This window comes from Oncorhynchus mykiss, chromosome 21 (assembly GCF_013265735.2).
Source record: "Oncorhynchus mykiss isolate Arlee chromosome 21, USDA_OmykA_1.1, whole genome shotgun sequence".
NCBI lineage: Eukaryota > Metazoa > Chordata > Actinopteri > Salmoniformes > Salmonidae > Oncorhynchus > Oncorhynchus mykiss.
In genome coordinates, this window is record NC_048585.1 from 23671028 (window position 1) to 23815206 (window position 144179).

The 144179-nt window shown below is 43.0% G+C and overlaps 4 protein-coding genes and 1 long non-coding RNA gene across 12 annotated transcripts; 3 read left to right on the forward strand and 2 right to left on the reverse strand.

The window, feature by feature from the left end:
* Positions 1–17950: 17950 nt before the first annotated feature.
* LOC110500078 (ubl carboxyl-terminal hydrolase 18) lies at positions 17951–21867 on the reverse strand. Of its 2 annotated transcripts, none has more exons than XM_036957357.1 (11): positions 21849–21867; positions 21000–21139; positions 20430–20526; positions 20168–20298; positions 19973–20052; positions 19713–19847; positions 19451–19546; positions 19192–19356; positions 18888–19016; positions 18747–18790; positions 17951–18632 (listed from the first exon to the last, which is right to left on the reverse strand). In XM_036957357.1, the coding sequence occupies exons 2-11, from the start codon at positions 21064–21066 to the stop codon at positions 18560–18562; spliced, it is 1017 nt and encodes a 338-aa protein (XP_036813252.1). In that variant the 5' UTR covers positions 21067–21139; positions 21849–21867; the 3' UTR covers positions 17951–18559. The 2 variants fall into 2 exon arrangements, with proteins under 2 accessions (XP_036813252.1, XP_021432906.2); XM_021577231.2 differs by lacking the exon at positions 21849–21867 and adding an exon at positions 21305–21796.
* Positions 21868–26074: 4207 nt separating this feature from the next.
* Positions 26075–39363, reverse strand: LOC110500076 (protein mono-ADP-ribosyltransferase PARP12). The gene is given in 12 exon segments (XM_021577221.2): positions 26075–27225; positions 27367–27518; positions 28012–28142; positions 28307–28391; positions 29768–29864; positions 30080–30200; positions 30306–30471; positions 30666–30792; positions 30889–30939; positions 32416–32686; positions 32933–33068; positions 39020–39363. Coding segments are annotated over 12 exon segments (2004 nt in total). The 5' UTR covers positions 39295–39363; the 3' UTR covers positions 26075–26833.
* LOC118942913 lies at positions 37435–38134 on the forward strand. The gene is made up of 2 exons (XR_005038558.1): positions 37435–37542; positions 37885–38134. It is a non-coding gene; the product is annotated as an uncharacterized LOC118942913 (long non-coding RNA).
* On the forward strand, positions 39242–61025 carry LOC110500077 (transcription factor ETV6). Of its 7 annotated transcripts, none has more exons than XM_021577228.2 (8): positions 39242–39379; positions 42600–42732; positions 56003–56167; positions 57319–57453; positions 59288–59863; positions 60002–60144; positions 60254–60354; positions 60480–61024. In XM_021577228.2, exons 2-8 carry the CDS (start codon positions 42696–42698, stop codon positions 60580–60582), a joined length of 1260 nt encoding a protein of 419 aa, XP_021432903.1. In that variant the 5' UTR covers positions 39242–39379; positions 42600–42695; the 3' UTR covers positions 60583–61024. The 7 variants fall into 7 exon arrangements, with proteins under 7 accessions (XP_021432903.1, XP_036813254.1, XP_021432900.1 ...); XM_036957359.1 differs by having other exon boundaries at positions 39259–39379; positions 42603–42732; XM_021577225.2 differs by lacking the exon at positions 39242–39379 and adding an exon at positions 40556–41111 and having other exon boundaries at positions 60480–61025.
* Positions 61026–61982: 957 nt separating this feature from the next.
* LOC110500079 (chemokine-like protein TAFA-2) lies at positions 61983–120280 on the forward strand. The gene is made up of 6 exons (XM_021577232.2): positions 61983–62505; positions 106385–106488; positions 110726–110878; positions 115580–115704; positions 116407–116464; positions 118980–120280. The coding sequence occupies exons 2-5, from the start codon at positions 106386–106388 to the stop codon at positions 116434–116436; spliced, it is 411 nt and encodes a 136-aa protein (XP_021432907.1). The 5' UTR covers positions 61983–62505; position 106385; the 3' UTR covers positions 116437–116464; positions 118980–120280.
* Positions 120281–144179: the final 23899 nt, after the last annotated feature.

Below are 144179 nucleotides of genomic sequence, written 5' to 3' on the forward strand. Positions count from 1 at the left end.
CTGGGGATCAACCCGTCCAGCTTTGGCCCCCATCGCTCTGGATCCTCCGTGGTCTTCCGGACTGGGAAAACGGCCCACCAGGCCATCACACTGACCTACATAGTGCACTGTTGGATGGCCATTCTATCAAATCCATCAGACATACAGTGCACTCAGATTGTTGTAGCCTTTTCATTTCCAGGAATGATGAATGTGACATATCCAATGTTTAAAAAAACAAACTTTCTTCTGCTGGAAGCTGCATTTTTCCATTATTCTATGTCAGACTAAAGCCATGTAAACAAATCATAATCAAAAATCTTGCTTTATCTGCCTGCCGTCATCAATTTACACAGTGATGCACATTCTGTAATTATATAATCTGGGAATGTCTTGATAAGAAAAAAGCAAGGTTGGGTTACAGAACAATAACCCTATTGGAACTCTCATTGATGCCAAATACAGAGAAAGTGTCCTGGCTGTTTTTGGAATTGAACAACCTTGGATGTCTGTGTTTCCGAGCCTTATGTAAGCATCCATAACAGGAAGTAGTGAGGCATATGTAATGGTTGGAGCGATGGCTGTGCTGGGGCTCAGGCCCTTGGTCAGGATTCCCACTGTCACTGAGGAATTCAAGGCAAAGGGAGGCTCTCTTTATGGTTAGCCTGGTGGACATAAATACTCCAAGGGAGATGGAGGAGGACTTTCAATCGGGAAAAATACAAAACTGAGCAATGAAACCGACCACAATGCAACAGGACATTTTCATTGCAAACTAATCGAATTGTCTTGGTAAAGAGACCAAAGATCTTTCAGGAATCTCTGCAATGCACAGTGTGGGAGGAGTGATTATCCAAACCGAGATGTTTGTAGACATGACAGGGCATTGAAGGTGTGTCTCTTTTCTCCATGTCCTTTGCTGTTATGGTAGTCATTCCTTCTGAGATCACTACTCCTGGGTGTGTAAACTGAGTGTGTGTTTGCAGGCCCAGGGTATACCCACTGGGATAAAAACTGGTTGAATTAACGTTGTTTCCACATCGTAAAAAAACAACAACTGCAATGTGATGACATTGAATCATCATGGAAAACTGATTGGTTTTGAAAAAAGTTATCAACGAAAAGGAATTTAGGATTTTCTTCACCCAACTTTTAACCTAACATTTTAGTTGATTTCAAGTTAAATTCACATTAGTTGACAACTCAATCAAAACTAGATGTTGAAATTATGTCTGTGCCCAGTGAGTACACACTAGTGGGAATATGGGGTCCTGTGGAGATTCCCAGTTCCCCAAAACAAACAGGCTATTAGTCTACACTGTGACCTGCTTGCAAATCTGTTGAAAAGGGAAGAAGAACAACAGAGGTATGACTACCCAGTACATGCAAGGGGAACATCATACAGGCCCTTCCACTGTGTGCTGGGTAACCACAAGAACCAACATGACATTTGGCAAAGGCATTTCAATATACAGTATCAGTCAAAAGTTTGGACACATCTACTCATTCAAGGGGTTTTCTTATTTTTACTATTTTCTACATTGTAGAATAAGAGTGAAGACATCACAACTATGAAATGACACATATGGAATCATGCATTAACCTAAAAAAAAGTGTTCAACAAATCAAAATACACTGCTCAAAAGAATAAAAGGAACACTTAATAAACAACACAATGTAACTCCAAGTCAATCACACTTCTGTGAAATCAAACTGTCCACTTAGGAAGCAACACTGATTGACAATAATTTTCACATGCTGTTAGGTAAATGGAATAGACAACAGGTAAATTTTATAGACAATTAGCAAGACACCACCAATAAAGGAATGGTTCTGCATGTCACGTTCTGACCTCTATTTCCGTTGTTTTGTATTTATTTAGTATGGTCAGGGCGTGAGTTGGGTGGGCAGTCTATGTTTGTTTTTCTATGTTTTGGGGTATTTCTATGTTTCGGCCTAGTATGGTTCTCAATCAGAGGCAGGTGTCATTAGTTGTCTCTGATTGAGAATCATACTTAGGTAGCCTGGGTGTCACTGTGTGTTTGTGGGTGATTGTTCCTGTCACTGTGTTTGTTGGCACAGGATAGGCTGTATAGGTTTTCACGGTCCGTTTGTTGTTTTGTAGATTTGAGTTATTTCATGTATCGTTCAGTTTTCCATTAAAGAACATGAATAACCACCACGCTGCTTTTTGGTCCGCTTCTCCTCCTACAGACGAACGTCGTTACAGAATCACCCACCCAAACAGGACCAAGCGGCGTGGTAACGGGCAACAGCAACAGCAGCAGCAGGAGAAGGAACAGAGGCAGCAGCAGCAGGAACAGCAACAGCGAGATCAGGATTTTGGGACATGGGAGCAGAATCTGGACTACACAACTTGGGAGGAGATAGACAGGTGGGCGGTCGACCCAGGGAGAGTGCCGGAGCCCGCCTGGGATTCGATGGAACAGTGCGCGGAAGGTTACAGGAGAATGAGGTTGGCGAAGCAAGCAGGTTGGCGAAGCAAGCACGGCGGCGCGGACGGAAGCCCGAGAGTCACCCCCAAAAATGTATTGGGGGGGGGCACAGGGGGAGTGTGGCAGAGTCAGGAGTCAGACCTGAGCCAACTCCCCCCGTTTATCGTGAGGAGCCAAGGAGGAGCTCAGAACCAGAGCTGGTGTTGGAGGTGAGCGAAGCAGAGACTGTGAAGGAGTTAATGGGGAAATTGGAGGAGAGAGATATGAGGGATTTGCTGGTTTGGTGCATGAGGCACGACATTCGCCCGATGGAGCGTGTCAGGGATTTAATGGCACCGGGGTCAGCTATCCATACTCATCCTGAGGTGCGTGCGAGGGGTCTGGTGAAGACTGTGCCAGCCTCACGCACCAGGCCTCCTGTGCCTCTCCCTAGCCTTGCACGTCCTGTGCCATCTCAGCACTACAGTGCTCCTAGCAGTGCTAACTGTGGCGGGCGTGGTGCTGGTCAGGCACCGTGTTATGCAGTTGTGCGCACGGTGTCCCCAGTACGCGTGCTTAGCCCGGTGCGCTACATCCCAGCTCCCCACATCTGCCGGGCTAGGGTGAAGATCCAGCCAGGGCGGTTGGTGCCAGCCCTGCTCTCAAGATCTCCAGTACGCCTGCACGGCCCGGTCTATCCTTCACCACCTCCACGCACCAGCCCTCCGGTGGCAGCCCCCCGTACCAGGCTGTCTCTCCGGCCCATCCTTACAGGGGCTCCCTCCTCTCCAGCGCTGCCGGAGCCTCCTGCCTGTCCGGCGCCGCTGCCGGAGCCTCCCGCCTGTCCGGCGCCTCTGCCGGAGCCTCCCGCCTGTCCGGCGCCTCTGCCGGAGCCTCCCGCCTGTCCGGCGCCGCTGCCGGAGCCTCCCGCCTGTCCGGCGCCGCTGCCGGAGTCTCCCGCCTCTCCGGCGCTACCAGGGCCTTCCTCTTCTCCAGCGTTGCCGGAGCTTCCCGTCTGCCCAGCGCCAACTGAGCTTCCCGTCTGCCCAGCGCCAGCTGAGCTTCCCGTCTGCCCAGCGCCAGCTGAGCTTCCCGTCTGCCCAGCGCCAGCTGAGCCTCCCGTCTGCCCAACGCCGCCCGTCTGCCCAGCGGCGCCAGCGCCGTCCGTCTGCCCAGTGCCGCCAGCGCCGCCCGTCTGCCCAGCGCCGCCAGTGCCGCCCGTCTGCCCAGCGCCGCCAGTGCCGCCCGTCTGCCCAGCGCCGCCAGTGCCGCCCGTCTGCCCAGCGCCGCCAGTGCCGCCCGTCTGCCAGGAGCCGCCAGTGCCGCCCGTCTGCCAGGAGCCGCCAGTGCCGCCCGTCTGCCAGGAGCCGCCAGTGCCGCCCGTCAGCCAGGGGCCGCCAGTGCCGCCAGTCAGCCAGGGGCCGCCAGTGCCGCCAGTCAGCCAGGGGCCGCCAGTGCCGCCAGTCAGCCAGGGGCCGCCAGTGCCGCCAGTCAGCCAGGGGCCGCCAGTGCCGCCAGTCAGCCAGGGGCCGCCAGTGCCGCCAGTCAGCCAGGGGCCGCCAGTGCCGCCAGTCAGCCAGGGGCCGCCCGAGCAGCTGCCCCTCTGTCCAGAGCAGCTGTCGCCCCTCTGTCCCAAGCTGCTGCCGCCCCTCTGTCCCGAGCAGCTGTCCCTCTGTCCCGAGCAGCTGTCCCTCTGTCCCGAGCAGCTGCCCCTCTGTCCCGAGCAGCTATCGCCCCTCTGTCCCGAGCAGCTATCGCCCCTCTGTCCCGAGCAGCTATCGCCCCTCTGTCCCGAGCTGCTATCGCCCCTCTGTCCCGAGCAGCTGCCCCTCTGTCCCGAGCAGTTGTCCCTCTGTCCCGAGCAGCTGCTTCACCTCTGTCCCGAGCTGCCCCTCTGTCCCGAGCAGCCCCTCTGTCCAGTGGGGTCATTGAGAGGGGTGGCCATGGTGAGTAAGCCAGGGAGGCGGACAATAAGGCGGACTAAGACAATGGTGAAGTGGGGTCCTCGTCCCGCGCCAGAGCCGCCACCGCGGACAGACGCCCACCCAGACCCTCCCCTATAGGTCAAGGTTTTGCGGCCGGAGTCCGCACCTTTGGGGGGGGGGGGGGGGGGGTACTGTCACGTTCTGACCTCTATTTCCGTTGTTTTGTATTTATTTTGTATGGTCAGGGCGTGAGTTGGGTGGGCAGTCTATGTTTGTTTTTCTATGTTTTGAGGTATTTCTATGTTTTGGCCTAGTATGGTTCTCAATCAGAGGCAGGTGTCATTAGTTGTCTCTGATTGAGAATCATACTTAGGTAGCCTGGGTGTCACTGTGTGTTTGTGGGTGATTGTTCCTGTCACTGTGTTTGTTGGCACAGGATAGGCTGTATAGGTTTTCACGTTCCGTTTGTTGTTTTGTAGATTTGAGTTATTTCATGTATCGTTCAGTTTTCCATTAAAGAACATGAATAACCACCACGCTGCTTTTTGGTCCGCTTCTCCTCCTACAGACGAACGTCGTTACACTGCAGGTGGTGACCACAGACCACTTCTTAGTTCCTATGCTTCCTGGCTGATGTTTTGGTCACTTTTGAATGCTGGTGGTGCTTTCACTCTAGTGGTAGCATGAGACAGAGTCTACAACCCACACAAGTGGCTCAGGTAGTGCAGCTCATCCAGGATGGCACATCAATGCGAGCTGTGGCAAGAAGGTTTGCTGTGTCTGTCAGCGTAGTGTCCAGAGCATGGAGGCGCTACCAGGAGACAGGCCAGTACATCAGGAGACGTGGAGGAGGCCGTAAGAGGGCAACAACCCAGCAGCAGGACCGCTACCTCCGCCTTTGTGCAAGGAGGAGCAGGAGGAGCACTGCCAGAGCCCTGCAAAAGGACCTCCAGCAGGCCACAAATGTGCATGTGTCTGCTCAAACGGTCAGAAACAGACTCCATGAGGGTGGTATGAGGGCCCAACGTCCACAGGTGGGGGTTGTGCTTACAGCCCAACACCGTGCAGGACATTTGGCATTTGCCAGAGAACACCAAGATTGGCAAATTCACCACTGGCGCCCTGTGCTCTTCACAGATGAAAGCAGGTTCACACTGAGCACATGTGACAGACGTGACAGAGTCTGGAGACGCCGTGGAGAACGTTCTGCTGCCTGCAACATCCTCCAGCATGACCGGTTTGGTGGTGGGTCAGTCATGGTGTGGGGTGGCATTTCTTTGGGGGGCCTCCATGTGCTCGTCAGAGGTAGCCTGACTGCCATTAGGTACCGAGATGAGATCCTCAGACCCCTTGTGAAACCATATGCTGGTGCGGTTGGCACTGGGTTCCTCCTAATGCAAGACAATGCTAGACCTCATGTGGCTGGAGTGTGTCAGCAGTTCCTGCAAGAGGAAGGCATTGGTGCTATGGACTGGCCTGCCCGTTCCCCAGACCTGAATCCAATTGAGCACATCTGGGACATCATGTCTCGCTCCATACACCAACGCCACGTTGCACCACAGACTGTCCAGGAGTTGGTGAATGCTTTAGTCCAGGTCTGGGAGGAGATCCCTCAGGAGACCATCCGCCACCTCATCAGGAGCATGCCCAGGCGTTGTAGGGAGGTCATGCAGGCACGTGGAGGCCACACACACTACTGAGCCTCATTTTGACTTGTTTTAAGGACATTACATCAAAGTTGGATCAGCCTGTAGTGTGGTTTTCCACTTTAATTTTGAGTGGGACTCCAAATCCAGACCTCCATGGGTTGATAAATTTGATTTCCATTGATCATTTTTGTGTGGTTTTGTTGTCAGCACATTCAACTATGTAAATAAAAAAGTATTTAATAAGAATATTGCATTCATTCAGATCTAGGATGTGTTATTTTAGTGTTCCCTTTATTTTTTTGAGCAGTGTATATTCGAGATTCTTCAAAGTAGTCACCCTTTGCCTTGATGACAGCTTTGCACACTCTTGGCATTTTTTCAACAAGCTTCACCTGGAATGCTTTCCCAACAGTTTTGAAGGAGTTCCCACATATGCTGAGCATTTGTTGGTTGCTTTTCCTTCATCCCAAACCATCTCAAATGGGTTGAGGTCGGGTGATTGTGGAGTCCAGGTTATCTGATGCAGCATTCTATCACACCCCTTCTTGGTCAAATAGCCCTTACACAGCCTGGAGGTGTCATTGTCTTGTTGAAAAACAAATAATACTCCCACTAAGCGCAAACCAGATTGGATGGAGTATCTCTGCAGAATGCTGTGGTAGCCATGCCTTGAATTCTAAATAAATCACAGTGTCACCAGCAAAGCACCTCCACACCATCACACCTCCTCCACATTACCCACACATGCAGATAACATCCGTTCACCCACTCTGTGTCTCACAAAGACACGGTGGTTGGAACAAAAAATCTGACCAAAGTACTGATTTCCACTGGTCTAATGTCCATTTCTCATGTTTCTTGGCTGAAGCAAGTCTCTTCTTCTTATTGGTGTCCTTTAGTAGTGGTTTCATTGCAGCAATTCGACCATGAATGCCTGATTCACGCAGTCTCCTCTGAACACTTGATGTTGAGATGTGTCTGTCACTTGAAATCTGTCAAGCATTTATTTGGGCTGCAATTTTTGAGGCTGGTAACACTAATGAACTGATCCTCTGCAGCAGAGGTAACTCTGGGTCTTCCTTTCCTGTGGCGGTCCTCATGAGAGCCAGTTTCATCATAGCGCTTGATGGTTTTTGTGACTGCACTTGAAGAAACCTTCTTGAAATTTTCTGCATTGACTGACCTTCATGTCTTAAAGTAATGATGGATTGTCGTTTGTCTTTGCTTATTTGAGCTGTTCTTGCCATAATATGGACTTGGTCTTTTACCAAATAGTGCTATCTTCTGTATACCACTCCTATCCTATCTTATCACAACACAACTGATTGGCTCAAACAGATTCCACAAATTCACTTTTAACAAGGCACACCTGTTAATTGAAATGCATTCCAGGTGACTACCTCATGAAGCTGGTTGAGATCATGTCAAGAGTGTGTAAAGCTGTCAAGGCAAAGGATGGCTACTTTGAAGATTCTCAAATATAAAATATATTTAGATTTTTTAAGCACTTTTTTGGTTACTACATGATTCCATATGTGTTATTTCATAGTTTTGATGTCTTCACAAATAAAAGGGGAAGACGAACAACAGAGGTATGCCTACCCAGCTGTGTCTGCTTCCTCAAGAGAGTGGTACATGCAAGGGGAACATGATAAAGGCACTTTCCACTGCGTGCCGGCTAAACACAAGTACCAACATGACATTTGGCAAACACATTTCAATATACATGACCTTAGAATAGACATTGGCTGACATTACACGTCAGGAACAATTCACATCAAGAGGTCGGACAGAAAGAAAACATGTCATTCAGTCAGAGCCACCAAATGTGTTTCTTCACACCTTAACTGATAAGTGTGTGGGGTACGGTATGGAGCATGAGGGATCTACTGGGAGAAAGAGGAGAGATAACACATTCCCTTAAGCTACACTCATTTCCTCTCTCAGGCACTGTTGCTGCCTCAACAGCTAGCTCACCAGTTGGGAGAGGATGTGCTGGAAAATATGCCTCGGCAGTGAGTTACTGTAGAAGAAAAGGAAAGAAGCTTCCGCAGTATTGGAAACGTCTTTTCTCACAGTCAAGCCAATAGGTAGTGTCATGAGATAGGCTTTGGCTGGAGCTGGTTGGGTCACCCTTCACAAGCTGCACTTCCTGTCCCAAGATGACTTGTCACAGGAAGTCAGGAGGCTAGGTCATCACAGCAACGGCGTACACCAGCCAAACTAAAACTAGCATGCATTTCCCAACACAGCCCACAGATAATAAATTACAATCCGTAATAGTTTATATGAAAAAAATACATTTTTAAATTACATTAAGTGTGATTCAAATATTTCTTCACTTTAATGGAAATGAATTAAATAGGTGGTGACTGCAAAGACAAAGATACGTGTGATAAATTACATCACTATCTTGCCTAAGATACCCATTTATATGATGCATTAACAAATTCAAGGCCTGGCTATTGCAACAACCACTCTACAGTACACATCTCCTTTCGATAGTCAGTGAGACATCTTCCTCTGACAGTTCTGCATACTCTGCTCTTTACCCACAGACGCCGAGTTGCACTTTGTTCTTGACAGGAACTGTGATGATCTCTTCTCACCACCCACGAGCCACGCTGAGCCTCTCCCCTGCCCTCCATTCAACCCCCAGACTGCCTCGTATAAATATATGGGGCACCAGTGCTCACAAACAGGAGGGTGAGAAGGTGGGTGAGATGGGCACATGCCAACACGCTCAGTTCTGCCCTCACTTGTTTGTCATACTCTATGGGTTTTCCCAGACGTGCCAACTGCAGCGAACATGTTCTCACAACATCTACAGATAACAACAAAGATGAGGAGGAAGCTTATGCAACATTTCTACAAACAACAATATCACAGAATCAACATGCCTTGCCTCTGGTGTTGCCTTCAACAACCACATAGCAGGAAACATGGTGGCATGACTGCACAGCTCTCTGTACAAACAAATAGGAGTCTTTGCAAGACAGAGGTGGGTGGCTGGCCAAAGGGAGGGCAAAAGCATGCTTTTCTTCACATATTCACTGTAGCCAAATAGCCTCTCCTCACGTTGCCGCAACAAATTGCTGGTTACAAAACTAATGGGATTATCTTTTTCTTTTTTTTGCATGTTATTGTCCCACTGATGTAATTTGCGTCCCCAAGACACACATCTAAACCGTGAACAAATACATAATCTTATTTCCAGATGTGTAATCTTCCTTCACCATCACCAAACATGAGCTAAGGGTTTCAGAATAAGCGGTGAATGAATGCCTCGTGGACCTTTGCATTATAAAGACCAAAGACACAAAACCACGCCCCCTGCACGTCGTTAAGACGTTTGCAGCCGCTTTGAAACGGGGATACAGAGGGTTGATTTTAATATCACACACCATTATAGGCCTATTGACCAGAGAGATCTCCAGAGGTACAGAGCCTCAATGCTACTTCAATTGAAAACTGTGTGGGTAGATGATGTAGGCCTAGCTCTGATTCTGCATAAGCATCCAAGAACACATGAAAAAACTTACTGCCATGTCATAACATCCAGAAAAGACACAGCTCTATCCTGTTTGACGTCGATGACAGCGCCACATTGTGAATCAGATCAAACGTCTGGGCTAGCCTGGGGCGCATTATATCAGATTCAATTTTAGGTTGAGGCCCCTTCATTCATTTCTGACATTTACAGTTGGAGCAGCCCCCTCTCGGAGGCCTCTTGTATCTGGCTCTCTCTGTGGCCCCAGTCAAGTCAGCCACTCTGGAAAAACCCAGCAGTGCATCTGACTTGCATTGCCTGGCTCCGCCGTGTGTGTTCCGTTTGGCAGCATCGCTGGTGGAGCAGAGCGCGCCAATTACCAGCAACTGCTCTCTCCGAGACGAGCATGATGTCATCCCCCGGTCCGCCATAACAGACTGCAGATGAGTGGGGGTTTGGACTAGAGAGGGCTGGGTCTCAAGCCGAATGAATGTGCCTCACACAGGCACAGCAAAGGAACTGAAGACTTAAAACAAGGAGGATTTGACTGTACAAACGGCAGAAACACAGACTTCTAATACAGAATGAACATTTCCTCAATATTAATAGGTGCTTGCGTCACTTTGCGGTGCAAAATCAAAGGTTGTGTAAGAATTTAATTAGAAACACGCCGACAGTTGATGTTAGTGCACCAGCAGTCTCAGATAACAACCCAGGCTACAGATGGGTGTGGCCGACCACATGGGTATTAATGACTGATGTCATAGCTGTTAGCCAGCACAAAACGCCTCCAAGGCAGGACCTCTGTAGAGAGGAACCACACCCCTGAATGAACCACACCCCTGAAGACACAACACGGTGTAAAGGAGAGAAAACAACTGACTGAAGGGGTGTGCTCCCCTGGCCTAGGGCTCTGGAGGACAATATTTTTTCGTGCGGAAAGCCACAGATAGCCAACTGTGTCCTCAGATATCAAAGGAAGGATGAACAATACAGCACAATGAGGCACACACACACTCACACACACACATCACTCCATTGATGACTGGTTTTGGTATCATCCCAGAGGGCTTTGCGCTTTTTAGGAAATGTTATAAAGCCACATCAGAGGCTGTCTCCCCTCCCAGAATGGACCTGTGGGTTACAGCAGGCCTCCTTTTATTTCCCCATGTAATTCATCCAGAACTCTCCAACCACACACTCCCCACCAGGAGTACAGGCTCTTTCTATAACCCCACTCTAAGAAATAACTATTTGTTTTGCATCATTTAGGCGTGTAACGGAAATAGTTTGAAAAAACTGCTAGTGCAGTGACATTCAATGAATGTTATGACAGGGAAACTCCGTGGCATCATCAGGTGGTACACCTTTAAAGGAAGATTCCACCCCAAAACTATGTTTGGTTATTTGTTTCATCTGTCCATTGTTTTTGCTTGTCAGCAATCTCATTTTCAAGATATGTAACTTTCAAAATACAGAAATCATCCGCATATGATGCAAAACACAGCTTCATATGATGCAAAACACAGCTTCATATGATGCAAAACACAGCTTCATATGATGCAAAACACAGCTTCATATGATGCAAAACACAGCTTCATATGATGCAAAACACAGCTTCAGATGATGCAAAACACAGCTTCATATGATGCAAAAACACAGCTTCATATGATGCAAAACACAGCTTCATATGATGCAAAACACAGCTTCATATGATGCAAAACACAGCTTCATATGATGCAAAACACAGCTTCATATGATGCAAAACACAGCTTCATATGATGCAAAACACAGCTTCAAATGATGCAAAATACAGCTTCATATGATGCAAAACACAGCTTCATATGATGCAAAACACAGCTTCAAATGATGCAAAACACAGCTTCATATGATGCAAAACACAGCTTCATATGATGCAAAACACAGCTTCATATGATGCAAAACACAGCTTCATATGATGCAAAACACAGCTTCATATGATGCAAAACACAGCTTCATGTGATGCAAAACACAGCTTCATATGATGCAAAATGCATCACACGCCGACGGTTTCTGTATTTTGAAAGTTACATATCCTGAAAATGTGATTGCTGACAAACAGACTATGTCAAGAATGGACTAATGAAACAAATACCAAAATATCGTTTTCGGGTGGAGTTTTCCTTTAAATATAGCAGTGCCCTGAAGGTCTCAGAAACTGCAAGACAAGAATGCACTTAATTATATCTGTCTAAGAAGAACCAACACATACATAAAATAAGATGAACAGATGGCAGGTTAAGACAAGAGAAAGTGCTAAACAAAATTACATTTGAAAATGACTGGGGTGTTTATCAACAGATTACATTCAGGATGTTTATCAATCTTCCTGGATGACATCAGGAACATTCTAAGGCCAAATGACAACTCATTTCACTTCCCCTTAAGTTGAAAATAAGCCCAATGTTTATCATCCTCAGAAGTAAGGCTTCATAACTTTCACTGAGGGAACGTTTTTTTTTTAGGGGGGCGAAACATTCTAAGGCCAAATGACAACAACTCATTTCACTTCCCCTTAAGTTGAAAATGCTTTTTCAAGAGCATTTGAGCTCCTTTTCTGCTGAGAGCAGAGCACTTTTGATTTTTTAAATTTGACCAGGCAAGTCAGTTAAGAACAAATTCTTATTTTCCAATGACGGCCTAGGAACAGTGGGTTAACTGCCTGTTCAGGGGCAGAACCTTGTCAGCTCGGGGATTTGAACTTGCAACCGTTTGGTTACTAGTCCAACGCTCTAACCACTAGGCTACCCTGCCGCCCCAATGGAAAGCCCTTTTTTAATCTTCACAGACCACAGCTCAGATACAGCTCAGAGGAGGGTCAAAAAGTAAGGTGAGGTCAGAACCTTAACAAACCTTAATAAACTTTGAACTCTCCTGGTCTCACTCCTTTGAAAGTGTGATTGTGTGTGGTAGAACTAGCCTGGCTAGCATAGAACAATGTGGGGCTTCAGACAGTGTAACTTAGCTCAACAGAAGACTGATCATTCGTATGCTACGCTATGTTCAAAATCCTCCTCATCTTTAAGAGAACACCATTGAGAAGACCCATAGGACAGTCTGGGCTGGGGTTAAGAGGAAATGACCTCATAATCAGAAGTCCCCTCGCCAAATCTCAGTCAATCATGGCTCATGATAGACTGATGGTTTGTTGAATGTCTACACAACTACGAAAACGACAGTCTAGGCCTAAATGTTAAAATAATAACTCTGCTCTGTCCTCTTGACTAAGATCACACCCTATTATATAGCTGCCCTTCTCTCTCTCTATGGACCTCCACCCTTTCGGTCTGCAAGGCTGTGTGTGTCACTGTCATAGTAACTGGTGAGCTATGCCATGGTTCACATTCCACTGCCATCCACCTCCTGCCCTGCCCACATTTTCCCACAGAACTTTAAACCCTGTGAATGAGAGTCTGCCTTTGTTTTCATGCATTTTTCCTCCAGATCCCAGCAACTTCCCCATGGTAGGAATGCAGCCCGAATGCCAACACCAGCTACCTGCATTAGAGGGCCTTTGTCCGGAAATAGGAGCAGCTGAAGAAGAGAACAGGTCAAAGAGCTTTGACAGTTGATACCTCGGCTCGAAGGAGCCAAGTCCACAATCCTTAGCAAATGAACAGTACATACAGTCTGGATCAAAGTTTAAACATGGCAAAGGGGCACAAGCAGAGAGGCAAAAAAAGCATGTCTGCTCAGTTTGAGTCACAAGAGTTGGAGTCACGGGTCACAAGAGCCTCCCCCCACACGCCCCCCCCGCACAAATCATTAACTTTTCTGCTGATGAGAGAACTGATTGCACGCATAGCACACTCGACACGATCACTATCTAAGGTTGCGTCCCAAATGGCACCCTATTCTCAATATAGTGCACTACTTTTGACAAGAGCACTTCGGGAATAGAGAATAGGGTGCTTTGGGACATAGCCCAAATGTGTCAGGAGCTGATATAACACTGTGCTGTGGACTTATCATTTCAGCCCAGAGCTTGGAATGACGAGGCAGTCGTTTAGCCTGGAGTTCTAATTCCATATGTTCCTGCATGCTGACAGTACAGCACAGTGAGAGAGACCTGAGGATGCTAGATTAAATAAGCATAGTCTGGGCTTTCAGCACTGCTAAGAGAAGGGTTATAATCGGTGCATAAATTCATTAAAAGACGTTATGTCATAGCCTACATAAACTGGACTCTCGCTGAACAAATACAGTAATTTCTCAACAGAACAGCAATTTGTGATGAAATTCCTAAACCGATGCACCTATTTCCTGACATGATATGGCAGCATGCTGCTCTTCTGATAGCGTATGAATATTGTTAAATTTGATAGGCTACATGAGGCATGAGTAACTCCTTGAACAAGAAACCCACATTCTCAAAGTAAACTTGAGAGGAATCTAAACATTTGCAATCATTTCCAATACCAGGCAAAATAAAAAGCCACTGTATGTGTGGGAACCAATGAATGCCGCTGTACATGTTGGAGCAAGAGAATACAGAGGCTTTTGCGATGGCATGCACAGGCAGGGCCAGCTATAAGGGCCCTGTGTGAAGTCAACAGAGAGGACCGTTTCTCCCCTGTAACCTGAGAAGGCTTATCTCACGGAGTGAAACAGATCACTGATCTGGCCTGGAATCCCAGTCTGACAACTAACGAAGATAAGGTGCTAACAGAGGGATAGTAATAGAGGTGGAATGAATAGAGACTGGGACATCGTATCATGTTAGCTGTTAGCCAACGCGCTGAAGAAGATTAGACTGTCTGAGTTCATTTCCTGGGTGAGCAGCAGACACTGCCAACTGTCTACAAACACAAAGCGAACCAAATCCGAACCACACTTCTCACTCAGTCTAGAATCTTTAGTTCTGGTGGTCAGACATATGATACAACATCCTCTTAGAAAATGCAGACGTGCGGCTTTAGTTTTACGACCCTCACGCCAACTAGACTCATAGGGAGCAAAGCTGACTGAGGGGAGCGGTAAACTTCATGAGGTCCAGACTCCCTCTGGAGAGGATATATTATATGAACTCAGAAGGGGAAAGCTGAATCACGGCAGCCCATAGATGACCTATAGATGTTTCCAGACAGTTTAATTTATGAGTGAATCTTAGACAAGGGTTACTGGTAAGAACCTAGGACTATTAGGAATACCATTTAGCCAGAGTATCGTAGGAACACATGCCTGCATTCACAGTCAGTCAGTGCTGACATCAATATGAGTCAAGGGTCATGACCCTAGAAGCAAAGGTGAAGTGCCACAGGCCCCCAATCAAAGTACATCCACAGGGATACCTCCACAATGAACTGACAGATGGATGTCTCACTGCTCAGCAGATGGAAGACCATCCCAAAATAATTAGGCGTTGGCCTACATTTACCACTAGACGGTACAGCTATAATTTTTGATAAACCTATTGTGGCAGGTCAGAATCATGCACCTTTACTTTTCAAGAGACAACAAGTGGATAGTGTTTCAGTGCTACATTCCATTATATTATTCTACATTGATACGAATGGAAATATCAAAGTGATGCAAAAGACATTCCCATTCAGCTCTTGTTTGTTATTATTTACATCCTCCCTTCACCATGGACACCAGGGCCTGCACACTCAACACGGAGAGCGAAGCAGATTCATTTCCTCTTTGAAAACCCATTTCATGACAGCCGGTAGATGAGCTAGAGATTTCATGATGACAGGTTGACTTGGATTAAAGTAGAAGAGTAGGCCTAGTCATGACAGGGTGGATGTCAGAGATGAAAGTCGTGGTCAGTGGACATTTGGAGGAACATAGGCTTTTCTTCACGGTGAAGTAAGTGAAAATTCAGCACTAAATCAAACTATTCTAACTAACGCCATTGGCAATGTCCTGGTTCTAGATACGAGATGGTGACTGCAAAGGCAACACAAAGGGGTGGTTTGTCTCTCAATCCTACGAAAGTCATTGTCCTCTGAATAATTAGAAAATGTTGCATTAGACTACTAAGCCCTGAGAGTCAACGGGCATTTCTGTGAATGGAATCCTCTGCACAACAGCATATACTGTAAACACTGCTCAAGAGGAAGGAAGGAAGACTGGACGGATGACACCAGTGATGTAACATCCCTCTTTCACAGCTACTAAGTCGATCAAAGCAGTGAGAAATGCCCGAAGGAAGCCATGTTGAATTCTGAAACTGCCATCTTTGGCAAGATAGACGGAATACTGGGATGGGTAGGGATATGTCACAAAGATTCACTCACATTCTCAAGCAAACCACTGACCTGTGTTCCTGAATTCCACCATAAACCATCCACACTCTCTTAGTAACTGGTACACACACATAAACAAAGAACCCAAAGCATTAGGAAGCCTTGTCCAAAGACAACACTAGCACTTGAGCGCTGCCACACTGCAAAGCCTGTAGAATATCATCGCCTAGATCAGTTTTGGGGGGAATTCAGTTCAGCTTTCAACTTACTCCAGAAACTTGTAATGGTAGAACGAATGCACAAGGTGCAATTTCGAAATTGGGTAGTACATCATCAGTTTTCCTTTTGTCATGTCAGTCATTTCATACCTTAGAGAGCTATTTATAACTTGTCAGAAATGTCCAGATCAAGTAGCCCATGTCAGCTAAAGCTTTTTAGCTAGGTGTTTCAGCCCATAGATTTTGTAGTGATGTTCGAGTCACTCAAATATCACATCAATACATATTAGACATGGCAAAATATATAGATTTGCAAGAAAATCTGCTTTAAAACTGCAAAATGTTCTCTGCACCCCATGACAAAATGTGTAGAATTGAAGGAAATAGGTTTTAAACCTGCAAAATGTTCTCTCTGCCAACAAGAGGGCTGTGGACAGTGTGTGTCACGAACAGTTCTTGTGCCCATAGAAATAGATGCCACTGTGGTCAGGCAATGAGTTCAGCTGACCCACATGCTAGTTTAGTCTCTTCCCTCGCTCTTGGCATGTCAAGAACTGTCACTGTTATGGGCAGAGATAAGTCACCTTGCCAAGATCTAGAAGAGTAGATCCTGTAAACACAATACAGTAACCAATACCCTCCAGACCGACTGAAAACCTTCCAAATACAAGAACGGTTCATAAGGTGCCTCCCATGTGTCCACTGTCCAGGTGGGTAATGACAGTACAAAGGACAGACGACAGACTAGGAGGCTCAACAATGGTGGTTTAGACATGTAGCGTGTGCCACCCGTATGAATAGGAGCTAATGTGTCGCCTATGTTAAGGTAAGTTAAGCGTACACTGGAGCCACATGGTGTGGTATGGAGGGGTGCGTCACGGCAGGTGTTCTCCCCGAGTGAACATTTTGGCACACGCCAGCCATCTTGTGATTATATAATTCATGCAATAACACCTGGTTAGTGTTGGCTTCATTGTAACTGGGCATCAATAATTAATTTACAACTATAATAGAAGAGAAAGAGACATAAATAGAGAAAGAGGTCTGTCATCTTACTCCAAGCTCAGGATTATTTTGGACGCATTGTTCTATGTCATTGTTTTACTGCCGTAAGTACTGAAATTCAAAACTGTTATTTCAACTATCAAGGTCAAATCTCTCCAGATGCAAACACACCTGCGTCCTATTTTTCTGTTCATTCCTCGTGTTATTATTTTTCTATTGTTGGAAAGTAAGTAAGAATCTCACTGCTTGTCTACACCCGTTGTTCACGAAGCATGTGACAAATGACATTTTATTTTTAAAAAAACAGAGCAGCATTCATAGGGGGCAGCCCAAAAATATATATCTGCCAATCAAGAGTGAGGTTTAAGACGCAGATACAAAACTGTCACGGTTATGTAGGGTCGAGAGTAGACTCAAGCGTCAACTCTAGAAATGCAACATCTAAACGGAAGTGACATGCCACTAAAAGCACTGTACATCACCACTGTACATACTGAATGCATTACTCTGCTACTGTCCGTTGACTGTGGGTGGGAGATGCCCACGTAGGCTACTACCTGTGGCACTGTGCAGATGTCTTCCATTCTGTCAGCGCGAGGCAGGCTGCGAGCACACGGGCACCATTTCAACTGGTCCTCAGTGTCTTGGCTAAGGTAGTGGGAACAGTTTTTTATTAACTATGTGTGAGATTCCCCAGACAGACGGCCTTTACCAAGTTTTACATGTACTCTAAAGTATGTACTGTGAAGTATGTTGAGAAGGAATAGGTGGATTGGAGATATTCTATCTGCCTCTCATTCTCCTTCTCTGAGAGAAAGATGATCGGCAAAGGACCAATAGAAGAAAAATAATATAGAAGAACAGAAAATAACAGAATAGAGAAGACTACAGAAGAACATAACATTTCAATGCATGTCATTCCAAACCACATTTAAGTACGAGTATTGAGCGAGCCTGTGTGTGTTTTAGGTCTTGCAGAGCTCACTTCAGTAACTGTAAAAAGACGCAAAACATTTTCAGGTGTTGCCTGGGAAAATGACAGTTTATTTCTCTGTTGACGTTATTATATTGGTAGTGAAATTGAAACAGAACAGAGTACCGGTAACTACTGTCTAAACCAATTGTTCTGAAACAAGGTGAGTCACATATTTCCATGTCAGGCAAATGTTATCACCAATGAGTCAATGGCCTTTTTCAGGTTTTCCCCCCCCAGAATACCTCAACTCAGCACACTCTTCAAACCACCCGTCTTATCGTGGTTTCAGAACGTGTGGTCTCTGAAGCTTACAAGATGACTGTACTAATGACAGGGTGAAGGGTCTTTGCCGCCACCTATTGGCTAAACTCAGTAATGCCCTATGAATGTCCAACGTATCCAGCATAAACAAGACCTCTAAACATATACACACCACACCAAATATACTTAAACAAATCCATGTAATTGCACATAAACAATGACCCATTACCCATAATTTTAAAGTGAAAATCATCAAGATAAATGACATCCCCAATGCTACATGAAGACAACAACCCCTCCACTAGGTAGTTCACCCTGCAGTGAGTGCACCTTGTGCTTGGTCCTTGATTCCTACGGTCTCCAGTCTCCACTCTTTATCCATTTAGCTCCGTTAGCCTGAGGAACACTCCTGTTGCTTTCCCTCTGGGGTTCGTCTGTAGAGCAGCATATATGCTGTGTCTTCTCTGTTAACAAAGGATAAGACACCTGTCAACTGATGCCCCCCCCAGAATTGATCATGTATATTACTGAGAGATGTCGCCATTCTAAAGAGAAGTAATTGTGTGTTAAAACCTTACCTTTGACTTCCTCCATAGGTGTTCTGTACTTTCTTCCAGCTAACCTGTGTTTGTGCAAATGTTAGGTTACTTTTAATGATACATATGCATAATACAAACTTGCTGAGTGGTGTAAACATTCTTCCACTCATTTTCTCTTACCTGCCGTACAGAACTATCATTAGCGTAGTACCAGCTTTGGTTCTTGTGACGAACGTATGCTGTGTAGTGTCCAAACATGGCAACGCCGGAGTGCACTATGACTGCACACAAACTGTACTGGCTGTCATTCTGAAAGAACGAACAAATACAATTTGATGTCTGTCAGTAAAGCTGTACTATTTCCCTCCAATTATGTTGTGAAAAAATGTAATTGTGTTTGTAGGTCCATGTGTAATTTGTTTATGAGCATTATGTAGTATATTAGCACACCTCAAACAAATATGGTAAACATATGCCTATCTACCTGTACATAACGTTCTGACAGTGCCTCTGCTGTCAAGATCTCAGAAATGTTCAGGGTTTCTGGGAAGGTGACTTTGTAGTGTAGTTTCCTGGTGTAACCATGGGAATTACGGAATCTCTTCAGGTGAAGACACAAGACAGGGGGCAGGGAGATGAGTTTGAAGCCCTACATAAGAAAGAACAAAATGGAGTAATTCAGTGAACAGGCAAATCACAACAGTCTCTACAATGGAACATCCTTTCAGTTATAAAGAGCTGACCTGTTGGGATGGCTTCTTCTCTCCACACCTTTCACAGTAGCACTTATCTCCATCCCTTAGCTCCTGACGCTTGAAGAAGAACCGTATGCAGTCCTCCTGGAAAACCACAGAATAGGAAAGACACAGAAACTCCATTTTAATTTTAAACAAACCACATCCTCCCTTTGACAGCTATCAAAAAGGGCAATGTAACATAACTAAGTACAATGAATAGAATCCCAATATAAGACAAAACTCAAGCTAAGTTTTAGGGAACCCTCACCAGTGAGTCATGGCTCTCCCTTATGTGCATGGGGAGGCTGAGTAGAAAGCTGGCCCCAGTTTCGATGTATTTACATTCTAGACACTGAAGGTATGTCTCCATGGTAACCTTGTACAGAGACTGAATCGCCTGAGCCTGGGGATGGAGAACACAGACAGAGAAACTTCCTATCGTATCATCTCCAACATGCTTTTTGTTGGGTGTCCCTGTTGTTATTTTTTAGTTGGATCTAATATTATGTCAATTTAAGTAGTACATACTAAGGCCTTGTCACTCATCTGTTGTTGGATAAGGTTTAGAATGGAGAGGAATACCTCATCTGCATCCTGCTGAACATAGACTGAGAAACACATTCTTGTCAATGTTAAAGTTACAGACAGAAAAATTATATTCTTTATAATCCATAAATGTTGTTTCTTTTTCTCTCCATGTAATGTCACGTAGACTATTCATACAGTAGATGTCATTTCTGTCCAGGCAGTGCAGGAAGTCTCGATGAGGAGCAGGCTGGGATTGGTCACTCTGCATGGCTAGTAGCGCCTTCCTCAGATACAAAGGGACACTCTCCTTGTCAACTGGGTTCCACCTAAGAACATAGCATTCCCAGCACTCAATGCTTTCCCACAAGCAGCCTGATAACTACCAGTAAACTAACTAATGTCTTTGTTACATGTTGATTCTTAATAGCAAAGTATTGTAACCTGCCACCTGGCTTACCCTTCTAGCAGATCTACCAGTTCCCAGGTGGCAGAGAAGGACTGCAGCAGAGCGTTCACACAGCATGACAGGCCATAGTTCATCAGACCTCTTAGGCCTATGGGCATCAATATGATCAGTACAACATAGCTGCATGCCTCAATTCTATCCAGACAGTTAAGTAATAATAATAATGTCTCACAGGAGGTTGGTGGCACCTTAATTTGGGGTGGACCGGCTTATGGTAATGGCTGGAGCAGAATCAGTGGAATGGTATCAAATACAACAAACCTATGGTTTCCATGTGCTTGATGCCATTCCATTCACTCAGCAGCCTTCTGTGCTTGTGTCCATATTGATCAATGCAAAGTGTGTGGTGTAAATTGCAGTGATGCTACTGCTGATTATGGTCAGAATTTCTTGCTGACCATGTGATCTGAACAGGCAAAACTCAGGACCCTATAGCGCCTAAGTAGGGTTCAGTTATAGGGAAAAGTGTAAAACAGGTCCCGTGATCAGGGTAAAATAACCAGCCCATTGGCTTGTTTCAGAATCTACTTTCCGTCATATGCATTCAATCCAAGCCCGTACCTTGTGCCCTACTCCCGATAGGTAGACTCCAACTACGGCCGCACATTGAGAGCATTCTTCGTGACATCACGGCTATCGTTTTAGCTGATCTATTGCTGGACTACTGTTGTTGAGTTAAGAAGTCCAAGGGGTCCACCTCCCTGTGAGTGAAATACAAATTAATAACTGGATCGTCATCATACATTCTTACATAGCGGAGTTTACTCAACTTTGAGAAACTCGTCTAACATTAGAGGTGCATTTTTTGTGAATCCAAAACACTGCATATAGCATAATATGTATTTATTTTCAACTATTTCACTTACTTTATCGATCTCATTGACGACCCACAGCCTTGGGGAAAAAAACATATGGAAAAGACGCGATTTGACGCGACTACCGCATCATCACTTTCACTTTCTATTTCTGGCAAACTTTAGGTAAAAACGAAACTAACGAAACTGAGTCCATGATATCGCCATCTGTCGGCCTTTGGGCTAAGTGCTATTCATTTCTACCGATTTCTATCTTATCTTATTGTTGGGCTTTGTTGAGGTCGCCACATACAGTATTTTAAAACAGCATTGAGTGTCATTTGCCTGTAAAATTCCATGTCAGGACTATAAAGTAGTTGACAGCGACAGTTTACACAAAATGACCTTCTGTTATGTAAAAGGTTGTCCACATAGTTCTAGACAGCTGTGTACGCAACAATTTTAAATCAGCATGGAGGCAACCTTGCGCAGCAAGAGAAAATATGGGACTTATGGGATATGGGACAAGATACATAACTATTGATGGGGACCTCCTTCAGAGCGGTACAGTATGAAACCCACATAGTTGGTTGGATGGCATTCCCTAGTGACAAACCTGATCAAACTGTAATTTCGTCCATGGAGAATGAGGATGAAGCTCCCAGGGGTTGAGGTTTTCATGGCAGGGGCGTTATTTCCTAATCCTAGGGTTAGCCAGCTAACCATAGTCCTAAAGCTAGCTAACCGGGCAAACAACCTTCCCGCCCTGCTCCGAGCCCTCCGCATGTTCCTAAAACCAGCCCTATAATACCGCTAAACTGGATTTGCCTTTTAATTGGGATTGGAATGATTTTAGTTGCCAATTTTAAATTGTTGAGCTAGGTAGGATATGGTTTAAAATAAAAAAAAGTGACCAGACCCGAATGGATACAATGATTTTTGGACCCGGTCACTTGTTTTTTATTTTTTATTTTTACCAATGATGATAAACCCTAAATTGCTGATATTTGTATTGCCCAATGAGAGGTTTTGAAGCCACCGTCCGCCATATTAGTACTCCTCATCAAGAGCAGTCCTCATAGACGGGTTGGATGTTTAGCAACAAAATCGACTTGTGCGCAACTATGGGGCAAAACAGATGGGGTTATCTTAGATGGTCGACAACATGTTAACTCTATTATGTCTCCAAATGTTTAATGGAAACATAAATATATTTGCATAATGAGCACTTGTTGTCTCTCAAATACATCGTTACAGTTGTTGATTGGCTTGCTAGTGAATTTTTGCCATAATAGCACTGACATAAAATCAGTCAAAAAAAAAATCTAAACAAGACATGGTATCAAGCACAAGATAAAACTAGCTGAAACGAGCCCCCTACAATTCCCCACATGGCAACTTCTTGTCTTTGTTAACAGCTATCTCACAGTTCAGAATCATAAAAAAAGCACAGCTTCTGGCCACATCAATGCTCGTGCATTATTTATGTGACGTTGTCAGCCAACCCATCATTACAATTACAATCACTTGGTTTAATTTCATTCTTGGTGCATAACTTTACACTTACATTCTGGTGTGTTCATAAGAATGAATAAAGTGCTACTTTAATGAGCAAAAATATACTTTCAAAATGTTTACAAAATTGTGTTTAATGCAAAGAATACAGATGGATTATATTCAAAAAATGAAGGAAACCCCTAATTGTGCAAACATTCAACTAATGCACAGCAGCAGATACTGTAAATGTACTGTACTATAAATGTATAAAGCTTATAATGTACACAACTACTTCATGTTGTGAGGTTCGCAATTTGCCATTATTTAATAAAGTGTGCAAAGCTATCATCAAGGCAAATGCTGGCTACTTTGAAAATACTCAAATATACATTATATATATATTTTTTTAAACACTTTTTGGGTTACTACATGATCCCATGTGTTATTTCATAGTTTTGATGTCTTCACTATTATTCTACAATGTAGAAAATAGTAAACATAAATAAAATCCAATGGAATGAGTAGGTGTGTTCAAACTTTTGACTGGTACTGTATATTTTTATGTAGCTATCCCACTTCGCGGAGAGTAGTTACGGTATCAGTACCTAATAATTTGGTCACTGGATCTGATACCTTGTATTAGAAATAATACTGAAGCTTCTGACAATTGTGAGAGCAAAATTGCAAGATTATGTTATAATTCTGTAATTGCATCAACTGGTTGTTTTATGCAACATAATAGAGGGTTCTTATAACTCTACTGTGTCTGTGTGAACTGAAAGTGGGCCTCTGGGGGATTTAAAACTGACAGGAGATTTATGATGTCTTTGGATGACACCGCATTCCAGAGTTAATGTTTCTGTACTGGGGTACCAGGGGGAGATGGCTCCAGTATGGAGCTGGGGGGCCAGACCCTGATCTCTAAACAGTTTTTACAGCAGATACTGTCTGTGAATTACAAGTATCTTTCATACAAATCTTTACATTGTGACCCATTCCATACATCTGTTGTTTACCATGTATACTGAAGGAGGATGGACTTTGCTATAAAATGCTGTAACTGAAACAAGCTTGTTCAGTTCTTAGTGATCACCTCCAGGGGTGATTACCAACCAGCTCCATTACTGCACTAATTAAATAATAAAGTTTGATTGTTTTGAAGAAATCTAAGCCTCTCCTTTTGATTACAATAATTCTACCACACAATTTACTACTGGAGAATACGGGTGACCACATGTCTTATTCAAATATCATTGTTGTTGACAATTTATGTAACCAAAATTATTCACAGTTGCCTTCTCATTTCCATATAATCTGTCACGGTTCTGCGCCCCAATAGGGCATAAGCCAACATCTCTCCTTATCGCTACTGCTAATACACTCAAATCATGTTCAAACAACATTTGAATATCTTTTTCCTTTTCTAACCATGGATGAGGCTTTCCTCCAGAACTTATAGGCAACCTTTTACCACTATCTTCATACACTCTACTGCCTCAATGTCGCTGTGGCTGGGACTTTCGTCCCTCTTACAGATCTGAGGGGAATACCCCCACTAGGGACCTATCCTACATGGAACCTACCCTACACCATATAAACTCAGCAAACTCAAGTCCCTTTTTCAAGACCCTGTCTTTCAAAGTTAATTCGTAAAAATCCAAATAACTTCACAGATCTTCATTGTAAAGGGTTTAAACGCTGTTTCCCATGCTTGTTCAAAGAACCATAAACAATTAATGAACATGCACCTGTGGAACGGTCGTTAAGACACTAACAGCTTACAGACGATAGGCAATTAAGGTCACAATTATGAAAACTTAGGACACTAAAGAGGCCTTTCTACTGACTCTAAAAAACACCAAAAGAAAGATGCCCAGGTCCCTGCTCATCTGCGTGAACATGCCTTTGGCATGCTGCAAGGAGGCATGAGGACTGCAGATGTGGCCAGGGCAATAAATTGCAATGTCCGTACTGTGAGATGCCTAAGACAGCGCTACAGGGAGACGGATAGCTGATCGTCCTTGCAGTAACAACACCTGCACAAGATTGGTACATCCGAACATCACACCTGCGGGACAGGTACAGGAAAGCAACAACAACTGCCCGAGTTACACCAGGAACGCACAATACCTCCATTAGTGCTCAGACTGTCCGCAATAGGCTGAGAGAGGCTGGACTGAGGGCTTGTAGGCCTGTTGTAAAGGCAGGTCCTCACCAGACATCACCGGCAACTACGTCACCTATGGGCTCAAACCCACCGTTGCTGGACCAGACAGGACTGGCAAAAAGTGCTCTTCACTGACGAGTCGCGGTTTTGTCTCACCAGGGGTGATGGTCGGATTCACGTTTATCGTCGAAGGAATGAGCATTACATCGTGGCCTGTACTCTGGAGCGGGATAGATTTGGAGGTGGAGGGTCCGTCATGGTCTGGGGCGGTGTGTCACAGCATCATCGGACTGAGCTTGTCGTTATTACAGGCAATCTCAATGCTGTGCGTTACAGGGAAGACATCCTTCTCCCTCATGTGGTACCCTTCCTGCAGGCTCATCCTGACATGACCCTCCAGCATGACAATGCCACCAGCCATACTGCTCGTTCTGTGCGTGATTTCCTGCAAGACAGGAATGTCAGTGCTCTGCCATGGCCAGCGAAAAGCCCGGATCTCAATCCCATTGAGCACATCTGGGACCTGTTGATTCGGAGGGTGGGGGTGCCATTCCCCCCAGAAATGCCCGGGAACTTTCAGGTGCCTTGGTGGAAGAGTGGGGTAACATCTCACAGCAAGAACTGCCAAATCTGGTGGAGTCCATGAGGAGGAGATGCACTGCAGTACTTAATGCAGCTGGTGGCCACACCAGATACTGACTGTGACTTTTGATTTTGACCCCCCCCCCCCCCTCCCCTTTGTTCAGGGACACATTATTCCATGTCTGATAGTCACATGTCAGTGGAACTTGTTCAGTTTATATCTCAGTCGTTGAATCTTGTTATGTTCATACAAATATTTACACGTTAAGTTTGCTGAAAATAAACGCAGTTGACAGTTAGAGGACGTTTCTTTTCTTGCTGAGTTTACTTACAACCGGTCGTTACACAATGGGCCTACTGAATAAACTCAGGTTTTCTCGGTCCGTATCCAATAATTGTTCAGCCTACAATTCTCAACTGCCCAAGATTTCAGAATGAGTGGTAACAGGTGAATGAACTGTGCCTACCATGTTTCTGGTACCGGCTACTGTTTCACTGATTCGGACTCTAGTTCAACTGTAAATAGTGGTGAACCCTGCTCGCAGCGCCAACTGTTAGCTTCTAAATAAACAGAGTAAAAACTCATGGACGAGTAGTAAAGCTCAAACCAAGTTTATTCACCCAATGGTTCAAACAGCTGAAAGACAAAGACATATTTACACTGGTATTTAAACCCTCCTCCTATGCCGAGTCTCCTCCTTACACATCTGGACAGCCAATAGATCGCCGTTGCTAGACAGGACTTCAGTGATTCCTGTTCTTTCTCACTTCATCTGACTTGATTTCGTCCCAAATTCCTCACTTCTCCCCAACTCACGGGTGTCTTGTTGACTTGTACCAGGCCCTTCTCCTTTCCATAGGATACCTGATGTCTAACCATAACATGTTCTGACAGAATGTAAACGTTCTGCATTCCCTTCCCTCCCTCAGTGACATGAATAAGGATATTTCATATTTTCAAGTTTAGAAGTCACAACCCATCAATGCAAAGAAAACAGACTGATTATATTCATGAAATGAATGAAACCCGTAATCGTTGAACTGATGCACATCAGCAGATACTGTAAAAGTACTGTACTGTAAAGGTATAAAGCTTAAAATGTACACAACTACTTCATGTTGTGAGGTTCGCAATTTGCCATTATATAAAGTCAATAGCACTACAAAAATATGTGCATTGTCGAAAATGGATAATTGCACATCTAGTAATCATAGTAAGGTGCATCCCAAGATTAGCTGTAATTTGTCAAACACATTTAACAGAGTGCTAAATCCATTTCTCTAATTCAAGAAAGCATAGGTTTTTGCCTCAGTTTAATATCAAAGGGTTCACAGTTCACACCTCACAGTCAGCCTCAACTAATGACACATGAGTTGTCAGATTTAGGTGCAGGGGTTGGTGCTGGTCTGTATTTTGGTGCTGGTCTAGGTGTTGGAGCAGGTACAGGAGCTGGACGGTAGTATTGCTGGTAGTCTTGCGACCATGCGTCGTCATCACCATAATGGATGAGATACTCTGGGTACACCTGGTGCTTCTCAAACACCACAAAGATAGAGGGGTTGCTGACGTCATCCACACAGCTGTCGTAGAAGATGGTGTCCCCTCCGTCCTTCGAGGGGGGCCGGAGGTAGCGGGAGTGCCCTTCGGTGTAATCTCCCACCAACACACGACAGACAAACATGGACCTCATATTTGATTGGCCAGTGTAGCTGTTGGAGTATTTGGCATCCCTGGCAAAGTAACTCCCTGAAATTGGATGTTAGGACATGAAGGGGTAAGCAGTAATCATTAATCACAGGAAAATATATTATATCAATTATATATCATCTCGCTTTATGTTAATAATGAGAAAGAAATGTAATAGCACAAGCACATGACACAGCTCACCTTTCCCATAGGCTGTTCCGTTTAGTCCACAGATCCGCCAGTCAAAGTTGTTAAGGCAGATGGCATGGAGGTATTTGGAGTCTGTGCCATGGAAAAGCTGTTTCTCCGTCACATTCCTCCCTCTGTTGTTCTTCTTCATGAGATCCCTTTGCCTTGCAATCAGAATTACACAAATACATCTCTTTGCCTTGCAATCAGTGTATGTCCTCTAGAAGCACTGTAGACAGTGTGCAGAATGTATTGGAAATTTAAAAAATGTATTTCTTTTGAGATGATATTTGTGACAGAAAGTTAGTCGAGAGAGAGAGAATGCTTGTATAATGTGCAATTATTGTGGGTGCAGTCAGGAAGTGAGCATCAAGTTGTAGCACATCCGGCCGCGATTGGGAGTTCCGTAGGTCGGCGCACAATTGGCCCAGCGTCGTACGGGTTTGGCCACCATTGTAAATAAGAATTTGTTCTTAACTGACTTGCCTCATATATATATATATATATATATATATACACACACACACACATACACACACACACAAAAACATTTAAAAAAAATATCAGCAAAAAATATGAAAAAATAAATCTATTCTAGACCAATCAATAACTCAGGTGATTGTCAGTTGAAAGTGTATGTAGTCTTAGGGAGCGTACCACTGAAAGACTTCCCAAAGGGCTTTGTTCTGAATCCTCTCGATTTGGCGGATGCTGACGCCTCTCATGGTCTTCTGAAAAAACCCTTGAATCTCCTTAAACTCCACTGACAAGCACGGAAGGTCGACTCTCTAATAGGGACATGATGGGAGACAGAGAAACTGTCATAATACACCATTAGCCTACCACGTAGGGACAGATTGGAGCAGTTATTTGCCCAGGAACAAAACGAACAGCCATCTCCATTGGTCTAAATAGCAGGTTTCTTGCATCTGGTATGTACTGTATATAATACCTTGTATCCTGTTTCAGGAGTTTGTGCCTTGTCCCAGTGTCCTGGTAAAGCTCTGAAATTTGAGTGATTGATCGGAGCCCTTTTGCTGAAATGTAGAAGAACAATAAATATTTTCCTTGGTGCCCCGACTTCCTAGTTAATAACATTTACATGATTAGTTTAATCACGTAATAACAATTACAGAGAATTGATTTGATAAAATAACAGTCTTCACTTTAATGATACCAAAGACACGACATCTAACACCATTTTAATCAGGAGAATCTCCTCTTTGTAATGATGTAAGGTTGGGCAGCGAGCTCTGCTGTCATCAAACGCTAGTCTTTAAAATGTCAGAAATCACACATTACTGTTGGAACGAGGCTGCCCCATTGTTTCTCTATAAGGAAATTGTACAAGGACATGTCTGTCTACTTCGCCAAATATCTCACAATGTGTATATTTAGATTTTTTTCACATCGGACATCATTTTTTTATCAGGAGAATCTCCTCTTTTTAATGATGCACCAAGTCTGGGCAGCGAGCTCTGCGGTCACCGATCGCTAGACCAGAAATAGTCCGAAGTTAACATTTTTCCCTACTTCCTTGTTACGCAGATGTAAGCAAACTTGACATTGAGTTGTTATTTATCAGTTTTGTCCTAAGTACAGATTGTAGTTGTAAAATAAAAAGGGATACTTTCTTTGGTGCAATTTAGGGGAAATGGAATTCTAAGTATCACTTCAGTCAGAAGAGGCTTATCGAAGGTTCGTTTCAATTAATTTGCTATTTGCGCTGGTGTTCCAGCTCAGCCAATGTTCTTTGGCCATTTTTCAGCCTTGGGTGAATTTGTACTTATTTTATTGGCCAGCCTACCAGCGGAGCTAGCTGATAAATCGAGCTCTTGCCAAATCCAGTCAGGAGGACAGCGAAAACATATTCTCCCCCAAGAAAATCCTTCAATGCAGATATTTGCTGTTCTTTCAATTAAGCTATTCCCTCCAGTTCTTATATAACTGCTGCTATGGCAGCATCAACACCAACCTCCAGGAGCTTCTCGTTGTCATCATCAAATAAACCACCCCCACAGATTATCAAAGGACGCTGATTGGTCCGGCCATACGGTGGAGGGAGAGGGATGTGCTCAAATGGTCTTAATCTGGTTGTTGACAGACTGTATCCGTGTGGCGAAACAGAATGTAAGCTTGCGTGATCAGGATGGTTCGTACGAGGCTATAGTGCTACGGCAAAAATCAAAACGTGCACCCAGTGGGGGCCATGGACCGAGATTGGGAAACCCTGGTCCAGCAAAGTAAACAGACAAAAAACATGACTTACAGTCAGCTACTCCTCTTCTATAGACTACTTTCAAGGCAAGAGAACACACGAGGAGCCTAGTGGTGAAGTGAGTGAACAATCCTCAGGAGAGTCATTTCAAGAGCAAATTGATCCATACAAAAAACATTTACAGCTTTATCTTACCTGGTTTTGATAGTTTGTGCATCAGCTGAAGAGACAAACACAGGCCGTCTTCTCACAACCTTCTTGGTGCTGTACTGCTTGTTTGTTTGAATCATGTCTGAAAAGGAGCAGAGCTATTGTAACAGACAGTTCACTTCACATTCAGATGTCATTATCTTGCCATAGTGACTCCATCCAGAACTATCTCAATCTGTCCCATACAGTAGTAGCTGTAAGAATCACTGCATATCTGTTCGTAATATACTATGTATGGTGTATATGGTTTTAAGGCTGCAGTTGGTTTATCTTGGATATCAGGTCACTTGTGCTCACCTGGGAAACTGAGTTCATAGGTCTGTGACCCCGCGGTGAACTCCATCACAGCCTTGTTGTCTTCCTGGAACCTCTTCTCCAGGTCTTCACTGGTGATGGTGGCTGCCCTGTGTCCACTGATCTGTAGGGCAAGACAGAAAACATGGGGGTTATGCATTGTTAGCATAATTGTGATTTAAAGAGGGACTGAACTCTGTCCTATTCAACACTGCTCGTCGTCACTCACTGCTGATGCGTACTGGATCCAGTTTCCACACTCGTCCTCCCAGAACCAGGCCCACTCTGTGGTGAGGATGAATATAGGCTGTAGCACAGAGGAGATGGTGGAGAGACGCCGGGCTTTGTTCAGGCCGCAGGTCATCGTATCGAAACACACAGGCTGAACTCCACGACTAGACAAGAGAGAATAAAAGACAGCGAACAATCAGCAGTCAAAATAGGAGAAGCTGTATATCACACTAACTAGAAGCGTATATGGCATTAACATCTCATCGTATTAGCAACTAGCAACATTTGCCCACCACTGACCAAGTGCCCTACGTGTTACTGTCCATTCAAGTTCATTCTTCTTAAAGGTAGAGCCCACCTTTATGTCTTTGCTGGGTCGCAATAGTCCTTCTCAATCATCTCGTTGTCTTGTAGAGCTGTCCAGTTTAGTCCCTCCCTCACCTCCCATTGGTAGGGCATGGTACAGTGGGCTTTAAAGCACTTATCTGAAATATGAGTAAAGTTAGGTGTTGAAGTCTTATGTTTATTAAGCTGTACGCATTGATTATTCTTAAAATGATGCTTTGAAAATGCTGTCTTACCACCGTGTATGCATCTGCCCTTGATGAAGTACATGCATATTTCAGATTTATCTGAAAAAGAGAACTGGACATTTAATTTACCATGCCAATAGAATCAACATCTATACATTTTGATAGCTTGTGACTGGGAATGTTCACCATTCATCGGCTCTTAATACCAGTTACTAACCATGTAAATACAATGTAACTGAGCACATGAAATAGTTTATGCTAAATTCTAGGTTATTTTAAACAAGAAATCCACCTACGTATTGATTCTCGTCATCAATTATGGACTATGACTGCATGACCACCATGCTATGTGCAGTAGCCTAGTGGTTAGAGCGTTGGGCCAGTAACCGAAAGTTTGCCGCATCAAATCCCTGAGCTGACAAGGTACAAATCTGTCGTTCTGCCCCTGAGCAAGGCAGTTAACCCCCATTTCAGTTGAATGTATTCAGTTGTACAACTGACTAGGCGTCCCCCTTTCCTCTTTGAATGCATTCAGTTGTACAACTGACTAGGTATCCCCCTTTCCTCTTGCCATTACCAAGACGAGGTCTGTTGGACCGCTGGCTTATGTTAACGGTGGCAATAGCAGCATCATGCTCAATCGCTTGGAGTGCCCTGAATCTGGAAAGCATAGGAGTGGGGAATAGGGGTGCTGGAGTTGCTGCAGCACCCTCCAAAAATATATAAATTAGCCTACTCCTGTCTGTATAGACATGTATAAAAGCATTCCAAATAATACACCAAAGAGACGCAATTTGGGCAGCAAGCGCGCCAAATATCCAACTGCTTGTTGCGTTGTAGCCATAGAAATAGAATCAATGGAAGGGTCTTGGAACCTCTAACCCTGGCAATTTGTCTGGTAAACTCATGAGTACATTCAAGATGGCTGCCAGTCCTGACGACAATGGACACAACCGTTCTATGGATTCTATTTCTATCACTGCGGTTGTCAGCGAAGAGCAGCTATAGGCCTTTTGTAAATGTCTAAATACAATCGCGGGAAAAATGTAGTTTAAAAAGAAAATGCCTCTTGCTGAAAAAAGAAGACTAATCTGTCTGAAGATGCTACCAAATGTTTTCTCAACAACTCCCAATATTAAGCCAACAGCACATTTTTTTTTTTATTGGCACAAGCGAATCGGCCATCACCGGTGAGTAGCCTACGTATATTCATGCTATCTTTATCAATGGGTAAGCCAGTGCCACTGGATATTTTATTTAGCAGCCTATACTCTAGCCCAGGTTCTCTTAAACCATGAGTTGGGCCCCAAAGTGGGCCCTGGTCATGTGAGAAGTGGGTTGCTGTTATGAGAATGCATCTATAATCACACACTATTTCTTCTAACACCTACAAGATATTAGGAAGTAGCATTAGGTTCCACTAAATGCTATGTTCTCATAAATTATACAAACTCACTTTATTTAATGACTATTTAATGACTTATGACATGCTAATAACAGTGTAGCCCTTATCGTGACTACTCGGTGGGCCTCTGTTAGACTTGTTACTTGTGTTAGCGGTTGCATTAGCTTTACCTCTTTGATGTTGCCCCTTGCCTTGCTTGGCATGGTCTTGCTTTTGCAACCACTCCATGTTCATGTACACAGACTTCAGGGAGGCAATGAGCTCGTTGGGCACCCCTCTGTCCTGCAGGATTTTTAATGGGTGGGGTTCGTAGAAATCATGACACCTGGAACAGTTGCAGCTACCCCTGAGATACATCTCACAGATGTGGAGCCTCTTGCATGTCTCGCCATCCTGGCATTTGCCATACTCTCCAACACCATTGTTGTAGTTGTGGCACACCTAGCAGAAGGAAAATGTTTGTATGAGAAAAAAATACACACAAACACACATGCATCCACTCACACACATACACATGCATGTAGGAGTACACACACACAATATTCTGGGATATTCCATATATATTTCTGCACACTACAGCACAAGATTGGAGGAACATGAACTTAATTTAGATCATGATCACTAAACACAAGGCCTTAACCAGACAGAGTATACTTTAGCAAAGGGGCCTACTGCAGTGTTACGTACTTGTGGTAAGAAGAAGTCATCATTCTGAAGCAGCAGGGTGCACAGCTCAGATCTGTTCAGTTTCTCCAGTCCGTGTTCTTTCAGGACTCTGCTGTTGTCCCCCGAAGTCAGGTCATGGTTGAAGCGACATCCTCCTCTGTTGTCAAAAGGAAACATTTTCTTGATACACCCTTCCATCACACTGGGCACAAACTGGTTGAATCAACGTTATTTGTCAATGTATTGTAACGTGAAATCTACGTGGAAAATACACTGAGTGTGCAAAACATTAGGAACACCTTCCAAATATTGAGTTGCACCCCCTTTTGCCCTCAGAACAGCCTCAATTCGTCAGGGCATGGACTCTACAAGGTGTCGACAGCGTTCCACAGGGATGCTGGCCAACATTGACTCCAATGCTTCCCACAGCTGTGTCAAGTTGGCTGGATGTCCTTTGGGTGGTGGACCATTCTTTTTTCTTTATTTTTACCCCCTTTTTCTCATGATATCCAAATTACGATCCAATTCCAATCTTGTCTCATCGCTGCAACTCCCCAACGGGCTCGGGAGAGGCGAAAGTCGAGTCATGTGTCCTCCGCAACATGACCCGCCAAACCGCGTTCCTTAACACCCGCCCGCTTAACCCGGAAGACAGCCGCACCAATGTGTAGGAGGAAACACCGTTCAACTGACGACCGAAGTCAGTCTGCAGGCAGCTGGCCCGCCTGTCACATCTGCTCCAGCAATGCCCTCTACTGCTCATCCTGTGTCTCCTTGACCTGCCGCCACTCCCCCAGTACTCTCTCCATCTCCATTGCTCTGTGTGTGTGTGTGTGTGTGTGTGCGATTGTGTGGGCGGAGACAGGTGTGCTGGAGTCAGAGCAGATCTCCACCAGCTGCAACCTGTTCCAGAATCAAGACCTCCACAAATACTCAGCCCTGCCACTTCCACGCTGCCAGATCGTAATCTCTGATCAGTCAGTCTACGTTTCTAGCCGTTTGTTACTATTCAGATCCTGTTATCCTGTTGTGCCTGTTTTCCTTGCCTGACGCTGTTTTCCTTTCCGCTACAGTCCTGCCCGCTCTGACTCTGGTCCCTGTATCCAGTCCCACGTCTTGTCATCCTTCTACTCGGTCCTGGATTCCCCACTCTACTACTCCCTTGGATTCCCCTCCGGACCTGCTTACCCTGTCTCAACTCTTCACGCTCCAGCCTCAGCCTCCGCACCTGGTTTCCAGCAACCCGCCCGAGCTTCCCTTAACCTCCACTCCATCTCCCCCCTGTGTTTCAATAAATACCTTGGTTAATTCATCCCAGTCTCCTCGTATGAGTCTGCTCTTGTGTTCCCCTGTTCCACTCCACATAACACCGCCAGAGTCGCTAGAGCACCTGGCCAAACCCTCCCATAACCAGGACAACGCTGTGCACCGACCTATGGGACTCCCGGTCACAACCGGTTGTGACACAGTCTGGGATCGCCCCGAGTCTGTAGTGACACCTCATAGACCGCTGCGGCACTCGGGAGGCGGTGGACCATTCTTGATACACACGGGAAACTGTTGAGCATAAAAAACCCAGCAGCGTTGCAGTTCTTGACACATTCAAACCGGTGCACCTGGCACCTACTACCATGCCCCGTTCAAAGGCACTTAAATATTTTGTGTCAAGCCCATTCACCCTCTGAATGTCACACATACACAATCCATGTCTCGAGGCTTAAAAATCCTTCTTTAACCTGTCTCCTCCCCTTCATCTACACTGATTGAAGTGGGTTTGACAAGTCAATAAGGGAACATAGTTTTCACCTGGATTCACCTTGTCAGTCTATGTCATGGAAAAAGCAGGTGACCCTAATGTTTTGTACACTCAGTGTACATGTTACAATATTGTGTCTACATGTAGGTGAAGGAGTCAAGCGCAGGACAGCAGAGATGTCCGAGTAGCGTTTTTTAATAGGCAAGTCCACAAAAACATATAGGTCAGGTACAATACCAAAATAAACGCTCTCGACAAAAGAGAAACCAGTTACTCACGGAAGGAGGAAAAAACAACGCTCCTAGAACTTATACACACTCGGTATATTATGTGAAAATAAAATAAACAGGTAATTATACACAGAAATTAAAGCAAATGAAACCAGGTGTGAAAGAACCAAAGACAAAACTAACAGAAAAAGAAAAAGGATCGCTGATGGCTAGTAGGCCGGTGACGCCGATCGCCGAGCACCGCCCGAACAGGGAGAGGAACCACCTTCGGTGGAAGTCGTGACAGTACATTTGATTTGAAAAGTTTTTGAGGGTGAAATTTCCACATAGACAAAGCTTGTATAAAATATGTTGAATTTGTACCTTTGAAATCATGTCAGATCTTCAACGTCATATCCAATATCAGATTTAAAAAAACAGACTGGGCAGCATCTCCTACTGGATAATTGATTTTACAGCTCCCCTTTGGTCTCCCAAACAGGATTTTAACCAGGCCAGCCCTGATATTTGTCACTGACTACAACCAATGTGCTATTGTGAGAATTATTATTAAGAGAATTAATAACCAAATAGATTTACTGTTGCTATCGAAGTCATTCCAAAGTGCGGTTGCAGCAGCTCTTCGCAAGCCCAGCGCTGTTTATGACTTCAAGCCTATCAGCCTAATGGCTGGTGTAACCAAAGTGAAATGGCTAGCTAGTAAGCTGGGTGTGCGCTAATACTGTTTCAAACGTCACTCGCTTTTAGATTTGGAGTAGTTATTCCCCTTGTGCTGCAAGGGCCGCGGCTTTTGTGGAGCGATGGGTAACGATGCTTCGAGTGTGGCTGATATCTATGTGTTCCTGGTTCGAGCCCAGGTAGGGGCGAGGGGGACGGAAGCTATACTGTTACACTGGCAATACTATAGTGCCTATAAGAACATCCAATAGTCAAAGGTACAGTATATGAAATACAAATGGTATAGAGAGAAATAGTCCTATAAATACTATATTAACTACAACCTAAAACCTCTTACCTTGGAATATTGAAGTCTCATGTTAAAAGGAACCACAAACTTTCATATGTTCTCAAGTTCTGAGCAAGGAACTTAAACGTTAGCTTTTTTACATGGCACATATTTTACATGCCAAATATTACTTTCTTCTCCAATACTTTGTTTTTGCATTATTTAAACCAAATTGAACATGTTTCATTGTTTATTTGAGGCTAAATTGATTTTATTGATGTTTTATATTAAGTTAAAATAAGTGTTAATTCAGTATTGTTGTAATTGTCATTATTACAAATAAAAATTCAAATAAAAATTGGCCGATTAATTGGAATCGGCTTTTTTGGTCCTCCAATAATCGGTATTGGTATCGTATCGGCGTTGAAAAATCATAGTCGGTCGACCTCTAGCTAAAAGAGCAAGGATTTCCTTGTTACTAATGCCAATTCTAAAGTATAGTTTTAACAGTCATGTACTTATGTGACGCGCACAGCAACAGGCAGCCAACAGGCAGCCAATTAATAACCAAAACCCCTACTTTAATCTTGAAATACAACTGTGAGTTTATTCTCGAACTATAGACACTTTGTTCTCAAAATATTGCCACTTTATTCATGAAATTTATGTTTTCAAAGTACTATCCGTGCAAATCAAAGTGCCACCACCCATCACCATTTTTTTTTCTCTTCACTTGGCCCTAAAACTAGGCTACAGATTCGATTTTTTGCCTGGGTTAGGCCCAACATGTTATCTAATAGCAAATACCTAATAGAGCCCCACAGTGGAGGTGTCATTATACCCCCCCAAAAAACTAGCAGTCAAACAGGGAAATGTTTCTTTCAACATTCATTTTTCCCATATGGAGTTTTAGAAACACTTAAAATAAGGGCTGTGTTTTGTGTCGGCTCACCCTGGGGTGACATTTTGATAACCATGTAAATCTCTCTCAGAGAAGGTGACTTTTATCAATATATTTGGCCCTATTTACTCTCATATTCGAAAATGCTAATTAGCATCAAAGTAGACATCATGCAGGACTACAAATCCCAGCAAACTCCTGCACATCATCTCGAGCTGACGCCTTTGCGAACAGGTATTGTGTCAATTTAAAACTTACACAAGACAGTTCACAGAATTGTCAATTTAAAATAAATGTAGCCAATGTATTCATTAGTAAATGTAGCTAACATTAGATAGTTAATCCAGAGATTCTTACCTTTGCCTCGATTAGGCAGTCTCGTCCAGATCATCATGGCATTTGTAGTTCCTTATGATAGCCAAGTTAGCAGCTAATTAGCATTTCATTTGGGGGGGGGGGGGGGGGGGGGGGGTAAATACAGGGGAATATATTGATAAAAGTCACCTTGTCCTAGAGAGATTTACATGGTTATCAAAATGTCACACCAGGGTAAGCCTACACAGAACACAGCCCTTATGTTAAATGTTTCTAAAATCCCCTATAGGAAAAATGTATGGTGGAAATTTCACTGTGACCTGCTGCTGACTATCAGTCAGTGAGCAGGTTGTTACTGAGTGAGTGGTGGGAAGAGGTGCTTGTGTGTGTTGAGAGCACTAGTTGAAAGAGCACTGCAGCAGGCAGCTGAGTCATGGTGACAGAGCAGCACACGTTGTGACAACTTTTTACCAGTTGTAGTAGGTAGGTTATTTAGATTAGTCATTATGGAGATACCTATTTCCAAATTTTTTTCCATAAAACATATTTTTTTTTTTTATTTTTATTTTACCTTTATTTTACTAGGCAAGTCAGTTAAGAACAAATTCTTATTTTCAATGACGGCCTAGGAACAGTGGGTTAACTGCCTGTTCAGGGGCAGAACGACAGATTTGTACCTTGTCAGCTCGGGGGTTTGAACTTGCAACCTCATGTGCAAGAAGTGAAATGACGGAGACAAAGCATTGGAAAACGACTTTAGGCACACTAGAGTGCTTTAGATAGTTGGTTTAACGTAAACTGAATTCTAATGTTTACTTTTCTTAGGGAAAACCAAATCAAGCAAAGGGTTTTACGCATGCGCAGTTCTTGGGTCTCGAGTGCTGTGCAAGTGGAAATTTGAAATGGAAGTTATGGAATTCCCTTACGTGCTTCTGTTGTAGGACAACGTGACATTAAATGTGGAGAATGATAGAAAGATTTGTATATGTTGGCCATCAAGTAGGCTATTCATTTCTATGCCATTGTAGGCTACTCTAACCTACCACTTGATACAATAAATACATTGAAATTATGATATCACTTGAGTCATTGCAAATCAATTTGTGCCACTTGTGTTGCCTACCTGGAGCTGAAAAACATTTTTAATAAATATCCTATAACTTCAGTTTGTTGTTGTAGCCTTGTGTTATTATGCAATTATTAATGGCAATGTTAGGTTAATTCAATTGGAAGTTATCAATTGTGATCATGGTCACAGCTCAATGTCAGTTTCATTGTAGACTTTCCCAGAAATTAGATGTAGGTGGCCTATCAGGGGCTATGGGCTACCTGCATCTAGTTCAGCAAACCATGGCAAAGTTGAATTGCAATTATAAACCCTGATTTTAGAAAAAGGAGTTTATTGGATAAATGTGGCAACTCCTCTCTTGCTGTAAAAAAAAAAAACTAATGGGGGGCTAGATCTCAGGCCGTGTGGGTTGGTTTTGAGGGGTCATATGTTTAAAATATTAGCTACACCTGGCAACCCTGGTGGTTCTCTATATACACCAATAACGCCATAAAGCAGGGTTCCCAACTGGCAGCAACGGTTGTTGTTTATTGGCTCCCCAAAGTTTTCTGAGCAAAAAAAACAAATATATATATTTTTTTATGATTTGTTTATTTTTTTTACATAAAAGACTAATAACACCAGCAGATCAGCTCCAATTGATTTTAATTTCAGAAATATATTCCCAAGTATTCCCACGCATAATAGGAGAGACACTTGATCGTCTACAAATGTGTGGGATACTTGTGGTCAATTTGCAATAAAAATATTGGTAATTATGATCCCTGCCATAAAGCAAAGGGAAAGGCTATGTGCCAAAAGTTCCCCAGAGCGGCCTTGTGGTTAAAATAACGTCACCAACAAACGATTATAACAACTGTAACACAATTGCGAAGAATTGAAGTTCCATACCTTCTCCGACTGAACGGGCAATCTCCAAGCAGGAATCGTTTACAAAAATGTAAATTTCGGCATCCCTGGCAATCGCTGGATCTGCACAGTCGAACTCCAGTCCTGGCTAACACCCTTTGCTCTCCGTCAAAAACAACAAAACAAAATTTAGCTTGATTCGTAATTACATCCCGCACCGAGACGGGCAAGTCACTGTAAAAATTCGCATCTAATTCATCGACGTTCATTGATCCATGGTTAGCACAAATAAGTTTAGTTATGGTCGATTCCGTCATTTCTTCAACCGGTTAAACAACGTTATATTCTTTCCAGTTGGTTCAGGAACACTAACAAGACCACTACGTGTTTAGAAGGGAGCTGGTGAGTGAATCGAAACTGAAACTTAGCATAACCTTTATGATCTTTCCTTCTTCTGCAAATGCAATAAAGCCTTCATATTGCACAAAATAATTAGCAAGATCTTGACACTAGCCAATGTGTTATATACTATTTATATAAATAGGCCTGGAATCTTTATCATTGGAACGTAAATATGGAGGTCTACTATCGCCTGTCTACTGTAAAGAATACCAACTATGCCCAGTAGATGTCAGATGCATCCCATCCAAACTCTAGGCCTAGGGGAAATTCATGTCAGTCAAATCACTTTAAGTGATCAGAATTTTTTAACGTGCCATTATCAATATATTGCCATTAATTTGTTGTAATGTCCATCCTTTACATGTCAGTTAAGAACTCCGCCTACCGGGGAACAGTACCTTGTTCAGGGGCAGAATAGCATATTTTTACATTGTCAGCTCATGGATTTGATCCAGCAACCTTTTGGTTACTGGCCCAATGCTCTAACCACTAGGTCACAACACAAGGCCTGTGCAACAAGTGGGCTGGACTCAATGCTGGAAATTCACGTCATTTTTCCATTTACACATCAAAGTCAATGAGCAGCACCACAGAGATGTCCACCTTTTAATCCAGTCTTTCAGGAAGATAATTAAATCAGTCCCCGATTAGAGAGGAACAATGAAAAAATGCAGTGGAACTGGCTTCGAGGTCCCGAGTTTAGTTTGAGGGGCCTATGTGGCCCCTGGGCCACTAATTTACATTTTTATTGGGCCCACTTTTGATGGCAATGAATGGACATCTCATTCCAAACTCATTCCACGGAGGGCCGAGTGTCTGCAGGTTTGAGTTTTTTCCTTTCAATTAAGACCTAGACAACCAACCACTCAAGTACAAGGGTGAAGCGAAAACATGCAGACACTCGGCCTTCCCTGTGTAAATATAATCTGCAATATCCAGATATGGGGTATCCCTTTAAGAGAGTAGTGGCTACAGAAGAGTCTGGCTGCAGGGTAGACTTAAGTGTGTTTCCTGAATATTATTATTTAATTGGCTCCCTGGATCTCGTAGGCGTCTCTTTCTAGCAATGAACAATTTGGAGATCTTTCTCCCCAATAAGAAACCCCTACGAAACTCGGGAAGCCAATAAGATAATTCTTCACAAGGAACGCCCTTTTATCTAGACTGCAATCAAACCCTCTGCAACAAGGGGGCTGGGCTCAATGCTGGGAATTCACGTCATTTCGCCGTTTACACATCCAAGTCAATGAGCAGCACCACGGAGATGTCCGCCTTTTAGTCCAGTCTTCCAGGAAGAGAATTAACCAACGCGTCGCCGAAATGTAGAGCACAGCACCAACAGAAAACAAAGAACTTTCACGCGTTTATGATGAACATGGTCCTATAATGGATTGATAACAAACCTTAAACGTATTTATTACGTGGCCAGTAACCCTCCAAGTCAGGGAGTCGGGTGTGGGTGTTTTTTTCTGGTTTATTTCAAAGAGGAGAACGGGAAAAGGAAAGTGGGAAGAGGAGAACTTCCTGAATTTAGCGAGACATGTCAGAATCCCCATCGCAGATCATAACCAAGGTATTTGTTGATTTTATAAAACAGAATCAAGTTCTAGGACCCCGGGGTGAGATGCGCTTGACGCAGTCGTGTTGTTGACAACTGCATCGTATGTGTTGGTAATCATCTGTTGCTGAGGGGAACGTTTCGCCGCTCTGTTGTAGACTATATCAGCGCATGGTAAGTCCATCCATGCTGTGCGCAAGTTTACCGACTTCGCAGCACACCTGAGATAAACGTTTTTCGTCACGACGTTCATTTTCATAGGCTATTGGTGCTTTCAAGACAACTGGGAACTCGGGGGAAAAAACGAGATCAAAACATGACGTCAGTGATCTTCAGGTCGGAGCTATAGAAAGAAGCCTGCGTTTCCGACTTGGAATTCGGAGTTGGATGACCATTGAAACTATTTTTTTTCCCAGTCGGAGCTCGTTTTTTCTGAGTTAACAGTTGTCCTGAACGCGCTAAAGTCGGAGATTTCCGAGTTCCCAGTTGTTTTGAACGCGCCATATGTCTTGTTTTAAAACCACCAGAAATTTTACTATCCTTATGGATCGTATTAGCCTACAATTAATGTTACCGGTTGAAACTATTAATGGGAATATAAATGCATCTGTCACGATTATAAAGCATACACACAGGTAACTAATTTTCTATACAATACCTTTTGTATATGTAAACCTGAAATATGTAGGCCTAAAATATGTAAAACAGTTCCAGTGCAAAAATGCATGCTGTTTTATAATGTTATTACATTACAGTAATGGTCTAAAGATGGATCTTCAAATTTCAAGTGACAAGGAAACTATTTGCTATTGTTGGGATGCAGCCTAAACGAGTAGGCCTAAAGATATTTTGGAATGATAATGTTTTGCAGAGATAATGTAGGCTATATGTATGCCCTTAAACACACACGCTCGCACAGTAACTCAGTCTCTTGCTCCCTTCTTGGCCCCATCTGTACCTGAACCCCTTTTTGACCGTACACAACCTTGTCCAATCTGGGCTGTACAAATGCGAAATCTTGTAAAAGTAAGACTTGATATAGTGTGTTACTGTTGGCTGTAGGCTACTGAAAACACAAAGTATTCTTCAAGAGTAGGGCGGTCTGCATAATAAAATGAGATTAAAATCTCATTGCTACATATGCCACAGTGAGTTCCTAGTACAGTAAGCTAATAGGAACTAGCCATTTTAGATTGACTGGTTGGATGAATCACCAATCCATGTTATAAGATGTTGCTGTTGGCAAACGAGCCTATAAACATCATATTCAGCAGCACTGATTGGCCCATACATACTCACCTGTTAACTGTTGCTGTCCATAGAAGGTGCAGAGTAGAAAGAGGCAAATGAATGATGTTAGAATATCGTTGTACACAACAGCACATGCATATATTGTCGTGTTGACGGGTTACATATTGTATAAGTAAATGTGCACAAATACCAGTAAGTTCAACCTCCTGTTTAGTGACTGGCTGCATTGACCTTTTTATGAATAAAAAGATTGGCTATGTGTAGGTACCTTATCCCGTAGATAAAGAACGTCTTTTAAATGGTGTTATAGTTTCTCGGCGTGGTGATTCTCAGGCTGTTTGGATTTAAAGATGGTTTTCGGGGAGGTTTGTAACTAAGGCATGCTTTGTGTCTCTGTGTATCTATTCATAGCAGGAGAGGAGCTCATTCAGTCCTTCCTCCGCGAGCCCTCTGCCAAACTCCACTTCCTCCCCCGTCCATGCTCCCACAGCCAGGCCAGCCAGCCGAATGGAGGACGAGGCTGCCAGGCTGCCCGTGCACCTGCGTGAGTCACACACTAACATGCAGACACACGCCAAACACACACACACACACACACACACACACACAACTCATGACAGGCACACACAGAGAATACATGACAGTCATAATCAACAAAACAAAAATGGTGTTTTCAGCCTGCATTTCCCTTATTCCATAAACATTTGTTTTGAGAGCTTTTGACCTCAGAAAATGGCAGATTGAAAGCCATGATTTACTTTAGCTACTTGCATGTCACGTCATGACTCCAACGGGCATCATTCTCCCCCTGTGGACAGACAGACCTACTCATGTGTCCCTCCTCTGAGGTGCAGCAGACCCAGGGTCAAGGACCAACACAAGACGTCTTTCCTGGACCATAGCAGAGTCACTGTACTGGAACACTACACAGTAGAACACAGCAGGACAGTGACAGCCAACACAACTCAGTACACGGCAGTACAGCAGGGTTCAGTACAATAACACCTCAGGGTACTAAAGGACAGCACACAACACAACGTAGCTCAGTACAAGAGGATAGCGAACAGCACAGAATAATAGCCCAGTGTAATGGAGGAGTATAACACGTAAAGGTAGGAGAAGAGAGGAAGTAGGAGATGGTCTAGAATTAGGGAGAGAGAGTGAGGTATTACAGGATAGAATAGGACAGGGCGGACAAGAAGAAAGTAGGGAGATGACTGTAAATATGAGGTAAGGTGAAGAGAGGATTTGATTTGTATCGAGAGGGCAGATGCGTATATTGATTTACTGTGCTACTTTACATTATTCTGCACTGATGAGGAAGAGCGGCATGTAAGCATTTCACTGTACCATTTACACCCGCTGTATCCTGTGCACGTGACGAATACACTTCGATTTGAGGTGTTTACTGATCTGACATGGTTGGAAAAGTGACAGCATTGGTCGAAACCATGTTTTTTATTTTTTTACCTATTCTTAAGACCAGTAAAATCACCAAGGCCCCAAAAAAGAGAGGAAGGAAGAGGGACAAGGAGAGAAGGGAACATGACAACCGTGTGCTGTCTGGTGAAGCTGACGGCAGGTCTCAACCGGCCACTGCCTGACCCAATAAAACAACAGGCGGGGTTGGATCACGGCCAGGATATAGACTGGGTGTTTATAGAGTCGTAGAGTCACTGGGCCTGCTCTGTGTGAAAAACTATTAATGTTTAACCAGGCACCTTTTAACATGTATGACTTTTAGGACTTGAGAGATTCATCTTTGTAGTTCTTCAGTGAGTTTGGATATAAATCTTCCCACTGGGCACAGCCGTCAATTAAACGTCTATTCCACGTTGGTTCAACGCAATTTCATTAGAACTATGTGGACACGAGGCCTCCCGGGTGGCGCAGTGGTTAAGGGCGCTGTATTGCAGCGCCAGCTGTGCCATCAGAGTCCCTGGGTTCGCGCCCAGGGACTCTGGAAGTGCAGTCGTGGGGGGCGACGCACAATTGGCCTAGCGTCGTCCGGGTTAGGGAGGGATTGGTCGGTAGGGATCTCCTTGTCTCATCGCGCACCAGCGACTACTGTGGCGGGCCGGGCGCAGTGCGCGCCAGCCAAGGTTGCCAGGTGCACGGTGTAGCCTCCGACACTTGGATACGCGCTGTGTTAAGAAGCAGTACGGCTGGTTGGGTTGTGTATCGGAGGACGCATGACATTCAGCCTTCGTCTCTCCCGAGCCCGTACGGGAGTTGTAGCAATGAGACAAGATAGTACAACAATTGGATACCACGAAATTTGGGAGAAAAAGGGGTAAAATTCAAAAAAATAAATAAAAAATAAAAAAACCTAAAAACTATGTGGACACAACGTTAATTCTACCAGTATGTGCCAATGAGTTGTTGTGGGAACTTTTGAGGGTAATTGACCTAAATATTGGCGGTTTGTTGATGTGTGTTTGGCAAAGATATGGTGCAGTACTCATAAATTAGACCAGTATATTAACACACTTTGAGGTAATCTCAATATCTAAAAGAAATGACCTGTAGTGTCTATGCACGTGGACCATATAGAGGAAATTCCCCATTTCCACTTCCCCTTTTGTATTGTCATAGAAAAAGGAAGAACGTTTAACATGTCTGTTTTGGTCTGAGGTTGTCTGTTAGGGCCGTTTATCTGGGCGTGGTGAATGTGGTCTGCTGGACTGTGAGCTTCGATTCAACTTTTTGTTTGAATCTTTAGATTATGCAAGATTTCCCTCTCTTCTACATGTTGACTCTGTCTTTAACTCTGTTGAATATATAAACTACCCTTCACCTGTAGGCCTACAGTACCCAAACTTCTTATTGGAACCTTCTTTGGCTCAAAGCCATCACTCTTCCTGACAATGATCTTTTAGACAACTTGTAACACGTTTTGCTCCCCTTCCGAACACATCACACAGCTGGATCCAACTGGCACACATACTGCGAGAGACAAACCGTCCACATTCAAAGGCAATTTGTCCAGAAAGAAAGAATGAAAGGGGGGGGGGGGGGAAGGAAATTGCAGTGTGGGCAGAAATCCGCCTTCTCTATTTCCTGAGGAGGAAGTGGATTAGATCAGGGTGAGAGTTGCAGCCTTCTCCCCACACTCAAAGAAGGCTTCTTTTCTTTTTAACCCTTTTAGCCAGGAGTGTTAGAAACCACCCCACTCTGAATGGGAGAGGTTTGCCTCTCCCTGTGTGTCTGGGTGAATGTTCTTGAAGTGGTGAAGTTAGTTACATTTCTTCATCACATTGGCGGATTTTCACGTTAATCCTCCCAATTTCCTTTCTGTTAGTTGTCTCATTGTTGAACTATAGAAGATGCAAATGAAAAGAAAATAAGTAATAATAATAATATTAATTCTACTGTTTAGTTGCACTAGATGTCAGCACTTGAGTGAAGTGGATGACTTTTCAACTCACAATTCCATGACATTAATCGTGTTTACTTAATTGTCTTGTGATGTGTCAGCCTCAAGGTCACCCACCTAGCAGACACTAAGAAGCGTAGCAGTGTCATTCAGGCTCACTGCAGTCAGGGATTCACGCTATTTACTGACGTCACAGCGAGTCGGGTGGGCTCTGATGGGGATGTAACATTGAGACACCTGTGCAAAGTGACAAGTTCAAAGAATAGGGAGTGAGTGTCTATGGGAATGTGTATGGAGAGTACAGTTTACATTAAACATGGAAGCTTATTGAGCATGAGAAATCACTTGCTGGGTGACTGAGAATGAAGCCTCTTCTTGGAAACTTGGCTTGCTGCTGTTTTTCTTTGTAAACCTTTCTCAATAGATTGTGTTTGCTTTGCTCACAGCTGGGGTTCTACTGTGTGTGTGTGTGTGGCTGAGAGTGTGAGTGTGTGTGAGAATGTCTTTGTGCACAGGCATGTTGGTGTGTATGTGTGTGTGTGTGTCCGCATGTCGCTCTGTGAGTAATTGTACAGTGTGTGTGTGCCTGCATATTCGTTTGTGGAGTCTTTCTGTATGTGTAAAGATGTTTGCGTGCATATCAATGGTGCAGTACATACAAAGTGTGTGTGTGTGACTATGTTATACCCCAGTGCCTTTCAGAGGGGAAATTTCCTGCCCCTGGAAGCCGTTCTCATCCTCAGGAATTTCCTGAGTGGGCAGACTGCGCTTCCTGAATAAATGTTGTTTTTCCCCCCTTCGTTCCCTTTTCTCCCTCTGAAAGGGGAAACTGTTCTCACATGCCAACAGCCAAGTGGAGAGAAGCCCCTTCTCTTCCTGTATGAAACACTCCACATGCCATCATGGAAGGAAGGGGGGGAGCAACTGAGCCCACCAGACAGACTGATGCTTAAAAGACTATGTTGCGGATGCTACCCATTCTCCCTTTAAAGGGCGACTGCACTTCCTTTGGCTTTGTTTTGACGGTTGCTCAATGGAGACCATGACTGAAGCCAAACCAGAGTTGTCTTCGGGGTGTGGTTTGATGTGGGTGTGTTATGTTTGTATATAGACCCTTTCCAGTACACAACACACTGACAGATGCATGGGGCTCTTGGCTGTAGTAAGAAAGCCATTGCCATCTGTGCCCATTCAATAGCCTAGATTTAGATTTTATTACTTCTAAACAAAATAACTTTTTGTGGTTCTCATACACTTACAATGATGTTTTGATTATAGCTTGAACAGTCGCTAAGATTATATTTGGTTGTGATCTTTGCAAAATAAGTATTTTGGATGCCGCATTTGTTAGCTAGAATGCTAACGCTCATTGACATAGTCTGTAGCAAAAGCTAGCCAAATAGCCATTTTACTGGTTGAAGTGTTTAAAAAAATAAAAGTAAAATGCCGTTGATTTGTGATGATGACAAACAATCATATGAGCCTTAATCCAATTATAATCCAAAAGTAGTGTGAAATGCTATCAAAAGCAACATGTAAATATAGAGGCTTTTTTTTTTTTTGCTGGCGTTCTATAAGAACTCCCCCGTGTTCTTCCACCGACTTGTGTGTATCGCCCTCGTGAGGCAATGTTTGCAACACAGAAATGGGCCTATTGTACCTTGGCAGGTGTTTGTCCCTCCTGAGTCACTGTTGCAACAACAACCACTTCCTCAAAATGTTAATTAATTTAGACGGTTTTGCAGAGGTCTTAGTCATGCAATTTTGCATCTAGCATCGAGCTAAGGTGTTTGGTGCAGTAATTCTTAAGTAAAAACATTTGCATGAAAAACTAGTCTGTGCACTGTATACAGTCTATCGAGCCGGAAAAGTCTGACTCCGCGCTCAGGACTGATTTCTGAGAACAATATCTTTACAATATCATCCGCAAGCTGTCAAATTATTGTAAAGAAAGCACAAGCAACATACTGTTTATCAGTGTACAAAATCACTTGCTAACTCTGTGTTTGTCAATGAAGCTAGCAAGTGGAAGCTAGCAAGTGGAAGCTAGACTGCTTTATCAAGTCAGTGGAGAGTTGTGTGCTTCGGTGCTGTTATTTTTTTTAAATATATTTTTTTACTTTCTCAGTGTCTTACCAGAATGTGAGTCTGTCTGGCAGTGTTTAATAGGGAATCTTGTTACGAAACAGGTCGCTGGGGGACACAAGGTGGGTTTCAGAATATTGAAAAGTGGTCTCTGATCTCAATACTCATTTTGCCGAAAAAAGTGGCTGACTTGGGTGATTGACACTATCAAACATCAGGAAGTGGCCACTCCATAGAGGGCTTAGGGTCAAGGGTTATTTCAATGTAATATTGGCGAATCAGTTGTCTTATGTAAACAAGTTAAGAGGCGCTGTGTAATGGGCAGATCTGTTTCACTGTCTGGAGGTTCTGGCTGCTATGATTGGATAGAGCGCGTGCAGCTGATGGAGTGCAATCAGTACAGCTGCTCCTCTCGTGTTAGTGGCCATGATGATTGTAATCCATACCCAACCCCCCAGTAAGTCGTGACAAACTATTTTACAGAACGCTGTTTTGGATGAGTCTGACTTCATGACCAAAATTTTCGTATTTACACATTGTAGATATTTTTGACCCTAGAATTCATGTTTCTAACTCATATCGATGCCACATATAACCAACTTTGGTTTTAAACGGCCTAAGGGGCAGTTGACCTTTTTTAAATGAAGAGTCTACTGCAGATTTCATTAGCATAGATGACATGCTAATTTCCGTGACATTGTGGTTTAATACAGAATAATTCTGGATTGAACAATGAGGTCAAACTGAGAACAGCTATTCACTTGAACATCTCTGAAACCTCTAGCTGGGCTGATGTATGTTCCTATTACATCTGTATAACTTTGTATGCAGTATGTATGTATGCATGCATGCATGCATGCATGCATGCATACATACATACATGCATACATACATACATACATACAGTTGAAGTTGGAAGTTTACATACACCTTAGCCAAATGCATTTAAACTCAGTTTTTCACAATTCCTGACATTTAATCCTCGTAACAATTCCCTGTCGTAGGTCAGTTAGGATCACCACTTTATTTTAAGAATGTGAAATGTCAGAATAATAGTAGAGTGATTTATTTCAGCTTTTATTTCTTTCATCACATTCCCAGAACTTTACATACATACACTCAATTAGTATTTGGTAGCATTGCCTTTAAATTGTTTGACTTGAGTCAAATGTTTCGGGGAGCCTTCCACAAGCTTCCCACAATAAGTTGGGTGAATTTTGGCCCATTCCTCCTGACAGAGCTGGTGTAACTGAGTCAGGTTTGTAGGCCTCCTTGCTCGGTTTGTAGGCCTCCTTACTTTAGTATTGCCAGCCTAATCTCGGGAGTTGATGGGCTTGAAGTCATAAACAGCGCAATGCTTGAAGCACAGCGAAGAGCTGCTGGCAAATGCAGTAAAGTGCTGTTTGAATGAATGCTTACGAGCCTGCTGCTGCCTATCACCAGACTGCTCTATCAAATCATAGACTTAATTATAATATAATAACACACAGAAATACGAGCCTTGGGTCATTATTATGGTCAAATCCGTAAACTATCATTTTGAAAACAAAACGTTTATTCTTTCAGTGAAAATATGGAACCGTTCCGTATTTTATCTAACGGGTGGCATCCCTAAGTCTAAATATTGCTGTTACATTGCATAACCTTCAATGTTATGTCATAATTCTGTACAATTCTGGTAAAATTAATTACAGTCTTTGTTAGGAAGAAATGGTCTTCACACAGTTCGCAACAATCCAGGCAGCCCAAACTGCTGCTTGCACAGAACACAAGAGAAGTGACAATTTCCCTAGTTAAAATAAATTCATGTTAGCAGGCAATATTAACTAAATTTGCAGGTTTAAAATATATACTTGTGTATTGATTTTAAGAAAGGCATTGATGTTTATGGTTAGGTACACATTGGTGTTTATGGTTAGGTACACATTGATGTTTATGGTTAGGTACACATTGATGTTTATGGTTAGGTACACATTGATGTTTATGGTTAGGTACACATTGATGTTTATGGTTAGGTACACATTGATGTTTATGGTTAGGTACACATTGATGTTTATGGTTAGGTACACATTGATGTTTATGGTTAGGTACACATTGATGTTTATGGTTAGGTACACATTGATGTTTATGGTTAGGTACACATTGGTGTTTATGGTTAGGTACACATTGATGTTTATGGTTAGGTACACATTGGTGTTTATGGTTAGGTACACATTGATGTTTATGGTTAGGTACACATTGATGTTTATGGTTAGGTACACGTTGATGTTTATGGTTAGGTACACGTTGATGTTTATGGTTAGGTACACGTTGATGTTTATGGTTAGGTACACGTTGATGTTTATGGTTAGGTACACATTGATGTTTATGGTTAGGTACACATTGATGTTTATGGTTAGGTACACATTGATGTTTATGGTTAGGTACACATTGATGTTTATGGTTAGGTACACATTGATGTTTATGGTTAGGTACACATTGATGTTTATGGTTAGGTACACATTGTTGTTTATGGTTAGGTACACATTGATGTTTATGGTTAGGTACACATTGGTGTTTATGGTTAGGTACACGTTGGTGCAACGACTGTGCTTTTTTTTGCAAATGCGCTTGTTAAATCACCCGTTTGGCGAAGTAGGTTGTGATTCAATGATACATTAACAGGCACCGCATTGATTATATGCAACGCAGGACAAGCTAGATAACTACACATGGTTGATGATATTACTAGTTTAACTAGTGATTATGTTAAGATTGTTTTTTACAAGATAAGTTTAATGCTAGCTAGCACCTTACCGTGGCTCCTTGCTGCACTGGCGTAACAGATAGTCAGCCTGCCACACAGTCTCCTCGTGGAGTGCAATGTAATCGGCCATGATCGGTGTCCAAAAATGCAGATTACCGATTGTTATGAAAACTTGAAATCGGCCCTAATTAATCGGCCATTCCGATTAATTGGTCGACGTCTACTTTGTTGTCCTTAAGCCATTTTGCCACAACTTTGGAAGTATGCTTGAGGGTCATTGTCCATTTGGAAGACCCATTTGCAACCAAGCTTTAACTTCCCGACTGATGTCTTGAGATGTTGGTTGCTTCAATATATCCACATAATATTCCTACCTCATGATGTCATCTATTTTGTGAAGTGCACCAGTCCCTCCTGCAGTAAAGCATCCCCACAACATGATGCTGCCACCCCCGTGCTTCACGGTTGGGATGGTGTTCTTCGGCTTCCAAGCCTCCCCCTTCTTCCTCCAAACATAATGAGGGTCATTACGGCCAAACAGTTCTATTTTTGTTTCATCAGACCAGAGGAAATTTCTCAAAAGCACGACCTTTGTCCCCATGTGCAGTTGCAAACCGTATTCTGGCTTTTTTTATGGTGGTTTTTGGAGCAGTGGCTTCTTCCTTGCTGAGCGGCCTTTCAGGTTATGTCGATATAGGACTCGTTTTACTGTGGATACAGATACTTTTGTACCCGTTTCCTCCGGCATCTTCACAAAGCACTTTGCTGTTGTTCTGGGATTGATTTGCACTTTTCACACCAAAGTACGTTAATCTCTAGGAGACAGAATGTGTCTCCCTCCTGAGCGGTATGACGGCTGTGTGGCCCCATGGTGTTTATACTTGCGTACTATTTGTACAGATGAATGTGGTACCTTCAGGCATTTGGAAATGGCTCCCAAGGATGAACCAGACTTGTGAAGGTCCACATTTTTTTTCTGAGGTCTTGGCTAATTTCTTTTGATTTTCCCATGGTGTCAAGCAAAGAGGAACTGAGTTTGAAGGTAGGCCTTGAAATACATCCACAGGTACACCTCCATTGACTCAAATTATGTCAATTAGCCTATCAGAAGCTTCTAAAGCCATGCCATTAATTTCTGGAATTTTCCAAGCTGTTGCAAGGCACAGTCAACTTAGTGTATGTAAACTTCTGACCCACTGGAATTGTGATACAGTGAATCATAATTGAAGTAATCTGTCAGTAAACAATTGTTGGAAAAAATTACTTGTGTCATGCACAAAGTAGATGTCCTAACCGACTTGCCAAAACTATAGTTTGTTAACAAGACATTTGTGGAGTGGTTGAAAAACAAGTTTCAATGTCTCCAACCTAAGTGTATGTAAACTTCTGACTTCAACTGTATGTATGTGTGCGTGTGTGACCTTCAATCCTGTAAGGGTCTGTTAATGTGAAACATTGTATTTATTCTAATTTCTTGGTTGTTATTCTATGGCTCTAAGCTCACATTTGAGAACCAGTGTCCACAATAAGATTTTAAAAAGCAGTCAGTTGAAACATTCAAGGGCATAGCTGGCCCTGTAGTCTGTTTGAACAATAACCTCTATCTAGCATGTACATGTTCAGTGGTCTGTTTACCCAAAGAGAAGGAAAGCATGGTAGCTGGTAGGTGTGCATTTTAAGATTCACAAGTGTAGCTTATGAGGTACAGCATTAGTACAGTACTACTCGTTCCTGCATTTTCTAAAAGAGGGTTGGCCTTCTCTCATAAAAAAAGCATAAATAGAATCAGTGAAGGCGGGAACCTATTGAAAACAAACTACAGTACATGAGCCAGCTTGCCCCCAATGCGCAACATACTATCAAACAGGTTGCGCAACTTCCTGCCCAATAACCGAGCGTTTGATTGGTAATCTGTTTTTACGCTTGTTTTGACTGGATGAAGTCCAATCTGGCTGGATTTGGAACACACAGTTTCTGATGAGGTGAAGTATGTTGTTTGCATATTGACCTGGAGCGAGAGAAAGAGAGGAGGGGATGAAGTGAAGGACAGAAGCAGGGAGAATGAGAGAAGAGAGGGTGTGAGTAGGGGAAATGTGTAAGGTGTCACCCTCCATGTCTGACTCACAAGGTCAAAAGTCCTCCCTTTTCCTCCGACTCTGCATGATGAAAAGCTATTTTCAATCAAGAATGAAAGAGCAATATCCGCCTCTCATTCAAGAGGTGAATGACTAGAGAGAGGAAACGTACTTGATGTTTTGACCAAAGTCCTGAGCTGTCAAAAGCATTTGCAAACTTCTATAGCATTTACAGTACAGCATGTACATGCACACAACATATTTTGTTATTCATTCCAGGTAAAACTGTACACACACTACTGGTCAGACCTTTAGCGGTCTGCACAATGGACACATATTTCCCCTGAATGTTCTGTTTTGCCGAGAGAGGAGTTAAAGAGGTTGGGGGGTTGTGGAGGGTAACAACGAAACAAGATACCAGTGATCTCATCCGTTCTCGCCTTCATTCATCCCATGCGCTTACGAGTTGCCCCGGCAACAGCGTGCATCACTGTGTGTGTGTGTGTGTGTGTGTGTGTGTGTGTGTGCGCGTGCGGGGGCCTGCAAGTCCACAGAGTGAAAATTATGTGTCATCAGAGAGGATTAGTAGCCCACGGTTTAGTCAAGGGCCTTTCGGGTGGATTCGCCGGTCGTGTTCGAGAGTGTTTCATCCCATACACACACAGACTGTACACCAGAAACCCGAGATGGTGTCCAACAAAGACACGGATGGTGAAACGAGAGCGGGGGCTGAAATTGATTTGATCATGAACACTGAAACAATAAATCTGCAGGTTCTTACACAACTGAAATGTGAACAGGATTGGGCAAAAAGGGAGACTTCTCTGAGCCTGTGAGGGACAGAGTAAGATGTAGGGCTAATCAAAGAGGCACGGTCACTCTTTCCTCCCGCTCTTTTTCTGGCTGCCTCAGCTTGTCTCTCTCTGTGTGTGTGTGTGTGTGTGTGTGTGTGTGTGTTTGTGTCTGCTGACTCTTAATATCCGTTTCTCTTCCTGTTGGTCTTCTTTTTTCTACCACTTCTCCGTTATTGTTTCTGGTTCCCATCACTATCTCTGTCCTCCCCTCCCTGCTCTATCCTTTTCTCTCTCTCTGCTCTCTACTTTGCTGCTGACTGTTGATAAACCTCACAGCGTTGCTCCCTAACCTTACCGCAGGAAGTTTCCTGTGCTGAAACGGAGCCCATGCTGGATCGCTTCCTGCCCAAGTGCGTTGTGGGACACGTTTGTTTGGGCCTCCCTCCCCCACTCCTTCCTCCGCTGGGCCCTGTGCAGATGGCTTGGTCCGGCAGGCCGGATCTCAGAGGAGTTTTGGCAGCATTGTGCCTTCCCTCTTTTGCTCTCTCTTTCCCCTCTCTCAATCCAGCCCTGGAGAGAACATACCACTGCAGTGACCTCACAACCAGGTCCTCCTTGCATGCTGTACGCATCACTGTACGCGACACAGCTGGTGGATGCTAAGCATATGGTAATTAGATCTGTTCTCTTGTTAGGTGCTACCGGTAACTTACTGATGGTGTTTGTTCTCACCATGGCAGTCAATAGCATTGTTCGGTTGTTCAATCTAAAATCTAGAGCTGTCATTAGAAAAATAAATCTAGATTGAAAGGATATGAAAACATATTTCATTGGGTCATTCTAAAATCCCTACATACAATGGGCTGTAGTCCTCATGTTATTCTTGAACACCGGTATCCAACTGTTGTATGATTTACACCTTTACTCATAAAAGGGCTCTTTACTTGTCATATGTGACCCATCGGGGGCCAATTGGCCCCTGATTGAAAATCCAGCTCAACCAGATGCATGGCCCCTGTGACAATCTGTAGTATTTTTCACAGACTGGTTCTGGCTTGACTGTTTGTGGAGACTATGTAAGTAGACCCTGTGTAGTGATGGAATGGGCCACATAAAACATTCCATTACACATCAGGTTCTTCACTGGCTATATAGTTATGTCCATCCGCTATATTCTAGATGAACTTCCCTTCACAAGTCTACCACAAGCCCTGCCAATGTCTCTTCTCTCTATCTGAATATGGAAGGGAAATGGGAAACTGGCAGTCTACGAGACGTTTCTTTTTATATTGATTGTTCCCTGTATAAAACGTCCTTTGTTTGACGGGTGGGGGGGGGGGAGCGATCGCTCTGAAACCGCGCACGGGTTCCGATTACTCCTGTGACAGTGACATTGCGTGCGCCGCTGGCCAAAGATAACAGCTGTCCCATTCCAAGAGGAAGTGTTTGAGGCCTGGTGATAAGTGAGACGTAGAAACTGCTGCCCTTTGTCTGGTGTACGCGTGATGGATGCTGCTCTGGTGGTTTTGTGTGTGTGTGTGTGTGTGAGGTGAAGCACAGCGATACTGTAAATCTGTTCACAGGTTAAAGGTTAGAGCCTAGTATGAATGTAAATATAGGCCACCCAGTACCCAATGAAGTCATCTAGATCAGGGCTCTCCAATGCTGTTCCTAGAGAGATACCCTCCTGCTACAGACAAAGAAACAGTTCCTGACAAACAACAATGACTTTTCTGTCAATGATTTATGTGCTAAACATCTAGTACTCTCAATTGCAATACGATGAGCAAGACTGGAAAAACAATACGACTTCACTCATATGCCGTATAAACCCATTGTAATGCTTTCTAGCTGATATGAATTACATGCGGTTTACTTTCTAGACATCCACTGCTCTCTGATTCCCGCACTCACCCACACCATTGTTTTCCCTTGAATACTATTGTATTGTCCATGTGTGGGTTTAACGAAAAATGTAATGTTTTTTTATTTTTTTATGATGTTAATTTCCTAAATGAATGAATGGAATGTACCTCCAGGTTTGAATCAACCACATTGTTATTGTTTAGGTTACAAGGAACAAGTTTATCATTTTCTAAGTAATGGTGTCGGACACACATTTGTGGCGAGTGTTGATTCCTGGGCTATTGCTCATTGCAGTCAGTCACTAATGCGTTTGGGCGATCCATCAGTGCAGATGTTTCGCTCTCGTAAGTTCCCACGGCAGTGAAATAAATATTTCAGAGCCTGCAGGGTGAAAAACGTCAGAGCTGTTTCCTTTGGTATTCCTCAGTGTGTCCTTGCCATTTATTCACTATGTGTTAGTGTATAAATACATGTGTATTAGACTAATCTACCTTTTAGACTGACTGAGAAAAGCCACAGGTTTTCCTTTGCAATCTACCGAGGTTAACTCACAAGTACTGACAAACATGAAGCAAATATGAAATGAACATACTGTATGTGAGTACGCCTGACTGAAGTTAACTCTTATTCGACACCTCCTCCATTCCTGCATTCTGCTTATCTCCCCTCATACCCTCCCCCCTTCTCTTCCCCCCTCTCCGCTAATCTTCGAATCAATCCCTCTTACTTTGATCTCCTTCCCTCATTTCCCTTTTTACTGCCACCTCTGTCTCCTTCTTCCCTCGCTCCCTTTTCTCCTTCCTTTACTTCCCCCGGTCTCCCTCCTTCCCAACACTTTCTTCTCATTTCCCCCCCCGCTCCCTCCCCCCTAGGCCTGCAGCCGGTGTTCTGGAGCAGGGAGGACGTGGGCCAGTGGTTGCGTTGGGCTGAGAGGGAGTTTGCCCTGCGTCCCAACACCAGTGGCAGTTTCCAGATGAACGGCAAGGCCCTTCTCCTCCTCACCAAGGAGGACTTCCGCTACCGGTCGCCCCACTCCGGTACGCCCACCTCCCACGCCACTGCCCTTATTAATTCAAACGGTTGCTATGTTATTAGAACACATTTTTTTCTAACAACGTGCTCATGTTTAACAATAATGAATTTTGAAGGGGGAATGACTTTGGAGAAATGGCACACTGACCTAAGATAATGGCCATGTGTCTAGAGCATACAACGAATGTCTTTTGATAGACCTTTAGCCTATATTTGTCAAATATGTTTATAGATCTGCTCAGCTGGATGAAAGCAAGCGGAAGAGCAATATCAGGTGACTCAGCAGCTTCCTTAGTGGCGTTGCGGTCTGTCTTTGTTGTTGGGGGCAGGCAGTAGGAGACTGGTTGGGTAAACGGACGATCAGGAAGTGCAAACCAAACTCAACCGTCACCTGCTAACACCAGGAATTTCCCCTGCAGTGCCGTGTTAAATAGCAGGGCCAGAAAGTGAGAACTGAAAGGGGTTTATGTGTGCAAGTGTGTGTGCCTGTGGCGTCTTCACTTCCTTTATGAGAACTATTTCCTTGATGATCTGACGGGAAGCCTCGCAAATTGAAGTGAAAAAACTCCCTCCATTCTATTGATTCTCTTTGAGGGAAATACTTTCTCAGAGCCCTTCATATACAGGTAGCGAGTTAAATCTTTCAGGGTGGCCTAATAATGAAATTGTTTACACATTGAGCATAAACCATGTTATGCTAATGCCATCTCTGTTGTAGAAGATACTACAGGCTTTTGTTCATATTGTCTGACACAATCAACCTTGCCTTAGCACAGGAATCTTGGAGGTGCTACAAAGTGAGTCACATGGTTGGTTTACGACTAGACTTGCCATTAGGATTCTGTCACGTCCATGACCACCTCAAGTAGGCTGCTTTGTAGGAGAACAGATGAGCTATGGAAGTTGCCAGGCAATAATATCAAGTCTTGAACTGCCTCTTGGCAGGCTGACTCATTAGCAACACTATGACTCTTGTCTTGGTCTGTTGGCTTCATTTACCATCTGTTTGGTCCAGACCATGTTTTTAAACTCCAGTAAAGATCTCTGGTCGGAGCCTGATCCTTTTGATGACATTGATTGACAGCTGCTGCCCTGTCTATGGGGTGCACCATACGGTAACATCTGACCTCTAACCACTGACCTGTGTATCCTGCAGGGGACGTCCTGTACGAGCTGCTGCAGCACATCCTGAAGCAGAGGAAGCCGCACGCCTCCTACCCCTCCGCCTACTTCCCCGGCAACTCCTTCCACCCTCTGCCAGAGGGAGCTCTCCAGCACCACAAACTGGAAGGTCAGTGATGTTCGTTAGGGCACACTGTAGCAAAAGGCTTTGTAATGGCAAATGTAAATCTGTGTTCAGACAAGTTCAGGTTATACATTACATTTCACTCTCCCTACTGAACACCAGCCTGATGATGTTCTTGAGATCGCACTTACTGAAGGAAGCAGCATACCAACCTGAATACCACTGCTGGCTTGCTTCTGAAGCTAAGCAGGGTCGGTCCTGGTCAGTCCCTGGATTGGAGACCAGATGCTGCTGGAAGTGGTGTTGGAGGGCCAGTAGGAGGCACTCTTTCCTCTGGTCTAAAAATTATCCCAATGCCCCAGGACAGTGATTGGGGACACTGCCCTGTGTAGGGTGCCGTCTTTCGGATGGGACGTTAAACAGGTGTCCTGACTCTCTGCGGTCATTAAAGATCCCATGGCACTTATCGTAAGAGTAGGTGTGTTAACCCCGGTGTCCTGGCTAAATTCCCAATCTGGCCATCAAACCATCACGGTCACCTAATAATCCCCAGTTTACAATTGGCTCATTCATCCCCCTCCTCTCCCCTGTAACTATTCCCCAGGTCGTTGCTGCAAATGAGAATGTGTTCTCAGTCAAATTACCTGGTAAAATAACGAATAAATAAAAAGGAAGAATAGAGAGAGGTGATTACAGGAGAGCATTGAATGGGGGGGGGGGGGGGGGGGGGGATGCAGTGGCATTGAGTTAAATATCCTTAGGATGGCTGTTCATTATTGTAACATGATCTTAGAGAGCCAGTCCAATTGGAAAGCATTTCTCAGACCAATATGAAATCAACGTATTAGCCTATGGGGGGGTAAGACAACATTTGAGGCCCACCGTGGAGTGGAATATTGAACGCATCACCATTGTGTCACTTTCCTGACAATATTATTTTGTTATTCATCCAACTTTTCTGCCAGAATGATTTCACAATTCTGTTCTTGTCTAGGGGAATTTGTCGTGAGTAATTTCCCCTGAAGAACCCAACTGATCTGACTTCTGTTTCACAGGAGTTACTCAACAATCTTATACAGTTGCTTCAATTCAAGTATTTAATTACACATGATAAGAGAAAATCAGTTGGTCATGTAGCAATACAATTGCAAGAAAGCATCACAAGTATGTTTTAAGTGAATCTGACAAAAGTAACAAGTGGTGCAATGGTCTACTCTAGACTCTAGAGAGAGGTGTTTAAGTCTCTTTTTACTATTCACCTGAAAAGAGGAAGGACTTCACCTTCTTTGTGCTACACTTTGGACTCCTTTCACTGGAATGGTTAGAATGAAATGGGAGGAGAGAGGAGAGGTGTTGGCATTGAAACCTGCTCCACAAGGAAATGCTTCTATATTTAAACAACCTTTGGTCTAGGAGTTGATTATCTACAGTTCCTCATCTCTACATGTTTTATAGGGGAAGTGATTGGGCTAGATGATTCAGATGCTCAGGACTTCCTTGTTGTTCGGTATGCTAGTTTTGGTATGCAGAAGCAAAGATATTTCTTTCTTGCTTAGAGGCAAAGCATACTAGCTATTCACATGTTAACACTAAGTAAATGTGTACTCAACATGTTGTAATGTTCTACCCAGTAGAGGGCAGTCCAAACCAATCACTAATAATCTACCACCCACATACATTGAGACATGAAGAAGTTTGTAAATGTGTGTAGTGACATCTACTGGACATCATGTAAATATGTTGGAAACATATATCCTAGGGGCTGCAGGTAGCCTAGCAGTTAGAGCGTTGGGGTTAGGTTAAATGCGGAAGACACATTTCAGTTGAAGGCATTCAGTTGTACAACTGACTAGGTATCCTCCTTTCCCCTTCATTGCAGAAACGGTACGGCGAACACCACGTGGTACAGAGCCCCAACCCCAGCACCCACCCACCATTGAGCTCCGACACCGCTCCCGCTCGCCTCCCCGCCTCTCCCCCCTGGACTCCAACTACCCACGCCCTGGTGCCGAGGACCACCTCCAGACGTCCTCCCAGCTGCCCGACAGCAACCACCACCTGCCCGAGGACTTGTACACTCTGTCGGTGTCCCCGGCTGCCCCTAACGGCCGCTGTGCCACACCCCGCGAAGCCCCCTGCCCAGGCAGCCCCGGGTGCCAGGACGCTGCCCCCCCTCGTGTCATCCAGCTCATGCCCAGCGCCATCATGCACCCCCTGCTGCTTAGCCCAGGGCGAGGAGGTGTCGCTGGAGACTTCAGGCACGGTCGTGGGGGGCCACCACTTCAGGCCCCCCATGAAAATGGGCGTGAGGGGAAGGGCCACATCCAGCTGGCACTGGCCCACCACCAGCAGCACGCTCTACATCAGCAGGAGGAGGCGCTCTACAGGAACCACCACGTCATTGTGCCCGTCTCGCCACCAGAGGAACAGGCAATGCCCATTGGACGGATAGCAGGTAACTAACGCTCCTAAAGGTTAATCTTAGAGGGTGGTGTTCACGGCTTCAACCAACTCTGGAGGAAGTGTGGCTAAAGTTGAAGTTAACAGGTACTGTCTGAAATGTCTCACACCTCTGACATGTTTGTGTTCTCAGACTGCAGGCTGCTGTGGGACTACGTCTACCAGCTCCTCTCAGACAGCCGGTACGAGAACTACATCCGCTGGGAGGACACAGAGACCAAAGTCTTCCGCATCATGGACCCCAACGGCCTGGCTCGCCTGTGGGGGAACCACAAGGTAACGAACTACACCCCCCAGTGTTTGATTGGAAAAGGCATTTTCCCGCAGTGCTGGTTTTCTTAAAGTTCTGTGTTAACATTCTATCTTGTTCTATTGGTTGTAACAGAACAGGACCAATATGACGTACGAGAAGATGTCACGAGCACTGAGACACTACTACAAACTGAACATTATCAGGAAAGAGCCAGGACAGAGACTCTTATTCAGGTATGGTAGGGTTTAGTTAAAACCCAATATTTATTTGAAGTAAAAAAAAAATGTATATACACTTGTCCAGTTTGAGTTAACTAATGATTAAACTAATGATTAACCACTGTGTATGTGTGGTTCAGGTTCATGAAAACCCCAGATGAGATTATGAGTGGACAAACTGACAGGCTGGAGCACATAGAGTCGGACACAGACGATCAAATCTACATCAAAGAGGAATGCTGAGGCCTCTGGGAAATGGAGTCCACTAAAGTGATGAACTACTACAGCCGCTGATGCCTTTCAGAAAGCTGCTCGAACAATAGTTTCAAACCAAGAGCGCCCGGACATTCACTCTATCCAAAACTCAGAGGAACTTGATGGTGACGTCTCTAGATTGCCTTTTAAAACTTTATAAGATTTTCTTTCCAGACAAATCTTATCAGTTGTTTTCTGTCTTAATGCAAGGAGTTCAAAGGACCTGGTGAAAAGTATATCTCATAAGACATTCCTTTTCCCTGAACTGCCACAGCAAATCAATCATTTCATGCTTGTCATGTCATACATTGTTGATTTTTCTTCCCCATGTGTGCATTAACTATAGGAAAATGTTGCAATTTGTGCAACTAATGGGAGGGGGTGTGTAGCTGGAACGTTTTCACCACAGAATAAATCTTTTTGATCAATTTGTATGGCTGATCTCTTAAAAATGCATCTGACCTTATTGCTTGAAGCCTAAGTCTAGCAATCATTCATGAAACGATTGAATGAAGTGATATGTAGGCTAAATGTATGGTGATTTTTTTATATATTTTTTTTACTGCCAACGTGAAGTTTGGAACTTATTCTGAAACAATCCACATGGTGGCAATGCTGCACCACTTCTGACTGTAAAACCAACATAGTTCACTGCACTGGAGTCCAAGTCCAGCTCTACTGAAGTTCACAAGGAATTAAAGGTCCAGTGCAGCTATTTTTATCTCAATATCAAATCGTTTCTGGGTAACAATTAGGTCCCTTACTGTGATTTTGTTTAAAATTATAATGGTCAAAATTGCTTCTTTAGCAAAGAGCAATTTCTCATATTTACAATTTCACAGTATTATTCCAACCTCATAGTGTGGAAATATATATATGTTTATATATATATATATATATATATATATATATATATACACAAGACAATCACGTTTTTGCCTGCACTGGGCCTTTTAAGAGGTTCATTTAATTAAGTCTGCGATATCCAAACACACCTGTTCCCACATGACAATTAAAAGGTATACAATATATCTATTTGTGCAAAACTGTCCCCTAAGGCTCACATCTGCCAAAGTTAAATTAAATCTTGCACGTTAATAGACCAATGCAAATATTACTCCTAGGCTATGATGTCATGTCTCCTACAACTTTCAAAAATCATATTTAACGACATGATGCAGTTCAATGTCATGAATCGAAATTCCCATTGATCTTATTTGCGTAACACTGAGCAAAGACATTTTTGTGTAGTCCCTTAATGTGATTGACCAATGTAGGCTTATTAGTGTGTTTACGCCAGTGGCGATTGATGGTGTTAGTGGCCTTGTGTGCCACTATGATGGGTTATTCCAGAGTCTGTGATGAGCGCTGCGGTCGGTAGGTGTCTGTCTGTATGATAATAAGTTAGTGCGCACGGCGTGCATGCAGTCAGTCTCTGATGGAACTCAGTGGAATACAGACTGGTGCTGCAACTGAGGCAGAAGTCGGGACAATTTCACTTCAATTTTGAGTTTATTACTTACATGCTATTTTATTTTCTCTCACTTCAAGGGTGATCACACTCCGTTAAGACTGGGAAACAATACTGACAGTGTATTCACACGTTGGACAATACATAGTCTGACTATCAGAAAGCATAAGAGGAAGAGAAAGCACTGAATAATTTTCTGTGCTCTATCAATCTACAGTCAAGTATTTGTTCCAAGAAAACGAGCAGTGTCGCGTTTGTGTGCGCGTGGATTTAATTTTCGGATATCTATCACTGTGTCAAGCAATATTGGACCAGTCCTACACAAATCTAGGCTGTGCTGATGTCGCCCGCGGACAGACGCACCGCTGGATTGTAGCAGCGCCGATGGATTAAAGGGCAACCTTAAAACATTTGGAGGGCGCGAAGGTAGCGGGCAGCAGGTATGAAAATCATGATTTTAGCATACTTGGTCAATTTTGTGCGCCTTTTAAACCATTGTGGTTCAAGTCCCTCTGGAGCTTTTCTTTAGTGTCTGGCTTGACCTTTCAGTAAGAGTCAATGAGGCATCCTAGCTACTGACACTTTTTTTCTTTAGTGTGCGCAGTCAATCATTTTTTAATTGTTTTATTGCGTGCTACAAGATAATTAGTCTACAAGGAGCTCACCTTCTAGGCGCATGCCATTTCAACATCTAGTTTTGATTTACAGTTGATTGAGTTGTCAACTAACTTGAATTCAATGTGAAATAAACAATGTCACCATGTCATTGGATTTAGGTTAAAAGTTGGGTAAAAAAAAAGAGGACCTTTCCTTAGTCAATTACTTTTTGCAAATCCTATCAGTTTTCCACCTTGATTCAACGTCATCACATTTGTTATTGTTGAAATGATGTGGAAACAACGTTGATTCAACCACTTTTTTTCCCCAGTGGGCAATCTCAAGAAGTTCTTAACGTGAATCTCATCAATATCCAATCAGGTCTGAAATAATTAGCGCGATAATGACTGGGTTCGTTTTAGTCTTGATGTTGATCATACTAGCTCACAGCACGAGTTTAATTGCCAGTCAATCGCCCTCATCTCGAGAAAGTGCACCTCGAATGATGTGTGGACCAGCATTTATTAGGCTATGCCAACTGCATCCACTCATTATTTATTTTCTCTAGATCAAAAGTTTAACCACTGAAATGTCTGGCATCATTGTAACTATTTAGATTATAATTACAAATTAGACATCCCTTAATACTTATGTCCCCTAAATATGGTTCAACTGTCAAATTAGTTGTCTATTTGGTCTTGGGGCCATTAATAAGGGAAATCCATATATGGTGATTCTCCATCCACTCATTTTATGCACAGACATCCATTGGTCTGCCGACAGTGCAACCATTGTTTATTCAGTGGGCTGCCATACAAGTCAGAGTTGCTGCTTCAACATTGGTCCACTGTCAAGGTCCAATACTAAATAGGCTTGTAAATTCACAGGCTAAAAGCATCAGAAGGGCAAGTGTGTCCTCTGGATAGTCATGCAACCTAATGACTAGCTGTTCAACCCAAGACAGTATACCAGAACAAAAGCATAGGGGATTTATGTAGGCCAACTGAAATCTATGATGGCATTTAAAAACAACAGGGATGCAAAACTACAAACATGCTCTCTCACTGTGGAGAAGCCAAATGTGTTTTGGTCTTATCAAAACACTGGGTTTTCAATCAAATAGGTTGTCTGTCTCTTTCTATTTTTATGTGTGCCTGCACCTTACACCCCTCCATACCAATTCAGAGGCACGAGGTGTTCTTGCATCACCACCAGCAGCGTAAAGATTTACTGAGAGGCTTGGTATGAAATGGACTTCAAAATGTGGTCTCATCCTACTGGCAGCCATGGCAAGCTAATGACAGCCTTGATACTTACCATGATACGCTATACATTATATCAAGGAAATGTGGAGTCTGAAGAGCATTGTGATGTTCAGGTATGACGTTATCATACATCTCAGTCAGTAGAATATCTAAGCTGTTTGTCAGGCTGCTACTTCTTAAAATATCCCATATTTGTATCTCTCCTGCTCATCTTGTGTCACACTGACATTGTTAATCAGACGACATGAGCATTTGTCACTAGTGACAATTATATTACACCTCAGGGAGAGGGCATACAGATTTCAAAGACGGGAAGAATTTGCACTCACAGGAGGACAAACACGCACGTTAGTGAACACGCACACACAGGTGCATGCATAGTAGTTAATCAACATCAATAACATCTACTGATAACTGCTTCAACTCCCTCAGACAGACAATTGATGGGCACATCCCTGGCTCTTATCAGACTGGCTACACTGTGAGGGGACATATCACAGAGGAATGCCCTCTCCAGCTGGGTGACCTGGTGCCAACTGTCTGCAGCTGTCTGGCCAGAGCTGGATGATGATTATCCAATGTCACATCCCTGGTGTGTACTGTGCCCTTTCCCATTCAGGGCATTACCATTGATCCATTCATCTATGAATTTGAGAGTGGTTACATTTCCCTCAGCTCATTCCTTTATTTTATCAAATAAAGTGGCAGGTGTTAGGCTGTTGAAATGACAGATTAGGCCTTTAAATGAGCAAAATGTCTTATTGGTGGGTTATGAACCCTACATTGACCTGCTGCTATATTAACCCATAAACCATTGTGGTTCAAGTCCCTCTGGAGCTTTTCTGTAGTGTCTGGCTTGACCTTTCATTAAGAGTCAATGAGGCATCCGAGTTCAGGGGTTCCCAAAGTGGAGTCTTAGGAGATACTGCAGGGGGTCTATTGCAAGACCTCAATATATGTCTATATATATATTTTTTTTTTAATACCCTTTTATGAATATTGCTAGCAAGAACCATTGAATTAATTTTGTACGAGATGCGTGGAAAAAGTTGAGGGTACAATACAATGTAATATTATTCATCCACAATTTCTGTTCTTAACCTTTTAGATGCCCAACATGGGCATGGGAGGCTCACGGGGATATTTGTATCCACAGTACTCCATCATTTACCATTTTTTTCTACTCAATTCTTCTTGTATTCCCCCAAAATGTTGTTTTGAACATAATGCAGTGTAATTTAAGCTTTAAAACTGCAGCTCTTGTCACGACTCTCGTGGTTTGAAGAAGGAGACCAAGGTGTAGCGTGGTAGGCGTTCATATTTATTGAACTGAACACCGCAACAAAATAACAAAGTACACTAAAGCGCACAGTTCTGTCAGGCAGCTAAACAGAAAAATAACTACCCACAAAACACAGGTGGGAAAAAGGCTGACTAAGTATGATTCCCAATCAGAGACAACGATAGACAGCTGTCCCTGATTGAGAACCATACCCGGCCAAAACATAGAAATAAAGAGACTAGAATGCCCACCCTAGTCACACCCTGGCCTAACCAAAATAGAGAATAAAAGCCTCTCTATGGCCAGGGCGTGACAGCTCTTTTACTCTGCCCTATGGCAAAATGTGTAGAATTGCAAGAAATTAGCTTTAAAACTGCAAAATGTTCTCTCTGATTCCAGAGAATGTAAAATGTTCTTTCTCAGGGTCCGAGACTTGATTAGTCTGGCCAGCACTGCAGAAGTCATAGTAAAACTGCTTGTATGCTATTTTAGTCACACTCTAAATAGGAGTTGTGTTCTGATATTCTGAGAGGGTCCCTGATATATTTGCTATCACGAAAGGTGTCCCGGATGCAAAACAAGTTTGGGAACCCTTCCCCTAGTTCACTGACAGCAACCTTTTGACGACGTGCTGATGTTTAGTTTTGGTGGTTCAGCTGACATTTCTGAGCTGTAAAACTCATTCCACGGTCACAGATTGATAAGGGTCACAGGTACATGACCTATAGTCCTTATGGTGATTCTATAAAATCAATACATTTTGGATTGAACCTAGTAGACAATTTCTCTAATCAGGCCTAGATTACATGGGTAGAATATCCTTCAGAAGGACACACAGACAAACTAAATAGATGTAGCCTATGACCTTAAGTACTTTTGTCACAACTTTTCATATCTTTGTGACATATCCTCGGTGTCACTTGAAAGACGTTGGAATGTGATACATTTTATATTACTCTGCAAAGAGAGAACCTATATTGTAGCTCTCGACTGTTCTGGGCTCCATTTTCTTTGTGATCAAAACAAAAGACTTCAGAGGCCAAGCTCTTGCTCCTTTCTCCAGAAACTATAGAAATGTATGAAAAAAAATTGGTCGTTGATTGGCACCCGCTGTGCCTGCGTTTGATGTAAGTCGGAAGCGAGGGCTTTTTTTCCCCTCTTTCTCTGCCTGCCCCATTCTTTTTGATCAGCCTTTTCCAATTGGAGTTTAAACAAATTCACCAGCCGCAGAATAAATAAGAGAGCAGAAATGCCAAAATAACAGCAAGTCCCGCCCCTCACCACCTTCCCTAGCTAACACAACCCCCCCACACACACTCTTATTAACATACACCTCATAGATGTTATTTCCCTCTCTCCTACTCTCTCCCCCTTGCTCTCTATCCAATCTTCCATTTGTGGGCTTTGGCACTGTAGTGCCAGGGGTTTGATAGGTCCTCTCAGGATCCATTTGCCAATGCCGTGCGGATGCGTTCGTTAGCATCATGTCCGCCTTCGTTAGTCTTTGTTTAGAGGCTGAAGGCTTTGTTCCTTTTCCAATTTAACACATTGTCCGTGGTGTTTTCGACAATGTTCGCATCTCTCTGCCTTCTCCATCTCTTTTGCGCTCTCTCACTCTTTTATTCTCTCTCTCTCTCATTCTCTCTTTCCCCTCTTGTCTCTGGAGAGGTACATTGTATATTTCACCATGAAATAATACAGTGAAGCACAGCTGTTTGGCACTGTGTAGTGCATCACATGCTTCTATAAGTGGTGGTTTCAATTTAGTAGGAGGAAAGAGGTTTATAGTAGGATTAGCTATTGTGAAATATATAGCATTTCACCATGCTTTGAGTCACTTCCTGTTTGTGTGTTCTACTGACTAAAGGGTCTTACCTTGGCCTATCAAACTGGCCCTGTGAATCGTCTGTTTACTGTGGATGGTGATGGTTTTAAGTGGGTGGCCGAGAAGGTCTTTGCCGTTGTCAACATTTCGGTTTCAGCAATTGAGATGTGAGGCCGCTACCTTTTTAGACTCACAGACAACATTACTTACACAATTATAAAACAGTAGGCTATTGAACTTGATGCTCTTCTAAGTTCCATGTTGTTGACCAAGCCCACTGGGCAAAAACGGGTTGAATAAACATTGTTTCCACGTACTTTTAACCAAAAATGAAATGTGATGACATTGAAAAAAGTCATCAGTGTAAAGGGAATTTCGTATTTTTTTCACCCAACTTTTAACCTAAATCTAATGACAGGGTGTTTGGTTGAATTCACGTTAGTTGACAACTCAACCAAATGTAAATCAAAACTAGACGTTGAATTGACGTCAGTGCCCAGTGGGATGCTTCGTTACGGAGTCCATGCTCATTACATGCGGACTCCATGTGTGCACACACCAATCGAACATACTGTATCTATAACCTCTCCCTTTCTCTATACTTGTGATTGTCTCCGAAGATGGCTGGCAGCCATTGCTGTCCCAGAATCCTTCTCTTCTGGTGCGGTGGCTCTCACATCCCCTTCCTCCCCCTCTTCCACCCCCTCCTTCCTCATGGGCTGTCCTCCAGCCGTCTGTGATCCTGTTTCACACCGCTGGTCTGCGTCCGCCTTTTCCCCACCAAGGCCGTTTTATCTCTCCTGCAGGGTCTTAGCAGGGCTCTGCGTGTGGCCCAGTGGCTTAAAAACATGCGGCCTTCACGCAGCTTGCCAGCAAGGCCCAGAAAAGTCGCCACAAATACCAATACAATTTTGACAGTAGGAAGAAAACTCTTTTCATTGCTTTTTGTTGGTTTGTGGGGCAAATCTGTAGCTACATCAAACTGTTGTTTACCAGTAGGTCTCTGGCTCTTCAGAACTGACAGCATTAATCCTTTGAGCTAAAGCCAAGGTTATAGCTCCTGGAGGCAATTGCTGTCTTTAGGTCAAAGACAAGGTGACATCACAACCTCCAGGCTGTCAATACCTGACTAGAGATTTAGACTAGCGCCCTTTACAAATGTCTGGCATCACCCATACCTTCAACATAACTATGCAGTGCAAATAGTTTAGCAGATAGCTTACTTCCTGTTCAAGTAAAATACATTTGTATTTGTAACATGCTTTGTAGACAACAGGTGTAGACTAACAGGGAAAGGCTTACTTACAGGTCCTTTTCCAACAATGCAGAGGTAAAAAATAAGATAAAAAGGAATACACAGTGAATAAGGAATATAAATAACATGTAAAAAATATCATGGCTATATACAGGGAGTAGAACAATAACATGGCTATATACAGGGATTAGAACAATAACATGGCTATATACAGGGAGTAGAACAATAACATGGTTATATACAGGGAGTAGAACAATAACATGGCTATATACAGGGAGTAGAACAATAACATGGCTATATACAGGGATTAGAACAATAACATGGCTATATACAGGGAGTAGAACAATAACATGGTTATATACAGGGAGTAGAACAATAACATGGCTATATACAGGGAGAAGAACAATAACATGGCTATATACAGGGATTAGAACAATAACATGGCTATATACAGGGAGTAGAACAATAACATGGCTATATACAGGGATTAGAACAATAACATGGCTATATACAGGGAGTAGAACAATAACATGGTTATATACAGGGAGTAGAACAATAACATGGCTATATACAGGGAGAAGAACAATAACATGGCTATATACAGGGATTAGAACAATAACATGGCTATATACAGGGAGAAGAACAATAACATGGCTATATACAGGGAGTTGAACAATAACATGGCTATATACAGGGAGTTGAACAATAACATGGCTATATACAGGGAGTAGAACAATAACATGGCTATATACAGGGAGTAGAACAATAACATGGCTATATACAGGGAGTTGAACAATAACATGGCTATATACAGGGAGTAGAACAATAACATGGCTATATACAGGGAGTAGAACAATAACATGGCTATATACAGGGAGAAGAACAATAACATGGCTATATACAGGGATTAGAACAATAACATGGCTATATACAGGGAGTTGAACAATAACATGGTTATATACAGGGAGTAGAACAATAACATGGCTATATACAGGGATTAGAACAATAACATGACTATATACAGGGATTAGAACAATAACATGGCTATATACAGGGATTAGAACAATAACATGGCTATATACAGGGAGTGGAACAATAACATGGCTATATACAGGGATTAGAACAATAACATGACTATATACAGGGATTAGAACAATAACATGGCTATATACAGGGAGTAGAACAATAACATGGCTTTATACAGGGAGTAGAACAATAACATGGCTATATACAGGGAGTAGAGTTCTGTCCCAGGGTCCATTGCTTAGTGATAACCTTACATTTTTATTATACCTCTACAATTGATCAGAGGAAAAATAACAAGTAATTAAAATAAAATCTCTAAAAGATAGGTGTCTTCAATGAACCATTTCTGTGGATTTTGATGTGCGCTTGGAGTCATTGTGTTGCTGGGAGAAGGTGAAACATTACCCCAGTCCTAGTGTCTGAGCGCTATGGAGCAGATCTCTCTGTACTTTGCTTTCCCTTGGTGAAGCATGGTGGTGGCAGCATCATGCTGTGGGCAGTTGTAATGAACATGATGGGTGACAGAGAGCTGGTTTCAAGCGCAAGGTGCAGCAGGTGTTTATTATTAAAGAACCACAGGAGGAGGCAGGTAGCTGGGTCCAGGGGCAGGCAGAAGGTCATACACAGGGGGTCCAAACTAAACAACAGTACAGGCAGGGAAAAGGCTAGTAACGTCGTCCGGGAGATCAGGCAATAGGTTGATAACAGGCTGAAGTACAGGCAGGGAATAGGCAAAAGGCGTTGTTAGTGAGGCAGGCAGGGAATAGGTGTTGTTAGTTTTTGCCTGTCTCACCATCACACACGGGAGGATTAAATTACAGGAAAAACAGAGCTCCAACTAGAAGTGTGTCACAAAACAAACAATACTTCACAATGATGGGGTGCAAAAACACTAAATAGTGTGTGATAATGACATACAGGTGTGTGAACAGGTGATCAGAATTCAGGTGATTGGGATCTGGAGAGTGAGCTGCGTTCAGGGATCGATGTGTTTGAGAGTGTGAGCTGGAGAATTGGCTGGAAAGTGAGCTGCGTTCAGGGCATCTATGTGTTTGAGAGTGTGAGTTGGAGGCAGACGTTATAGTACCCAGGGGGCCTCCCCCGGGAACGTGGAGCTTGGCAGTCAAGATGGTTATGGTGGAAATCCAGGATCATGGCTGGGTCGAGGATGCCCTGAGACCCAGGACCGTTCTTCGGGTCCATATCCCTCCCAATCCACCAGGTAGTGGATGCGACCACCCAGGCGCTTGGAGTCAAGGAGGGCTTGGACCGCACAAGCTGGTGCACCACCGATGTCAAGGGACACGTGGAAGAATGAGGAGATCCGGTAATGGCGGGGCAACTGGAGATGGTAGGTGACAGGATTGATGCAGCGTTATTTTGAAGGGACCTATGAACCGAGGACTAAACTTTTTGCAGGGATCATGAAGCCGGATGTCCTGGGTGGAGAGCCACACACGTTGCCCAGGGTGGAAGAGTTGAGTAGGTCGGCAACACCGGTCAGCGAACCGTTTCTGGGAGAGGGAAGCTTGATGTAGGTGCAAATCTGCAGTCTCCCAAACCTGCTCACTCCGTCGAAACCCCTCATTAACGGCAGGCACAGTTCCAGACTCTGTCTCCCATGGGAACACGGGGTGGGTTGATATCCGAGGACACACTGAAAAGGAGTGAGATATGCACCAGGGAGTTCTGTTCTTATTCGGCCCAGGCTAGATAGTGACTCCACTCGTGTGGTTGATGGGTGCAGTGCTGGCTTAGGTACTTCCCTATTTCCTGATTCAGGCGTTCCGTCTGCCCATTGGTTTGGGGATGGTATCCGGAGGATAGGCTGATGGAGACCCCCAGTCGGTCGCAGAAGGCTCTCCGCACCCTGGAGACGAACTGGGGTCTCCAAAATTATGTCTTCTGGGATCCCATACTGACGAAACACCTGTTGGAACATGCACTCAGCCATTTCCATGGCATTAGGTAGATGTGGAAGGGGGAAGAGTAGGCACATCTTGGAGAACCGGAGGCAGGATGGGCTTGGGAGCTGGGTTAGTTGAAGGGTAGTCAAATAGACAGGAGAAGGAATCTGCCTTCACATTTTTTGCCAGGCAGATAGGTGACACTGAAGTTGGATCGGGTGAAGAAGAGTGCCCAGCGAGCCTGTCTGGTGTTGAGCCTCGTAGCACTTCTTAAGTACTCCAAACTGAGGTGGTCGGTAAGGACAAGGAATGGGTGATGAGCTCCCTCTAACCAGTGACGCCACTCGATAGCCATCTTAATGGCGAGGAGCTCTCGGTTCCCGATATCATAGTTCCTCTCAGCGGGTGACAGTTTCTTGGAAAATAAGCAACATGGGTGTAATTTGGGAGGTGTCCCTACCCGCTGAGAGAGGACTGCTCCTACGCCGACCTTAGATGCATCAACCTCCAGAACTAAAGGAAGGGTAGGATCTGGCTGCCTAAGGATGGGTGCAGAGGTGAAGAGGCATTTCAAGGTCTCAAATGCAGTAAGGGCAGTGTCGGTCCATTAGAGGGTACAGGTTTTTTGACTGGTGAGAGCTGAGAGTGGAGCGGTTGTGCTGCTGCAGTTTCGGATGAACCAGCCGTAGTAGTTGTAAAATCATAGGAAACGTTGCAATTCCTTTACGGTGGTAGGTTTGGGCCAGTTAAGCATGGCCGTGACTTTGCCTTAGTCCATGTTAACCCCTCTTGGTGTCAACACAAAACCTAGGAAGGTTACCATAGTAACGTGAAAGGCGCTCTTCTCTGCCTCGACATACGGTGGTCCTGTAGCCATTGGAGGACCTGTTGCACATGCTGTACGTCTTCTGCAATGGAGTGAAAGTAGATAAAGATATCGTCAATGTACACGATGAGGAACTGGTTGATCATGTCCTGGAAAACTTAATTCATGAAGGACTGGAAGACTGTGGGAGCATTGGTGAGACCGTAGGGCATAACCAGGTATTCATAGTAACTCCTAGCGGTGATTAATGCCATCTTCCGTTCAAGCGTTTCTTGATGGTCAGGTCATTGAGGGGTCGGTAATCTATGCAGGGACGGAGACTACCATCCTTATTTTTCACAAAAAAGAAACTGGATGCAGCCGGAGATGTGGATGGACGGATGAATCCCATGTCAAGGGCCTCTTCGATAAAGGTGTCCATAGCCTCATTCTCTGGAATGGAAAAGGGATAGATCCGACCCTTAGAGGGTGAGGCCCCAGAAAGGAGGTTGATTGCGCAGTCCTCCGGGCGATGTGGGGGCAAAATGGAGGCCTTTTTCTTGCTGAAGACACTCTGGAACTGGGCATATACAGGTGGGATGTGGGTTGGAATGGCAGACTCCGATCCTTCTATAGTGGTGGCTCGACAGGGTAGATTGAAGCAGTTCTTAAAACAGGCGGTAGACTATGACAGCAGTTCCCCTTGCCGCCAGGAGATGGCAGGGTCGTAAAGGGTTAGCCAGGGGTGACCGAGGATGAGGGCTTCTTTAGGCGAAGACAACACCATTAACTGAATGACCTCAGAGTGAAGGAGGCCAATCTGAAGGGTGATACTTTTGGTCATGTGAGTCACAACCGAGAGGTTGTCCACGCATTAGTCCTAAGGGGAGGATTAACAGGGAATAGTTTGACAAACTGTTTTGCTAATTGTTCGTCAATGAATTTACCTGCGGCCCCCAAGTCCCTCCACAAACTGAGTGACCCCATTTGCAGAAAGAAGAGCCGGGATACCAAACTGCCTTTTGGTAATATTCAAAAACGTAGAGATGCTTACCCGGGCGGAAGTGGGGGGGGTTGTGGCCGCCCTTTCGTGGGGGGCGAATGGGACAGCTATTGAGTAGGTGGTTACTCCACAATAGAGGCACAGGTTTTCAAGTAACCTCTGATGTCTCTCGGCAGGCGTGAGAGGAGCGTGGCCGAGTTGCATGGGTTCGGGGCTATTAGACCGTGGTGGACGAGAGACCAGTAGGTTGCCAATGGATAAGAACATCTGGATGTATTGGTTTAGGTCCGATAAATCTCCTTTGCAGGCCAGTTCGGTCTGTAACATCCAATTAAGACTCCACTGGTAGACTGTAAGGAGAGCTGGTTGCCTCCATCCACTGCCGGCAGCCATGGTGTGGAACTCCAGGGCGTCCTCAATGGTGGAGCGACGGCCCTGTTGCAGCTCACATAACAGGTCCCCGGTGTGACAACCTGAAACTGAATGGTCGAACACCTCCTGCGTGGAAACGTGATTCAGAGGACAGATCAGAACTTTGAAAAGCCCATAGGGCTGTGACCCAATCCAGAGCTTTGCCTGTGAGTAGGGAGATGAAGTCCACCCTGTCTTTGTCAGAGGTGAAGTCAGCGGGGGGGATGGTCTATGTACAGGTTACATTGCATGAGAAATCCTTGACATTTCCCTGGGGACCCGTCGTATTTATTAGGCATGGATATGGGGGAGATGAATGAGAGGAGGCTGTGGCACCTGATATTGGTGAAGGAGGTCCCAGAGTTCATCGATTCGTTCCTCCTGTCGGGCTAGACGTAGCTGCAACTCTGCTGAATCCATCTGTCGTTTTTGGTGATGTATTCTGTAATGAACACGATGGGAGACAGAGAGCTGGTTTCAATCCACCGACAGGTGCGACCACGGCCGTTGTGGAACGGGTTAGGGTTGTAACTTACCTCTGGGCAGGTGTCTAGGAGCCTTGCACTGGGCGCACACTGAGCAGGAGGAAACATAAATCCTCACGTCCTTAGCTAAAGTGGGCCACCAGCACCTCCCATCAAGACATCGCATCGTCCGACCTATCCCAGGATGACCAGAGGAGGGTGACGTGTGAGCCCAATAGATCAGTCGGTCGCGGACAGCAGACGGAACGTACAGACGCCCAGCTGGACACTGAGGGGGAGAGGGCTCTGCACGTGACGCCCGCTCAATGTCCGCGTCCAGCTCCCACACTACCGGCGCCACCAAACAAGAAACTGGGAGTATGGGACTGGGATCCATGGACCGCTCCTCTGTGTCATCCAGCCGGGACAATGCGTTTGCCTTAACGTTCTGGGAGCCTGGTCTGTAAGAGAGGGTAAACGCAAAACAAGTGAAAAACATGGCCCACCTTGCCTGACGAGGATTCAGTCTCCTTGCCTAACGGATGTCCTCCAGATTTCGATGGTCAGTTCAGATGAGAAAAGGGTGTTTAGCCCCCTCAAGCCAATGTCTCCACGCCTTCAAGGCTTTTACGACAGCTAACAGCTCCCGGTCCCCCACATCATAGTTTCGCTCCGCTGGGCTGAGCTTCTTCGAAAAGAAGGCTCAGGGGCGGAGCTTCAGTGGATTACCCGAACGCTGAGAGAGCATTGCTCCTATCCCAGCTTCGGATGCGTTCACCTCCACTATGAATGGCAAAGAGGGATCCGGATGAGCCAACACAGGCACCGAGGTAAACGGAGTCTTCAGGTGCCTAAAAGCCCTGTTCGCCTCAGCTGACAACTGCAAGCGCACTGGTCCCCCCCTTTAGCAGTGAGGTAATGAGAGCAGCAACCTGACCAAAACCCCGGATAAACCTCCGGTAGTAGTTGGCAAACCCTAAAAAATGCTGCACCTCCTTTACTGTGGTGGGATTCGGACAATTACGCACGGCTGCAAATGCGGTCGCTCTCCATCGCTCTTCATCTCCACTCCTGACGTCCACTCCGATGCCCTAGGAAGGAGACGGATTGTTGGAAGAACAAGCATTTCTCAGCCTTGACATATAGATCATGCTGCAACAGGCGAACAAGCACTTTGCGCACCAGGGACACATGCTCGGCACGTGTAGCGGAGTATATCAGGATATCATCGATATACACCACTACAGTGGTAGTGATAAGAGGTGTAAGGTAACTGTATCTCACCGTGATTTTATTGAGATCTCGATAATCAATGCACGGGCGCAAACCGCCATCCTTCTTCTTCACAAAAAAGAAATTCGAGGAGACGGGTGAAATGGAGGGCTGAATGTACCCCTGACGCAGGGATTTCTTAGACATATGTCTCCATAGCTACCGTCTCCGCTTGCGACAGGGGATACACGTGACTCCTGGGAAATGCAGCGTCTACCAGGAGATCTATCGCACAATCCCCACGTCGATAGGGTGGTAATTGAGTCGCCTTCTTTTTACAGAAGGCGAGAGCCAAATCGGCATATTCTGGGGGATTGCGCACGGTGGAAACCTGGTCTGGACTTTACACCGTAGTAGCACCAACGGAAACCCCTAAACACCTACCTGAGCACTCTCGCGACCACCCCGTGAGAGCCCTCTGTGGCCAAGAAACACCACAGAATACGCAGGAGAATCAATAAGGAAAATAATAATCTTCTCCTTGTGACCCCCCTGCGTTACCATACACAAAGGAGCGGTGACCTCCCTGATAAACCCTGATCCTAATGGTCAACTGTCCAAGGCATGAACAGGGAAAGGCATATCCACAGGAACAATGGGGATCCCTAAACTATGAGCTAAACTTTTATTAAATGAAATTCCCAGCCGCGCCTGAATCTACTAGTGCCTTATACTGGGAAGGCGGGGAAAATTCATGAAAAGTGACAGAGACAAACAAATGTGCAACAGAGGGCTCTGGATGAGAATGGTGCCTACTCATCTGGGGTGATGCCAGAGTGCCCTGCCTGCTGCCTCTATTCCCAGAGGAACCAACCCGACACCGACCAGCAGTGTGACCACTGCGGCCACATATGGTGCTCCAGCGGGAACCCCCTCCGGTCTCCCTGCGCACCATCCCTCCCAACTCCATGGGTACGGGAGAGAGGGTGCAGGAGGATGGAACAACCAGACCCCAATCTAGACATCCACGAGTAGCCAGCATGTTGTCCAACCAGATGGACATGTCCACCAGCTGGTCGAAGGTGAGGGTGGTGTCTCTACAGGCCAGCTCCCGACGGATGTCCTCGCGTAGACTACAGCAGTAATGGTCGATCAGGGCCCTGTTGCTCCATCCAGCGCAGGCAGCCAGGGTCCTAAACTCCAGAGCAAACTCCTGTGCGCTCCTCGTCTCCTGCCTCAGATGGTAGAGGCCCTCACCCACCGCTCTGCCTTCGGGTGGGTGGTCGAATACTGTCCTGAAATGGCGGGTGAACTCCTCAAAATGGTCCAATGTCACATCTTCTCCACACACAGCGCTGGCCCACTCCAGGGCTTTCCCGGTGAGGCACGAGACGAGGCTGTAACTCTTCTCACGGTCTGATGGAACTGGGTGGACCGTGGCCAGATACAAGCTTACTTTAAGGAGAAAACCCTGGCAGTATCTCCATTGTACCCCTTAGGCAGGGATAAATGGAACCTGCTGAGTTCAGGAGGGGAATAAGCGTTGCTGGAAAAACTCCCGTCACTCCCAGCGGGTCATATTCATATTCTGGACAACGCGATCCATAGCGGCGCTCAGATTGTCAATCATCTCCATTTGTTCCATGATGTGTTCCTCCACCTCCATGGCCGAGGTACCTTCTCCTGCTGACTTCATTTTATGGGTCAGAGTTTCTGTCAGAGTCGTGTGTATAGGTGGCAGGGAAGTCAGGCGCAGGAGAATCAAACTGAGTGTAATGGAGTTATTTAATAACAATGAACAAAACATACTCCAAACACTAAATGTAACAAATAACAAAAATGGGTACGAGGACCCGACGCGCACCAATAGAAGAATATATACAACACTGAAATACAAACAATCTCTGACAAAGACATGACGGGAAACAGAGGGTTAAATACACAACAGGTAATGAATGGGATTGAAACCAGGAGTGTAGGAAGACAAGACAAAACCAATGGAAAATGACAAATGGATCAATGATGGCTAGAGGACCGGTGACCTCCGAGCATCCCCCGAACAAGGAGAGACTTCAACTTCGGCAGAAGTCGTTACACATTCCTAAAGAAAGGAATGTACTTTTTACTCCTTACATTTTCCCTGACACCCAAAAGTACTCGTTACATTTAGAATTTTTAGCAGGATAGAAAAATTGTCTAATTCACGCACTTATCAAGAGAACATTCCTGGTCATCCCTACTGCCTTTGATCTGGCAGACTCACTAAACACTAATGCTTCGTTTGTAAATTATGTCTGACTGTTGAAGTGTGTCCCTGGCTATCGTAAACAAATTAAAAATAAGAAAATCATGCTGTCTGGGTTGCTTAATATAAGAATTTTAAATGATTTATACTTTTACTTTTGATACTTAAGAATATTTGAGTGCGGCAGGTAGCCTAGTGGTTAGAGCGTTGGACTAGTAACCAAAAGGTTGCAAAATTGAATCCCCTAGCTGAAAAGGTAAAAATCTGTCGTTCTGTTCCTGAACAAGGCAGTTAACCCACTATTCCTAGGCCATCATTGAAAATAAGAATTTGTTCTTAACTGACTTGCCTAATAAAATAAATATTTAAAACCAAATACTTTTAGACTTTTATTCAAGTACTATTTTACTGGGTGACTTTCTCTTTTACTTGAGTCATTTTCTTTGAAGGTATTGGGTACCACTGGCTGTGGGGATGTTTTTCAGCGGCGGAGACTATTCAGGATTGAGGGAAAGACGAAGGAGCAAAGTACAGAGAGATACTTTATAAAAAACCTGCTCCAGAGCGCTCCGGCACTAGGACTGGGGTAAAGTTTCACCTTCCAATAGGACAAAAACCCTAAACACACAGCTAAGTCAACACAAGAGTGGCTTTGGGAAATGTCTCTGAATGCCCGGACTTGAACCTGATTGAACATATCTGGAATTACCTGAAAATAGCTATGCAGCGACGCTCCCCATCCAACCTGACAAAGCTTGAGATGATCTGCAGAGAAGAATGGGAGAAACTCCCCAAATACAGGTGTGCCAAGCTTGTAGCATCATACCCAAGAAGACTCGAGGCTGTAATCGCTGCCAGAGGTGCTTCAACAAAGTGCTAAGTAAAAGGGTCTGAATACTTATTTCCGTATTTCTTTATTTATACATTTACAAAAATGTCTAAAAACCTGTTTTTGCTTCGTCATTATTGGGTATTATGTGTAGATTGATGAGGGATTAAAACATATATATATTTTATAATAAGGCTGTAACATATCAAAATGTGGAAAAAGTCAAGGGTTCTGAATACTAGCCTATTGGCATGCAGGTGGCGCCTAATTGTAGATTTGGAGACCCTAAGATGCGACAGACACATACACACATACATACATACACACATACACACACACGGAGCCTGGCTTGATCTGGCTCTCTGCCTCCCTCAGGCTATTTAACACGGGGGCTGTAACCTAAAGACTACCCTCAGAGACTGTGGCTTTCAATGTGACCACTTTCCTGCTCTTATCTGGTGAAGAGGCCATTTTAATAGCTTACAGCCAGTGCTCTATCAGGCAGCCGACTGTAGTGACGATGGAGATAAGGCTGACATGGAGTCAGGCGAGACTAACAGGATAAGAAGACCACAGAAAAACAGGGGGGTTGAGTCTTTCCCAAGGGAAAACACTGGCCTCAGGAATGATGAGAAATATTAATAAGAGGACCCCATTCAATTCATTAAAACTAACATTGTTCCTTGGTTACCGGGAACCAGCAAGAATAGCATGAAATATCTGGTAGTCAAATGCTATGACATAGTGATATAGCAGTCAATGGAATTGGCAGTTAAGTGTTTGTATATTTTGTGTGTGTGCAGGCGTGCTGTGCATGCATGTGTTTGTGTGAGTATTGTAATTTTCTTTAAAGAAAATTGACAACGTTTTTATTTGTTTTGTCATTTTTTTTGTTGGGAGGTTTACAGGTCCAATATCAAATTCTATTAATAGATTTTGGCTGCCACTGAAAAGAAAAACAATAGTAAGAAATACAAATTACCATATTGAGGATATTGTAATAGTCAAATTGGTAGTTAAAGACAAATAAATAACTACATCCACCCCCCCCCCCCCCACCCACCCCTGGGACCCAGATAAAACCCTCCACATACCACCCCTTCCCCGTGGACCTGAAAGCAACGAAAGCAAAAATATGAGTATACAAAAGAGACTTCAATTTTTCAGGACCCTGTCTTTCAAAGTTAATTCGTAAAAATCCAAATAACTAAACATATCTTCATTGTAAAGGGTTTAAACAATGTTTCCCATGCAGGTCCTCACCAGACATCACCGGCAACAACGCCGCCTATGGGCACAAACTCACCGTCGCTGGACCAGACAGGACGGAAGTTTACATACACCTTAGCCAAATACATTTAAACTCAGTTTCACAATTCCTGACATTTAATCCTAGTAAAAATTCCCTGTCTTAGGTCAGTTAGGATCACCACTTTATTTTAAGAATGTGAAATGTCAGAATAAGAGTAGAGAGAGTGATTTATTTCAGCTTTAATTTCTTTCATCACATCCCCAGTGGGTCAGAAGTTGACATACATTCAAATAGTATTTGGTAGCATTGCCTTAATTGTTTAACTTGGGTCAAACTTTTTGAGTAGCTTTCCACAAGCTTCCCACAATAAGTTGGGTGGATTTTGGCCCATTCCTCCTGACAGAGCTGGTGTAACTGAGTCACGTTTGTAGGCCTCCTTGCTCGCACATGCTTTCTCAGTTCTGCCCACAAATGTTCTATGGGATTGAGGTCAGGGCTTTGTGATGGCCACTCCAATACCTTGACTTTGTTGTCCTTAAGCCATTTTGCCACAACTTTGGAAGTATGCTTGGGGTCATTGTCCATTTGGAAGACCCATTTGCGACCAAGCTTTAACTTCCTGACTTATGTCTTGAGATGTGTCTTCAATATATCCACATAATTTTCCTTTTTTAAAATTTCACCTTTATTTAACCAGGTAGGCTAGTTGAGAACAAGTTCTCATTTACAACTGTGACTTGGCCAAGATAAAGCAAAGCAGTGTGACACAAACAACAACACAGAGTTACACATGGAATAAACAAATATACAGTCAATAATACAATAGAGAAAGTCTATATGCACACTGTTAGTGTGCAAATGAGGTAGGATAAGGGGGTGAGGCAATAAATAGGCCATAGTGGCAAAATTATTACAGTATGGCAAATTAAACACTGGGGTGTTCCTACCTCATGATGACATCTATTTTGTGAAGTGCACCAGTCCCTCCTGCAGCAAAGCACCCCCACAACAAGATGCTGCCACTCCCGTGCTTCACGGTTGGGATGGTGTTCTTTGGCTTGCAAGCATTTCCCTTTTTCCTCCAAACATAACGATGGTCATTATTATGGCCAAACATTTATACTGTATTTTTGTTTCATCAGACCAGAGGACATTTCTCCAAAAAGTATGGTCTTTGTCCCCATGTGCAGTTGCAAACCTTAGATTGCCTTTTTTTATGGCGGTTTTTGAGCAGTGGCTTCCTCCATGTTGAGTGGCCTTTCAGGTTATGTTGATATAGGACTCGTTTTACTGTGGATATAGATACTTTTGTACCCGTTTCCTCCAGCATCTTCACAAGGTCGTTTGCTGTTGTTCTGGGATTGATATGCACTTTTCGCACCAAAGTACGTTCATCTCTAGGAGACAGAACGCGTCTCATTCCTGAGCGGTATGACAGCTGTGTGGCCCCATGGTGTTTATACTTGCGTACTATTGTTTGTACAGATGAATGTGGTACCTTCAGGCGTTTGGAAATTGCTCCCAAGGATGAACCAGACTTGTGGAGGTCTACAATTGTTTTTCCTGAGGTCTTGGCTGATTTCTTTAGATTTTCCCATGATGTCAAGCAAAGAGGAACTGAGTTTGAAGGTAGGCCCTGAAATACATCCACAGGTACACCTCCAATTGACTCAAATTATATCAATTAGCCTATCAGCAGCTTCTAAAGCCATGACATCATTTTCTGGAATTTTCCAAGCTGTTTAAAGGCACAGTCAACTTGGTGTATGTAAACTTCTGACCCACTGGTATTGTGATACAGTAAATTATAAGTGAAGTCATCTTTTCTGTAAACAATTGTTGGAAAAAGTATTTGTGTCATGCACAAAGTAGATGTCCTAACCGACTTGCCTAAACTATAGTTTGTTAATAACTTCTTATGGCTGCAGGGGCAGTATTGAGTAGCATGGATGAAAGGAGCCCAGATGTAGAAACACTATGACGTTTCTAAAACTGTTTGAATGATGTCTGTGAGTATAATAGAACTCATATGGCAGGCAAAAACCTGAGAAGAAATGCAAACAGGAAGTGGGAAATCTGAGGTTGGTCGATTTTCAACCCAGCCCCTTATTGAATACACAGTGGGATATTGGTTATGTTGCACTTCCTAAGGCTTCCACCAGATGTCAACTGTCTTTAGAAACTTGAATGAGGCTTCTACTTTGTTGTGGAGCCGGATGGGAGCTGTTTGAGTCAGTGGTCTGGCAGAAAGCCAGGTCCTGGTCACCCGCATTTCACATGATAGCGACCTGCGTTCCATGGCTTTCCTATAGACAATGGAATTCTCCGGTTGGAACGTTATTGAAGATTTATGATAACAACTACCTAAAGATTGATTCTATACCTAGTTTGACAAGTTTCTTCGACCTGTAATATAACTTTTTGAAGTTTTCGTCCGACGTTCGGTTGGACCTGCACGAGCGTTTGGATTTGTGTACTAAACGCACTAACAAAAGTAGCTACTTGGACATAAATAATGGACATTATCGAACAGCATTTATTGTAGAACTAGGATTCCTGGGAGTGCATTCTGATGAAGATCGTCAAAGGGAATATTTATAATGTTATTTCTGATTTCTGTTGACTCCAACATGGCGGATACATTTTTTTTCTTCTTCTGAGCACCGTCTCAGATTATTGCATGGTTTGCTGTTTCCGTAAAGTTTTTTTTAAATCTGACACAGTGGTTGCATTAAGGAGAGGTATTTCCATGTCTAACAATTGTATTTATCGACATTTATAATGAGTATTTCTGTAAAATTATGTGACTCTCTGCAATATCACCGGATGTTTTTGGAACTAGTGAATGTAACGTGTCAATGTATACTGAGATTTTTTAAAATATAAATATGAACTTTATCAAACAAAACATACATGTATTGTGTAACATGAAGTCCTATGAGTGTCATCTGATGAAGATCATCAAAGGTTAGTGATTCATTTTATCTCTATTTGTGCTTTTTGTGACTCCTCTCTGGCTGGAAAAATGGCTGGGTTTTTCTGTGAGTTGGTGGTGACCTAATATAATCGTTTGTGGTGCTTTCACTGTAAAGCCTATTTGAAATCGGACACTGTGGTGGGATTAACAACAAGATTACCTTTAAAATGGTATAAAATACATGTATGTTTGAGGAATTTTAATTATGAGATTTCTGTTGTTTTGAATTTGGCGCCCTGCTCTTTCACTGGCTGCTGTCATATCGATCCCGTTAACGGGATTGCAGCCCTAAGAGGAAATTTGTGGAGTGGTTGAAAAACAAGTTTTAATGAATCCAACCTAAGTGTATATAAACTTCCGACTTCAACTGTATACATTCTACCTATAAGACCCTATGATCTGGGAACTGTACATGGAACAGATATCTTGGTGTCATTATACTCCTTATAGTGTGCTCTAAAATACCGGCCAAAGGTTTTAGAACATCTACTCATTCAAGGTTTTTCTTTATTTTTACTCTTTTCTACATTGTAGAATAATAGTGAAGACATCAACTATGAAATAACACATATGGAATCATGTTGTAACCAAAACAGTGTTAAACAAATCCAAACATATTTTATATTTGAGATTCTTCAAATAGCCACCCTTTGCCTTGATGACAGCTTTGCACACTCAACCAGCTTCACCTGGAATGTTTTTCGAACAGTCTTGAAGGAGTTCCCATCTATGCTGAGCACATGTTGGCTGCTTTTCCTTCACTGTGCAGTCAAACTCATCCCAAACCATCTCAATTGGGTTGAGGTCGTTTGATTGTGGAGGCCATGTCATCTGATGCAGCACTCCATCACTCTCCTTGGTCAAATAGCCCTTACACTGAATAGAGGTGTGTTTTGGGTCATTGACCTGTAGAAAAACAAATGATAGTCCCACTAAGAGAAAACCAGATGGGATGGTGTCGCTGCAGAATGCTGTGGTAGCCAAGCTGGTTAAGTGTGCCTTGAATTCTAAATAAATCACTGACAGTGTCACCAGCAAAGCATCTCCACACCACTACACCTCCTCCTCCATGCTTCACGGTGGGAATCACACATGCAGAGCTCATCCGTTCACCTACTCTGAGTCTCACAAAGACACGGTTGTTGGAACCAAAAATCTCAAATTTGGACTCATCAGACCAAAGGACAGATTTCCACCGGTCTTATATCCATTGCTTGTGTTTCTTGGGCCAAGCATGTCTCTTCTTATTATTGGTGTCCTTTTGTAGTGGATTCTTTGCAGCAATTTGACCATGAAGGCCTGGTTCACGCAGTGTCCTCTGAACAGTTGATGTTGAGATGTGTCAGTTACTTAAACTCTGTGAAGCATTTATTTGGGCTGCAATCTGAGGTGCAGTTGACTCTAATGAACTTATCCTCTGCAGCAGAAGTAACTCTGGGTCTTCCTTTCCTATGGCGGTCCTCATGAGAGCCTGTTTCATCACAGTGCTTGATGTTTTTTGCGACTGCACTTGAAGAAACGTTCAAAGTTCTTGACATTTTCCAAATTGACTGACCTTCATGTCTTAAAGTAATGATGGATTGTTATTTCTCTTTGCCTATTTCAGCTGTTCTTGACATAATATGAACTTTATCAAATAGGGATATCTTCTGTATACCACCCCTACCTTGTCACAACACAACTGATTTTCTCAAACGCATTAAGAAGGAAAGAAATTTCACAACTTAACTTTTAACAAGGCACAACTATTAATTGAAATTAATTCCAGGTGACTACCTCATGAAGCTAGGAAGAGTCTTGGTGGTTCCAAACTAATTACATTTAAGAATAATGGAGGTCACTGTGTTCTTGGGGACCTTCAAGGCTGCAGAAATGTTGTGGTACCATTCCCCAGATCTGTGCCTCGACACAATCCTGTCTCAGAACTCTATGGACAATTCCTTTGACCTCATGGCTTGGTTTTTGCTCTGAAATGCACTGTCAACAGTGGGACCTTATATAGACAGGTGTGTGCCTTTCCAAATCATGTTCAATCAATTTAATTTACCACAGGTGGAATTCAATCAAGTTGTAGAAACATATCAAGGATGATCAATGAAAACAGGATGCTCCTGAGCTCAATTTTGTGTCTCGTAGCAAAGGATCGGAATACTTATGTAAATAAGGTATTTCTGTTTTTTGTTTGTAATAAATTAGCAAAATGTATAAAAACCCGTTTTGTCATTGTCATTACTGGGTATTGTGTGTAGATTTCTGAGGATTTTGTTTTATTTAATCCATTTAGATTAAAGCTGTAACGTAACAAAGTGTAGAAAAAGTCAAGGGTCTGAATACTTTCCAAAGGCAGTGTATATACTACATGAGCAAAAGTATGTGGACACCTGCTCGTTGAACATCTCATTCCAAAATCATGGGCATTAATATGGAGTTGGTCCCCCCTTTGGTGCTAAAACATTCTCCACTCTTCTGGGAAGGCTTTCCACTAAATGTTGGAACATTGCTCCGGGGACTTGCTTCCATTCAGCCACAAGAGCATTACTGAGGTTAGGCACTGATGTTGGACGATTAGGCCTAGCTCACAGTCAACATTCCAATTCATCCCAAAGGTGTTCGATGGGGTTGAGGTCAGGGCTCTGTGCAGGTCAGTCAAGTTCTTCCACACCAATCTCAACAAACTATTTCTGTATGGACCTCACTTTGTGCATGGGGGCATTGTCATGCTAAAACAGGAAAGGGCCTCCTCCAAACTGTTGCCGCAAAGTTGGAAGCACAGAATTGTTTAGAATGTCATTGTGTACTGCAGTATTAATATATCCCTTCACAGGTCCTAACCATGAAAAACAGACTCAGACCATTATTCCTCCTCCGCCAAACTTTACAGTTGGCACTATGCACTCGGTCAGGTAGCTTTCTCCTGGCATCCGCCAAACCCAGATTTGTCCGTGGTGAAGCGTGATTCCTCACTCCAGAGAATTTCCACTGCTCCAGGGTCCAATGGCGGCGAGCTTTACACCACTCCAGCCAACGCTTTGTATTGCACATGGTGATCTTAGGCTGTGTGCGGCTGCTTGGCCATGGAAACACCTTTCATGAAGCTCCCGACGAACAGTTATTGTGCTGATGTTGCTTCCACAGGTAGTTTGGAACTCAGTAGTGAGTGTTGCAACCGAGGACAGACAAATAAAATTACGCGCCATGCGTTTGAGCACCTTAGCTTGTGTGGCCTACCACTTCATGGTTGAGCGGTTGCTCCCAGACATTTCCACTTCACAATAACAGCACTTACCGAGGCAGCTCTAGCAGGGCAGAAATTTGACGAACTAACTTGTTGGAAAAGTTGCATCCTATTGAAAGTCACTGAGCTCTTCAGTAAGGCCATTCTACTGCCAGTGTTTGGCTATGGAGATCACATGTCTGTGTGCTTGATTTTATACACCTGTCAGCAACGGGTGTGGCTGAAATAGCCGAATCCACTCATTTGAAGGGGTGTATAGTGTATGTATAGTGTTTGCATGTACATTGATTGCATGTATGTGTTGGGCTTTATGGATTTTTTAGTTGTATGTGCTAGGCTTTAGCTGAGATTATACTTCCCGGAGTCAAGTATATTTGTTCAGGCCTCAATTGTTCCTTTACTAGCACTATTCATTCTCCCTGTCGATAATTCTAATATTCTAACTTCTAATAGTAACTGTATCCACTGGCGAATTGGGAGAGAGTGGGGTGATTGCCATCTAAGAGGCAAATCTTTTTTTTGCGGCCATGCTAACTGTCAACAGTCATCTTCTCTGATTGATTGAGAGATTGAAGGAGAGCTATCATCAACAAGTAACATAGTAGATGCAACGCATACATTCATGCACTTCAAAATTATTTAAAAAAACTTTGGCCCAGAAGCATTTAACTGCAGGGAACATCATATGAAGGAAAGTGCCTACCTGATTTAGGGGACACGGTGAACAGTTGGGAAATGGAGCCAATTTCCTTGTAAAACATGTCCTTTGTGTTAAATACAGTCTGTGAACAAACTTGTATAAATTGATGGTTGGGATTACGTGATGCCAAGGAAGTATTTTTACATATTCCTTTTCAGTTAAAGAGTTGTTAGGATTCACACACACCATATTTTTTAATGGCTAGCTCAGAATATGAGCTTTCCAAAAGTTGTTTATATATTATAGAGATCAGTCCTTTCGGGAGCCCAGATAATTCATTTTAAAAATCCATCATTGGATGATTCTGTAGTTGAGTTTCCCAAGGGACTCCATAGGCCAGCATAGCTGACCTAAATTGATAATATAGAAAAAAGATGTTTAACTGGTAATGTTTACGAGTCTTTCAAATCTTGGAATGTTCTCAAACCATTACTATCCTTGATATCTTCAAGGGTACGCATTCCACAATTGGGCCACTGTGGGAGATGCAAAATGCCACCCTTAGGGATCGCAAGGCATTATTGTGAAATATGGGAGTATGGGTATGCCATTTTGATTCCCAGATACATCGTTTTTTTACATTTTGCACCAAATAGAAATGGTGTGAGCAATAATAGGACCAAAGCATAGTTTATATTGTTTAAGGAATATATCAGTGAAAACCACCTCTTCCAGGTCAATAGAAGACACCATATTTCTCTCTATACTCATCCAGGGGGCGGAAGAATTATGTCTAAACCAATTTAGGATGGGACAAAATGCTAGTGCATGGAAATACCATTTAAAGTTTGGTACAGATAGTCCTCCCACTTTCTAAGTTTGTTCATTTTATCCAGGATCGCTTACCTTGCAATAAATATGTTTCATCCGCACTATGGATTTTATCCCAATAGCCAGAAGGGGGAGCCAAGGGAAGCAAACTACAGAAATTCAGTCATGGCAATATTTTCATTTTGACAATAGATATTCTGCCTGTTAAAGCAACTGGGATATTAGTCCATCTACTGAGGTTGGATTGAAATGATTTGAGCTTTCTGTTAATGGTTCTGGCAATGATTGTATTTTAAGGGAGGAAATATATCTATTCACAAATATTTAGAATGGAAAACATTTGGGATTCCATAAGTAGAGATGGAGTACTTCATCGTGGTCTTGAGAGGCAGCAGGGCAGATTTGGTTAGATGTATTTCATAACTTGAGATGGAGCTGAATTTGTCTATGATCTTCAAAGTCTTTGGGGGGGACTGAGAGACATTGTCTAAGTAAGATATTGTCTGCGTATAATGAGATGACGGGATCTGTAGAATTGAGTGATTAGTGTCATTTATTTTGATTGTCGAATTGCCTGGGCCAGGGGCTCCATAGACAATAAAAATAGCAGAGTTGAGATGGGATCACTTTGCCTGCTACTTCTAGTTATTCTGAATGGAAGAGAGCAGGTATTGCCTGTTATTACTATGGCTGAGGGGTTGGCATATAATATTTTAATGAAATTGAAGCCAAGTGCAACCAAATTTTAGTCTATCAAAAGCTTTTTCTGTGTTCACATTTCTGTGCATCACATGGCGAATCAACACACTCCCTGGGTAAATGTCAACCCGGGTCCTAACGAGATCTGGGACCACAGCGGGGCCCACACTAGCACGGGCGCTTCACTCATGCTCTCATTTGCATTCTACCGGGGTGACTGTACCAGAAATGATTCCACAGGAGAGAGAGAGGAGAAGGGAGGGAACGAGAGAGAGAAAGTGAGAGAGGTGGAGGAGGAAGAAACTGAGGAGTTCAAAGCCACGTCTTTGGCCCTGTAGTACCCTGTCAACCTGGGCACACTTCCTGAATGTCAGAATACGGCAGACTTGAGGGGAAGAGAAAGAAATCCAATCACACCAGTATGCACGTACAGTAACATGCCGTGAATGCATAAAAACAAGGCTTCTTGTTGCTAAGCCAATGGCACAAGCCAGTAGACTCCAAGCTCTTGTTGGTTGTTATGGTTGCAGGCAGGGACTCTAGTCTAGGTCACATGAATCATTTAGCAATGAAGAAGTTTGTCACTCATTAATCAAGAGAAGGCGGTTCATGCAGGAAACCAGAGTGATAGCTTCAGCTGATATTGCACCAATTACATTCATCACTACCTGCTGCCCACAAGCCATACGCTGGAGTTTAGTGGTGCCATGCTGTTGCTTTAACATGCATTACTCGCTATGCATGTCTGTTTTCTGTTATCCCACCAGCAGACCAGCCTCCACCTGTTTGGTTCTGCTTTTTCTTCAGTCAGAGGGATTTGTATAGTATACCTTGCTCACTGCCTGTAAATATCATTATCTTAACATGATGCATGCTTTATCTGTACATTGTCAGCCCCTAAAGGGTCACACATTGTGGCAACATGCAGGATGTTGGGCAATACCACATACTGTACACACCAGGGATCATCGACTAGATTCAGCTGTGGGCAGATTTCTTTTCTTGAGCGGATGGTCGGGGGGCCGGAATAGAGTTACAACTCATTTGTAGACTGCAAATTGACCTCAAGAAGCCCAAACAGATATAATATTTGACTAAAACATAATCATTTCAAACCTTGCTTACACGTATACGATCACGTGTCTTCCTATTATGCATGGGAATACTTGGAATAGATTTCCTGAATAAAATTCACTTGGAGCTGATTTCCTGTTGTTTTTAGTCAGTTTTATTTTTTAGCTTAATTTTCAAAAAAAAACTTGGGGAGGCAAACAAAATCCCCCACAGGTGCCAATTGGGGAACCCTGATGTACACTCTTAGAAAAATGGGTTCCAAAAGGGTTCTTCGGCTGCCCCCATAGGATAACCCTTTCTGATTCCAGGTAGAACCCTTTTGGGTTCCATGTAGAACCCTCTGGGAATTGTTGTATATACATGGAACCCAAAAGGCTTCTATCTGGAACCAAAAAAAGATTCTTGAAAGGGTTCTCGTAAGGGAACAGCCGAACAAACCTTTTAGGTTCTAGATAGCACCTTTTCTTCTAAGACTGTAGTTGATAATTGAGTGTTAGCCTAATTGGATTTCTTGTAAACTATAGAGTGAGCGAAATCAGACAAACTGCTGTAAATTTGTTTCAAGTGTGTCCCATCACGTGTCAAGTGTTGTTGCAAGCTACTTATCTGCAGTTAATGACAAAGTCAACTCAATGTGTGCCTATAGCAGATAAATCTATATTGGATGGTCGTTCAATCTCAGTAGTTGTCAAGGACGGGGCTTCACCTTCTGTCCATGCATCAGGCTTTTCCCCTCACTATCAGTCTGCTTTTTAAACAGCAAATCCATAATCCTATCAATAAGCTGCAAAAGGGTGGCAAAAAAGGTGGGTTCCTGTTTATTAAAGGTTGTGAAAAATGTAGGCCTATTATGGGGTTTTTGCAGTATACAGTGTGTGAAGGACATTATTGCAGTGTAGCTTGATTGTATTTTCTTCCGAAGGCTGATTCAGTTACCTATTAAGTTCATCAATATTATATTATGTTCATATGTCAGTCCTCTATGCTCATATGTATTTCCTAGGCCATGCTGTTATAGAACTACCCAGACAGTGCCACACTCCACCAATTTGCAGCAGTTTTCTGAGGTGTCAGTTTTTCACACCAGACTTTACTCAAAGGCACAAGATCAGACACATACTCAGCAGCATCTGCTCAGCGATGCATTTTTCTGTTCTGTGTGTGTGTGTGTGTGTGTGTGTGTGTGTGTGTATGTGTGTGTGTGTTGAGATGACACAAGCGGAAATAGTGTGTTCAACACATTCTTATTCAGAAAAGGCAAACAATTAATCAGAAGTCCTTCTCAAAAGAAATAGGCTTATTTTTTTTAACCTATTGTTTGAAATTACGGCAGATAGATTTTTTTAGTAGAATCTTAATATTGTGGGCTATAGGCTATACATTCATAAGCTGTCAGGACAATTGTACCCTGCACCACTATCCAGCATGCATTTGGGAAAAAAAAGGGGCAATTTGGTTTGGATCATACAGTACATCACAGTGTATATCCGGGCCCAATTGTTCATCATGGAAATGTGAGCTGAACAGTTGATATACTTAGATTTTTCTCTTGTAATTCTTCAGCCTGTCCCTCACAGCCCTCTGACTATGTAGGCTACCATAGAGGGCTCTCGGACAACAGTTCCTACTCAGGCTTGAGTTTTGTAGCTTAATGATGCCCCCCAGTCATGGCTTTGTGTCCACTGGTGGCTTTGGAGAGTGACTGCCACTTCCAACAACGCATCAACCTCTGTATGCCTTACAAACCAGACAATCATTTTGGGGTCTCAAAACATTCCCCGAATGTAGGCATAAGGCTCAAAAACAAATCTCAGTGTCCAAGTGTCTAACTTTGGGTTCTTGTCAAGGCAAGATCACTTTCTCTGGCAAAAAGCAAGCCAAGATCTACCGCTCAGGTAATAAAAAAAAACATGACTGACTTAAAAAATATGAGCCTATGCAACATTAACGTAATACAAACAGTTCTGTAGGAATGAGGTTTACCACTGGGCACAGACATCAATTCAACATCTGTTCCATGTTGGTGGAAACAATGTAGATTCAACCAGTGTGTGCCCAGTGGGTTGTGCAATAGGTTTAATACAATATCAAAGTATATTGGCTATGCTTGGCCTGCCAATATTGTTAATCTCAGACCATATTCTATTTAATAACTCAGGCTTTGACAACGAAATAGGCCTAGATCAGTTGTTGTATCAATTTCAAGGTACAGCTGAGCATAAATTGAAGTAATTTGCTGATCATTTTAATTTAATTTTACTGGACTGATGGTTTCTGCAAATTATTAGAGGAGGGAGGGAGAGAGCAGTAGATGGTCTTACCTCTCACAGTCCCTGCTCTCTCCTTTCCTCCGGTGAGACCAGAGAGAGGGGACACCGTCTTTCACCTGATGGCGAAACTCGAGTCGCACTGCATTATTTCTGCCTCATGCACAAATTCATGTTGTTCTTATGACCAGAGAAAGTGAAATATTATTTTATATTAAAATAGATACTACAGGCTGCTGATAATAAAAACGCAGGGCTATCTATACACTTGGATACTCATTCATTGCAGCTGCAACGCGAGTGGAAGTAGGGAAAAGAGCGTTTTATGTTTTGTTAATATGTTGACTAAAAACAGTGTTGACAGTGCTGAATAAAAACTTAAACATGAACCCCTCATAAAAACACCAGCTCTTCTGTATTCTTTGACAGTCTCTCTCTGGTCATGGTTTTTAAAATGATGAAATCTCACATAGGCTTGTATCAAACTTTACTGTGGGGTCGTGGAAACTGTAGGTAGGCACGGTGATTTGAGCTATCCGATTGGCCAGCACAGTAGGTGCACTTGATTTAGCCACAGCTCTCCTGGTCCACCGGGTAGGCGGAGTTTGTCCTTTCAGACCAATGCACAGCAGGGATTCTGAATCAAGTGCACCTACCGCCAGCAGTGCAAGACGAAGAAAGCGCAAGGCTTTATCGTTGGCTTCTCAAAATAAATGTTTGGTGATCGACTAGAAATGCCTTGAAGATGGACCGGTTGGTGACCACTGGTCTAGAATGGTTCAGAGAACCATGGCACTGCACTATAGGGTGGTGGAACCTGTAGGACATATATGCTCCAAACAGCATGTCTAAGTCACTTTCAGGTTCATTTACTGTAAATCATGTTTTAAATTAGTCCTATTAGAACATTCTAGAAACAGGCCACAAATAGATAAACAGCCTGGTCATTGCTCATCCATCAAAGATGGCTGCCGTTGCTCTGTATTTTATGCTCTCCTTAAACAGTGGCACGTCACAAGAATTAATAAGTGATGTCCCACACAGAAATAAGTTTAGCCATTTGGAGGTTTGCTCCAGTTTTTTTTTTTGGGGGGGGGGGGGGGGGGGGGTTGGACGTGTTCTGAGTGATAGTAATGAGCTCCTGGAGACAGGCTCGGCGTGCTTCCCGTCGACACGGCAACCAATTATCGGCCCGCACCTGTCCAACTTGGTCGCAGCTGTACGGAACAGTGAAGTAGTCAGGCTGTATGCTCCAGTCCCTCCCGACAGAGCATCGAGCATCGAGCACTGCTTCCAGTTTTCTATTCCTGGTTGTAATGAGGGCGGAGCCTGTTCTGATCCACAGCCATCAGCGATCAGCTCTCCATTTGAGTGTCAGAGCCCATCACATTCCCCATCTTGTCTTTCTACCCACCCAACCACCCATCTACTGAGGCTGCTAGTGTTTGTCTCTGATGTCGACTCAGACTAGAGTAAGCTGCTTTTGCTTTCAACAAGCTGTGTGTGTGAGTCTTAAATACTGTGCACACAATAGAAGCTACAGCTGGCTGAGTAAAAAAAAAAATGATACAAACTACAACCTGTTAACATCTAAGTATCATGTCGATAAATGTATTTAATGGTGCAAGGAATTGTTTGCAGACGCTCACTGTTACACGCCACACAAATGTCCATTATCACCCCCCCCCCCCCCCCCCCCCCTTGATAACTAATACATTTAAATGACATGCATTTCCAGAATGGTGGATATGGATTGTGTCTCTGGGTCACATGGCCTGTATTTTGAATAAGAGAAAATAAAATGTATTTCTTAAATGGCGGATTTCACATTTTAGCATTCATTGTCACATTTTACTTTTCTCTGCACAAAGAGAGCCCTGGCCACCATGTTCCTAATCATTTAAATCCACATGCAATCTCACTCAGCCATCTTATCCAGGCCTGGCCATCCATTAGCTACTTCTCATTTCAGGGAGAAGCTGCAGCCCCATTAGTTCTGCCATGCTCAGCTACATTTCCATATCGTTCCATTTCAGCATTTTCAGCCCAGAAAATGAGAAAAGTTGCGGATTAATTCCAACTAATCCTCATTTTTCTATTGCCTTTAATTACTTGTTCTGGCCTCTGACATTCTGAATGGTCTCCTGCAATAACTTGACTTAGACGCATTTCCCATTGTGACTTTAAGAAATGTTTGCTTCTGTTTTTGCTTCTCTCTGTCTCTCCCTCGCTCTCTGTGTCTCTCTCCGTGTCTCTGTTTGTCTCTTTCCGTCTCCGTCTCTCTCTCTCTCTGTGTCTCTCTCTGTCTCTCTCACTCTCTCTCCGTGTCTCTCTCCGTGTCTCTCTCCGTGTCTCTCTCCATGTCTCTTTCCGTCTCCGTCTCTCTCCCTCTCTCTCTTTCTGTTTGTGTGTGTGTGGTCTCCTATAGTTTGGTAATGAGTGACACCTTGTTCTGGTGGATCCTCACTTGAGATGACTAGCTAGGCAGGTCATTTTTCATTTCTGGACCATTTTCATAAAGGTTTTAGACAGCTGTTGTGGACTGTGAACTGATTCTTGTCCAAGTGGTCTACTTAATGATCCCTTAATGTTACATTCAAGCTCTGTAAGAGTCTTCTGTCAATGTCTATGGCAACATAACCTTTGCGAGCCACTTGCATAGTACTGCAATGCAATGCCAGACACCTGCTAAAAGCACAAAATTCTAACATGCCACATCATCTGTGTAGAATCCATGTACACATTTTTTCATAGTGAGTCATCAAGGAGTTGGAACAAGGCAATGGGCAAGTGTGTGTGACTCCTCTGGGCCACCACAGTGTTGTGATACCCCCCTTGACAGCACACGAGTCACCGTGGCCATCCAAGCAGAGCGGCCGTTTATGCCCCTTTGCGTTCAAAGGAGGCCCCAACGAAACGCGCTGATGAAAGTAATCTAATACCACAAATTAGCCTGTCGCTTAGGCCGGATTATATCCCCCGCGAGAGCACAAGCTCAAATAACTTCTGCTTCGTTGTTCCAGGATGTAAACGGGAGAAAAAGAGAGGGAAGGGGAAGAGGGAGAGAGGGAGGGGGTAGAGTGAGGGATGAGAGGAGAGGGAGAGAGGCAGATGGAGAGGGAGAGAGGAGAGAGGCGAGATGGAGATGGAGAGAGGGAGAGAGGAGGGGGAGGAGAGGGATAGAGATGAGATGGAGAGGGAGGGGGAGAGAGGAGGGGAGTGAGGAGAGTGAGGAAGGAGAGGGAGAAAGGTGAGATGGAGAGGGGGAGAGAGGAGGGGGAGAAAGGAGAGGGAGAGAGGTGAGCTGGAGATGGGGAGAGGGAGACAAGCGAGATGGAGATGGGGAGAAGGAGAGAGGAGGGAGAGGAGAGGGAGAGAGGTGAGATGGAGAGGGAAAGGGGAGAGGAGAGAGGAGGAGGAGGGGGAGAGAGGAAGGAGAGAGGAGGGGAGTGGGAGAGAGGAAGGAGAGAGGAGGGGAGGGGAGAGAGGAGAGTGAGGAAGGAGAGGGAGAGAGGCGAGATGGAGAGGGAGAGGGTTAGAGAGGAGGGGGAGAAAGGAGAGGGAGAGAGGTGAGCTGGAGATGGGGAGAAGGAGAGAGGAGGGAGAGGAGAGGGAGAGAGGTGAGATGGAGAGGGAGAGGGGAGAGGATAGAGGAGGAGGAGGGGAGAGAGGAAGGACAGAGGAGGGGAGTGGGAGAGAGGAGGGGGAGAAAGGAGAGGGAGAGAGGTGAGCTGGAGATGGGGAGAGGGAGAGGGAGACAGGCGAGATGGAGATGGGGAGAAGGAGAGAGGAGTGAGAGAGGTGAGAGGGAGAGAGGTGAGATGGAGAGGGAGAGGGGAGAGGAGAGAGGAGGAGGAGGGGGAGAGAGGAAGGAGAGAGGAGGGGAGTGGGAGAGAGGGAGGAGAGAGGAGAGTGAGGAAGGAGAGGGAGAGAGGCGAGATGGAGATGGGGAGAGGGAGAGGAGGAGAGGGAGAGAGGTGAGATGGAGAGAGAAGGGGGAGACGGAGAGAGGTGATATGGAAAGAGGAGGGCAGGGGGAGAGAGGAAAGAGAGGGGGAGAGAGGGGAGGGAGGGGGGAGAGAGAGGAGGGGAGGGGAGAGAGGAGAGGGAGAAAGGAGAGGGAGAGAGAAGCGAGATGGAGAGGAGGGAGAGAGGAGAGGGAGGGAAGGAGAAGAGAGGAAGGGGAGAGAGGAGAGGGAGAGTGAGGGAGAAAGGTGAGATGGAGATAGAGGAGAGGGAGGAGAGAGGGAGAGAGGAGAGTGAGGAAGGAGAGGGAGAGAGGCAAGATGGAGATTAGGAGGGAGGGAGGGAGGGAGGCGAGATGGAGATGGAGATGGAGAGGAGAGGAGAGGGAGGAGATAGAGGAGATAGAGGAGGGAGAGAGGAGAGGGAGAGAAGGAAGAAAAAAGTGTACCATTTCATTTTAATCCGCTCAATCACTCTCTGTGTAATTAAAAAAAAAAAATTGTCACCTCTCTCCTTCACCCCCCATTAAAATAAGGCCTGCCTGTTTCATTTGAACACACCCTGATCCCCTTCTGGACTTCGAGGAGCCTCCCTCGCTAATCTAAATCAATGCCTGGTTGGCCCCAGCCACCCACTCCACCCCTATGCCTACGTAGCTGTGCTGACATGTGAATGAGGCTGACATGAGTGAGAGAAAGAGAAAGAGAATGAAAGGTGTTGTTAATTCATGGCCTGCTCTGGCATAGCTTGTCATAGGCTGTGCATTTGGAATGGTCAGTGGCACTGACCTACAAATTATCACTGAAGAAAGGTTTTGAAGCCTGGTTTTGATAAGCTGTCAGGGTCACACACGCACACACACACACATGGTTCTATTCTGGGGAAGGGCTGCTCACCTTGGCTCTCGCGCCTATCAGTCTTAACTTGAACCTCTGAACAAATGGTGCTTCAGCTTCAATGGGGGAAAGAAGGAGCTATTGAAACATTGCTCCACAAGGTCTCTCCACTTGCAGGCAGGCAAGGACAGCAGAACAGAAATCTCCAGTCACTCTTTTGAATAGCATCTCCAATAGCTACAGTTACAATTACGCTACTGTATATAACATCAGATAAAGACAGCAACTCTTCTATAGAATCATGTCAGGCTAATCACCGGCTTGATCATGCACATGATCTTGATGAATGATAATGGTATGATGACATTTGCTGCAAGGTGTTTCTATTGCAACTGAGGTACTGTAAAATCACACCTAACGGTTCTTGGACAGCTTGACAATGTGGCAGGCAGGGTCCTTTACAACACCTTTTTATACAGTTAATCCGTCACCAAGGTAGTCGGTACAGATAGCATAATAAAGCCCTACCATTGTCTTAGAAATTCATACATCTTGAATACTTGAAATGAAAACTGCAGTACCAAACAACATACAGTACTACCCATTATTTGCTGTGCATCATTTCCCCATCCCTGGCTACGGTTTACTGCGCAATAAAGCAACATATTCAGTACCATGTTTTCCAGGAAGTGATATATTACAGCTTCAGTTACAAAGTTATTAAGAGTCGGGTGCAGAGTGCTCAGACGATAATTGGCTAACAGGTAGAACAGTCAGTCTCTGTGGCTAATTAAAGGCATTAAATAATCACCTGTCTCTTCTCGCCTGTCCTTGGTACAGAAATGAGAAGTTTCATCAAGCCTCCTAAAAATAGAGCGCTCCCTCGCTCTGACGCCTCACTTTTCACCTTCTCTTTCTCATCAAAGAGGAGCTCAGCGCGCCCGAGCACGGCTTAGACACTCTATTCATGTTTCCTCTCGCTTATTGGCTTCCGTTAATCCGAGGTAGGAATTTTTGGTTTCCGATCACACCAAGTTAGGCTAAGAAAATTGAGCCTGTGACTTTGAATGCGGGATGCGGCCCCCGGGGGGGATACATTGTGTCGTTATTTAACTGTACAATATCTTACCTTTAAAGGCCCAGTGCAGTCAAAAATGTGATTTATATATATTTTCACATTATGAAGTTGAAATAATGCTGTGAAAATGATGATTAAGGACCCTTTAGTGTAATAGCTATTTGGAAAGAGCGGCTGAGATTTGTCTGTTTTGGTGGGATGGAGTTTGGCTTGCCTGCTGTCATCAAATTAGTTAATAGACCAATAAGAAAGAGAGTTCCAAACAATTCTGCCAATAACAGCTAGTTTTCAGTTTTCCCCTCCCCACTCAGACTAGTCTCAGACTGTCCCAGCAAAATTATTGCTTGAGAAACTGCTCTTTGCTAAGCAATTTGTATTTATTTTTGACGATTTTAATTGAAAACAATCACAGTAAGGGACCTAATTGTTACCCAGAAATGATTTGATATTGAGGTAAAAAATTGCTGCACTGGACCTTTAAAGGGAATGTCGTTTTACTCACAACAGATGGAGTCTGAGGTAACAACTGCCAAGCCCATGAACACAACTCTACTATGACATATAAACAAAGTCAGTGCATTAACACTGGTGAAATATGTCATCCCGAGGTTTCTGGAACTAAATTAGTTCTCAGCTCTCCTGTCCGATCACATCAACAGCTCCTTAAATTACATGTAATATTAGGCTTGTTTAAACCAAATTACTGTTACAGGTGTGAATGTGCCTCAGCATCTGTGTACCTGCCAGCTCTCCCAATGGTCTCGATTGAAGGTCACTTTCCCTAGTAGGCAAAGTTGGAGGTGTCGTTATCATGACAATTCCTGGTTGCAATGATGTCATAACGACATTTTTTTTGTTATAAGGACGTCATGATTGAAAACAAGAGGGGTGTTCAGGTTTCTTATTTGTCCCAAATTAGCGTCCTAGCTGCATCACCCACGTGGATGCTACAAAACAATGGTGGTGGATCAGGAACGGTACCCTTTACTGTGTCCTTTACGAGCCCCATCTTGTAATTGCAGATAACAGGTCACATTTCATTGTCTTTTGTTCTAAGAAGAATCAATGCAACCCCGTCTTGTGGTGCTTCTGTTGGGCTGCGTTGATTCCCATACGGTGGTTAAGTGTTTGTGAAAAGCGGCCTACCTTAAAAGGTCAGACCACTTGGCACCCTCGGTTTGTTTTATATGTTGCTACTGCACCTCAAGCAAATACTGGGGGAAAACACTCCGAAGCCTAGGTGGTTCTATACAAGAATAAATTACAGTGTTTTGGTGTCTAATGCTAGCACACAGCATGTGTAGACATAGCCTACATACACGCATGCACGCGCAAACGCACACATATACACACCCACGGCCTCACACACTACAGGCATGGCCACGTGCACACTCCCGCATGCACACCTTCCGTAACAATCTGCATCATTCACCATGATTGGATAATTCAAGTGGCTCTCCGTTTTCGACATGTTGTCAAGTGCCAGATCTTTGAAGTCATTTGCTCCCTGCTGAACAGCTAGGACCTATTCACCCTGCAGCACTAAGGCATAATGTGGTGCCACTTCTCTATGGAAGCATCCCAAATGGCACCCTAGTCCCTACATGGTGCACTACTTTTGACAAGAGCCCTATGTAATATAGGCCTATAGGGGATAGGATACCATTTGGGACGTAGCCTATGTTCCCTACACAATACACTGCTTTCTTTCTGTAGCATCGTCTTCTGGGGTTAGGTTGTAAAGGGATGGAAACATTGCTTTAAAAAATATTGCACATGAATATTTCAAAAGGCTGCCTTAGCATGTCAATAGCCGTAACGAGTGTTTCACTTCTGAAGAGAGAATGGTAAAGAGTGACGAGAGGGGAAATATGCTGCATACACTTAGGGAAGGCATCCCACATCATACCCTCATCTATTCACATTCATGATACATGTATTGTAACAGTGTAATTCATACTGCGGTCATAAATAGATGACAAAAGCATAATAAAGCAATATGATTAAACATAAAGGATAATATAAAGATGAGAAAAAATGCCAAATCAAACCAATACATTTTATGACAGACACTGAAGACAGTGGTGATGTGTGGTTAGATAAAAGGACCCAAATATGTCAAGGCTCCAACTCTTTGAGACTGGTGGAGACCAGTGTCTGAATTGCACAGGAAGTGACTATCTGGCGTGATAATCTATCTCCACAATTTGGTTGTATTCTAACGTGTCTGTTTGCGCAGACAGCGCCAGCCTGGGTGGCAGTGTGGATGTTGCATATAAATAACACAAACCTCATCAGGTCATTACTAGTACAGGCAGGTGATGCACACTTCCTCTGTGGATGCGACAAAGGTCACCCACAACAATAATCACCACTTCATCAACATCAGCTGTGCACGTAAGAAATGTCCCGTGGAGGTAGGCGTGGTGTTGTGTGTTGATGAGAGAGAAAAAAAGTAAGTAATATTACCATTGTTATCAAGTTTGACAAGACCAATATGCATTAAAGGGGTGGCAGGGTAGCCTATTGGTTAGAGCGTTGGACTAGTAACCGGAAGGTTGCAAGTTCAAACCCCCGAGCTGACAAGGTACAAATCTGTCGTTCTGCTCCTGGACAGGCAGTTAACCCACTGTTCCTAGGCCGTCATTGAAAATAAGAATTTGTTCTTAACTGACTTGCCTAGTTAAATAAAGGAAAATAGCTCTTGCTGGGTTTTTTACATTTACATCAGTCGCATCAATCAAGAAGACAAACTTAATAGAACGTACAAAAGGGCATAACTAGTGAATGTAAACGGCAGAACTCAAAGATGTTATTTCATAGTCCCCTATATTCTCTCTCTGATCAATCGGTCTCATGTGGAAGTCATTATTGGGTAGCAGTCAAGGATTCTATCCTGTATGACTACTTCCTGTACTACCCTTCATTAAAAGAAACACTCAAAAGATGCCTTACTACTAAAATGTTTAGACTACATTCATTCATAATTCATAAAGCCTCGGCTAAGAGAGCAATTACGGTCCATTCCAAAATAGACCATTGTACTATGACCTCATAACTCATAGGAGAAGGAAGTGGGAAAAGGAGAGCAAGAGAGGCAGCCATCCAATCCATTGGTGTGAATGCACTGGTTTCTCCTGATTGGTGCCAGAGTGAACTTGATGGGAAACGGATTGAAATATCACACTGGCACCCATACGCCTGTCTGAGGCGGGGTTGAATGTTGCAGCCTGCTACGTTTATGAGTTTGCCCTCTCACATGGCTTCACATCTCCGATGTGTGATTACGGAAGGTGTCATTACGGAAGGTCATTATGACGGTGACCACTTTGGAAAGGGCACTCAGCGTTGGTGTCTGGTAACAAGTGAACACTTGGAAGTGAAAACTTTTTGAAAGGGTTCCAAACGGAAGTCAGGTCATGCATTTAGGGGTCCCTACATTTTCATGTCAGTTACTTACAGTTTATTGGGAAGCTTCTACATGTTGTTTGTGTTTTTTTTATCTCTTCCGGACATGCATTGCCATTTCCATTAGCCAGAGTGACCCGGTTAGCTCAAGATAGACATTGAACCAGAGAATATTTTGTGACAGGGTTTGGTCATTTTGTTGATAGTTTCGACCTAAAAATCACAGACTGTTATGACTGGTGTCACGTCTCGTTTACATTCACATTAAAGCAGGATCATGAAAAGTGTTTGGTGTGACAGAGGGGGGAAAGCATTACTTTCGCTTCATACTGTCAGTGGAGAACATCTGTGTAGCAGAGATGCTTGTTCTGTGACCGTGCAATCGGCCCACTGCAGCTGTCCGAGGTGACAGTCCCTGTCACGGTCGAAGAAAAGAGAGAAAGAGAGGGGGGGAGAGGGGGAGAGGGGGAGTGAGAGAGAGAGACGAGAGAGATAATCCCTGTATCAAATCCAGCTCCAGAGACAGAGAGGAAAGTCCAGGTTTTTGCAGTTTAACGATTTCACTCGCTTGCCTGCCAATCTCCCCATCCACAGCTTTGTCTGTCTCCCACGCCACCCTCTCCCTCACTTTATTACACTGAGGCTTTTATCATATGTTGGGCCATGTCTATAGGAATAAAATCCCATGTTTGTTCGCCGAATGTGTCAGGGCTCTTTGTTGTTATGGCCTCACAAATCCCTCTGTCGGTTACTGTGGGTCGTCTCAAAGAGGTTAGCACAGCACAGTGGCGTAGGAACAGCTCTCATCATGCGTGGCTTAACTGTGTAATAGCTTTGCAACTTCAGCTGATCTTACTTACTATAATGGCTCCACCATTACAGTACCATCAGAGTCTCCTCTCCTGTATGGCCTCTGTCTTTGCTAATAGGGTCCTTACTTTTTTCCACTATGTAAATACAGATGTAGGATCTTAATTTGATCTCCCTGTTGCAGGAGAACTGTCCTGCAATACAGGAAATGTAAATCTTGTCATGTATTTGAGGTATAAAAAGGCTTCTGAAGATAGTAATTTCCACTATGAAATGTATCAAGCCCCCAAAAAATGTCCATTCATTATAATCCACATAATAATTCACATTTCCAGTTGCCGCAGGATTATTTTCCTGCTGTTGCAAACTGGCTCAAATTAAGATCCTACGTCTGTAAGTCTTGATGAATAAATGTCTTCCCTTCCTGAGTTCTTTTCTCTTTACAGTATGTATGTAGGCCAAGGTCGATGGAGTCTTTTGTCCACATTATGAAACCTATTATAGATTGGTCCTTCAAGGCTGGGATATGAGTGACATATGTGTTACGCGGCAAAATATTTTTAGGTTTAACAAATAGGACAGAATGATTTGACATGTATCCCGTTGATACAGTCTGTCTTCACAAGGGAATACAGCTTTTCCGCTATCTGTTCCCCTTGGCAAACGTGGTCTTAGATTTCAGCCCCGCTCTTAAATTATTGAATCTCAAGTTTCTTAAAAAGTAACCTAGTTATGCTATCCATCCCTGACAAAAGTTCTAGAACTTGCAGCAGCATGACCCGTTGGCTGTGAGAACACTCCATCGCTCGTCTTTGTTCTTGTATCAGCCTGAATAGACTTACTGATGCAAACACTCACTCTGGGTTGAAAGAGATCTTGGTATGTTGCCCTGCCTGTAGAGTGCCAGCATCTCGCTTTTACCTCAGGTCAGAATCCATCAGTCTGTCCATGGGGAAGGCTGACCTACGACCTTCTCCTCACCACAACGGCACAGGGGGAACTTATCAAAGTCTGTGAACACGACCTCGCTCTCCACAGATCAGCCAAGGAGCTCGGCAGAATCGAGTAATGATTTTGGGGAATAGGCTAACATTCAGTGGACGGCTGACCATAACCCCTCAGGAAACTAAAAAGATTTTGCATGGGTCCTGAGATCCTCAAAAGGTTCTATAGCTGCAACATCGAGAGCATGGTTGCATCACTGCCTAGTTCGGCAATTGCTCGGCCTCCGACCGCAAGGCACTACAGAGGGTAGTGCGTATGGCCCAGTACATCACTGAGGCTAAGCTGCCTGCCATCCAGGACCTCTACACCAGGCGGTGTCAGAGGAAGGCCTTAAAAGTTGTCAAAGACCCCAGTCATAGACTGTTCTCTCTACTACTGCATGGCAAGTGGTACCGGAGTGCCAAGTGTAGGACAAAAAGGCTTCTCGTCAGTTTTTACCCCCCAAGCCATAAGACTCCTGATCAGGTAATTAAATGACTAGCGGACTATTTGCATTGTGTGCCCCCCCCAACCCCTCTTTCACGCTGCTGCTACTCTCCTTTTATCATATATGCACAGTCACTTTAACTATACATTCATGTACATATGTACATACTACCTCAATTGGCCCGACCAACCAGTGCTCCCGCACATTGGCTAACCGGACTGTCTGCATTGTGTCCCGCCACCCACCAACTCCTCTTTACGCTACTGCTAATCTCTGTTCATCATATATGCATAGTCACTTGAACCATATCTACATGTACATACTACCTCAAGCTACCTACCTAACCGGTGTCTGAATGTAGCCTCGCTACTTTTATAGCCTCGCTACTGTATATGACCTCGCTACTGTTTTTCACTGTCTTTTAACTGTTGTTTTTCTTTCTTTACCTACCTATTGTTCACCTAATAATTTTTTTTGCACTATTGGTTAGAGCCTGTAAGTAAGCATTTCACTGTAAGGTCTAAACCTGTTGTATTCGGCGCACATGACAAATAAACTTTGATTTGATTTGAACCACATGCTGACATAATGACCTGTTGGAACCACAGTGAGGACCAGCCTCATAAGCAGTCCATCGTAGCTTGTGGATGGGAATGAATCACATGGTCTTCATCCAATCACAGTTGGCCTATTTAGTAATACTACTCAGTCTAACCAATAATTGTACTCCAGAGTATTTGGCGTTATGTGGCAAACACTCAGTTCACAGCTAGAAGTAGCAATGTTCTCATATCAAAGCCATGCATTATGACACAGTTTCAGATATTTATCAAGAATATAGTAATTAACATGAATATGTGCAAAAACAGCATAATTACATAATTCTGTCATATTTGCATTAGTAATCGTTGGCGCTCAATGAAGACACATGTTATTGCTGGTCATTAAACAGTAACAGCATTTAACATCCAACACCTGACTATGAAAACCTGCTAAATATAGATATTATTACATTAAATAGGTAATAATGCGTATTTACATCTTATTAATTCAATATAATATAGCCTTTTATACCTTTTATATTACAATTTAATTAAATCAAAATATACAGTCAATTCCCTTATTTTTCATTGCTCTCACTTCTGCTAATTTTACATATAGATCAGCTGTGTATGCATGTTTTTTTCTGTGCGGGAAAACTATTTTTGAAGTGGTCCTTCGATAGCCAATGCAACCGCTCCCCTCTGCAAGGTCAAGTTGAGTCTTTTGAAAGCCCGCACATTGGTCTGTAACTATTCAATTTGTTTCAGAGAGCGAAGAAGTCAATAGAATAGGAAGGGGCATACGAACAGGAAAGGAAAAATCATTCATTCATTCATTCAGTTTTAAACGAATGCACCTTGTACTCTTGAAAGAAAATCAAATCCACACTCCATAGGCCATACATCGAACAGCAGACCTTACTGCTACAGCGATATAAAGGGAGAAAAGTCCCATTCCAAATGAATTTGAACACAGATATCAATTAAGGCAAACCACTGAGGTGGCACAAGTGAACACTACTATGTTCTTCAAATGAACAATTTTAATAGAGGTATTGTATCGTTAATATCAGCGCACATCCATAGAGTAGAGGCAAAAGAAAAAGAAACTCATCCTCACAAACCAGATTTTAATTATACAGTACATTTCTCTGTGGTTTATTCCTGTTTGGTTTGTTTTTGCTCTCCTCTAAACTTTTGTGTGATATTCGTGTTTTGTGCCTGCAGCAATCAGCTGCATACATTATGCATATTTCCTCTGGGTCTATTCTGTGACAAAACCATGCATTAAACATGAAGTTGTATTTGAATAAAACACACAAATTAGAACTTGACGCTTGCACTTTGACACTATCTTAACTCGAAAAATAAGTGTGAGTCTCCTCCTTTCTGTCTAAAACTACAGTACAATTAAAAATTGTAATTTCACACAACGGCGATGTGGAATACGGAGGTAACTCAAATCCCACGGCTTGAAGTGGGACTGTTATTATCTGCACCCTTTCATAGTTTCCCTTGCAATCAAAAGGCTTTTCAAGAATACTAATAATGCACAAAATGGTTCTTTACTTCACAGACTTGTGCTTTCTCAGAGAAACCACTCATGTGAGGTAGTGGTATATGTGAGTGTTCAGGGAGGAGTGAAGATTTAGGAAGGGGATGAATAGTTTGCTAAATCAACACTTTCACTGATCCCTCATGATTATCGGAATAATTTTGAACAGTCAGTGAGCAAGGTGAAAAATGGGGTTGTTGACTAGAAAGAGGCTAATAATGTGTTTGTTTGTGCTGTGCATGGCTGATATACTGGCACAGTTATTCAGCGTCATAGTAACATCCACTTATTATGGGAGACGTGGAATGAACAGTACATTTGACAAACCTTTCATTGAAAAATGTAATCCTGTGCAAGGCCACAATGGCAGCTCAGTTCTTTCTATATTAGAGTGGTCAGACTTTTATATGTTTTATCGACCGGCCATCTTTTAATCACTATTTCCGCACTCAAAGGCCGGCTCCCGTTTCATGATGGCAAAAATAAAATGAACTACATGAATAATCTGATAATCCCTGTGAGAGATACGCAATCTATATGTCAATGACCGAGGTGGAGAAAGACAAGGGATGGTGAAATAAAAGGGGTAGACAAAGCACGTAACTGTCTCTGCCTCGCCTCTTCCAGTAATTACTGCACCACTTGTGTCTTGTGTTTGAAATTTGATATTTTCCTGTCAAGGATAGCAAGCAATGCCAAATGATTTATGTATTCCGTCCCAATCTCAACCACACTTCATTAGGGAGAAAAGAGTGCAAGGCCCAGGGTAAGGCAGAAGGAGTGGATTCATTCTGAGTAGAAGAACCCAGGATCTTCTCTCGTCTCCTCCCTGTGTGGAGCCACAGCTCACGGGCCTCTGCCCTACTGCCCTACTGAAATGGCAAGGGCCTGTGTGGGGGTGGCAGAGGGACTCACCTGCTCTGAGTGGCCCTTTGGCTCCGTCATAGAGAGAGTGAGAGAGAGAGAGAGTTAATTAGGAAATATGGTAGAGACGGAGGTAAAGCAAGTGAATGAAACTGGAGATGAGGGGATGGGCAGAAAAAGATAGAGAGGGAGAGTGCGATAGAGAGGGGGATAATGAAGGAGAAGGTGGAGATGAGTAGTTGGCTAGTGTGTAGGCTTCTGGTCAGCGGAGGTTGGCCTGATGCCTGATGCAATTTAAATCTCCTACAACACTAGAGAAGACACTACTAGATGGACGCTTGTTGTGCCTATCTTGGAAGTGGATTTGAAAAGGCAGGAGCAGAATGAATGTGAACCATGGGACTTCAATAGTCAAATGTCTTCCTCTTTTCGCACTGATCCAAATAGACACGATTGGTGAAAGTAATATGGCAGAAACCAACGGGATGAGTTTCTTTCACCTGTCCAGTTGTTACAGATCAACGTCGATGAATAATAGCTATGTGGAGAGAGGAAGTCTCATAAGACCACTGAGTTGCAACGGCCATGTTTTGGATGACCTAAATGCCTAACGTGCGAGATGCTGAAGTAGACAATGAGATGCTTGTGTATAAGTGTATAACCATTGTTAAAACAAACTAAGTGTAGCCGTACATCTCTCTTCACCCTCTCTGTTTTTCTCTCGCAGGATGAGTGAGAGACACACACAGCAAGGAAGTAAAGGGGTTCTACTTCTAATGGTCTGCATGGTGACTCTGCTGGAGATGGCTAGACCAACAGAAGGTCACAGAGGTAAGGACAGTACGGTACACCTGTAAGAAGGGGCGTGTTATGATGAGCGTCTGTTGGCTGTCATGGACAAAGTGGAGCATGCGCATTGCATTTTTTTACGCTAATTTTGGCAGATGCCTACTGTATATGTACTGAGTGTACAAAACATTATGAACAGACTGACCAGGTGAATCCAGGTGAAAGCTATGATCCCTTATTGATGTCACTTGTTAAATCCACTTCAATCAGTGTAGATGAAGGGGAGAAGACAGGTTAAAGAAGGATTTTCATGCCTTGAGACAATAGAGACATGAATTGTTTATGTGTGCCATTTAGAGGGTGAATGGGCAAGATAGAATATTTAAGTGCCTTTGAACGGGGTATGGTACTGTAGTAGGTGCCAGGCGGACCGATGGAATGCTTTCGACACCTTGTTGAGTCCATGCCTCAACTAATTTAGGCTGTTGTGAGAGCAAAAGGGGGTGCAACTACAGTCACATCATGCTAGTTTAGGTGATGTCTGATCTCTGAGCCTTCACATTATAATAACTTGTTATAGCCTATAGTATGCCTAGATGTTTTATCTTAGGTCATAGATGATTCAATGCACCTGATGTTCCGTCGGTAAAGGATTGTGTGATAGGGTTTAAATGTGTGAAAGAGATAGTTCAAAACAGTTCCCTTGTCTTGTTAAGACTGTTGACACTCTGGGACACCACTAGAACATCACTAGAGCCCAGTGAGATCAATTATGGCATCTCAGTAACATTACAAGTGTGGGGCAACTCGAATGTTTTAACCTCATTGGTTTCAACACTGAGAGCCTCACTGACAATCCACTTTCGCAGATAATTGGCAAGGTGATTCCGTAGACATGCAGGATGGCCATTCGTGGACATGACAGAAAATATTTAGTTTTCTTCTGTCGACCAATTAAAGTAGGGCATGGGCCTCCAGCATGTGGCTTTTGATTGGCAGCGATCCTTACTCAAGGCGCTCATCATTTCTGCCGGAATTGGATCAGAATAATCTCGCACACGTTCAATTTCTATCTGATAGCTTCAGCAGCCCTCTAATTTCCCTCGGGTGTTATTTCTGTTGCTGTAAACCTGTTATCATTCCAGGGATGAAATCAATCCAGAACACGTTCAAAGTCGAAGCAAAAAAATCATTCCCAGAGAACACAAGAAAAAAATAAATTATACCATTGAAAAAAAGAACCACCCTTAGTAAATATTGTTGGTTTCGGCAAGCAAAGAAATTGATTTTCTAATGCACTTTGTGTCCTATTTGAGTGCTCGCAATACTTTTTTAGATTAGTGGCTTCTGTCAGCAAAAAGCTGCATAAATTTGTATGTCTTCAAAACACTCTTCCCTCTTTTCGCTTTGACGTGTCTGCTTTAATTTGCTGAGATGTGCAGGAAGAGCGATCTGCCTCGCCTTCCGAGTTGCTCTCTCTGGTTCACCTTGTATTTGCCATTGTATTGAGTTGTTTACGCGGTCAAGGTGCAATACTGGAGAGGCACAACAAGAGCACTTGACCCTATTGGCAGTCCTACCGGATACACATCCTTGGAATAAGAGATCCAAGGACCTTTACAATCCTTATCACTACAATGATCCACTGTCCTTGTAAAGTCAGTGGAGGAATGTTTCTGATCATCTATATTTTTCCTAGTATTCCAAGTATTGATCCAATGGGAAAACATTGGACATAGACAATTAGCACTGAGACTAATCATATAGCTTTAGTTTGTCCAATTACTGTCATAGACCATTAGCGCATTGCAATAAAATGTACAATGGTCTCACTCCAAAGGTTTACGACCTATCCAGCCTAAAAACATTGTGAGAATGTCCTTATCCCCCCCATTATACGGGAGCAATTCTATTTGAATTATGGGCAACCCAGAACGAGTGTCCTATTATGTCTGTAAGTGCATTTGATCTTCTTTGTCGATTTCCAGTGTTTGTTGGGAAATCAGTTGGCTGGTAACAGTGCAAATGGATTGCCCAAAAAAATAAACATTGTTCTTTTCCTCAAAAGCACAGTTCCCAACCATTTGGGAGTCTTATTTTATCTTTTCTTTTTTTCTGAAACAGCATAATCAATACTGCTTGGTGAGGAATAGATCAGCAATTGCATCGCCCTCAGGAAAATACATTTTATTTCACTTCTTAATCTGATTTGTAGTGTGCCTTGAGGATTTCACTACACAGACTGTCCGCTTCAGTGGAGCCCTGCAATAAAATGTATCTTATGTGTTCACGACCAATTTACATGATCAAAACGATAAGAAACGTTTCTATCTATGGCCCAAGCTTTACGGATGTCAGATGCAGAACACCATAAGGATCAATGATTTGAAAAGCTATTTGTGCCGCTGGTTGTCTTCACTTGCACTATTGCTAAAATTGCATATTCAGTTTAAAAAAATCGAGACATTCTGTACTGTACATCTGAGACCGGCCTGGCCAAAAGCCTCTCAAACAGAGAGAAATAATGCCTATATAAAAAATAAAAAGTGAATATAATCATGAACTGCAGTGTTGGTACCACTTTCGTAACACGGACCCAGAGAATCAATTTGTAGTCAGTGCATAGCAATTACATGGGTCACCAGTTCTTCATCACCTTGGAATATGCTTTTCACCAGCCTATAAAGCCACACACTCCTTTCCCATGCACCGGCCCAGCAGGGAAAGGCGCTTCTCTGGGACTCTGGGAAAAGACTCATTCCCAAGTACATGAAAAAAAAACTCTGTTTCATAGCAGGACAGCACAGTGGTCATACGGCTAGAGCTCCAAATCTACTCAAAAAAACTCTTCCTCTCTGTGTGAAGCGTGGCGCTACTTTTACATAGATCTAAGCAACGCCGGCAGAAACGTATTTGTCTTTCATATCTTTTTTGATACGACTAGAGTGTGAGTCAAACTCCCGCTACGTTCAAGCGATTGCTCCTCAGTTATTTTGATGTATGAGCAGGGACAGGGGGGACGGCGATAGCAGAAGCGCTATCAAAACTTGTGTATTATCAAAAAAGAGCTCCGCCTCCCGCACGACTACTCATCTGCTTGAACTCCTAACAGTTAGTGTGAGGAATCTCACCTGAGCAATAATACACTTATATGCTACTGTGAGTTCATCAACCACTGCATTCAGTTTGATCGAAGCCATTGGAAACATTCAAATGTTATTGATTGAGGTGTGAGTCTTCCACATTGTGTCCCAGTGATGGTGGTGTTGAGGGTGTTACTTTAGGTGTTGATGCAGCTGCAATACAGTCGACTCAATACCCTACCTCCTCCTATGACATTTCTGCCTAATTGAAAAAAAGAAAATAACATAACAAGACATGCAAAAGCAATTTAATTAAATAAGCTTGGCTGGCTTCCCTGGTATAAAGTAAAGCAATCAGTGGGAAGGTTCCACAGCACTTTTCATTTGTTGTTTACCAAATGAGCAATAACTGCCTCTGCAGAAGGACGGACTCCTCGTGAAAATGTCACATGTAATTAAAAGAGCAGGAAGCAGCACAGTCTCTAAATAATTCAGACAATGTAGCCTGAGCTGTAAATTGGCTCAAAATACAGCAACTCCTAAGATAGGTATTTTTCAATTGTTTTTTGAATGGCAGAATAGCCTACTAATTCCTCAGCTGATACTTGCGTTTAAAAACTCTTTTAAAGCTTAATTGTAGTTATTCTGTACCTTCAGGGTTTGGATACCACATAAGTATTTGGGAGCCTCCCTTGACAGGTATATTTCACTTATTTAACTAGGCAAGTCACAAATTCTTATTTTCAATGACAGCTTAGGAGCAGTGAGTTAACTGCCTTGTTCAGGGGCAGAACAACAGATTTTTACCTAGTCAGCTCAGGGATTTGATCTGGCAACCTTCCGGTTACATGTCCAACACTCTAACCACTAGGCTACCTTGCCTCCAGTGTTCTGATTATGTGAACTGGCTGTTAGCCAACCTAATACAAAGTTAACTCTACAATGGACATACAGTATAGTAGGCCTACTCTATTGCCTGTTAAAAATGAACTCTTGATTCTAACTTTTTTTGCAGTCACACAGCATAAGTAATACAATAGTATTTGCGTTGTGGCTCTTTTCTTGTGCTGCACTTTGACGAGAACCTGAGTTTTAGGCTATGTGGAAGTACTGTTGCATTATTTTAGTTCTGGCAAGCATTTACTGACTTATCAAGTGGCTAATTCTGATTTCAATCTGTTCTATGTTTTCTACAGTGCATCAAGTCAGAACCGGCACTTGCGAGGTTGTGGCTTTGCATCGATGCTGCAACAAGAACAAAATAGAAGAACGCTCCCAAACGGTTAAATGCTCCTGCTTCCCTGGACAAGTGGCCGGGACGACCAGAGCTGCCCCGTCTTGTGTAGATGGTACGTTCCAGCTGAATATTTAATGTGCTATCGATGTGTCATTTTTTGCTGATGGTCTGTTCCACTCGGACTAATAGGAGGAGGTTAGGCTGAGATCATCATTAAATCTTTATTTTGTGAGCTCGCACCGTCTTCCTTAGTGAAACTGCTCGTAAGAATTGTTGTTAATTTTGTAACACTTCAGACCACAAGGTGCTTGGTCATAGCCATCCACAGAGGCTTAATTTATACTTTGTTTTATACTTAAACTTTACAATGCACTTTACAAGTGTTAAACTGTAATGAAATGTGTTAAAAAGTGTTTACCAGAAGTGCTCCTGTGCCATAGTCGTATCCTCATGGGAAATTAGTTTGGTCTCCTGTTTTTCAACCTAAAATTCCTTACATTTATTGGAGTATGGTACTTTACAACTCAGTAGTGTCTCTGCCTTTTACAGTAATGGCCTTGCTGAATTGTACTCCATGTGGGCCTATTAGAATGAGCTGAACATGCCAAATACACTGCCATCAGAAAGTATTCACACCCCTTGACTTTTTCCACATTTTGTTGTGTTACAGCCCGTGTTTAAAATTAATTAAAGTTAGATTTTTTTTGGTCACTGGCCTACAGAAAATACCCCATAATGTCAAAGCGGAATTATGTTTTAATGTTTTTTTTTCAAATGAATAAAACATGAAAAGCTGAAATGTCTTCAGTCAATAGGTATTCAACCCCTTTGTTATGGCAAGCCTAAATACGTTCAGGAGTAAAAGATGTGCTTAACAAGTAACATAATAAGTTGAAAGGACTTTGTGCAATAATAGTGTTTAACATGATCTTTGAATGACTACCTCATCTCTGTAAGTTCCCTCAGTCGAGTAGTGAATTTCAAACACAGATTCAACCACAAAGACCAGGGATGTTTTCCAATGCCTCGCAAAGAAGGGCACCTGTTGGTAGATGGGTATACATTTAAAAAAAACAGACATTGAATATCCCTTTGAGCATTGTGAAGTTATTAAGTTATTAATTACACTTTGGATGTATCAATACACTCAGTCACTACAAAGATACAGGCATCCTTCTTAACTCAGTTGCCAGAGAGGAAGGACACCACTCAGGGATTTCACCAGGCCAATGTTGACTTGAATGGCTGTTATAGGAGAAAAGTGAGGATGAGTCAACGACATTGTGGTTACTCCACAATACTAACCTAATTGACAGAGTGAAAAGAATGAAGGCCTATACAGAAAGTAATACTGCTAAAAATGTGGCAAAGAAATACATTTTATGTCCTGAATACAAAGCGTTATGTTTGGGGCAAATCCTACACAACACATCATTGAGTACCATTCTTCAAGCATGGTGGTGGCTGCGGCATGTTACCGGTATGCTTGTCATCAGCAAGGACTAGGGAGTTTTTTTTATGATTAAAAGAAATGGAATAGAGCTAACCACAAGCAAAATCCAAGAGGAAATCCTGGTTCAGTCTTCTTTCCAACAGACACTGTGAGACAAATTCAACCTTCAGCAAGACAATAACCTAAAACACAAGGCCAAATATACATTGTAGTTGCGTACCAAGATGACATTGCATTTTCCTGAGTTGCCTAGTTACAGTTTTGACTTAAATTGGTTTGAAAATCTATGTCAAGACTTGAAAATGGCAGTCTAGCAAAGATCAACAAGAAAAACGCGCAAATACTGTACAATCCAGGTGTGCAAAGCTCTTAGAGACTTACCCAGAAAGACTCACAGCTGTAATCGCTGCCAAAGGTGATTCTAACATGTATTGACTCAAGGGGTGTGAATTACAGGAGCTTGGTGGCACTTTAATTGGGGAGAACGGGCACGTAATAATGATTGGAGCAGAATGCACATGGTCAATGGTCAATGCACATGGTTTCCAGGGGTTTGGTGCCATTCCTTTTTCTCACTTCCGGCCATTATTATGAGCCGTTCTCCCCTCAGCAGCCTCTACTGGTGTGAAATACTTTCTGAAGGCGCTGTACCTATAGGACGTGAAAGTAGATGTTGTGAATCTCAGAGCCGTTTCAATGAGTGTTATCTTCAGGCACCCAGAAATGTGTTGTCTTTTCCCACCAGAACCCAATTTTACGCCTTCAGTGCAACGTTGGGCCGAAGCCCGCTACAGCACAGCAGCGTTACCGGAGTGCCAAGTCTAGGTCCAAGAAGCTTCTAAAAAGCTTCTACCCCCAAGCCATAAGACTCCTGAACATCTAGTCAAATGGCCACCAAGACTATTCACATTGCCCCCCCCCCCCTTTACACCGCTGCTACTCTCTGTTGTTATCATCTATGCATAGTCACCCCTGTCTATAGTCTCGCTATTATTATTTTACTGCTGCTCTTTAATTACTTGTTACTTTTATTTCTTATTCTTATCCGTATTTTTTTAAACTGCATTGTTGTTTAGGGGTTCGTAAGTAAGCATTTCACTGTAAGGTTGTATTCGGCGTATGTGACTAATACAATTTGATTTGATTTAAAGCCGGATTCACCTACCGTTGATACCGTACGACTTAATCCTCAAATTACTGACAGATCAGGGGTATAAGTGACTGCTCCTTGTTTTGGAGTGAATCTCATGTGTGGCAAGCAGGGAATGTGTTTCCGTGAAATAAGTGTGAAATTAGATATACATTTGATTCATATGTGGTGAGCGAAGTATGCCAAGAGTATTCTTGGCTTTCAAAAACATATGTCTTCCTTAAATCTCTTATATGTTTTCTGGATTCGTAAGAGGTTTTCAATGTACAGGATAAGAATGTCAATACTGACCATCATTTTATAGGTCTAATCAATCAATGATGAAATCAGTGTATGTTTGCGTGTGAACTGTAAATTTGAGTGCTTCAAAATTGCCAGTAGAAAGAAATGTACTTGATTTACTTATCTTTATTTTAACTAGGCAAGTCCGTTAAGAACAAATTCTTAATTACAATGATGGCCTACCCAGGCCAAACCTTAACGACGCTGGGCCAATTGTGCACCGCCCTATGGGACTCCCAATCACAGCTGGTGATAGCCTGGAATCGAACCAGGGTCTGTAGTGACGCCTCTAGCCCCGAGATGCAGTGCCTCAGACCGTTGCGCCACTCGGGAGCCCTCATGGTAAATGTGCTTCTTCTGAAGCATAAAGCTGACGACTGCTGCGTCATGTTTCCTTTCATTGCGTTATATCACACAGCCACTCTGATTTCCACGTTCAAGGTTTAGCTACACTTCAACAGGCCTCACTGCAACGTCAACTCAGCTTTACATATCCTCAAAACCGCTTTATAATTCCACAAGGCTGAAGTTTTGACCACAGAACCGTGAATTCACAACCCTCCCAGTTTTGCTAATCTGATATTATATTTGCTGCATTCCTTGTGCACCTGGTATCATATTCAAAAGCTCACAGATTAATTTGCAAGTCTCCAAACCTGTTCCCTTGTATTGCACAGTGAATGTAGGTGATTGACAGTGGTGTATATCAGAATGTTAAGGCTATTGTATCATTGTCCCATAAAGTCCTTATTATGCTACTAGGTCTATGGGAAGTGGAGAACACTCGTTTCTGCTTTGAAATGAATAGAAAGAGCACAGCAATCACTATGTTTTCTAAGGGAAGGTCGACGATTTGAAACCCTCCCATTTTCGAAAAAGGCACTTGAAGTTGACTTACATCTATGCCATGTCAGTCCCAGAACATCACTTACCCACACTAATGTGGCAGTCAGACCACCAACCAGGCAGAAAGAGCTGCCTCAGTTTGAGCTTGAAAAGCAGTTCACACCTAAAGTCTGGCACCAGATGCGTTTGACCTATTCGATGACATTTGAGTATTGACATTCTCCGCAAATTAAAGCGCTGTGCCAATGGCGCCCAGTTTAAAGTGCTCCACGGGTGATCTCTGAAAAATGATCAGCACTTAACCTTTTAATTATTCTTTTTTATACATCCAGGGATTACCTGAGCTCTCATCTCAGTTTGAGCCTGATCACCTCCTCAAAGCATTGTTAAGTGTTTGAAATCTATTCTGTTCCAACAGTTTGGTGGACATCAAACCGTATGATACAGCCAACGTTGTACAATTACTGTCACTTCTAAAGGTGCATTACACAAAATTGCTGTTATAATCATCCCTGTGGGATACAAATAAGTCTCTGTGCATGATGGTTTGGCTCTCATTAAATACAATACAACTACTTCATGGTATTTTGTGGTGATGGGGGGGGGGGGGGGGGAAATCGATACCGTTACCTTTCACCATATTATTTTTTGACAATATTGTATCAATATTTGACTCCAAGTATTGATTTGTAAAAGAAATAGGTGGGTAGCTAAGCGTTAGGTAGTCGGCTGCACCTGCACCAAAACGCCGCTATTTTTCATCCTATAGCTTGTTCTCCATCTTATTTTTAAATTGTGAGCCAACATGTTTTCAGCACTTTTTATTTCCCTGACTGATCAAAACTCATTTTCTCATGGCTCTCTAATGTCTCTCTCTGCAGCAGACATATAGTGAGCAATAAGTTTGGGAACATCAAATCGCAGTACATGTAGAATCGTGAGAATCGCAATACATATCGTATTGGCACCTAAGTAATTGCCTGCCCTAGTGTTTAATAAAACAAGGAAGATGTCTATTCCTGTATGTCTCCCTAGTATCTCTCAAAGCTGCTCATTGTAACGATGTCTCTGTTCTCCCCTAGCCTCTATAGTGGCGCAGAAGTGGTGGTGTCAGATGCATCCATGTCTGGATGGGGAGGAGTGTAAAGTCCTCCCAGATCTGAAGGGATGGAGCTGCGCCACGGGGAACAAGATAAAGACTACCAAGGTAAGGGCCATCGTAATCAACACATTGCACTTTAGACAGTGGCAACAAGGCATTGAATTTCATTTCAGCTGTACAGGGTACCAACATGGTAGCTGCATAGTAGTCCTCATAGTAACCAAGTACAGTCAACTTCAGTTTAAGAAGGCACCTGTTGTTTCTCAACCTATTGACCTTGCCTACTTGTATCATTGGTCAAGGTCAAACTGTTTAGTCTGAAATTACAGTACTCTGCCGTGCCATTGCTAAAACTGTCTAATGTTTGCAGTCACTACTGGGACCCAGGGGGCCTATATCTGAGGGGCCAACATGTCTCCTTAGCACTATCAGAGCCATTTTGAGGACCAAAACGTGCAAATTACTCACTCCAATTACATGCTTTTAACGCGGTAACCCGATGCCCATATCCTTCCCTGGGTTATGACGACCCCTAGACTTGAGTTCTGCCTCCTTCCATGTACTTAATTATTTAAACTGGCCACACCACACCTGTCTGGAGCCTGTAATTATCGATCCAGGGATTAGTCGGCACCTCAAAATGGAATGTATTTTTTTTTGCTGGCCGGTATTGCTGCAGCAGTATTGATGGATTGATCAACCGTAATAACCTCACGCACGTGTTAATTCCGCCTGGGTTGAAATTTAAAACTCATCTCTTCACTTCTTCTTTTTCCCCTGTCTTTGTTAACACGGAACGCCGGAAAGATCTCGTCGGACAGGGATCAGCTCTGGTAACCCTTGATGCCACGGGAACCGAATCAAGGTGATGCAATCTTGTTAGATGAATTTGATTGAATTAGACCGGTACCAGTGTTAATGTTCATTGTTTTCTGAATTCAGACTATAGCATTTAATGCAAATATTGAAAATTACAGTTTAAACATGATCTGCATCCTACTGTGTCAAGTGCTGGTGAGAAACAGCAAACAAACCATTTCCATTAGTTTGAACATTTGCTTAATGAGGAAATAAGATTTACACCATGCTCCTTAATTGTACTTATTAGGATGCAAGTAATGACTATACATGGATAATTTATGGTTTAAATAGATAAATTCAACAAAACAGCTGGAGAGAGTGTTCTAATTGCTTTACCTGCCATCCAAGATACTTCAACATCTTTTTCGAAGATGGAAAATACATTGCTTCCCCATTATGTGATTATGCCATCTCAATAAAATTGCCTTACATTAAAATGGAAGCATATTTCCATCTACCCGCTAATGTGCTTCCCTGCCACAGGCAAAACCGATTGAGAATGCAGGAGAACGAACAAGAGAATGATTATCTAGCATAACATGTCCAAATAACCCATTTAGCCATTATAGATTGGAAAATGATAATTGTACAGTGAATAATGAGCCGAGCCAGGTTGGGTATCTTTCTGTTACGTATTTCATCCTCTGACCCATGCAGCTATAGGCCTGTTTCGCTCATTGTTTTCCCTCAGCCTTAGGTTTAACACAATGTATGTGATTGAATATGATTCCGAAAGAGATTGTGAGTTAAATGTTTTAAAGGCAGCCTGAAAAACCTTCAGAAGGTGCCACATTCCTATTTAATTCCTCCTGTCTTCTGTTGGTGATGATGATCTCAGCCGATGCATTAATTTCCCCCTTTCTGCGACAACTCCGCGGAGATGCCGTTAGATCTGTCTCGTGTTGGCTCCTTTCTCTGCTGACAAAAGCCCGCACCTTCTCTTTGTCTTTGTAGCATGGAATTATTCTCAAATTAGTACCACATTAATCACAGTGACAGCTCGGAAATGTAAATGGCTCGTTGAGGGGGAGAATTTATTGCAATGTGAACGACAAGAAGACGCTCTTTCCTTACACATATGCAAAGTGGCATAGTGCTAACCTAAATATCTGTGGAATTTACTGAGAGTATGTTTGATATGATTATGAGAGATTTTTTAATATGAAGTTAGGCGATGCCTGGGGGATTGTCATTGAATTTTTTTATCACTATATTTTAAGATAATTTATTCAGAGACAGAGAATACAGTGTATTATGACATATGAAAAATGTGCCTGTCCACAGTCTGATTAGTCTGTCAAAGGTGCCTGTTTTCTTTGCAAAGTTCAGCAGTAAAAATGTAGCTTGACAACTCCCGTGGCAGCTGTCAGACTGGCCTAGTCAGGAGACAGTCTGCTGGAATCGATAGTGGAACGTCGTTATGAAGGTGTTATGGGTGTTCCTCGCAAGGCACGTTTCTTAAGCCCTTTCCGGAATGTACTTTTGCCTGAGCCGAGGAGCTGTCAGTCAGAGCCGGAGCTTCATGACGGGCAATTTAATCTTGTGAAGGGTCCGAAGTGCTGAGAGTATCTGACAGCATTAAACTAGGGGAGGCAGAAAACCTCAGTCTGTAAGGTAAGGCAAATTCTATCCACACAAGTCCTAAAAACACCATCCCTGTCAGGATAGGCTACAATCTGATATAGAAGGTGGAACAGGAACATTTTTGAACAACAACTTGGCCTTAACTGCAAAACATATTCTCTGTTTAAATTTTCTTCAAGGAATTTCCTCCCACTGAGTGTAGTGTACAACTACAAATCATTTCCCAGCACGGATGGGGATAGGCATTTAGTTGGAAAAGCACATTTTTATCCAGGGGAAAGCACTTGTGCCTTTCAAATCTTGATTTAGTATTATGCTTATCATTATTGTTTTGCCCCTATCTGGAAAAAGAAGTGGACAAAATCATGTGTGACTTGTGCAGTCAGTGTGACAGAGGTAATTTCAGTGGCTGAGAACGCTAATGAGTTTGCTTTGTTTGTTGACCACTGTGAGTGAAGACGCTAATATCTCCTGATAGCTTTCCTTTGCTCACTTTATTGCCCTTTCTCATTAAAACGAGCAAAGAAAACCAACCACCTAATTCATACAAGATTAGGTCATGAGATTAAGAATTGTAAACTTTTCAAAAAAGGTATTTTCATAATACGGGCAGATGAACCGTAAACTTTAGATGCAAAAGGCCTTGCGATTGACTTGTGATTACTTTGCACCAAATAACCTCAAATTCTTCTGGGAAAAGTACAAGATAGAAACTGACTCTGTAGTCACTCGGGATTGAATGTAGAACAATGGATTTTTAATTAATCTGTTCATTAACCTTTATGTCTACACTTCAATGACACTCTTTAGAATCCTTTGCTAACTCAACAACTGGGTGGTGAAAACACTGACGTTGGTTGTATTGCACATACTGTATTAATGGTGAGACGGAATCAGGATGGCCTGATGTTCATGGAAATGTGTGTGTGTTACAGGTGGATCAATAAATGTTACTGGGTCTTTACCTGTGGAATACCATCATGGACTCAAGAACATTGCAGTGACCCTTTTTGTAAATAGAGACTCCCTCTATTGGAGACTATACTATGAATCTTCTGGAAGACTTACAAGCACAGGGTAACAAAGGACATCTGGATGAGACGAGAAGAGTGGACACTACTAAATGATTGCTCAGTAGAGGGGACCTTTATTTTGAAAAGCCCAGACATGACTACCACCACATTGGACATTAGGATGTCTTTTTATTCTCTAACATTGTTCTGCTTATAGTGGATTACAATGGTGAATTTTGCCAAAACATTAAAAACATTATTTGGAAAGTGATAGTTTTTCTTAGGGAAATAGTTTTTTCCCCCTCAGAATGCATTGTGCATCATTACTGTAACAGAGTATCATCAATATCAAGAATTTCCCCCATGAATATTAGGGACGAGTCAAATTCGATCCAGTTTTTATCAATGAAATGATGGTCAGAAAATGGTAAGAAGAAGAAATATAAAATTGGTGAACCTTATTGTATTGAGCCAATCATTGAACATGCAGGGTGATTTTCAAAGGAGCACAAAAAAGGCACAGGTACTGGAATTGGCGTATGTACACCTCCATATTTTTTAAATGGGTGGCCATCATTGTGGGTGGCCATTCTCGATGGTGCTGCGCGCAGGGAACATGGCTTATTCAAATGAGAGTTGCAATCAATGGCCAACCAATGACAGTTGAGAGAATGTGATGTATCCAAGGACAAATTGATGTAGACTACTGATCTATAAGGCAGACTACAATGTAGGATTTCCACCACCAAAACTGAAAACTGAAGGTCATGTTTGATTTGCATGTTTTATTCCAAGGGCATCATCTTTCATTTCGTCTAGAGCAGATTGGGGCACTAGGTGCATACTTTTGAAAATGTACACATGAATGAAAGTGGTGCACAAATGAGTTACCCCTAGTGTGCTTAGCGTTTGCTTATGTTCTTTTGAAAATCCTCCTATCAACTGCCAGCTGATCCAGTTAGTTTGTCTATGTTGCACAATGCTGAAGCTCAGATTCGAATGTCCATGTAATGTTTATGTTAATGTATGCAAGCTAAAATGCATTCATTCTACAATTCTGGCTATAGTCCATGGGGTTGGTAGGGGCCGGTTAAGTGTTAAGTACTTTTTAAAATTACTTTCTGATTCGCTGATAACTTTTCAACAGGTATCTCTGACGCTTCCTTCGTCTGTGCAAGTGATAACATCTTCGAATAATAAACTGTGGTTGTGTCTTAACTTAATGCTTGTGTTGTGACCCTTAACCTCCTCAGGTGTAGGAAGAAGAAACCAGAGATTGACTCTGTTTAGCTATGCTTCACACAGTGTAGGCTATAGTATGAAGCTGATAAGGCTTCATAATGATTATGCAACAACCCTTAGATTGAGTATCTCTATTGTGGAATGGAACATTGATTCCCTTCAGAATCCTTCAGAGTTTGTTTGCTATTCTTGTGGGGACTTCTGGTTAAACACGTACACACACTTTGAAAACGTACATCCAGAACATTAAAGATTTTCATGATAAAAGATAAAAATATAGCAAACTACAAATCATAAATTGGTATTTTCAACCATTATGAAAGCAAAGCCCACAAACTCAAAGTCAGTTGTCAACCCCACTCAACTAGAACCTACCTTTTCAAACGCTCCCCCTCAAGAATACCATTGTTTGCCTTTCATGGGCAGACAAACATTGATGTCACCACAGTAAATACATCACACCGAGAGAGGAGCTAATGAAATCTAGGGGTTATTGAGTTCCAAGAACATGACAGCCAGGAGAGAAAAAACCTTCATAAAATCACAACTGAAAAGGCATGGGACTGCGAGAATAATACCAGTAAATGAGTGGCGTACTGGCATAATGTCAACATAATAATAATGATTTTCTTGAAGCTCTTTAAATGTGTATTTCCAGTGCAGTAATTCTATGGGTGTATAGTTTCTTTGGGGCAATATAATATAGAAAAACAGCATGTTCACTTAGATTGTCAGTTGTATGGAAAGGACTAGGCTCAAAACAATAGGCTACTTATTTTGTTTTCTTAGGTCATGTCAATATGGATCCTTTACTGTACTCTAGTCCACTTGACGAAGGTACGGTATACAGTAAGGTTAAAGGTGGTACCTCATGTTTATATAGTTAATTTGGCTCCTCTTTAGATTTACATGGACACATGTCTTATTCTTGTACAATCCTTGTACGATTGACTGATATCATCTCCCAGCAGCCTCAGTGCCCTCTCTTACTGAACCACTGAGGTTCCTTTGCAACGCACCGCTTCCGACTATGTCAAACAACACCGTCTTGAATGACATGGCTTCCCAAGCCTGCTAACGCACTCCCACCCTTAAGTCTGTGAAATGTGTTGAAGCGGCAGCAGAAGACGAAGGGCTGCTGCCCCGAGCGTCTCAGTTTGTCATGTTTTGCGGATTCCTCTTAGACGAGCAAATGCTTCCTTTAAACACAGAGCTTCACCTTCGATTACAAAGGGCACCCCATTCAGAACAACACATACTCTCCACCATCAGAAGGCCATGACACCCCGCGAGCCTCAGAGCGTTAAAACGGGTTGACATTTTAACAACCCTCACAGATTCTCTGCCGCTTTCTGACACGTCTCAATGCTGTGATGGGTAAGGTGAGGGAGGTGGTGGAGTTAGCAATGAAAGAGAAAACAGTGAGCTGAACTAGGAAGCTCTCTCTTTCTTTCTCTGATGCTTCTTGATTCAAATGAGGTAAAGGCATTTGTCTCGTTCTTTTTTCCACTGCTGCCATTACAAATGTACATCAAAGGAATCCCGTTCCTCTCACCATATGCTGTATAGTTTCATAATCTTACGTGGGTTTTGTAATTAAATGCTCCGCCAGGGGAATGGAGCTTGTCGATTCTCTGGGAAAGGAAAATTTCATTAAAGAAGCTCAGTGTAAAACATTGGTGATGCTATCGCCAGCTTTGTACTTTCATTTCATTTTATAGTTTTGCATAACAAAAGGACTTGTCAGGCTTACATGTTGGAAAAAGTATAGATATGGAATGAATCGTTCTAATCATTTTAAGACAGGGAGTGTTGATAGCCTATAGTTTCCCCCCCCCCCTAAACTTTCCTCAGGCTTGGAGATATGCGTGGACTTGGAAAAGAGACAGCATATGGGGAGATTATTTGGCCGATAATGAACTTTTCGGATAACGCATTTAGCCAGACAATTTATTTTTTAATTCCCTAGACAATTCATAGTATTTAATTTGACAGTAGATGTAGTGACTAGTCAACAGCATGTGTGGAGAACCAGCAAAATTACACCATTTCCTGTTCTTAATAATTACTGGCCGAGCACAGTTTCCCTGGACACCCCCCGCAAAGTGTTGTAGCCGCCGCTGATAAATAGGCAAGTTAGATGTATGACAACTATATTGTCTGTCTGTTTCACTTACTACCCATGTAGATTGGACAACACAAACAATTCACTCGCTACATGTGGAAACAAAAAAATCAGGTTACTGTCAAATTATTATTGTAAAAAATTAATAAAATGTAGACATAGGTGTGAGATGGGGGTGTATGGGTCCCCAGAGTTAGTGCCTTGCGGGGCTGCAGGGGTTTCTGCTACGCCAGGGCTAATAATAAGAGCTCCCAGGTAAGCAATGCTCTAGGATCAGCAGTACACCTGCACTTTAAGCACAAAAAAATAGCTTTTATATTGATGCATTCTGTAGACCCAGGTCCTAATACTCTAATTGCTAATGGTCCCTACAACCTGTATGTTGGACAACCTTCTGCCACTAGAACATTTTGTCCTACTCATTAATTTCACTGTTGCAGCCTGGGCCCACCAAGATGCACAAAGACATTTTACGAAGCCAAACTTCAAATTGCCCTCCTTTGACCTGCTATATTGAAGCAGCTCCATGACGGACTGAACGAGTCACAGCCTGTGATTCATTCTGCTTCTCAGCTGCTAATGATGATCACCTGTTCGGTCCCCTTTCTTTCTCAAACGCTTTAAAATGAGCTGCTATTAACAGGTCATGGGAATCATAAAAAACACTGCAACATGGTGTCCTCCAATAAGAAACAGTTAAAGCTCGAACACAAAGCCCTAAACAATCACATTGTGGTAGGACTGGTGGTCAGATTGGCCGATAATTGTATAGTTTTCATGTTCCCTACGTCAGTCCAAGGTGTATCAGTTTTCTTATGCACAGCCAGCAGCCAGAGCCCTCATTACACACACACACACACACACACACACACACACACACACACACACACACACACACACACACACACACACACACACACACACAGATGTTGGATCTTAATTTGACCAGTATTGTTGCAGCTAAATAATCCTGCAACAAAAGGATTTGAACGTTTAGTCCATAACATTGCTTGATCAGTGGTTAGGCTATTAGTTTGCCAAAATGTGGCTACATGAAAAGTGCAATGATGTTAATTTAACCATTTTTTAGTGCGGGTTTTCAGTGAAATTATGATAAATCATGAAACTAATCTGAATTTCCTGCAGCACAGGAAAACTATCAGCAACAAAAGAGTGATCAAATTTAGATCCTGTACACACACATACACAAATGATATACACACAACCTCTATCAGAGGACCCATGATTTTTCTGTCTAAGCTCTTTTTCTAATGATGATGGTGAGATCAAAGATCAACATGGGGCATTCGTCATCATCAAACGGCACTCCCAAATGCAACTGTGGTTTCACTACAACTGGGGTTTCACTGGAAGTGTGAGAGTAAGGGTGTGTTACAACCCACCACCGAGCTGCTGCATTACCATACATTTGTGTGTACAGGTATTTGTATGAGTGTGTGCGAGAGAGAGATAGAGAGAGAGAACGCAAATTGAGTGTTGTGTACATGAGGTTGTAAGTATTTGAAGTTGGTTTGGGGGCAAAAAATGCATCATTGCTCAAGGCAGCAGACCACAGTGCTCACACAATAACCAATAATGAATGTGATTTACTGTCTATCATAAACTGGGTGGTTTGAGCCCTGAATGCTGATTGGCTGACAGCTGTGGTATATCGGGTACGACAAAACAGTTATTTTTACTGCTCTAATTACGTTGGTAATGTCACAAGTGTAGAGAGGAGTAGGCAGGAGGCAGTCGCAGGTTAGAACTACTGAGTTTATTAAAGCACTATAATTATAAAAGCGGGACGAAATCCAATGTGCAAAATAATAAAGTGCTCAGGAAATAGTAGGAGAGATTCCTCACAGGAAAACAAGCAACTTTTACAATGACCGACAAAGACAAATGACAGAGGGAGTATATATCCAGCGATAGAGTGGGGATTGGAACCAGGTGTGTGTAATGATGATGAGACAAGTCCGGGGTTGGGGAGTGAAGGGGGTTTGCAAGCAGCAAGTTCGGCAGCAGCTAGAAGGCCGGCAACGCAGAACGCCTGAGCTGGACAGGAGGAGGAGCCAAAGCGAAGGCTGGTGTGACAGGTAAACAGTTTATAATAGTAATAAGGCACCTCGGGGGTTTGTGGTATACGGCCAATATACCACGGCTAAGGGCTGTATCTAAGCACTCCGCGTTGCGTCATGCATAAGAACAGTCCTTAGCCGTGGTACATTGGCCATATACCACACATCCTCAGGCCTTATTGCTTAATTCTAAACTGGGTGATTCGAGCCCTGAATGGTGATTGGCTGACAGCCGTGGTATATTTAAGCAATAAGGCCCGAGGAGGTGTGGTATATGGCCAATATTCCACTGTTTACCAACTTAATTAGAGCAGTAAAAAATAACTGTTTTGTCATACCCGTGTTGTGTGGTATGATATACCACGGCTGTCAGCCAATCAGCATTCAGGGCTCGAACCACCCAGTTTATAATAGACCGTATACCACGGGTATGACAAAACATTACTTTGGTAACCAGTTTATATTAGCAATAAGGCACCTCGGGGGTTTGTGGTATATGGCCAATTTACCACGGCTAAGGTCTGTATCCAGGCACTCCGTGTTGTGTTGTGCGTAAGAACAGCCCTTAGCCGTGGTATATTGGTGATGTACCACACCCCCTCGGGCCTTATTGCTTAATTATGTCATTTGCATATGCTTACATGTTCGATCGTGAATACGATCTTGACATGACCTATTTAACAACACCAACACTTGTATAAAACAACAACAACATGGAAAAGCCCCACAATCCTAAGTTTTCTCCTGAAAGGACCATGTAAAACACCTCATTATTTCATCTTCTTGAAGACTTCAAGTGTTCGATTTTCGTTATTTAATCATGGCTTGTAATGGTGCGTTTGCTTGGTTGAAACCAAAGAACAGCAAACCCAGTCAACCATGACTGGCAAAAAAAACTCTGAACCCTCCTAATGGCCAAGTGGACATTTTGCTTGCATACATCATGCATAGCATAAATGGCAAAGTTCACTTAGAATACAATAATGCCATGGCACACCATTATACAGCTATAACACATTCAATTGAGCTGAACATTATTTGAGCGAAACCAAATTTGCCTACAAAATCAATAGAAATAATCGATACTGGCTGCGCCTTGCCCTTCCCTTAAAGGTGCTACACATATCCTAGGGGAACACTTTCGACAGCTTTTAGAGTCCATTCCCCGAAAAATTGAGGCTGTTCTGAGGGCAAAAAGGGGTGCAAACTCAATATTACAAAGGTGTTCCTAATGTTTTGTACACTCAGTGTATATCTGCAGTAATAGTGCCATGATAGTGTTTCACAGTATTACTTACCTGCCAGTGTTGTGATTGGCTGTGATATTTGCCTATTGATTTCTCAAGCCGGAGTGGCATCTGTTGTCAAAATGGGAAAGCTGTTTTTGACTTTGTGGCTGTGTTATCTAGTGTAAATTGGGTCAAATGGCCAATGTAGAAATCCCTCTGTCATTTCCTGGTTGCTAACATTCTACACTGTTCGCTCAATTTCAGTTTATGTGAGAAAACAATCATTGTACCATCTAAATCGATGTGAAATATCTTTTCAACAATAAAACGTATAGTTTTTACAGCTGTTTGAAGCTAGTGGACTAAAGTAAAAGGCCCAAGCGCGAGTATCCACCATGTTACGGGGAAATGGGATGCGGGGGAGGTGGGAGATTTTTTTTGAATGCAGCCTAGTGCTGTAGCTTCCACATAGTGGAGATATTCTGAGAAATTCTAGGTGTAGCACGTTTAACAGAGAACAATGGGGTAAAAAGTCTGCCAATGTTAGCTAAATATTAGCTCTTGGGGATGGGAGGTAGCCTATACAATAGATAATGGATCTAATAAGCCATGCAGGATAGCAAACTAGATGAAGAAGTCATTAAAGACAAAATGGTTATAAGGCGACAATGTCAGCAATCAAAAAATGTCTCCAGTTCAGCATTTTTTCCACATACCAAGGTAATTGTAAATCTAGAGTTTTTCAGAGTGGTCCATCTCATATAGCCCGTGGGTACTACTGTACTCTAGTACTTGCAATTATTTGAAAGGAGGTTACTTTCCGACTTCATTATGTACTTGAGGATAAGGCCACTAGATCTGCCTTTGACACAATTTAATATTCAAGGAGAGCGTGGCTAAAAATCTCCCTGTTAGAACAATAGACCATGTATGGTAGTGTTACAGTAAAGTACTGTTGAAGTGAGACAAGTCAGTCTAGCAAAGACAAAAGGAGTTGCGGGAACTTCCAAACGATTGAGCTTTCTGAGTCAATTAGCACAGGTTGTATTCCAGTTCATAGCTCACTACTCATTTTCACTTGACAAGAATGTCAATATATGAGTCTGACAATCGTACCGTATGATACTGCATTGCCAATTCAAAAAGAGTGACTAGATTTAAACTTTTTAGTCCTTATTCTTATGTCTTACCTTTTCCGGAATGATTGTTGTTTCAAAAGGTAGTTAGGGCGACATCTATTTTTTGGGCTAACCCCATAAAAGGTCACACGATGTCACAGATCTCTGATACATTGCACTGACAGAGGTGATAAATTATTAAGAGAGGATACATTTTTTTTTTTACCTATTTTACTTTGCCCATCTGTCAGCATATGCAATTTCAAAATTTGGTTGTGCATCACCAATTTTTCTATTGTTATGTCAGTCACTCAATTAGCCAGCTATCTAAACTTGTAGTAATCATGGTCAAATTACCGACTGGGCACGCAGGGCATGTGCTCAGGGGTTCTGACCTCTAAGGGGTCCCCATTGATTTTGTCAGTCACTCTCACTCAGATTTCATATTAGCATAGCATAAGTGACGCCAAATTGTGTAGAATTGCAGAAAGTTTTCTTCAAAACTGCAAATATTTCTCTCCGACCTATTGCAAAATGTCTAGAATTGCAGGAAATTAGCTGTAAAAAGGAAAATGTTTCTCTCTGCCCCATGTCAAAATGAGTAGATTTGCAGCAAACTTGCTTTAAAATGGCAACATTTTCTCTAGACCCCATGTCAAAATGAGTAGATTTACATGACATGAGTTAGAAAACTGAAAAACCTTCTCTCTGCTCCATGTCAAATGTGTAGAATTGCAGCAAACTTGCTTTAAAATGGCAACATTTTCTCTAGACCCCATGGCAAAATGGTAGGAAATTAAACAAAAATGTTTTCTCTCTGCCGTAAAGAGGGGGCTCCTAAAATGTTTGCCTTCAGGGTAGGCGGGTCCACCAACTAAATTTCACTAGAGCCCGCCCTGTGAAAGCTACATTCTGAATTGGAATGGGGGGATGGGGGAGGATCAGGAAATGACTGAGCAGAAATGTTGGATAATATTTCAACATGTGTCCTGTCTATCTCAGTCCAAATTCAACAGTGAGAGCGAGAGACACTAATTAAGACCATGACGGATCATGCTGGGCAGGCTCATTCCCCCGAGCTCACCGGAACATCGTTCATACAGCACAGTGAGGGAACATACTGGTATAACACAGGAGGCGGAGGAGATTTGTTTCCAGTGATAGATTAAATACTTTTCGCCCCTCTTTCTCATATGCCTTGCCTCTGTGTCAAAGTACAGGCTTGGCTGTGCTCTCCACATTTCATCAGTGCACTCTCTAATCAAGTGCCTAGGGAGGTCTGCAAAGTTCTCATCCGCTCGGCTGATACCACTGTACTTCCATAACCGTAAGTGGATAGGGTTAGTGAACATGATAACGTGTTATGGTTCAATTGGAGGCTCTCTCTCCAGGTGTCATGGCAAGATGGGATGCCCTTGTCATATTCGTAGGCCTATGTTGGAATTTTGATCCCACTGGGCACAGACATCGTTTTCAACGTCTAGTTTTGGTTTACATTTGGTTGAGTTGTCAACTAATGTGAATTGAATGTGAAATCAACAAAACATGTCACTCTGTCATTGTATTTAAGTTGAAAGTTGGCTGAAAAAAGACATGGCCTTAAGTTGATGACTTTTTGCAAATCCAGTCAGTTTTCCACATATATTCAACATCATCACATATATTTTTGGGGTTGAAATGACATGGACACAACGTTGATTCCACCAGTTTTTGCCCAGTGGGATGTTGGGAGTTCAACTGACTGGATTTCAAAAGTATAGATTTTTGTTTGTCTAGTTTAGTTTCTATGTAATCAGGTCAGTGGAATCACTAAGTGAAGGGCAGCCATCAATAATTCTTGCTTTCAGAGTTGCATCACATCCACCCTAATTATTATTCATAGCAGTTATTTTTATGATAATTTTTCTGGACACAGAACCTTGTAGTTAGAGGAGCAGTCAGTCAATTATTTTGGGGAAAAACACCAAAATTGATTATCAATATAAACCTGCGTAGGCGGTGTCATGTCTTTACCATCATTAAACTGAAGACGTATGGTTTTTATCAAAGATTCTCTGTAATTAGTATTACGCGATTAGACTGATTAATCATGTAACCGTAATTAACTAGGAAGTCGGGGCACCAAGGAAAAATATTCAGATTACAAAGTTATCATTTCCTAAAATAACTTTTCAGATATTTTATCTGATCAATTATTCTTAGAATTAATGAATTATTTACTTGTCCTCACGTTAGTCTCATTGTTTGGTTATCTGCACGAACCCAGTCTTCACTATGAGTCATGCATACATCAAGTGTCTTAAATCATTTATTTATTGCTAACTAAGTAATTCACAGAAATGCATAAACAAACAAACAAGGTAAATGTGTTTACAAGAAATGATAGGAGAATGTGCCCTAGTGGGCTAAACCGGCATGGCGGCTTGTTAGACAAAAGGGAAGTGGGGGTCGACTGAGATAAGACACTACAAAGTTGATAATTATAACAATTGAAATGCTAATCCTTTGCACATGAACGCTCACTCATTCGGGAACAATTGCAATCAATATATATATTTACGCTCAGTGTGTTGTCTTGATCGCTGGTGAAAAGTTTGTTTATTTTGTAGAATTGTCCGTCTCTCTCCCTCTCTCTCTCGGTTGGGGTTAGAGGGGATAGTTCAGAGTGACATTCATTCATTTGTTCTAGAATGGATGTTTCGGCAGTTGTCGTTCTTCGCGTTCAATGATACCGAATTCCTAGCTGCAGACTAGTAATTAGTATCAAAGACTTGTTCTTGTTCTGTCGGTATCGATAGTCTAAGAGTTTAACCACGTGGTATGGTTAAAAGATTCAGCAATGGTCCACAACCTTTGTCCTCTCCTAATGGAGAAAAACATGGTCTGGTGATAATTTCTCAAAGTTGGGTTTTATTCGGAATGGCAGAAAAGGGCTGTCCCAGGACGCCTGACCCTAACTGTCCTCAGGGGCGGTCCTCTGATTTAGTTCAAATTAAAAGGGAATTGTATTTTTCTTCAGTAAACAGTCCAAAATTATATTACACAATTATACAAACAGTATCATACTCACTCATTCATCTTATACAACAATTAGATGTAAACCTCATATCTGAGGCTATTATATAAACAGTGTTATGGTAATGTGGCCACACCGTCTCCCATGAGCTTCCCCAAGTTGTAACAAACGGACCAGTTCGTAGCTGGATTCTTCACCGATCTTTTACACTTTCCCCGGAACATGAAATTTGTTCGTACCTCAAGTTCTGTGAGGTGGAAGAAATTCCTTTGTGCTCCATGAAAATCTACTCTGCCTCTTATACTATGTGGCCATGTGGCAGGGTCTTCTCAGGAATTTACGACCTCTCTCTGACCACAGCAGCCTAGTTGAAGGATGCAAGGGGGAGTCAGGGAGAGGGGGATGGGGCTTGCTATACCCAAAGAGGCCAACGTCATGACAGCGGTAACTTCCTAAGCCAAAATAAATGTATTCCAAAGCGTCACATTATTCTGGTGTGAGCACAAGAAATCAACAACACAACAAACATATATACAATAGAAATCTGGCCATCTGACATAGGATGCTTTTTGGGGAGAAAAGACTTTTAACAAAGCCATCTGTTCATTGTCTGTCATGCGCCGGACATTCCCCGCTTTATTAATGTGTGGAAAATTGATTCATTCCCTGTGAAAGGGGTGGTAAATTAGGTGTTGGCTCGCAGTTCAACCAATTGTAAATAAATAAAGCAAACAAATGATGTTTTGGATGAGCCGGTGACCCTCCCTATCACTGTCATCAAGCATACTATATACCTGTCTAACAACGCATCCGATGGAGGAGAAGCAGCCACGACAACGGCTGCCACAGTGATTTGCACTGCTATTGTATCGCCCATTGTTGTGTTATGAATTGATCATTTGCGAGAACCCTGCTTGCAACAACAATGGTGAAAAAAAGATTGACAATAACCAATTTAAAATGAGGGAAATGGCAGGGTTTTCAATGAAAGCAGGCAACTTTAATAACTGTCACATTTCTGGTGGAAAATCAGAAAAAGCGGGTAGTGTCTTTTGTTAAGTTTGTCAGGTTCTTTGTTTTCTGACCTGTTCCTTTATCTGCATGATTAAAGCATGGTATGAAGGCATGCCATTTAAATTTATGATCAAGGCCTGGTGGCCAAGTCGTTTTGTGGTATTGTTAGATGAGTCTGTCACTAATGAATTATGGTGAATCATAATCAAATAATTATTATACGACTGCCCTCTTTTTTTTATATACCCGATTTATCATAACTTTATCATAACCTCTAATACTATAATTCAAACTTTTATGGGTGGGTTTTTGAAGTCATTTGAATTTGTGATACAGTATAATTAGTAAACTTATACTTTTCCCTTTCAAGAATGTTTCAACTCACTTATTAATTATTTGACAATACTGAACTACCTGCCCTCATCTGTGTACATCAGCCTCTTGACAACATCCCAGGTCATGACCCGGGCTTTACACTTTGAAAGAAGAAAGGCATGATCCTTTAGATTCTGATGGAAGCCTGGCCGCGGACAACCTCATTTTTAGGGCTGTCTCATCTTTATTGCGATAAACCCTCCACTGACAGTGACCTGAGATGAAAGCAGGAGACACAAAGCCGACACAAGTTCAGATAAAGTTCTCTGCGGGTCCGCATCAGAATCGCCCCACCCACTCACCCCCGCCTAAACCTCTCTTCACCTCCACACCGATGCAGTGAGATTGAATAGGGAGGGAAGGAGGTTGTGGGGAGGGAGGGAGAGAAAAGTTCCTGCGCTTTCATTACAACTTTCTGGTTGATCCCACAAGGGGGCCTTGGATGGTGCAAAAGACACTGGGATTGACGTCTCTAATCTCTCCGGCTCCCTTGAACTCTACCTCTCCTTTTGTTCTTTAAGCCTGGCCTTTGCTCATTTCTACAACTCTATTTGGGCTCAGGTCTTGGTTCGAGAAAGAGAGATGGGAGGGTGGGGCTGGGGTAGAACAGGGAGGAACCATGGAAGTGGAACAGCAATCGGCGTCATGGCTGGAGGACTCGGTTCAGCGTCCTCTGGAGGGATGAGCTGGAAAGATGTATTCTGTCTGACTGAAGGCGAAAAATTGGACTTGGTTGGCTGAGGTGACCCTATCGCAGAGGCTTTAGAGAATTCAGAGGAGAAGACTGATCAGCTGTTTCGTATTGATCTACAGCAGACTGCGACCACTTTTATGTCCCAATAAGTTTAATGGGTTCACTTCCTTGTCTTCTTTGCTACACTCCAAATCTGTGTGGATGGGCAAAAGCAACATGGCAGATCAATGGTGGTTACAAAAGAAAGGAGAACTCTTTATTGGGAACCTCTATTTGGAACCCACAAAATGAAAAAATCCACAAATTATAAAACTAACAAAATGATGGTAGAGAGGCTACTTAAATGTAGATGTATAGGACTACCTCCTAGAAGGAATCCCCTTCTTTCTCCTTCCAGTATTGTGTAATATGAGAGTGAGTCATTAAGATTATTTTGGAAGTTACAGACTCTATGTTACTCTATGTTACCCGTGCGACATTCATCACCAAATGGGGCATCCACACACACACACAATGAATCTCGCCCTCCTCCTAATTTCTCTACTTTCCATGATGAGTGGATGCAGCCCACTGATTCATTGTGAGCTCTGCTACTCAATAACAGATGCCCTCATTACATTATAGGCCACTGTTTGTTTTGCAGACAGGAGCCTTAGTGAGAGGCTGAGCTGAAGTGGGTACTGGGACACCTGTATGAATACATTAGACCCTCTCATTTCCATGGCTCCCACCTGGTGCCCTCATGCCGTACCAGGCACCACACAGGCCCTTTCTCCAAGAGCCCAGCGCTGTGAGCACCTAAAAGTAATCAGCCACACGACAGGCTAGCTTCCCCCTCCCTTATGTACCCTGTGACGCACAGAGAGGCTGTAAACCAAACACTATTTGTGTTCAAGGCACAACTGTTTCCCTCATCTGCTATTTAATCATGTTGATGTGAAGACACGTTTATGGGGAATCCAACATCTTCATTTGTAACACTGTAATTAGTTGTTCAGTGTTTTACTAATCTTCTTTTGATTCAACTTTAATGCGGAGCCTTTGAAAAGACATTGCGTGCATTGCAAATCAGTCCTTGTACACAAATTACAGTAAGCCTACATGGTCAAACAAAAGCATCTTATTTCCATATAGGATGAAAGACTAAGATACAGTAGATCAAGGGGGAACTGTGTAAACCAGCTTCGCTCAAAATAAATCCTTTACATTGTTTAGCCAATATAGAATGTATATGTCTGTTTTAGTTTGGACAGTCCACAACAACTTAAAGTGATTCACAAATATATTTTCATTCCTACTGTAAACTGGGGGGGGGGGAATAGTTTATTTCCCTCCAGAATGTACTCTATGCCAATCATTCAGCCTTGCAGCTAAACAACAAGTCTTGTTCAGATTTGCAGATGTGGTAGGAGGAACCCAATATTTCAAATCCACTTACTTGAAAACATGACACTACAACAATTGCCTAAAGTCTATTCAAAGTTTTCTGGGCATCTCCAAGACAAGAGGATGAAAAGACTGGAGCACTGTGTACTGGTTTGCAGGCATGCAGCAGTTGAATGATCCTATCTTGAGGATCAGGTGCCAAAGAAAATTTGACAGCCTCTCTCATCTCAGCATCCTCCTCTGCAAAAACATGAGGCATGCCTGGTCTTCCCCTCCCCAATGCTTGAGAGGGAGCTGGAGAGAGGAAGTGCTGCAGTCAGATCTTGGCTCCAGGTAAAGAGAAGCCCTTGTCGCCGTTGAGAGCGGCACCAGATCTCAACAGGAAGTGTTGATGCAGCAGATCTTGCGTGTGATCTTGGCTGATCGGGGCTGGGCAAGGGAACTGTCTGGCCGAAGTCGCAGATGGTGTTCGGTGCCTTTGGCAGTTTATAGTCTCAGAGCTTCCATTAGCTTTCAGTGCTAACGGGGCTTGGGTTGTAATTAAAACTGGGAGTAGACACTGGCAGCTTGACATGACAATATTGAGCCATTTCGGTTCGTGCACTTCCAGGAAGCCTTCAAGGAATATTCTCAAAGAAGAATTTACCTCTAGTGTGGAGTAAAGTAGATACATGTTGAGTGTTCAACAAATGATGTCATTCCAGACAATATTACACACATGACGTAGAACTATCATATAGCCTAGTAACTTTTAACGAAATAATGATGGAGGCACTGCATGAATAAACAGTTGCTGCATGGCCTGTAGGCGCAGGTTCCATTGTATTTCGTTTTTTTTTCTCTATAAAAAAAGATAAGGATGAATATGATGGCATGAAATATGCTATGATGGATCGGAATGCTATATCATGATTATTCTATTCTCTATGGTCTGGAAGAGCTGCACACCTCCAGGGTTCCCACAGTCCCTTAAATCACACCTTCAGTTCCAGGGACAGGGTTCTGGAAAACGGTTCCCTCTCATTCGAAGCCTTCACTGCTAAAGAAGACAGAGCTTAAATGGTCCTGATGAATTAGCAGCACACAAGTCATATTCATTGCCAAAGCTATTGGGAAAGGGAATTCAGGGAGAGGGAGGAATGCTCTGCTCTGCACAAACTCCCCCGGGGCTCTGTCAGTATTGAGGGGGACTGGGGAATTGGTGCGATAGGGGAGGGAGTCGGTTTTTCCAGCGTTCATATCTCTGCTCCTCCACCCACACACTCATTTCTTTTACAGAAGAAAGAAATCCCAGCAGAGGAGTTCCTTCATCTTCCCAGAATATGTATGTCCTTTTGTGGCAAAGCAGCTCCTCTTAATTAAACAATGCCAAGTATCTGCTGTGTAGCCTGACAGAGGAAGAATGTCAGAAAGTGTAAGCATATCAGACGAGACCCCAGTTCATTAGCAACGTAAAGCTAGAGCAAAAAAAATAGATATTTTAGGAAGAAAAGAGATGTAGAATTATATCTCTGGCAGATATGGTACGTGGTCCTGGTCTGGAACATACTGAATCCTTGTCATAGAGATTTGAGTGGTACATATTGCCAAATGTATACAGTATGTGAGAATGGGAGAGAATTTCATTGAGAGTTTGTGGGATGTTCTCCTCCACCAAACATTATTTATTGGAGACATTGCATTGTCGCTGTTGCCTTAGGCTTTCCATTATGGAGTAGATGATACATTTCATTCTCTAAAGATCTTTGTGAAATGACCTTGTATAAAGCAACTCAGACATAAATGGATGATGATGACTTATGAGAAGGTTACCATCTTCGACAACTGCCAAATCCTACATACCATAATGAGTGTGGCTGCTGTACATTTGCATCTCTTAGAAACTGTCATTTTCCAGAGGGACTTTTTTCCAGCATTTCTTCTACACATCTCATTCAGTACTGCTGCCCACTAAATGAATCAACACATAGGCTACAAGCTTGTCAGTGATAGAATATCGCTGTTCAAATTGTTGAATGTAATGGGCTAATCTAATGGGATGAAGACTGTGCTATGTACTTCCCTTGTTCCTGATCTATAGATAATTCTACTATGCTGCTAAACAATTAAGTCAAATAGAGAAACACACACAGGTTGGTGGTGGCCGGTAAGGTAAAGTGCATCACAGATTCCCGCCAACACCTTTGCAAATGTGATTTATGCTCACCGCCACAGCATGGGCCCCCAATCTTTAATTACCGTGCAAATTACTCGCCGCTGTAATTCATCAGTACGCAACCACCCTTACCTCGTTTCCACACTTGTTTAATGAATAATTGCTTTCCTGGAAAACCGGCTTCTCCCCGTGTAATGGCAGAGGCCTCTGAGGGTATTGGCCACTAATGTCGAGCGCGGGTTCGCAAATTCGACTAGAGCCCAGATTGCTACCTATACTAATGAAATGTACGGCAATGAGGATGAATTGTCTTTAATTGCACAGACCTTCACATCTTCATGTCGCAGGGAGTCACGTATCGTAATAGGGCAGGGAATCACGTATCTGCATCCTCTAATCGTCTACACAGGGAAGCAATCAAGGCCGGTTAGCATTTTATTTTTCAATTCAAACAGTGGAGGATTAAAGGGGACTCGTTGAATGGCTGGGTCAGTCCCCAGCTAAACATGAGCCAATGACCATAGCCTCCTCAGTGTTTGTGCGTTCAAGCCCACTAAACGAATTATGAGAGGCCTCGTAAAACACAAATACATTTTACCACGTGAAGGGCATTATGATACCTTTGAGTCCGCTGGGTAATAAAAATATTTTATCCCCAAATACCTTAGAAACAACCTATTTGAGTCTTTTTGTTTGATACAATGGAACCAATGTTATTATTGAATAACTGTCAAGGTAAATTAATGGACCAAAAAATAGGTCTATTGCAGTTTCAAACTTTTACATCTCTTTGAATCATCTGGTACACATTATATTGCACAAGACCAAAATATTTTTACAAGAGACAAGTGCCACTACACTGTTTGTTACACAAACAGTAGCCTGTCGTTTTGTTCTCAGGGGCCCCTGCCATTGCACCCCGGGAGCCTCTGGATCTGCTGGTTGTAGAAATGGCCTTTCGTCCAATCAATTACCAATCAATTACCCAACTGCTAAATTGATTCTCAGCAGTTATCATTTGGGCAGAAATCCAAATCAGTAGAGTATTTAATGTGTTACGAAGAAAATGTTCTATTACTAGGACCGTGGTCACAGTCTGCAGCCCTTAATTTCAAATCTCAAATTCGAAGCCAGTCACTGCTTTTTTCCCCATTCTTCCTCTCTAAACAAGGACTGAATTAGACCTGGAACTTCGGATGGTGCAGTTAATTATCAGAAAACCAGCAGAAGTCAGGACCTTGTACGGTAATATTAGAATAACCCTGGTATATACGGTGAAAATAAAATATAGATGACTAAGCTTGGATTGGTTGGATAATTTTTGCCTTGGAACTACAAGAAGAAAGTGCGTGTACACTGTAGAAGGAAATCAAAGCATTCACTCTACTCTAAACCCTGAGAGATTATTTGCAGAACACACTGATTCTTCAATGCAAGGCTAGTAGCTACACTGCCAATAATTCATCACTTGAAAGTGAAGTGAGAGTTGACACACCGACACATCAACACACTGGACAAAAGAGGTACCGTATACAGTCGTAAAATAGTGAATCATGAGTGGGTCTTTAATAGCTCTTCCAAGGCCGCTATTTATTCACTATGGCACTGTGCTGAACTTGTAAAACCAATCAACAAACAGCTAACAGCTACAAATCAAAGACCTATTTTACTACCATTGATGAGGTAGCCTATTATTTGAGATGCACACAGTAACTCAATAACACTACTTACAAAAAGTATAAGAACCAAGACTCTGATGAGAACTCTAACTTGTTCCCTTTAGAAGCCAAGCTTCTTACCAGCAGAATAATCACAACAAAGTATCCCGGACAAGCCGGTGGGTAACCTAGCCTACAGTACCTCTGGGAGAGGGTTTTGAAGTGTAACATTTTCCAGGGTTAACTGGTCGAAAGGCTGTCCGCCAGCTATTTTTAATTGCCTCCAGGGGCCGTTAGCTTGGGTCATTCGTCACGGTGGCTTAGTGCTGTGTCTGCACACCTCGTTCCAAGTCCACACTAGGCCTGGGGACCACGCAGACTACGCTGGCCCCACTCAACTCATCCAATCTGGATCTGCAGCCAAGGGAGGGAGGCAGCATCCACAGTAGGATCTGATTATACCTGCCCTCGCGTCAGCAACATTTAGGGGCGCTTGAAGCGAATCCTCTATGCTGGGAAAGGGAGGTGGTGGCCTATAAAAGTGTTGGGTTGTTTGTATTCTTATAGAACAGTACTTGAGGCCCTCGGTTACATACTGTAATGCCAATGAGTAGTGTGTTTTTAGCCAAGACTGTGGTGGAGAGATTGAGAACAGTCTATTGGAAGTGGTTTGTCCTGGGAAAATACGGAGAGAGTGAATGTGGACTATGGAGGTCTGTGTTTTTGAACAGGACATGATTGTGCCCGTTGTGATTGTGATGTTAGTCATCTTCCATTTTCTATATTTTTTTTGCATATTCTTGGACGGGTCATCTGTTTTGCATTTCCTTAAAGAAAATCGTACTTTATTACATTTCCTTTGACCAAGAAAAAGTAATTTCTTTAATTGAAATCAACGGTGCTATAAACTAGCAAATACATGTGGGACTACAATAACTCAATTGTGTTTTGTTTGTGCAGACAATCATGAGAGTTGTTGTGAAGGAAGACAAAACAATGAATAATTTGTAAAAATAAATAAATAATAATAATAGTACAAAGCATAACAATTTGGCTATACGGAATAAGAATACAACATTATCAAGTGTGGTCAATGCTAAAACATCTATGCTGTATGTGCAGCAGGCACAAACACTCTTATATGCCAAGGGTGTGTTATCATGACTAATTTGAAATAATAGATCAGTTTGAATCTTTCAACATAGATCTTCAAAAACAGGAAAACAAGATGGGGAACACAACAAAGAATATACTGGAGGGATACCTAACCATACCTGACTGAAGGTAAAGAGTCATTTTTAAAAGAGAATGTGATGTATTGTCCCATCGCTCTATGTTCAGCCGAGCCCTGGACTGGGCATGGCCCTCAGAGAGACCCAATCCCTGATTATTTTTCACCTTGTTTACGGTTGCACACCTCCGCGGTGCTCTCTCCCTCCATCCCTCGCTCCATCTCCCTCTGCATGGGCCCGTCTCATTACGTCCATCTCAAGGAGTCAGTCAGCGGAAAGAGGGAGCGAGGGAGGAGATTGAACGAGGGGGAGTCAGGGAGGGGACAGGTAATACAGGGACCGGTAGGGAAAGCGCCGGTGACGAGATAGGAAGAGTAAAAGTCGATAGTTGAGAGTTTGAGAGTAGAGGTTGTTGGATGAGAAAGTGAGGATGTTTGCTGTTCAAACGGCACGACAGGTGAGAATGTTTATTGTTTTCAAACTGATCTCAGTGTTATATTGAAATAACCCCTCTAACCCACAGGCAGATTGGATGGGATATGACAAAAGACCATTTGTAACACTAAGACCCCAATCTAAATCATGATTTGCATGATGACAAGTGTAGCAGTGATTACATTCTGAGCCTACTGTACTGTGGGAGGTTTAGAAGCTAATGTGTTGTCTTATACAAGACTGCCATGACAACCAGGCCAGGGATTGACTAGCCTATATTCCCTCAAAGAACAAGGTGCATTTGGAAGTCAGCATACTCTGACTTCCAAATCAATATTTGAAAGAAAAATAGATGAGTTGAATCAATATGTCACGCCTGCTACCGCTCTTCCCCCCTGGCGCTCGAGGGTGCCAGGCTCCTCAGCATTACGCACACCTGCCACCACCATTATGCACACCTGCCTTCCCCCGTCACGCGCATCAGCGATTATTGGACTCACCTGGACTCAATCACCTCTGTCATTACTTCCCCTATGTCTGTCTGTTCCCCCGCTCTGTTCCCCGCTTCAGCATTGATTGTCATATGTCCTTATATACGTGTGCTGACGCTGTTCCTGTCTTGTTCCATGTTTGCTCCGATTAAATGTTTGACTTGCCGTACCTACTCCAGCGTCGGTCCTTACACAATTGGCCTACCCACCTTATGCAGCCTGGCAACAAGGGTGCAGAAAATTTGTTGCGGTTGTTTTCCAACTTCTGACGTGTTGACACGCAGTTGGTGACTAAATATAAATTAAATGTAAAACCTATTAAATAACGTGCACAGAATTTGAAATATATGGTACTTCTCTGGTGAGGAAAATTATCGTTTTCAACTAGCATAAGCACTTGGAAGCCGGCGTTAGCGTAATAAGCAGTCTCACAGAGATAACACGGTGGGTTAGCTAGTTAGCTTTGTCACACATTAGATTGCAAATATCCAAATGTTATCGACATAAAACATTTTGGAACAGTTTCTGTCTTTTGTCTTTGACATTCTGTGTCTAACAACATTGCCTTTCATACACTGATCTTTGATTGAAAAGGAATACAGCCTGGATGGTTAACGACCATTAGATACAGTCAAATAAGCTAACTAGCTAACCTGCCATGTTATCTATGGAAATTCTAATTATGCTAACGTTGACTTCCGAGTGCTTGTACTACATGAAAAACAAAATTTAAAAACATTTCCTCAACGGAGAATTTAAATATTTTTTAATTCTGTGCACTTTGTTTAATAGTTTTGACAAATGTAACTCATATTTAACGATGGTTTCGCTTGTTTGTCATTGAGCCATCCCGGAAGTAGAAAAACATTTTTGTTCAATCAGGAACTGAGTCAAGTGGGCAGGACTACATAAGGGGAGTAGTTTGGAGTGATTCAATCATGACTTCAGTGAAAAGAAGACCATTGTGACTGCGCTATGATCTGTTACTGGAGGGACTAAGGATGTAGCTCAACACAAGGGATTGGCACAGTTGGGCAGAGGTACAAACCTCAGTGACAGTTGCACTTGGTGTTTTGCCTCTGTCCTCTGGCTATACTGTAGAATGCTCTCCTGGTGGCACACAATGCAGTGCCAATGCGTTCTGGGTTAAACAGGTTTTGAGAAGCTGTGTGGTGATGTGACATGAATGGGTTTATAAACTGTTCTGTGTGGGCTGGAAAACATAAAAAATAGCAGTGCGGCTGTTTTCAGCCCATTAAAACACACATCTGAAGTTAAAAATATACACAGTATGGAGTGATAAGCAATTATTTCCAAAATGATAATAAAGAATACAGAATTCTGCAAACCCAAGATGATTGGTCATTTTTCTTCCTGTTAAACTATCGTTCGACACACCGTACAGCACTAGCTTATTACTGTACACAGGGGGTGTGTGACTGTGCGTGAAACAATGTGCTGGGAGGGAGATAGTATACAGGGAAATAATAGCAATCTGTCCCCTGTGCTGTCTGCCTAACAACTCTGTGTCAAAATGAGAGGGATCCATTTTTCCACATTACTAGCTGAAACATTACCATGGCACGTGTGCAGAATAGATAAACCTCAAACCTAGGAAAAAAAACCTGGTTTTAGGGGAACAAAACCGATCTGAGACAATGATGACATGTCCAAGTGTATTGTTAGATTCATCTCATTAAACTAATGTGGAGATTCTCCCACAAATGTAAATCATACAGTGTGATAGTACAATGTCAAGTAATTCATACAGTGGCACTTACATGGAACACCAGGTGTACGGTGTAAATATAACAAATTGTGACTGACAGAGGGAATTTAACTTGGCGGCTCAAAGACACAACACACGGTTTTGATGTGACACACTCAACACAACACAATTACAGTGGGTTACAGTAGCTGTCCTGTAGTCAGTACAGTACATTGATTAAATTGACCTTACTGTATTCTTTGTGTATCATATGCTTTATGTTGTCCCTCTTTCTGTACAATACAGCTAATGCCACTGTGCCATAGCATAACCCTCTGCCCCACCAGAGAACCATTGTCCCAGAGAAGCGTTTTTCCCGCCACAGTTAGGACAATTATCTCGCCACTTTCCCTGTTTCTAGAGCAGAACTAATTAGAGCTGAAAAAGACAGTTCCCTCACTATCCATGCACGACGTGTCTTACCGAATGTATGCAAGGATATAAAAAGCTTCTGCTTGAATGTGACAATTTTCTAAACCTGTCCATCACGCTAGCTTGTTCTATTCAGAAACTTCTGGAATTGTGTTGTTGTTGTTTTTTCTGTTTTGGAGTATCTGGGTTACTTCTGGATGTTGTGATTGAATAATTTACTTGCTTGTCTTAGTGGTTAGACTTTATTTTACAGTATTGCTTATTAGCTAGTATGTAAGTACATTTGATATGGCAATTTTGTTTATTTTTTAAGCACCACTGAACATAATTTGGAAACAGGAAGTTGCGATAATGCTTAACTGAAAATAATCTTTGTTAATATTTTTTTTGTATTTTTTTCTACCGTGACTGGGTATCACCATTTAAAGCCAATTGATGGAAGTGGTAGGCTTCTTATTGAATGTTCTAGCATTGGAAAATTCATGACTCCCTGGGTGTGTTTCTCCCCCTGGATAATTCCAGTCTGTCTAAACACGGAGACAAGAGAAGGTGATCAAGCTGAGGGTAAACATATCTGCAGGTGCACCAGATGTTTTTACCCATGATTCGTTGCGTCATGCTGGTTTCAGCTGATGCAAGAGGAGACACCTGCAATGTACTGCGCTTCTGAACATTTTTGAATCCCAGTATTGTTCTCTTGGGCAAAACTTCCTCTGCTACATTTTTGGCAGGTTGGCATTCATTATCATGACTCTTGACCTGGAGGCAGCTCTGCAGAGTGGTCACTAGCTAGCACAGCCAAAAAGTAATGAAATTGGATTTTAAACCTTATCCTAACCTCAGCCTGGTCTCATAGACTCATCATGGACAACTTTAGCATTTTAGCTAATTAGCAACTTTTCAACTACTTACTACTTTTTAGCTACTTTGCAACTACTTAGCATGTTAGCTAACCCTTTCCCTAACCCTAACCTTAGCACGTTAACCTAACTCCTAATCTTAAACCTAACTCTAACCCTAACCCCTAGTCTAGCTAACGTTAGCCAGCTAGGTAATGTTAGCCACCTAGCCACCTAGCTAGAATTCATAACATATCATGCGTTTTGAAAATTTGTAGCATAGAGTACGTTTTGCAAATTTGTAGCATATAATACAAATTGTAATTCGTAACATATACGAAATGTGTGATTAACATCCACAAATGAATACATACCATACAAAACACTATAAATCAAGTTAGAGTAGCTTGTCTAACTAACTATCTTAGCTGGCATGCCTGCTGGCAAGGTTACTAGACTTTAGAAAAGCTAGCATTTACTAGCATGTACTGAAGAAATTATTTCAATCTTTTACCCGTATTTTAGGTGAGATGCAGAGAAACATTCTAGTTTCTTTAAAAAAAGACTCACCAGTCAGGAGGATACAGAGAGCTCAAGAGGTATGCTTAGATATGCAGACAAATACTTGGTTTAAATGTAATCTGGCACCTTATGAGAATATCATATTATATATATATTAATGATATGTGTCATGATCCACCATGTACTATGTTGTAATTTTGCACTATGATGTAAAATCCTAGGCATGTTAGTGCAGTATATTGAGATGTGTGATTTCCAACAGTCAGAATGACACCCTCATTAACAATTGAACCTGTAAAGAGGTATGCTTAGATAACCTATGCAGAGAAATTGACATCTTTTTTACATAGAATTAGGCATAATGATTATGGCTCTAGATTCCAGGAAAAATAAGTTTCAGGTGTTTGGAAAATGCTCCATTCTCTGACTTTCCACTCCATCTTCACGTACTTCGTGCCCCATCTAAAATAATGGGTGCATTACACCCCTGGCTGCATAATTGGGCCCATGAAATATTAACAGTATTTTAATATTTCAGTGCAAATAATGAGGGCTCTTGACCTCTGTATTTAAATTGAATCATTACATGAAGAATTTAGGGGCCTTTTCTCCCTTGTCTCTTTCTCATTTCCTGATAAACTTCGGAGAGTGATGAAGAACCTGTTGTTACATAATAAATGAACATAATAGAAGATTCATCGAGAAAATGAGTCAGAAAACAAAGTGCTTATTGTGAAAATGTTGAATACATCAAATGAGAAAATGTCTGAATAGCTAGCAAATCAATTTCATTTGAAATATTTTTTGCATATACAAGCACCTAATACCTAAGAAATCGGGGAAGTAAACGTATTTCCAGGTGAAAAGGTGAGAAGTGTGTGCATCTGAGTATGTGTGTGATTCAGTGTGCATCTGTGTTTGTGTGTGTTTGTGTGTGTGTGTGCATGTGCGTGTGTGTGTGTGTGTGTGTGTGTGTGTGTGTGTGTGTGTGTGTGTGTGTGTGTGTGTGTGTGTGTGTGTGTGTGTGTGTGTGTGTGTGTGTGTGTGTGTGTGTGTGTGTGTGTGTGCATACGTTTGTCTGTGGAGAGAGTAAGGTAAAGGGTCGGGCACGAAAGCATCTGACAGCTTCATCAAAGAGGGACAAACACCGACGCGCAGACACAGGCTGAAGGTCGGCCACGCCGTAATGGCTGGCCCCCGCTCCCATTTGTCTAAATCAGGACGTGTGCATTTAGCAATCAGCCGCAGGTAAAAAGGCATTTGGCTGGCTGTCATACCCAGTCACCTTCATCCACGCCTGTATCGCCCAGTAACCCTGTCAGGCAGGAGGCTGGACGCAGCCCGACTCAGGTAGCACAATAACTCTTATC

Coding starts and splice junctions, on each gene's coding strand:
- LOC110500079 (XM_021577232.2), top strand. CDS start 106,386: ATGAGTGAGAGACACACACAGCAAGGAAGTAAAGGGGTTCTACTTCTA. Junction 106,489..110,725: donor ACCAACAGAAGGTCACAGAG/GTAAGGACAGTA, acceptor TGTTTTCTACAG/TGCATCAAGTCAGAACCGGC. Junction 110,879..115,579: donor TGCCCCGTCTTGTGTAGATG/GTACGTTCCAGC, acceptor GTTCTCCCCTAG/CCTCTATAGTGGCGCAGAAG.
- LOC110500078 (XM_036957357.1), bottom strand. CDS start 21,066: ATGTCACGAAGAATGCTCTCAATGTGCGGCCGTAGTTGGAGTCTACCT. Junction 20,527..20,999: donor TATCGGGAGTAGGGCACAAG/GTACGGGCTTGG, acceptor TGATGCCCATAG/GCCTAAGAGGTCTGATGAAC. Junction 19,357..19,450: donor AGAAGAAGCCATCCCAACAG/GTCAGCTCTTTA, acceptor TTTCTTATGTAG/GGCTTCAAACTCATCTCCCT.
- LOC110500077 (XM_021577222.2), top strand. CDS start 40,920: ATGTCAGAATCCCCATCGCAGATCATAACCAAG. Junction 40,953..42,599: donor CATCGCAGATCATAACCAAG/GTATTTGTTGAT, acceptor ATCTATTCATAG/CAGGAGAGGAGCTCATTCAG. Junction 60,355..60,479: donor GGACAGAGACTCTTATTCAG/GTATGGTAGGGT, acceptor TGTGTGGTTCAG/GTTCATGAAAACCCCAGATG.